Genomic DNA, 134676 nt, shown 5'->3' on the forward strand with positions numbered 1-134676 from the left:
AAAAAGTTAAGGTGCCTTGGGAGGGAAGGAAAGCATGGACGGTATGATTCTGTTATACAGGTTGCAGCAGCTGAGAGGTGTCTACAAGCATAGGTAGCGACACCTACACTTGAGCTAGTCATCTGAGATGCAATTCAACTGCCTAAGTGTCCAGTGACATTGAAGAGAGCAAGAAATAGTTGAGCAATCCACACAGGACTGATAGATATGCCATGGGGTATCACAGAAAAACCTACATTCTCTCGGTACAGCAGCTGGAGAGCAGGCAAGACACCTTCAGGCACCTCAGACACCATTAGAAATTACACCCTAGAAGAACCTGTTTCTCCCTACTGACTGAAAAGGGAATGTAGATCCAGGTGTCTGCTTACTAGACATCAGGAGGAGGATTCAGATGATGAAATGAGAGGCTCTACATCTACACAAATCCCAAGTCTCCCTCAGCTCCTCCTGCAGCGGATAGAGGTCAGAGTGTGAATCCTCCCATCCTAAGGTAGATGCCTGCATCTGACAATGTGAATTGCGCCCTAATCTCCACTGGCAGTATTGATTAGCCTCTCCACTGGCTGTAAGAGGAGTCTGGCACCTCAGCGTCTGCACCGTTGGGCAGTATCCCATTGTCGAAGCACAGGTCTCCTGTGCCATTTTAGGTGCTGTGGGATCTCACCTGGATTCCAGGTGCCAGTCCAGAATGTTTCAGTCTTCTGAAAGTCCTGTGAGTTGCCGTTATGTTTCAACAGACAAATCCCATCCTTGTTTCCACAAGGATTCCAAACTTCTGAAAAAACATTTCTTGGGAGAACTTTCATCTCTATCTCCATAAAATCGATGTGGGAGTGTTTTATCTACCTTCAAACACCTACTGTGTAAACACCTCTGTCTGGTCTAGCAGCTCTTTACACAYTGGAGGAGAGGCAGAGGCAATTAGAAATAGAGCATTATTCATCTCACTGATTTTAGACATCTGCACTAGAGCAGGACAAATCACTGTTGAAGAGCTGCATCTCTCCAGTGATGTTAAAGGAGTCCAAATATCCTTACCTGGAAAAAATTACCCATCCATTCCCAACTTTTTAAAGTCTAAAAGGTCCTGCATGACAAAAACAGTCCTCACACACCTGGCCTGTGCGCATCCCTTTATCTCGTGTTTGATCTGCCGTCTAGCATCTCATCAATATTTCATCTTACAGGTCCCCCGGATAAGGAAACTTGTCTTCCTGCCATAACTGTAAAGCATCATGTAATTTTATGCGAATGATGCATTAAAATAAATAATTTATAAAATAAATAACTATACGTTACTGTGTCTGAGGGCCTCAAGCCCAGAAAATAAATTGCCCGTCTCACTTTACAGCTCTACCATTGGCACCTTGAAGAAGTAGCTCATTAACTAGTGAAGGAGGAGGCAGGGGGAAAAATCCAATTTCTAGCTTGCAGTATTTTGCCAAAAACATTGATAACAATTTCTGCTATTAGTCTCTGTCAGAAATGCCAGAGTCATTACTGAAATGGTGTGGCCAGAGGGCACCCTGCATCAGAGCTCACTGCGGAGTCTGAAACACTTGAATAAATGTTATAAAGCACAGTAAAACTGTTTGTATTTGAAAGTTATCGAGTAATTAAGGTAGCACTCAGCTCTGGTGGTAGCAGACAGTGAAACAGAGATGAAAGCTTGCCTTCTCCTTGCTGTCTCCTAGCTAAATCAGCACATTGCACCCGCTGTCCCAGGCTACATCTACACAAGCTTTGGTAGGATGTCTGAGCATGCGTTCAAGCATCCAACTCAAGGGGCCTGCATCAAATTGCATCCCCACAGGGCCCCCTCGGTGCACACTCCATACTTTGCATCAGGGTGGGAATTCAGCAAGCATTTGCCTCTCTCCATGCTCCCTCTCCTTTGCCAGAGTCAGCCACATGTTATGCAGGACAGCAGAGCTCAGCTGTACACCACCCTGTCCATCACCACAGGGTCAGGACTCAAATGGGTGCTTAGAGAGCAAGAAGAGATGCATCCACTGAGCTATCAGTCAAGATCAAAAATCATGGGGCCTCGAAGCATAATAATTGTAAATTGTCAACAGCTGCTTGTGTGCGCTCTTTCCTCCATCGGGACCTTGTTCCTGAGAAAAAGAAGCCTCATACCATCTTTGAATGTGTTCCCAATATTTGCAAGTCCATGGTGATTTCTGATTTTTGTGTGTTCTAAAATTGACGCCCTAGAGCTCACGTTCCCTGGTGATTTCCATAAGAGTTAGGTACTTAAGTGCCTTTGAGAATCCGGGTCTACCACTGTTCTTTCTGAACACGAAGGTGCCCATCAGCTACAAGGTTAGGGAATTTAGGATTTGCTATCTTTATTACTGACTCTCATCTGTATAAATGGAGTAATTACCTTTTTGGCACATTGCAAAAATTAGTTAACGTTTGGGGAACATTTTCATAATGTTAAGCGTGGCAAAAGCTAAGTATTATTATTGTTCCACTTTGTCTTCCATTCAAATATAAGGGGGGGGGGGCTGTATACCTACTTCCCAAGCATCTCCCAGGGGTGTTTCTAAAGCAATTATGTTGGCTGACGCTGTCGAGTTTCAGAAAACGGAACAGATTCAGAGGCTGACCAGTCAGCCTCTTCACCAGCAGATGAATCTAATGACTTCAAAGCTATTCATTAAACAGTACTATGAATTGATTACATAAATTAGCATGCTGCTGACAAGGCTGGGAAGGGAGGAGAAAAAAGGGAGAGGAGGCCGACATAACACATTCCTCATTTGGCAAAGGCAATGGTTATTAGGAGCCCAGCGCTAATGAAAGAGACAGATCCATTAGGCACGTGTGGCTGTAAGGGATCAACTGCTCCCCAAAAGAGCGCTCTCTTGTTACTACGGGATTATATTTGYTCTAGCTTGTTGATCTGGGGATAATGCTGTCACATTTAACAGGAAAGTATAGTCTGTAGAGGGAGGAAAGTAAGATGATAAACTCACTCCCAAACCACTGTTGAAATCTTATTAGCCCAAGCAATGCAAGGCAGGTTGGTTTAACTGTTAGAAGGGAAGATGTGCAAGGAGGATTTTCTGTTCAAAGCATCTGTATTTAGGAGAGTTATAGACAGAACCATTGGAAAACAGGAAATTTTTCATTGGAAATTTTTAATGACAAAATCTGGTACGTGAGCTTGAAGCCTGCCTCTGATGAAAACGGTCTGTCTGAGACATGCAGGGACCTTGTAGTAGTATGGGGCTAAGCCTTGTTGCAGATTCCCTTAACCTGGATCAGATCCTATCTCTGAAAACCTCACTGGAGCTCAGGTACTCACCACAGCTGCAGTCAGACTCAGGCTGTCTATATTGTCGCTTGGAGCTTGGCTTTTCCCTCTACAATAACCGATATATTGCCCCAACCTTGAGTGCCAGCCAACTATAAAAATCCCTTCGCTCATGTACGGAGCTACTTTTATTTCAGGTGGGTTAGCCTTGAGCTGCCAGCATCATCTGTCCATGCAGCCCAAGTGTTATTTCTCAGTGTAACTTTCTTCCACGCTAACTGGAAAGGAATTGAATAAAATGGTCTGATGTGAACATTGCCTACAAGGAGCATTACTTCTTCATTCAGGACTGTCTGGATGCTCCTTCCAGTGCCTCCCTGCCTAGTCTAATCCAGGGTATTCCTGAATAACTTTAGGTACAGAAAACTCCCTTGTCTCTCTGTGGGTTAGAAGCACGTTCTCCACCTCTTGGAGTTGCTTTTGACRCTGAATGAAGGGAAGATGGGTTAGGTTATTTTCCAGTGCTGATCTGCACTGAAGCATGATTTGAGTCATCTCTAATTACAAGGACATAAGCGTGTTATTCATTACTTTAGGTCCTTAAGTATATTCTTAATTTAAGCAAACACTGAAGTGCTCTCCTGAATCAGGACACCTAGAAAATTCTGGCTGAGTTTTCTTTCTGTATTTTGAAATTGCTGCAATCCATTTCTCAAAGTGCAGCTCAGGCACTGAAACAGAACCAAAACTCTTGGGAAAAGAGGCTCTTAAATGAAAGACACACCTCATTTGATCACATTTTAGAGGTAACTATCTGCTTGGCAAGTTTGGTGCTGCTGTTTGTCTAGCAAAGGTTTGCATACTGCAGGAACATCGCAGTTGTCATTTGATGATTGACTTTAACAAAATAATTTGCAGTCTTTAAAGAAGGAGCTGATCTTTTATTCTGTGGTTCTATTATCAAAGTAAAAAGCAATACCAAACCTAATATCAGTTCAGATTTCCTTCAAATTTGCAAGAAAGGTGCTTAGATTTAAAAAGGAACCCGGCCACAAGCTGGTGAGCCTGGTTCAGGAAACAGCCTTTCCCACTGGTTCAAATGGCTTGCTGGTTTCTGCTGGAGAAAAAGCCAAGTTTGATGGAACACCAAGAAAACCCATTATGGCAAATGAATGCTGATGGCAGCTGCACAAGTTCAGGCCAACTGACTTTTTCCGCTGCAATAAGAATTCAGAAAGATCAGAAACTACCAGACCATCATCACATTTGCATATTTGATAGAGCAGCTTTGTGCAACAATTGAACTTCAGAGACAATTTTTCCATCCTTCACTGTTAAAGTAATTTGGCGGATTTATTATTAACCAAGAAATAAACAACCGGAATAGAGTATCTCACTAACTCTTGCTMCCTAGGGATTGCACAGAGCTGACTGCATTATGCAGTTGTTCCTTTGCATATCTCATTGACTCAGGGGGAAACATTACAATTTATAATTCTCATACTGCCAGATTATAGTACAATCTCTGGCAATTATTCTATTTTTTTATGATCTGTCAATCTCTGTACTGTTTAATAAGACGATCTGACTACCCTAATGCCAGAAAAATCTCATAGGGCGCATTTTGAGGGGGATCAACATAGGAAAGGCTATTCTTATGACTAGAAACCTATCATTACCATTCATTTGATCACCTTCCTTTCACACTGCAGATAAACACTGAACTTAACAGTTTTTAGTCTTGAAAAGATAAATAAAATTTCAAGTCTGCTCCCTGGAAGTCTTTGGTAAATATCATGTCACCATGGAATGCCACATTAATACGGAGTGTGAAATGCAAGTGTGAAGTCTATGATATATCTATACCCTGTGCTTTTGTATGTCACAATATTTAGTTATCCCCAATCATGGAAATCACAGGACTTTTTAAGTGCAGTAAGCAATATTTTGCACATTTTACAGACGGGGAGATGGAGAGATATGTGAAAAAGATGCAGTGACTGGCAGGAGGTAAGGCAGCTCCTAAAGTACAGCCCAGACCTGCTGTCTCTCAATGCCATGTACAGTCCAGTGCCTCCAGCTTTGATTAAAATTTGAATGAATTAATAAGGTCTGGATGAAGGAAGAGGCTTGAAGCGAAGGGACTCAAGGCTTGTCAACAGAGGGACACACAGGAATATTCTTCCATAGTAATTAATGTGGGTATTTAAAGTGGTTTTGTCAGTTCCATCTTTCAGCCTTAATTTAAACACTTGCTCCAAATGCAGTAGTCTTAGATTTGTTTCACAAGCACCTGCTATTGTGGGGACAGAAACAACAGAAATGTTTTTGCCCATCTGCCATCACCCTCCAATTTGCTACAAGCCTGAGACTCATCTGACCAAGTGTCCCCCATCCAGGGTAGGCTCTGGAGACATCTATACAGGAGGGGCAACAAAACCCTAATAATCATTTATTATCTTCCGTGCAAGGCAGGTGACCCCCCAGGTAGCTTGACAAAGCCAGAGGCTRCTTTTCTCATAGCTGGGGAGCAGGGGCTTTCTAGGAGGGCTGTGGCAGAAACAGATCCAGAGCCACATTTCTTGAGTCATGTCCTCGTGCTGCAGCGAAAACAATTCTCATCCAAGAAAATCATGAAGCGTGCACTCCTAGGGGCCAAACATCCCTCTCATAAAACCAGCCATGCTGATAAGAAACAAAATAATAGCAAAAAACCTCATCACAGCTTGGAAGTTATTAGCCTCTGCACAATGATGTGTTCCTCTCATATAGGCAGGAAGCAGCATGGTAAAGCTGGATGCTCCAAATGTCTTTTTTCCTGAACAAATCAATGGAAAACTTCCCCTTTTCTTCTACAGAGAAAAAAAGCAAGTTGTAGAGCCAGACAGCAATATACCCATTCAAGCTCTTCTAATCTTTCATGGGGTCCTAATGAAAGCTTTGCAGATGGGGGAGGCAGCAATTAACAATTAGCAGCAATTAAAAATTATTTCTTCCCCTTGCTTCCTGCTGGAAAAGGGAGACAATTAAAGTCTCTTATCCTGTCGCTGCTCTCCTCCCCTCTCTACCTTGGGAATTACATTATCGGGGAATCATTTCATTTAGCAAAGTGTCTGCCTTTGCTTGCAGTAAGTAGTTGTTGCTTTAGGGCCAGGTATTTCAAGATGCCTGAAGATACAGCTGGGTACTTCCTTCTAAAAACTCACATGGTGCTTCTCTGCGTATATAGGTGCCTAAACAACTGGTACTGATACATCTGATAAGGAAAAACAGGAAAAATAGGGTGCAGTAATAAAATAAGGCATGCTATAAGGAAGGAAGATGAGTGGGAGAAGGAATATTGATGGTAAGAGAAGGAGTGGATTCAGTTAGCAAATGATACCCATGAAACCAGGGTAGAATATCAAGCATGAGTCCTAGTCTTTTACAGGTGGAGCTCCAAGGTACGTGTCTTGGAGGTGGCTCTGTTCTTGAAACTGTTTATTGGTGCAAGGGCAATGCGCTGCTCTGGGAGATGAGCTCTACCTTGGGGCAAGGTTTCTGAGACCAGGTTGAGCACTTCTCTAAAATAGCACTTGTATCTGCAGTTCCCCCTTCGGATCTGGGCAACATCTGCCTGCAAATCTTTATCATATATACATATGCTAAGAAAACAAATTGTAGAGCTTAACATAAGGAGTCTSAGAAACAGAAGTGATGGAAAAGAACAACAGCTGTTACCTGATGGGAAACCAGATAGGAGAATAAAAAAACCTCTTTTTCTGCTAGGAGTAATTCTGTGATACAGACATAGAAGGTGATAGCTACCCAAGAATATGGTGAATGGAGAAGAGTGAGTTACTTGTCTGTGATATAAGGAGCTAGGGAGAATTAAGACAGCATAGCATGGCTAGCAGAGAAGCAATTTGAACTGAAGTCATTTTGGAGTGGGTGGTAGGACAAGTTCTCTACAAGCAGCCTTGAGAGACTGTGATAAATTGTCATGTTAGGACTTTCATATGGGCAGGATCGCTTATTGTTAAAGGGGGGAAAAAAGTATCCTTGGAGAAGGCATTATCATGGGAGACTTGAATGTCCTAGGTGCAAACTGGGAGATGAATGCTACTCATAAGAGTTGGGCCCAGAGATCTCTGATGCAATGGTCAGCCAAGCAGGAAGTGATGAGGCTATTTATGAATGGAGAGCAAATCTTAGAAGCACTAGCTGTAAAAAACAAGTTCAGGTTAAGCTGATGCAGTTTCACTTAAACAAAAGGGTACATCAAAATTTGTCTGCAGTGAAGGTTCCTGATTTCAAAGGATCTAGTGTTTCTTTAAGTCAGTGATGTGAAAACTGCTAGGAATGGGAGTAAGGGAAAAATACTAGTAYTCTGAACTAAATCAATTTTTATCCCCAAAGCGACTTTGCAGTGGGATTTCTCTAACTTCAGCTTTCTGAAATTTAGATATGTTGACTAAGTTACTTGTCCTCTGGAGATGCCTGTCTCTCTTCACTACAGAGGACAGTTTGTCCTATCCTAGGTAACTGTCCAAAACAGATGGGATAAACTGCCCCCTTGAGGTGCTTGTCTCTCTTCCGTGGTTACAGAAGGAATTTACATGAGGTGCATACATCTGAAAAGCTAAAATTAAGTGACATTGATGGACCACAGTAGGAGGGAACCAGGAACCTATAAAGGTGTGGAAGGGAGGGCGTGAGTGGGAAAGTAAAGCATTAATTAGCAATGAAACAATGTCTCAAGGTTATGAAAATTTAGAACAGAGTAAGAACTGCCATATTTCAAGCAGGAATTTTAGAAATATCTGTGTTTTTTTTTTAAACAAACAAAAAAAAAAAACAAAAACAGAGGCTCCTGATCTAGTAAGTCTCTATGAAATCATACTAAGTTTAGGTCTCTGACAAATCTGCTGAAGTCAATTTTTGAGTACAAATACAACATAAACACAGAAGTTTGCTATTTCTGGCAATATAACAGAAGTTATCATGAATAAAACTGCTTCTTGACACGTTTGGAATTATCAGATGTATCTGAAGGCTTTTCCTACAGCCCTGTAGAAAACACCTCAAAACCCCTTTCAACACTTTAGGTGACTTCAGAAGTCAGTAGAAGTATTTGGGTACTCAAATTTAACTATGTGCTTATGTAACTGGTTGGTTTCAGAGCTGTGCTGGAGAATCTCCTTAGGCTTTGGAGTGGGGGTGGGGAGGGGAAGGAAATTAAAACTTTTAAAGAACTTTTTTTTTCTTTACAGAGCAGAAATATAGTAAGCCAAGCTCTCATCCAACTGAAAAGTGTGGATCACTGGCAACAAAATCTAAGTGAGGTCACTAGAGAAAGAGTGATTAGCTTATTATGGAGGAAATATGGGCAAGTCAGCAGAATGCCTCAGTTCAGAGAGTGCCAAACTAGTGATTAAATCAGGCTGATCAGTCACAGAGTTACTCACTTGGGTCTCAGACTTCTTTGCATGGCTCTGCACACAAATTCGTTAGATTGAGTTTTCAGTGTGCCACCTTCATATGGCTGCATTGCTTCTGCGTGTCTGAGACATTGCACTGCATCATGGGGATGTGTTCAAGAGAGTCACTTCAGGGAGCTTTCAGATATGTAGTCAAGACATATTGACATCCAACTTGCAGCAACTATATCCAGGATGAAGCTCTTCTGGGTTGGTCTGGTGTGCTTAGCTCAGCTTAAGGACACCTGAGTGAAGTCATCCATGCAAGATACGATCTTTCTCCTGCTCGGTGTGAGGAAGCGTCCTCCTTGTCTCTAGGACCATGGTAGCACCAATATTGAATTCAGGTAAATCTGTGCTGCCACTGGAAAAGGCAGTCCTTCCCTCCCAGTTACTTGTTCCTACCCATCCTAAGACACTAACAGAAGAGTTCATATGACAGCTAGCAAGATTGGGAAAAACGAGCCATCTGAGAGCTACAATGCCTTTTTAATGTGGGTTAGTCTTTAGCCAGACGAGGTTTCCCAGCAGACTGCACAGCTGCCAAAATATCGATGCCAGCACAAGTGAGAAGGCAGAAATGACACAGAGAGAGGATGGGACACTTATTTCAGCAGAAGGAGCACTAGTGCTAATGTGACAGCATGACCTTGGCACTTGGGTTAAGTGATCTTCAATTGCCCCATGTTCGCTATGGACCATGAACCTGTTCATAGGCAGTTATGACAGGTAGGCAACCCACTACAGTTTACACCAGGTCTCGCTCTACTGTTATTTGTTCACATTTCTATGCTCAGAAACTACTGCCCTGCTTATATCCAGTGCCAGAGTTGGTGACTCAGGAAGAGATATTGTTAAATAATACTGTGTCTCATTAATACTGATCTGTGAATGTAAGAGATATTCTGTAATTAATCTTTTAGAAACAGGCAATTAATAGTCCAAAGACTATAATTTATACAGATTCTGTCAACTTTATCATCCAGATCAGAGGATAAAAGATAGGAGTTGCAAGGATTTGAGAAGGAAACAGCCTACAAATCTTCATTGCAAGCTCAGCAGTGAGAAAACTAACATTAAACTGCTCATCAGTCTTCAGGGAAGCTGCCTGGACCAGTGTATTTRTCACCCCATGCTTCCTCCAGAGAGACACCCAGCAACAGAGAGGTGGACCTTGGTTGTCCTGTGTTGGCTAATGGAAGCCTAAGTCTGGATGTCTGCAAGCATGTGGATGTCTACAACTGTATCCAGTGCAGTCAGTGGAGATACAGTCAGTGGAGCCATGAGAGTAGGTAGCCAGGTAGGACTTGAATTAGTTGTCTAAACATAGGGTCTACTGCCATCTGAGAGACCCTAAAATATCCCCTAAGCCTCTAGCTGCTGCTTGAAGAGAGTGTGAGTTTCCCCTAGGTCTGTGTCATCCCATTCATGTCTTGGGTACCCTAGCATGACACAAGTAGTACTTGACATCTGTATTAGGAAATTCAGGCTCCATCTGTAATCAGGGAGAAAGACACCCACCAGAGGTGATTTGGCCCATCCTGGGCCTCCTGACAGCAATGACTGGGATGTAACCATCCCCCTGCATGCCAGTGAGGGACCCTGAGGGCTCCACTTGGTGCAGCACAGACAGGTGCCTAGTACCATCTGAGATGCCTCCAGCTGCTGTTCCAGAAGGGACTGGGTCCTCCATAAGTCCTGTGTCACATCTGCCAGCTCCAGGTGCATGCCTTGGACACTCCAGTGCCTTGTGAGGCACTCACATGTGAGCAACTGATCTGAGCCTTGAATGACAAGCTCAAGCCCAGCCTGAAGTCAGGTGAGATGAACTCTGCCAAGCACCTGAAAATTAAATGCTACACGTCCTAGTACTGCCCTGCCCTGTTCTTTGCGGCTGCAGGCCCCAGTTCATTGATTGTTGCATTGGCCCAAATTTGCCCGTTCCCAGATCTCTTAAGACAAATCTGATCTGACTCCCCACTGGAGTCTAAAGGGCTGAAATTTCTCAAGGAAACCCAAAAGCCAGTTCCTCAAGCCCTTTCTCTACTATCTCATCAACCAGACCTCCCTTTGTCTGCTCTTTTCTGTTCCTAGTAACATTTTTGAAGCCAGGGTTGTCATCAACCAGTGTAATAACTGAGGGGGGACTACCAAGATGCACGCTGAGATGTCCACTTTACAACCCAAGATTTCCATGTGTGGGGTCTGCAGTGTAAGAGAACGCCTGGGAAATATTTTATGATCTTCTCTTTCCAGCTTTGTATTCTCTGAAATGTCAGCAAATTTCATCAGTGCTTCCAATCTTAAACTCCCTTTCTCTCTATTTCCAAAGATTCAGCAAAGTATCCACTGGATTATTTGAACCAAACCTGTCTTCACTTGCCTGTCAGTAACATTCGTATAAGAAAAAAAATGCAGCAAAGCTTCTTTGTCTCAAATCTCTAATGCTCGATCAGTAGAAATTAAAGATAGATTTGTCTGAAATAAGTTACAATTTAGAATGTCTTTTCTTATTCTACGTTAAGGGACTCATCTTCAAAGCAATCTGCACAAATCCCATTAACAGCAATAACAGAATTTGTGTGAGTAACTCCCCAAACACCACTTTGAACATTAAGCCCTTTACTTAATTCAATATGAGATAAAAAAACGATCTAAGAACATGCTAAGACTTGATATTCTGGCTTGTTGTTTCACAATGGGCTAAAGACTCACGCASGCAGACACTACAGCTTAACAATTGTAAATGGAAACAGAAAGCTGTTTTGTATTAAAGGAAAAAAAGAAAGAAAAAGTACCCAAAATGCAACTCAAAATGCCCACGCAATAGCAGCTCCATTCCCAGAAGAGAAATAAAACTTCCAAACATGTTTCTGAGCATGCTATATTGCGTTTCAGAGGGATTGATTCACAAAACAATATACCCTAACATTGGGYGCATCATTGAGCAGACTGCTGTTAAATTTCCAGCCTCTTCTCCACTTTACATCTCTTTTCCTTCCTCTCCCATTGCCCACCCCGTCAGGCACTAAGCAGTCTGTGTGGCTCCCAGCTCCTTTAAAAGTCAAAGGAAAGACTCCCTTCGCTGGACAAGGATCAGACCCTTCCACCACATGCATCCCCAGTCTTGGTCATTGCTGCATCTGTATTTTTTGGTGAGAACTTTGTTTGGGATCTGATTATCTCCACGGGAAGAATCTCTTCCTCCACCCAGTTCATTGTCAACAAGCTTTTGGGTCTGGACCACTCTCTGTCAGCCCTGTCCTCCTGTGACCACAAGAATTCAAATGTCACCCTGAAATGCCATGAGCAAGGTATGATCCCACCTCCCTTCTCAGGGACACAGTGTTCCCAGGCACCTGAAGCAGGAGGAAGGTTTCCATTTTGCTTTCGAGATGCATTGGAGACCCTTGTGCAGGGGGAATGGGGAAAAACAGTCCCAGTTTGACATTACCATGCTGTGTGACAGGCAGGAAGGTCCTGAGCTGCTTCGAAGCTTAGTCTGCCAAGAGGACAACAGGACTTTGCCACCTGAAACAGGTGCGTGAATTTATTGTAGGTGCTCTAATGAAAGACACTCTTATTATTTTATGTATTACTCCTATTAGTGTGGTCTGAAAAGTGGAGTCAAGGTCCAAGACAGCTGTTGTAGATGCTGAACAAGCACAGAACACAACTTTTCCCTAACCAGATGACAGCCTGGGGCTCAAATATAGTGCTAACATTATTCCCTCGAGACTCTTATGCTAGATGCAGAGCAGTCCTCAGATGGTGTTCATGTTTCCAACTCTTCTCTCCTTTCATGCTCATCTCTGTTTTCTTCACAACAGAGCATGAAAATGAGGTGCAAAAGGCCTGGTGTTCAGGAGGAGGGCATTTAGGGACTGGAACATCTCTCATCTGAGGAAAGGATGAGAGAACTGAGACTGTTCAGCCTGGAGAAGAGAAGACTGAGGAGGGAGCTTCTCAATGTGTGTAAGTATCTGAAGGGAGGGTGTAGGGAAAATGGGGCCAGACTCTTCTCAGTGCTGCCCAGCGATAGGTCAAGAGGCAATGGGCACAAACAGAAACACAGAAAACTCCATCCAAACATGAGGAAAAACTTCTTCACTGTGAGGGTGACAGAGCACTGGAACAGGTTGCCCCGAGAGGTTGTGGAGTCTCCTTCTCTGGAGATATTCAAAAGTCATCTGGACACAATCCTGGGCAAAGTGCTCTAAGTGACCCTGCTTGAGCAGGGAGTTTGGACTAGATGATCTCCAGAGGTCCCTTCCAACCCCAACCACTTTGTGATTGTGCAATTGTAGTTGGGGGACTCACTGAGCTAAAGGCGTCCTTGGCTAGTTGAATTCCAGATGTGGTCAGGAGGCTGTTAAGCAGGAAGCTGCAATGGTAAAATGCAATTAAGGTCAACCATATGTGCAGCAGCTCAGCAGAGCTCCCAGGATTCCTGTGACAACTCAAGCATAAAGATTTACAGTTCAGAYGCTCTAGGGTCCTTCCAATGCTGAACAAAAATGTAACCTCAGTGTCTCAGTGCCAAGTCCGTGAAAGTGATAATAACACTTTTCTCCCTCTAAAAGGTTCACATCTTTTGCTAGATCTCATCAGAAGAGAGTGCAAATTGCCTTGGCAGGGAGTATCTCCCAAGCACTCTCTGCACTTCTCATGCATCAGCTGATACACGTGGAAGGATCCAGCAAGCTCCCAAGCACATGAGCATATTCCAGGTCTGAACTAGCAGCAAACCTCAGACTAAGCACAGAGAGAGGTTGCTCTGGACTTAATGCTGTTATGTGGATCAGCTAGACAATTTGACAGAAATGGGTGGCTGGTCTGTGCATAATGTCAGCAAGTGGACAGGAGTGAGCTCCATTGTACATGACAGAGCAACCTGCACCTAAAACGATGGGCCTTTAATCTGTGATCTACAATAGTCCCAATAATACAAAGCTTTAATTCAAAAGATAACTTGTCCAGAGACACAAGCACAACAATGGCAGCACCGAGTATTGCAGGGAAGTTGTCTGTAGTACCGCTGTTGTTGTAATCTCCAGCTCTTATGTCCTACCTCTCTAAATAAGGACTCAGGATGGAAATTATCACAGTTGCCTGCTTGAAATTTAATCTTAACAGGGAATTTTCTAGTTTTACTTTTATTTGCTACATTAATTACTAGTCCTAGTAAGCTTTGCAGACAGAGGCCATTCAATGGCAACATCAGTTCAATGGTTTTACCTGGGAATATTACACTTCACTGTCCAAATGCCATCACGTGTTTTTAGGTGCTCCTGAGATGCTGGAGAATTCCTATCACTGGAGGTCTTATTTTGACACCCACCTGCAGGTCAAGTTAGATAAATGCCACATAGGAATAAGATTGGTCTAATTGGTCTGACCTTGTGGAGGGGAAGCAGGCTACCTGACACTTCAAGGTGTCTCGCAGCACTATTTTCTGTGATTTTTAAGATTCTATGACCTATTAGAAAAGACAGTGTAATTACATCTTTGGCTGAGATGCAGCTATAAAATCAACTGATGGTAACTGAATACAAGCACTACAGCAAGAGGTGTATCATCCTTAATTAATATTGTAGGAGTAGAGGGACTTTGAAAATAATCACTAAATTTCACTGATAGTCATGAATCTTGGAATTAAAAAAAGCAACAGCAATAGTAACAACAACAGCAGTTGCAGCATCAACATGGCTATTAATAATAATAATCATTGTCTTGAATGCCTTTCTGCAAACCCTAGGAATGAAATACGGTTACCTATTTTTTTTTGTTTGTTCTGTACAAATGCAGAAAAGAAAGAGGGTCTTTTCCTCTGAGACCTGAAAATCCAACTTGACTTTACTTTTTTTTATGTATTTTTTTTTTTTAATGTGGTAGGCAACTGCCATTCACTATATGTTGGTGAACTCACTCACTACATTAGTGCTTGACTGTATCCACAAATTAGGTGAGGTATCCAGTGATCTTTCCCAAGTTAATTTTGAATGAAAAACTGCAACACTAAAAATGGAGGCTAGTCTTCAAAATCTTGGCCTGTGATGTCAGAAGCAAGGCTGGTAGATTCTCCCCCCCCCACCCCAAGGAAACCATATGTGACAACTGTATTTCATGTATTGGTCACTAATATCAAGGAACTCAATTGGAACATCTTAGCAGTGTTTTACTAAAATCACTTTGCATTATACTCTTCAAAAATTAGCTCTTTGCACAGCTCTGAGCATGTCTTCCGGAGCTGTGGCAGAAATCTAAAACTCAGTGTCTGACCTTTGCATTACTTCTAAATGACTATGTAATAAGCTGCAGGGAGATACATGGATTTATTTTCACCTCTGGATTCTTAAGAATATCATAAAGCATCCAGGCTTCTGCTCTTTTAGTTTTATGCCACCATCAGACTTAGCTCAGAATTATTTCCTTGTATAAATCTTTCCTGTTCAGTGACGACATCTGTGGTCTAGCAAGCTGTATGTCAAAACACATCACTATCCATTGGCCTGATGTTTTACTTTTAAGGCTGTTTGGAGATGTCAGTTCCACCACTATCCGCAGTGCTGTACTTTCCGATGCATGCGTCTCTGCTCCAAGTGTTATGGCTCTACTGTAAGTCTTGTCCTGCCACTGTCAGCTGCTCTCTCACTACATCCTTCCTTGCTTGTTGCTCATTACATTGCCTCCATTCCCTTCTTTCACTCCTCTCCTTGTCACTCTCCTATGAGGTCCTCACATAAGAACGGCTCTTCAGTGTCACACCTCTACTCAGACGGAGCCTGTGCTGCCCACAAGCTATGTCATTGTGTTTGCATGACGCTGTAAAGGATATAACTAGAGTATATGTCCACCTGCACCCATCCATGTAGCCTGGCTCCTAGCTCAGGTTGGCCCTTTCCCAGTAATCGCCTCTGTGAGGTGTCCATGTGCTCTAGATGCCCTCTAAAGGCATTGAAGAAAGGTGCCTCCCCAGGGCCATTCAACTAGGCCAACCCAAATCTGGCAGCAGGTGCTTCTCTCTAGTGACCAAAAAGGGAGCTTCCAAACTGAGGTGCCTCCAGTAAGTGTCTAACACTGAAAGAGGCAAACGCAGACTGCCGTACCCTGGAAGGTGTGTGGAGTCAGGTAGGATGGAGCTAAGTTTGTACCAGCAGTGAAGCCAACCCGATGGCTTTTTCACCTTCCCTCCTCAAGGAAGAAGCAAATACATTAAAGCACAATCCTTGCTGTCCATCCAAACAAAAAAAAACTAGCCTGGAGAGAGATGTGATTTATTATTACTTTATTAACAATGCAGCTTACAATTGCTTCAAGTAAAAAGGGGATTTATTTCATTTTGAATAAAAATTAAAATATAACTCTGAATATAGATTTTCACTTATTTACATGAAAACATATATACAGAATAGAATCTTACAGCAAACTAACAACATGCCCTTTGCCCTGTGGACTTTAAAAAGTAAAAACACCAGCATTGATTTATTTATATGTATATATATATATATATATATACACACACACATATATATATACACACATATATATTTGTAACACACCAAGGGGATTACGTACACAAAGTTTGAATCAAATCCTCAGTACAAACTGGAATGCAAAACAATTCAAAGTTTTCCAATGTACATCACCACGAATGGTCTGTAACTGCTGGCTGTAGAGCGTATTTCTACTGTTCTGTAAGAGAGAGGAGGGTATGAGAGGTCACCTTATTCAATCCTGGCTCATGAAAAGATGCAGTTCCCTTCAAAGCCTCTACTTGAGATCTTTCACCTTTATTGAGCCATGCTGCAGTGAGTACCTGGCTATATGTGATACCCCTGCCTGAATATACGGAAGTGTCATGTCATCATTCCCCAGGAAAGCGTTTTCTAGCAAGCAGGTCCCTGAAGGTGGAAGCTGCTGGAATAACTGCACGTGTTGACACATCCTGAGCAGGCTCTGTCGAACAGGGATTGGGAAATATCCTGTGTGCAGTTATGAATAGATCCAATGGCCACAACCTCCAGTGAGAACGGAGCAGTAACATGCAGGCGGGTTGAGTTGGGAGCGATCATTTTTGCCCTGTCACATCACAACACACAGCTGTGTGTTTTGCTGACCCCACAATCTCAACTCAGGGCTAGGCCACCTATTTCTATGGGAGGGAGCTCAAGTTTTAGCCCCTGACTTTTCCTATGAAGGTCTGAAAGGTGCAAGAGGAGGTTCCTTAATGTTCAAACCCAGAAGATGCACAGGATAATGGATACCAGGAAGAATGATCTTCCCTACTACTCCTTACTGAGCCAAAGAGCCCAGAGCTGTCTGGGCCAAATCTCTGAATCTCGACAAGGGGAAGAAAATACAAACCTGCCAGCACTCATACACAAGAGCTGTAGCTCTGAATGTATTGCCAGATTCTTTCCTTCCTCTCACCGGGCCTCTGCTGGGTCTTATAGCATCTTTACTATGAACAAGACTCAGAGAAGCCTTAAGGAATGATGCTGATGGACTACAGCTGCAATTTCCTCCCATGGGAGGTCCTTCTCCACAAAGGCATCTCCCACACAGAACACCAAACCCTCTTCTTGCCTGAAACTGTCTCTCCTATCTCCCACATCCTTGACAGGCATCAAGGCTGGGAATATCTGTGGCTAAATGGCCACATGACAACTGTCCTGCTGCATTAGACTATTCAGGCTAAGTGACCTATCCAGCAACAGCATGACCAGAAACATGTCCCCTTGCCCCTGTGAGCTGTGGGGAGCATCTGCCCTCCAGCCTGTGCAGAGGACTCCTTTGACAAGCAGTTTTGCAAAAAGATCTCCTCATCTCACTTGCCCTGTCTGTCAACGCATGCTCCCATGCTCATAAGTAACACAACGCTGGATCTAAATGCTAGAAAGCTCTGCCACAGGCCATTGCAGAGGCTGGAGTTTTAAATCAGGAACTTGAGATCTTCTTTGATGTAAGAATTCACATCAAAGACTAAAACATGAGAAAGGGCATGAGAATTTAAATCTATGACCCATGTTGCTTCTGGGCAGTTCACATTCATCTTCTCATGCAAGAGAATTCCAGTATGTGGCACCAAATCACTGCAAAACCACTCTTCTTGTGCAGGACAGCTGACATTTAAAGGACTACTGGGTTGTAAAACTCTGATCTTTGATGTTTGGCTCAAATTCTAAATGCGGCCATTAAGATCATTTGCACTGTTGCTGGAGTATCGTACCAAAGAATAAATGAGAATATTAAATGTTTCTGCTCCTTTCTTGGAGTTCATGAGCACCTAAGGACATGAACCCTTTCTCATTAAATCTGGCAGATTTCAGCTGGATTTCTGCCCACTGGGAGAAGCAGGTTTTTAAACTTCGTGTTAATTAACTGCACACTTTGGACTTCTAAGTGAAAGAATTCAATGAAGACCTCGTCCCAAAGCCCACACACATCTATGAGGGCCCTTCCACTAACTTCAGTCACTTCTGGATCAAGTCCTGAGTAAAAGGGATTCCCTAAATAGTACATCAGCTGATTGGACGAAGAGTATCAGCCAGGGAAAAACATACATGCACCCATATTTTGAAAGGGTTTTTACATACATATATTGTATAAAACTTTTTCAAAACTCATAGGATTTAGAGGGGGCTATTTGTTGAGTATATCTGAATTAAAAAATCTATAGCTGCAAGAAAAAAAGAATGATATAAAATCCTAATGGTTAAGACATATTGTTGATTACAGAAAATATTCTTGGAGACGGGAATCAGCTTTGTAATTCCAAGCAATGGAAAATACAGAGTGACACACCTTAGCACCAAAATGGAGCCCTTGAGATTATATTTATACACATGTAATAAAGCTGGTTTTAATGGTGCTCTGTTACAGCATGTTCTTTTTTCTTTTTTTGGCACTTGAATGTTTAACTGGGAGAAACAGTCTGATCTGCATCATTCTCCAGACATGCTGCACCATAAAAGCAAAAAGCATTTGAAATGCCCTTGATGCTGAGCTTCCAAGACATTGTAATTGCTCCACAGCTCCACCAAATTCAATCCGGTGTCCTGAAAAGACCAAGGTAGGCTTTTCGGGTGACCAGATATTGATTATGGGGGCTTGACATTGTCTGGTTGGTCTTCAAAGAGCTGAGATGGTGTTTGCTCCAGACCATGTGACTCTGGACCACAAAAGGTTGCAGGTTAAAGCCAGGGAATGGTGACTTTCCAGTTTAAGGCAAATAAGCTGTTTACCCACACTGAACTCTTTATGGGTTTTAGGTGTCTAACCTACTGTAACTTACTGAGAAGTTTTGTAAATCCCAGCAGGCATCCAAACACCTCTGGCAATGTGGGTCAGGCTGTCTCAGCTAGGACATGCATCTGCTAGATGCTTCACTGAGGACAGGCTGTGTAACCATTTGCCCTGATTTCAGTGGGTGCTGAGGGTACACAGCATTTCTAAGAGGTTCTCTGCACCCTACAGGACCAAACTCTCAAGGGCTATTGCATATGGTTAACAAGGTGGAGCTGCAGAACCTGAAATCCTTCTCAGAGCTGGGAGGCCATCATGGCTCTGAAGCAGAAACAGTCAGTAGTTCTGTCATCCTGCAGTTGAGAAAAAACAGGGAGTGTGGATGGAACAGTGCGTTTTCAAGCTAGAAAGGAAAGAAGAGCTTTGAGCCCCAAAAGAGCATTTCTCTTCCAGGTGGGAGAGAAGCATCAATGACAACAGGAAGAAGGCAGGACAACCAGCAGGAAAGGATGGACATTTGCCATAAGTTAATGCATTGTTCTGATTTCAGAGACTGGTGCTTTGCGCTTGGACTCTGGGAGCTGGCTGGATTCTGCCCAAGGTAAGTGCTGAGGGGGTCTGGGAAGGCTGCAGGGACCTGCCCATGGACCTCTTTGACCAGGCTGAGCGCAGGCTCAAAAGAAGCCAGTGCAGATGGGCAAGTATCAGTGCATGATATGTTCAACCCTTTCCTTGTGCTCCAGAGCACAAAGCTCCAGAGACGCCCATCCTTGGTCCTATGCCTAAAGAGAGGCCAACAGCAGATGCCTGCACACCTTTTTTGTCGGAGCAAAGTGGTCTGTGTGAATGTGCTGAAGCTCAACATCCAACACCCCAAATGCAACTGCAGGACTGCTCCTCAGCCCTTGGTAATGGTCTCAGATAATCATGTGTTTAGCACTTCAGAGCAGTGGCTTTCTGCAGCTGGTAATACAATAAACTTCAGCCCTGGGTGCAAAATTCAGAACAGGTGGAAGAAGATGTAATTTCACCAAATATGCAATTGCACCAGCTCTGAATTCAACCCAGAACCTATGCTGGACCAGAAAAACTTGCAGTGTCTTATACTTCTGCTTAGCAAAGTGATATTTGATCCTAACAAAATCTGGTTTCAAATGTCACTTTTGAGGTACATTACTCTAAAGCCTTGCTAATTTTCCAGAATTGAAATGAAGTGCAGGCAAGAGTAAGCAGTTCCCTCTGATCTCTGCTCAAGGTTTAAGTGACAATCTGAGCACACTATCCAATTAAACTATGTGCAATCCGTTCTCCATTTGCTTAAGAAACTGCTGAAGACCTTCAGCTCCAGCGTCTCAGGAAGGCAAACAGTGCAAGAGACAACATCTGCCCAATCCCCTTTTTCTCCCAATCCTAAAGACTGAAAAAAATAATAAAGCGTTTATCACCCAGCTGGTATAAGGTAATTTTACAATAAAGACTTCAGGTTATCATCTTCTACAAAAGGAACAGAGAGAGATAAATGACAGGACACAGAAGAACAGTAAATTGAAAGACGAATGATGAGGAGAGAGAAACCTGAGGAAATAAAACAGCCGGTGCGACCTAAAATTAAACTTTTTTTTTTGTTTAATACATGTTTTTTTAATATGATTTAACTTCCCTGAACAAACAGTAGAGACTCCCATGTGCTGGGCTCCACACTCCACCCATCCCCTGCTTGGCCAGCGTTAGGGATGGTTATTCTCAGAGTCTGCAGCTGTCTGCTCCCCGACTGTGCTTCCGTGAGTAGTTAGCTGCCATAGGAATATCTACAGTTACAAGGTTAACGGGGAAAGCGCTGAAGTTCTTGCAACATGTTCCAGGAAGCATTAAATGTCTCTGACAAATCTGAGCAGCCATAAACACCAAGGAACATCAGAGCAGTGGAAGGACGCTCAGAAGAAAGTGGACGTGGTAAGTAAAGGATCAGTGCTGGGATGCTCGAAAAGGCAGATTCCCTTCCTTGAAATGTCCTCGTACTCTGGTTTTCCTGATAGCAGTCTTGTGGGAGCTATCTCTTGCTGGCAGATGTTACACCAGCCTTGGAAGGGACTGGGCTGAAGCACGGAGGTGCTAGGAGAAGCATCCTCATTTTTCTCAGCCATACTCTCTTTTTGCCAGGCAGAATCCTTTTGTCTTCAGAGACTAAACAAGGAGCAACTTTTCAGGGACCCTAAAGGGAATCCAAGCAGTTATCAAACCATGTGCGCGGACGTAGTCCACTGCTACTGTTCAGTAGGTAATCCAGTCTAAAACCCAGKTTTTGAATGTCTGCATCACTACAGACCTCTTTATTCCTGGCTTTTGGAGAAGTGAAAGAAACCTCCTTAGCACAGAGGTGACTACATCTTTTCCTTTCCTTTGATTTAAACTTCAACACCAAGATCTTCCATACAAGCAAACAGCTGAGCCCAGACCCAGTCCTGCTGATCTCCCACTTAAGAAAATTTCCAGTGAAGTCTGCAGGAGCTGGCAGGACCTGGCCCAGTCTGCAGCAGTAGTACCCATCAAATCCCTCAGCGGCAAATCAGGAAACTCACTGAAAGACAGATCATAAAGTCTCCAGTGCTGCACAGCAGATGGAGTCAATACTTCTTGCCTAACACATGCTCTAGGGCAGATTCAGATGTAGTCCAGGATTTTATTTATTTCTGAGGCTTTCCACCTTTAATCTAAAGAAGGAGGAAACTGATAAAGGAGAAGCACCAGCTCTAGCCTGGTCTTGGTCAGTAGGTTTTTTTGAGCACACTGGGTCAGCAGGATTATCTGATCCAAGTTTGCAGATGGCAACGATGCAAGGTGTATCTGGCCATAAGCGCAGCCATTCAGATTTAGGGCTAGAAGAGACACTTCTTTTGGAAGAGGTCTTCCCTGGGTGGGCTTTGGCATCACAGCATTGTAACAGAGCTGTGTAAAATTTCCAGGACAAATATAAAACTCAAGCTGAGTTCCCCAAGGCCAGAAAAAAGGGGCCTGTTTATAGCTTCAGAAAAAAAAGTCTGCTGAAGCCAGTGGTTTCCTAAGAAATCAGGCTAAACCTCAGCAAGAACCATCCAGTTTGCTTTCTGAAGGAGGGATTCACTTGCACCTTAAAGTCAGAGCAAAATTCAGGCTTGGTTCCAGTTTGCTTTGGAGAAAACTTCACACCAGTGTGTTGCCACCGACCTTTGCTGAGTTGCTGCAAATTGAGGCTTGACACATGTTTAGAGAGAGAGAAGGAGAGGTCATACAGTCCTGCAAGGTAGACGGAAACACTGAGCCTGTTTGAAGCAAGCCCCAGTTTAACTGGCCAGGGTGGCGCAAAGCGCTGGGACAAGCTGGGAGCTTTATATACACTGGAGACAGCGGGTGCACTGGGCTGGGTCCTCAGCTAGCGTAAAACCCCGTGGGGTACCCAAGTGGAAAACATTGACGCTTTTTGTGCCCGCTTAACACCAGATTCAAGAAGGTGGAAGTGAAATCAGCATTCGCTCCACAGTCTCATCATTAAATCTGAACAGGCTGGTTTCTGTTCCCCCCGTGGGGTTCAAAGTCAGACTTGAATTGAACTGGACGGGCTTGAGGATAAAAGATTTCATGCATGTTCCTTTACAAGAATGAAGCACTGTACAGATCCGACCGCCGAGACAATCAGCGTATTGTACACAGCTACGCGGGCTCGGGAAGCGTTACTGTGCATTAGGTCTTTTTGCGCCCTTGTCAGCTCGCTGCAGCTTTGTCTGATACCGTACAGAGAGCCTGGGTTGGGTCCTCCTTTCTAAATCACTCAGGATTAACAAATAGCATATGACTGGTATAACACTTTTTCCTTCTGTGAGACCGGAGAGGGAAAAAAAAAGAAAAGAAAAAAAGCCCATTGATCACTAAGATCAAATTTGCAGTAAACCCTGGGTAACGTTAAAAATGGTCGCTTACATTTCAATATGAAAGAAGTGCGTCAGAGTTGGCTGAAAGGATAGTTCATGTCCAGAAATGGATCTAGACAAACCATCATCAGCCGGAAATGTCTGACCGTTCTCCTTGGGAATGTGTCTGCCACTGGTAGCAAAAGTTGTTTGGCTTTGTTTTAAAAAACAACAAGCCATCTGATCCATACTGGTCTTAACACCACAGCGTAACGGGTTAGCGAGGCTTGCGAAGGAGAGATGCCAGCAATCTTTCTGTGTGCTTTACAAGTACAGAAAAATTAATTCAATTTCTTGCTAGTTTTCTTTCTTTCATTTTTTTTTTTTACAAGTTACTTCCCAGTGCTTCCGATTCCATGTGTTTTCGGAAAAGAAAGGGGAAAAAGAAAAGAACCTCGAACAAGTTGCAACGTTAAAAAAGAGAGAGAATGAAAAAGGGAACAGACAGAAACGGAGAAGTGCAGTCAGTTGGCGTATTGTGCATAGAAAGCAACTTTTACTCGCTCGATCTGGTGACACAGCTTGATGGCCGGCCCAAGCTTCAGCTCCATGCACTCTTGCACCGTGGGGAGTGTCAGCAGCAGAAGGGCTTGGCCATCGATGTCCTGGGGAAGGGAGAAACAGTGATATAGGCTTTGCTCATGGACTCTGGAGAACAGCAAGCAGAACCAGGGGTGGAGAGGTGAGGAGGGAAGCCCACCCCCAAAATTAGATGCTTTGCCTGCGAGATTTTGTCCTCTGCTTTTTTCTTAATGAACTGTCCCACTTTGATGCTGCCCAGCTCTTTCCTCTGGGATGCCTAATGCCTTTTCAGAAGTTGTCTAGTATGTCTCCTTAGGTTCCCACCTTTTCCCCGATTTGGGAAAAGCCTCCCAGACTCTGAAATGTTGGATCAACTTCTAAACAAACTCCATAGGCATCACGGAGACCTGATTAGTCCCATTTTATGGCTGAGGAACTGAGGCGAAGGGAAGGCCGCAGAGATCATGTCCAGATCCTCAGACCTATTTATGTCCCAAACTCCCTGAACCAGCCCCCCAGAAAAAAGCCATTCTATGACAGATTTCTGCTGGCTTCATGATCCTCCTCTTAACTAAGAGCTCAAGTCCTTTTTGTTCTTTAATGGACTGTGGAGCAGACAAACTGCTTTTTACACCTTAGGGACGATCAGAGTCTAAGTACAGAAAAATCCATTTAACTCACAGGCAACACAAAAACTCTCCAGGATAGCCCTGATTTGGTAGCCTTAGACACATACAGACCTTGGACACCTTAAGCACTGCTTTGATCAGGAATGTCCACCACTTGGGTTCTTTCTATATTGAAGATTGATGACCCATTGCACCAGGAGCTTCCTTGCAAATAGCAAGGAAAAGCTCCACTAATCTGTGTTCACTTAAAGTTCCCATAAAACTCTCTGGCAAAGGAAAGATGGGTTTGGCTTTCAAGACCTGGCAATACTCCAGGCTGATTAACAAATGGTGGCAGCAGGCTGCAGCATGGAGATTACAGCATCTCGCTACAAGAGTGTTTCAGCCTCGCTCTAGATTTGCTCTTCAATTTTCCCACAGGAAACCAGCTATGCCCAGGAATGGGCTTGTTCACAAAGTAGAATCAGAAATAGTTCAGCGGGCAGCTGGCTACATCGCTCCTCTGAGTGCCATCGGCTGCAGCGTAATTGACCACTCTTGCTTCAAGAGATGGATCTTTCTAACTATGGATTTCCTGGAGCTGCCCCTTTGCTTTCAAATTAATCAGCAGTGGCCATTACTCATTAGCCAAGGAATGGCTGCTTCTATATAAATCTTACACATTCATGCTAACTTGTACCAAACAACCACCACCCGTTGGTACACTGAGATGCCTACTTGACACCAGGATGGTTTTGTGGGACCTTGGTATGGACAAGAAAGACCTAAACCTCCTCCTTTTCACAAGCACTCAGAGAGGTTTCTGCTCTCTCTGAGGATCTGGCAAAGCTCTGACACTAATTTCCAAGGGTTTCCACGCTTTCTCAAAATTTGTGCTGTAGCTTGGCCCAAGCAGATTTGAAATCTGGTCATAATCTCTTTGTCAATGCCCTGGGCCCAGCTAGCAAGGTAGTGTGCCCTGTCTTTTTTTGACATGTGAATAAGCACCACGGATATGAAAAGAAGTGTTACATGAAGATGTCTACCTGCTCCTGAAATATCTTGGCAAGGGGTGCGCAGTCGGTCAGTTTAATAAACCTCACGACATCGGTCACGGTCCACTCCAACGGATTACTGTCCAGGATGAGCTTTTCTTCCTCTTCTTGCTTCATTTCCTACAAAAGCCAAACGCTCTCATAAAGAAAACTACACGGCGCTGAGGACTACTCAGCCACGGAGCAGGATGCCCTCCTCAGATGAGGAACGCTTGACGCCAAAGATCAGTTTAGAGAAAATACTGCCATTAATTAGGAGTGAAAGAGCCTGCCGCCATACTCACTTCCTTGACTTGAGGGCACTTCTCTCCCTCGTTGTACGAGAGAGGCTGGGATTTCCGGCTCCTCCGAGCCCTCTCCGTGGGAGGAGGTCGGTCCGACTCAGTGCTGCTCCGTAACGTGACGGTGCGCCGCGGCCGGGTGGAGGGGACCTCAGCAGAGGAGGTGTCCGTCTGGTCATCGCGGAGCTCGGAACTGGTTTCCTCGCTCCCCGTCTCATCCTCCATMGCATCCGGCTCGTCGTCTTCGCTTTCCTGCACAAAGATCATCACAGAAACGATATCCGGACTTGGAGATTAATACAATGGCAAATCGAAAAGTACCAGGTCAAATTGTATGCCCATGCCCATGTCAGTCCACAGTAACATTTATTTTAACTGAATTATCTCATTTTTATTACAGTGCTAAGTAGATTAGCTCCCAATTTAGATTTCTTACAAAATGTAAAAGTAAAAATATACAGTTAATAAATCCTTTTTTTGTTTCTAACAAAAGGTCAATGGCAATAACTCGTCTGGCATGAAATGTTCCTCTGTTGTGCATGCATCTCAAACCTCGTGGCACTGCTGATGTGCATGAGAACAGGAAATGGAAACCACTGAAAGGATAAAATGAAAGTCAGGTTGCTCAGGGTGAAAGAAAACCAGAAACACAACTGATTTTAAACCTTCATCTTGCTTCGAATTATCACTGGTATTGAAAGGAAGGAAATTTTGGTGCCTTTTAAAAATATCGAGATGTACTAGTGTATAGAAGGGATTGCTTAGCTGGCGTTTCTGTAAATTCCAGGACGTAGAATTTCACACAATTTCCTTGCAACGTGGCCTTCAGCTTGAAGGTACGGCATAAATTTCCAGGTAAAAGAGATTATAACCAGCTTCTTGTGATTTCTGTCACACAGAGCTTGCAAACATACACTGGCCTATGGAAACTGTGTATGCTGAACTTTATAAACATAAATTGCCCCAACAGCTTCAGCAGATTAGCTCTGATGGAAGCGTGAGCATGTATCTACGGCACATGCAAAAGCCTTAAGTGAAAGAACAATTTTAGACCAAGTTAGTCAAATGAGTTGAAAAAGCTGGCTGATGGTCAATTTTGTTTTAAAATGGGTTTATTTCAGTTTAAAACCCTTTGAAAGAGGTATAACCTAAAGAAATGAAAGCTGAACTTCACCTAAAGGAGGACTGATTCGTGATGGTGCAAGCAACCAAGTGAGAGTGGCTTAAAAAGTCACCCTCCCTCCAGCTGAAGTAGAGAGAATTTAGGCAAACCTATTTTATTTCACACTTCATGAAGCAGCAATTGCTGGTGCTCAGCTGAGGAAAGGAAACCACATGTGAACTTGGTCATTATAATCATATGAAAACCACCCCCGGGGAAGGATCCACACAGAAGTGATTTAACTAAGTCTGCTCCAGTTTGCACCTGGACACGAATCACTGCTGAAGCTGGGATCCTGTCGTCTCACAAAAAGTCTTGGTGAGACTGAAAACTCAAATTTGGGACATAAACCCTTTACTTGGTTTCTAAAACTTCTAGAGCTTCTGTAGTTTGGCGTTATGAACCAAAAATATTACAAATAGTTAATGAAAAACTAAGAGCCCGATGACCCAAGGGTTATTATTTGTAATGCTATAATACTTGGAGATCTTAGATGTGGATCTCAGACCTCCTCCATGGTGTTAGATGCTGCACAAACACTGAAAACAGGCTCATGTGTCTGGCTACAGACATATGAGGAAGCAAAAGAAAATAAAGATATAAAATCAGACAGCACATAACTGATCAGCACAACGAATGCGTAATCACTATTAAGTGTTTGGCAGGCTCTAAATTCAGGGTGTAACGAAGGTGGAGCTCGTGAGCACGAACTGTACTTGCTAATTCAGGAACGAACATGGGCTAAGTCCCCAAAGTGTCCCCCCAAAAACAATACGATCTTAGAAAAAGAGGGTGCTAAGGAGGGATTCAAAATGGGAGAGTGAAGTGTTGGGGTTTGCTGAGAGCTGTCTCAAAAGGGAGATGCAGATGGGGGGAAAAAAAGCCCCAAGGGACTTTTGCTGATTTATCAGCGTGTACCTCTGCCGAGCCTGCCACATTCAAATCGACGGCCGACGTCCTCCTTTTCTTCTGCACAAAGATGGATTTCCGCCTTTTCCTGCGTCTGGCTGGCTTGACATGCCCACTCTTCATGTTGTTATTTTCCCCAATTGGCGGCTTAATGATTTTTTTCCTCTTCCCATAATAATAAGCTGGAGAAATGAAAGCAAAACAGCCTTTAAAAACTCTAACCATTAAGAGAAGGAAACTTTAGGCTTGTTTTTTTTGCTACTGATTAAATATTGCACTCTAGCTGCACTTTTACAAGGAATTTTAAAATACCTTAATTCAGAAAAAATGTCCAGTGTAAATACAGGAGTTCATCTTGGACTAGTGTGAAGTGTTAGAGCTCTTATGTATACACATTTATTGGTGATGAGCGAGGATTTCTGAATTTAACCCTACAATGTGTACTTAGGCAAAGCTTCCACTAAGCCGAGTAGCAATTTGGAGCAAGAGGGGTCTACATGTTTCAGATCTGATCTGCTGCACTTCAGCGTGAGTTAAGTCTCAGGTACATTTTCAGTTGCTGATGGTTGCAGTACAGGGTGGAGAGGGCAGGCTATTCTGAATTATGTATGTTTGTTCAGTGTATGAAGGACTGGGGTTTTATTACCTTCAAATATTTCTTGGCCCAAGCTGAAATAATATTCAGTGCACAGGAGATGATTGTCCTCTGACCTTATGTTAGGGGCTCAGTTCAGCTGCCATCTGAAATGCTCCACAGCATCCTTTGGGGCTGACAGATACTGTGGGAGGTTTAGGGAACACCTGCACCAGGTAGGGCACACTGGGACATCCAGAACGGCCCTTGGCACCCATGTGCAGGTAACTGAACCAAGCCTTTCATCAATACAATCAGTGGAGTTCAGGACATGATTCATCTGACCAAATACAGGCATCAACTTTGGGATGAGACAACCACAGCCTGTGCTCTCCTGGCCGTACTCCTCTAGCTCTCCGTTCAACATGGATGGAGTCTAGGAGACTAGCTCGGGTGTAGACTCCTACAGAAACCCACGTTCGGTGATCTGAATCTGTCCCTGGGCCCATTTCTCCTTTTGCCCTGGCACCAAACAGGAACAACTTCTCTTAAATCAATCAGTTTGTTTTCTTGCAAGCTGCGTGAGAGACAAAGAACACCCACTTCCACTTTTGTGATCTGTTTAAGAGCTAATTTAGCAAACATCAACAACAAAGAGTGTTGAACACATGCTTAACTTCAGCATTCCTGAATAGGTAGGGATATGCTTAAATATTAAACTCCCTGGGTACATAGAAGTCAATGCTACCAAAATCCCTCCAGCAGCCTTGTCACCACGACACTGGCATGTGCTGATAGAGATGATGGAAACTCTTCTCTAAGGAGGAGGAGAGGATTCACCCCATTTAATGAAGATGTCTGAGATGTAGTGGTTTAAATCTCAGTGGCTGCTGCAGGTTCCTTTTATAAACCCTGTATTTTACCTTTATATACAAAGAGAAGTCAACACCTCCAAAGAGGAATGACTTTCACACAGATATATTAGGAGGGAGGGAGATGGACTATTTTCTGAAGATGCCCATTTCTCGGCAATGACTACTAACGGAGTCTATGGCGACTTGGTCAGAATTAAATAACTGTCTTTTGGACAGCTCTAATTAGGTGAGGTGAATCACACTCAATGTTAACGTATTACACAATTCACGTGCTTCATAATCAGTTCACGCGCAGTCTCCCACTGCTCTGATTCCCAGCTAGCAACCGGAAGTATTACAGTTTATACTCACTGTACTTGGTTTTAGTATGAATGGAACAGTTCTCCGGGCAGACTTCGGCCACCAAGACAGGACTAAACAGGTTGGGGCAACACTCCAACTTTGCACAGACTCTTCTGCAGAAATCTGCTACCTGATCTGACGTTCGCACAATCTTAACCGTTGCCCTGTACGTCTTCCCTCTGTACCTAGAAAAGAGCATAACAAGATCCCATGCCACCAATCATGTCATCAGTCACGTCCTTAGATGCTACAGACCAGACTCTGCCCTCAGTTAGGTAGGCCCCTTCCCCAATGACTTCTGGAAGAATGTCTTTCTTGAGAAGGGAAGCAGAACATACCTACTTGTTTTAGTGATTCCATTTCAGATAGACTTGAACAAGGAAAGGAAGGATGAAATGATGCTGGAAGCTGAGGTGTGGATGTTGTTTGAGGAGGAATTCATGTGCACACTGGATATAACTGGAGATATGGCAAGAGATGGAGTAAATTCAGAGTACAGTTGGTGGGGATACTGCACAGGATACCACAAACTGATGGACCTTTAGGATGGTCTGATGGTGTTTGGGAGAGGGGTGCAGCCTCTCCTCATAAGTTGACCTGCTGAGAAGCATATCCACCTTGCAGATCTATTTGGTCACCACCTCAAGCTTGGGTTGTACTGGCTCTGTATGCTTCCACCTACACCTTTGATCTCCATTGCTGTCTTTCTTGAGGCAGCTCTCCCATCACATCCTAAATGTACAATGAACTGAGCACAAACTGACTTCAGTAATCCAGGTACTTTTTCATGGGGGGGATCAGGAAGAAATAAGGGGAAATTCAGCTCTCTGCTTTACCCAGTGAGCTACCTCCAGACTTGTCGACAATAGCTGCAAGGATCTTGGCCTTCTGTCCTCTGCCAGTGATGCACAGTGTACTATCCCGATACGTGAAATGCTTTAGCCTGACTGTGGCCTTTGGGCTATACTCACTGGGTAGAAGTGTTTGGGTGAAACTGGACTGTCTGCGATATGGGGATCAGGTGACTTTACCGCTATGAGATCTGTGCAGTACAAAGCCCCAGGAACTAATCCGGAGTCTCTTGAGCGGTTTAACTGGGCTGCAGGAACAGGCCCTAAAAATGGTRACTCCTAAAGGGAATACTTAGAGCGGAAAGCTGCAGTGCAAGGTTTGCCTTAAATTTGTTATCCATGTGCTACTAAAACATTCATTTCAGTGTTTTATATGAAGTGTTTCTGAGCGATAAATGGCTAAGAAAGATACAGTTACATCCCTGCTGTAATACGTTGGAGATGTGAACTCTGAAAAACCAATTATCCCCATAATTTATTAAACAGCAGCACCAAGCTATTGTAAACAGCGAGATAAGGTTTTTAAAACATCTCTTACACATCCCGAGGAATGCAACACAAGAGACAATCATGCGAGTGCCTGGTGTTAAGGCATTATAAATGTGTTTAGAGGACAGAAAAGTAACACACAAAAGAAAACGGGGGGAGAGAGAGTGAAAAAGAGAGATTACTGGCTTGGAAGCCATGAAAGACAAGTTGCAGTCATCAGGAAAAATGGGAGGAAGTATTTGTGAGTGCATTAAGATCCACTGCTTGCTAACAGGGAAGCAGCTGCTGATAGTCCAATATGGAAGAAGAAGAGGAGAAGAAGGTGAAACAAAAGAGCCATGGCCAGGGAGTTAACACACGCAGCATCCTCCCTGGACCCTCTTCCCTCTCTCTGAAGGTTTCAGCGAGTTATGCAAGGCAACTGAGAAACTATCTCTTGCTGTTCTACCTCCCTAAAACTTGTTCTGGAAACACTGGGGAACCGGAAGAGGGGTTTACCCTGTGGTGCATGGTTTTATAGGGGAGGTTCCCAAATGGACCGTGAGTCTGGAAACAGCCCAGTCCGACTGCCCTCACAGTGCAAAAAGCTTGATTCGAACTATCACTTCAACACAAAACTCTTTCAGAACCTAAATGAGTATCTCTGCATGGCACCAGGCTCTGACACCCCATCTGGTGCCCAAGCAATATCCCAGGTCATGGAGTCAATCCTGGATTCATTATTTAATTAACTAACAAGCCAACTCTTCATGCACCCCATCAGACCTGGAAGACATGTGATGCATAATGGAAAAAGTGCTACCTCCAAGATGGAAGAGACCACTGTCATCCCAGCTTCCCGATGAAAAAAACTTCACAGGCAGGCTGGCTAAAGGGGCTTTGGCAAAACTTAACATGAAAAGAATGATTTCCACAGGCATTTAAATATGTATACTTATAAAGGCCTTATACTTCTTATCAATATGCTTGAAAAGACTTCCGCCCTCATTACTTCTCCAGGAGCCATTAAGTTTAACAACCGCCTAGCTCATTAGGTCAGCAAGTCATACTCCTGCGACAGGCTGCAGAACTTCATTCTGGTACCTTCACCTTAACCCCAACAACTTTAGTGGGACAAAAGCATCACTTCCAGAAAACCACCAGCTTCTGTCTAAAGATCTCCGCACTGGAAGAATTCACTGCTTTACTGGGCAGCAGGATCACCTGTACCTATAAGCCTATGCTTCATTTTTAAATCTGAATGTGTCTTGATTTAGTTTATATTTATTTGTCCTTGTTCTGACTTTTACCACTAGGATGAAAAAACTGCATCTGGTTTTGCTTCCCTGCAAAAGCAATGCAATCAAATTGCCTCTTGATCTTCTTTCTAACAAGCTAAGCTACCTGATAATACCTGGATGTTATACAAGGATGGGTCACTTTTTCTAATTTAATACTTCCTTTTGTGTTTGGCTATCCAAAAAGGTCCCACTGTACTAAAGTGCCTGGCAAAAGAAAAAAGATGAAGCTGATGAAATGAAAAACTGATTTCACAGCATGCTTTGAAAGCAATACATATATTGCACACAGTGACTAATAGAAAGGATGGCAAAATGGAGATCAGCATGAGTGCAGGAATCACTCTCAATAACCCAAGGTGTTGGTACTGTCCACAAGAAAAATTTTGCATGATTTTGGCCATGGCAGCACCTCTTGCAACTATAAACCAGGATCTACTAATATTTTCCGTACTTCTTGCACTTTAAAGCCTTATAACACAAACACCACCAAATATAATCTGAGCTCATCTAGGACAGCCCTGTGGAAAGAGCTCCTCAGGATATAATCAGAAAACCCTTTGCCATTAGCATCTTTCAAAAAATTGCCTGCTATTGATATTCCTGTTGATACTTTCATACTAAGACTCCTGTCTTCCCAACCATTTTTAAGCAGCAAGTAACTTGTATGCATAGCACGACACTGCTAAAGACCTCAAAAACAGCTGTGCCAAGCATGACATTTTAAGCTTTCTTGGAAATCACTGTTCCTTTAAAAAAGACTTTACGCCTAAAGTCAAAGAAATATTCCTTTTCTGTCCCCCCCCTCTCAGCCCCAGGACACCAAAAGTTGGAGAAACCCTCATGGCTGAAAATATTCCCAAGAAAAGTATACTCAAGATCTTTGCTGATCCATGAGCAATAATACTCAGCTAATAGCACCTTGCTGGAAATATTATACTTACTCTTCTTTGGAACCTTCCTTTGGCCATAAAATAGGTTAGAAGTTCATGAGAACAAAATGTCACCTAGGAGCAGTAGTTGGGGACTGTTACACCATGACATGAAAAGTCTCGTGCTAAAGACACTTCAAACAAGAGCACTGAGCACTAGCCACATTTTTCAAAAGTCTCACTATAAAGATACTGCTCACACTTCTGAAAACCTTGGAGGCTATTTTGAATAATCAAGTGGCTAACAGCCTCAATTTCCTTGGTGGGATCAGAAACCCACATCTGTTCTTTTGCAACAAATTTCCCATTTGTCTTACTTTCTCGAAGTCAGCCAAATATGAAAAATCTCCTGGAAACATCAGCTACCCACAGCACACAACTAAAGTCCCCTGCATTACATCTACCAGAGGTATCTTACCAGTGCAGTAGCAGAGATCATTTAATGTCTGCTTCATTATGCTTGAATTAGAACCTGCCTATAGGGGCCATTGGGACTGTCAACGATAGTAGCCCCTAAAGTTTTCATCAAAATACCCATATCTTTGGAACAACTCAATATATCCAGGTTGCCAAGGATTTTGTAAATACGCGTACTCTAGGTAAAATAATCAAAAATGTGGTGGTGACCTTCCTCCAAACCTATTTAATCATCCAGTGATATTTTGCACTCTTGAAAATAGAATTCAATGAGACTCCTGGCATTCTTCTAGTTGTAAGAATATGTCTGGCTAAGTCTCCTCCTGATTATGGAAAAAAAGTCATTCCATTGGTCCTGACAACTTCTATCTCCAGCACTTGGCACAAAAGGCCAAGGTGACGTTGAAGATGAACTAAGTGATATGAGCTATAGCTCAGTATTGATTTTGAGAAGGACTATTAACAACTAGATGTCACTTGGATTTCATATCACTGATCACAGTCCCTTGAGCACAGTTGTCCAACCAGTTTTCCACTCAACTTATCAGGCACCCATCCAATCCATATCTCCACAGTTTGGCTACAAGGATAGTATGGGAGACTGTACTGAAAGCCTTGCTAAAAGCAATGTAAACAACTTGCAGTGCTCTTCCCTCATCTACCAAACCAGTCATCTCATCACAGCAGGCACAATTTGCCCTTGGTAAATCCATGCTGGCTTTTCCCAGTCACCTCCTTCAGGAGGATTTGCCTCATAACCTTCCCACGGATTGAGTTTAGGCTGACCAGCCTCTAAGTACTTGGATCTTTCTTCTTGCCCTTCTTGAAGATGGGTGTGATGTTTGCCTTCTTTCAGACATCAGGAAACCTCCCCGATCATGATGAGTTTTCAAAGATGACAGTGGCCTTGCAAGGACATTGGCCAGTTCCCCCAGGCAGCCATGGGTGCATCTCATCTGGTCGCATGGACTTAAGTATGCCCAACTTGCTTAAGTAGTCTCCAACTCCTTTTTCATCTACTGTGAGTAATGCTTCACTCCCTCGGTGACAGGGACCTGGGAGACCTGAGAGCAAACCTTGCCAGCAAAGACTGAGGCAAAGGAGGCATAAAGTACCTCAGCATCATTCATCCCAGATGAAAGGAAATCTTGTAAAGCATCCACAGTAAAAAAACTTCCTTTGAAATATAGCCTCATAAATAAACAATGGTTTCTGTGATTACGGGTTAATATTCCTGGAATTCAGCTACTAGATTTGGGCAGGTCTCGGAATTTCAGATAATGAGAAGTTCAGAAATATCCTTCTTTTTTTATTTTGATTAATTGGGCTTCATACAAGACACACACTCTGCACACACTGGTCCTACCTAAGTCCTGCAAAAATGGGTGAGCCCCCAACAGCCTGACTTGCAGCTGTAGCAATAAAAGCCCTTAGAAAGAATAAAGGTCCTCGAGCCTTTGTATATAAGAAATCTAAATCTAATCACCAAATCTAGATTTAGACACTGAAATTAAAGCATCAAAGCCACAAGGTCTGAATGCCCACAACTCTTGGGAATTCAGGGGATCGGGCCTGACATTTCTAACTTATCATCACCAATAAATCAGGTTTGACTATTTTCACGGAGAGTCAGCAGCGCTGATGGGAAACAACTGCCGTCACACAGTGCAAAAACATCTGTTAGGACAATCTAAACTGTTTATCTTCGTCGCAAGGCTAGCATAATTGATTCTGTGCTGGTCATTCGTGACAGCAGAGCAAACTAAATGCAGGTTGCCCTAGGACTGCAATAGCACATTCCTGGCAGGGAGCAACTTGACATTCAGGCTGGTGGGAAACAACAGCCTTGTCTTCACCTTTCTCCTCACTCCCCTTTGCTCTACCCTACTGCAACCATTGCTGCAAACAAACAACAACATTGTCAAGATCCAAGGAGGTGTCAGTTTACATCAGAAGGAAGGCGGTGACACGACATGTCACATTACAGCACAAACGCTCCAGCTGGCTGTAGAGCTGTCATCATTAGCAGCAAGATACCATTGGGAGCCGGCGTGGTTGGAAGTCGGTGTAGACAGACGTTTGCTCATTACAGGTCTCTGTTTAAGATTCAGGAGCACACCTGACTGTCATATCTGATGTAACATGTCATGTGTCGCTTTGCACATCCTGGGGTATCTGATTTCATGAGCTCGTTTTCTTTGCTGTTTCTGCACAACCAGATGCAACTAAAACCCCAGCAGATTTCTTGATGAAACAGCCCCAGCAAACTCAGAGAAAGAGAAAAAAAGTCCTAGACTAGTCAGGCAATCTTAGAGCATGTCTACCCTCTGTCACCCACTCCCAGAAGTACTCAAAGTACCTGCAGGTGAGCTGGTATGAGCACTTAACACAGCTCTGTGCACAGAGAACCATGGGCTCAGCCCCCAGAAGCCAGATAGCTACGGTAACATGGTACAGACCCATTAGCTCTGTCTCTTCAGCAGCCAGAGTAGAATGCCGCACTGAGACGAGAATACATTTCTATGCTTAGAAGTCATTGTAAAACTTGCTATCGCAGCTTTGAGCCTGCAACGATCCCTGGGGAAAGTTCTTTGTCTTGACAAAGTTGAAAGATGCTGTCTGACTCGCTGAGACTGCTGCCTCCTGGTAGGACAATGGATGTACAGGAACATGTACACTACCTGTGCCCAATATGAAATGCAAACCTCTTTGCTGGAAAGGACTGGTATATTTTTATCTGGAGGCCTACACAGATATAAGATATATCCCAGCAGGCTATCCCCACTGCTAAATAAATAGGAGAAGAAAAAAGACATGGGAATGAATGGATAGAAGTGCCATGGGGGAAGGTAGAGAAGACGAAGGACAGGACATTAAGATGAGGCAATATAACTCGATTTCACAACTGCTAAGTACCAGTAGACTGCTATATCTGACATTTGCCAGAATAAGGTGCAGGAGCCTGGAATCAATGAAAAACAGCCCATGGATGATGACTTATTTTTAATGAAAATCTGCACGTGCAAAAATGACCTTTGGATTTTGCATCYGCAAAATTTCATTTGATGAACACTGAAAATATGACTTCTGCATGGGTGAGAGAAGCAAATTAAAAATCAGATTTTCTAGCAGCCTTCCATTTCTATTTATCCTCCTTTAGAGGAACAGTTTCTGAGTTTGCAGAGTAAAAGGTTCTCAATTCTCTCCCTCAATCAGAGCACMCATGAGCTTTCTGTAATATCTGCATGGCCAAAGATCAAATACAATAGAAATCAATAATGCCATAATTGAGAGCCAACCATTTCAAATAACCAAAAGCTAACTGCATTTATTTAAAAAGGGAGTAACAGAGTTCAGTACAAGGGGTGAGATTCATCACATTTAACTTTAGCACTCAAAAAGTTAAGGTGTCTAAGTSAGTCAGTAGGGAGAAGTGTCCTCAAAGAACTTTTTGTTGACATCTGTCAACAAAATGGGAATAATTGCTCTTTGGAGGTATTATGGAGAGACAGCCCTCTCTAAGAGGAATAATGGTTGCAGGGATACATCCTAACTAGAGTACCTATTATATAAAAAAGACTTAAGTGGGTACATATTAAAGCTGGAAGGGAAAATAGAGCATTTTCTAGTATGTCTAGCATTTTATAGGCACATAGTTTATTTATATATTGTTTAGACCAGAACTAAACACATATATATATATTCTAGTATATATTCTAGAAAGACATCAAATCTTGATCTGGATCTCAGACCTCTTGGTATTTTGTCCCAATCACTCTCCTGCTTAAAAATGTGTCTCTACTATTTTGTTTGCAGCTTTTTGTATTTCTTTCTTCCAGGCATTAATTCTTGCCAGATCTTTCTGCAGTAGAGTGACAGGCTCTATATTAAAAGCAGTAAGACTGCTACATTTAGAAAAGCCACGAATTGACTGAATTCAATAATAGCCAAGTTCATTGGAGTAGCTTATCACGAAAGTCAGGACTTTGCTGAACAAACATTGCATTTTTCTTCAAAATCTGGATGGCTGCTTAAAAAAAGACAACAGAAACGAAATGCTCAGGTGAACATTTCACTTCTTAAGCTGCTCCAGAACCAGCCAAATAATTGAATGAAGAAAAAATGATTATTAAAAAAATAAAACTTTCACAGCAAAAAAAATCCTTTTGTTGTCTGTCTGTCTCTCTCTCTTTTTTTTTTTTTATCCAGTTCCATTTCTTAAAGGTCCCAAACAAAAGAGCACCCACAGGAGACTTACTTTGCTTTGAGTGTTTCCTCTTGGAAATTCCACTGAGGGTCTTCCACAAGCTGCAGTTCTCGTAAAACACTCCCTGGCTTGTAAGCTGCATTGATCACCATGCTAAGAACCTAACGAGAGACAAAAGCAACAATGCCAATGGGTTTAACAGCAGGCCTTGGTCACAGTGAATACGATCATCAGTGAAGCACAGGCAAGAGCAGCTACAGGTGCCAACTTAGGTTCAAGGATGCACAGGGTACATGCTAGATCCAGCGAGAAGAGACCCCAGAGCTGATCAATGTGCCAAGCATATTGCAGATGACACCTTGGTCTGACACTGCGACTACATTAAATGCTGCTGGCTAACCCCAGAGGTCTCCTTTGAAAATTGCACTTGTGCTTTTTTTGAGCCAGACCCTCACCACCAACGCAGTCCCAAAGCAGGTGCCACTCCCTGCATCCACAGTGACTCAGTTTAATGAAAAATGAAAATCTCTCTGATGGCTCAGCCAGGTGCAAAGTAACGTGTACCGTTACACGCTGAAGACTAAAGGAGAAACTTGAGGCCAGCAACATGCTTGTGCATCTGAGTGCTGCGTTCCTTGACTCTRTTAACAGATTATTATTAAAGGCTACACAAAAGGAGTTTGCAGGAGGTATGCCTGAAACCCAGTGTGTGTCTGCTCTGTGTGACAACACATGTGCGTCAATCCATTTAATCCAAAGTCTTTGAGAACAAAAATGATTCCTACTATTGGCTCAGAGAATCCAAGCTTTAATAGTCTATATGTCTCCTAAGGAGGTAAATGTAAGAAAAACAAATCTCTTAACAGCGCCAGACCGTGTGTTAGTACACGCTGCTTTGTATGGACATGAATGACCCTGCAGTGGGTCTGGATCGGTTTTGATATAATTTAACTCTTTACCTCACGCCTGCTCTTAGTTCCCTGGAGGCCTGCAAGTGATTTCAGGGTGATGAGAGTTAAGTTTCCCCAGCACCTACGAACATGCTTTGTCAGAAATGACATACCCAGTAGGTCACATTGCAAAGAGCAAAATGTTTATGATTTTTTTATTTTTTTTTAACCCAGCAACCTGAGGATTTTCTGGCATTTTGAAAAACACGTGGATGAATCGTTTTCAGGCAAGGGCTTCACTTAATGCTGCATATTACCACGTGAAACAGCAATGTTTGAGTAGCCTGGCTAGTTTATTTACTAGAAACAAAATCTGATTTATTGTTGGGCCCTTGGAAACACTACAGGAACAGCTCTTAAAAAAAGTGTAATTAGGGAGTCCTAAAACAATAGCCTAATAATAGTAGCAACATCTTATGCAGCTCTGTTCATCTGCACATCTCAAAACACCATACGAGGAGGGGCAGGAGCATACTCCCTATCTCACAGAAAGGGAAACTAAAATACAGATCTACTTGCAGCTCCCCAGCTGGTTCCTATCTTGTCACAACCCACCGTAGCAGTTACTGAGCCATACCGATTCCCAAGAGAAGAAAGGAAAACTTCTCAGTGAGCCCATCCACTTGCTTGGTCACATCTTTTCTTGCCGGCCACTCACCGTACRAACTGATACGGCATTGGCCTCTGGGCACAGAGATACTGAGACCCGAAACAGMAAAGCCAAACCACTGGCTGAGCCTAGGATGGCTCTATTTAAGCAGGCTTGTGCCCTGACCTATTTTTCCCAACCTCACTCAAAATCTAAATATTACCAGAGGAGTAAAACAAGAGAATTCAATGACAGAAACCATCCAGGTCTAGCTCCGGAGTGATTACGTACCCCCTGACATGGGGACATCTACTACGCTCTTTTGGGATAGCTCCCATGGCTTCACTACCAACCAATACAGAAATACCCTACCGCAAACGCTGATGGATACAGCCAAGGGGAAAAAAAAGTCTTTTCCCCTCTCTAGTCCCTCTGACAGCCTGGGGGGAACGAAGCAAGGAAATACAATCAGTTTTCCTTTGTTTTTCTTTGCAGATCACCTTTTTTTTAGAGGTGCTGCCGTGTGCCCTCCTCTGCAGCCTTCTCCCTTTGCATCCTCTTTTTTTCCCACCAGGTACTGCCCATCTCTGGAGATAGGCTATCAGGCTACACAGGACTTAAGCACAGTTTCTTGAAGACGGTAGGCCACTAGATTTCTTTGGAGTCCGTGGCAGTTAAATGAGCAAAATCCTCTTTTAATTAAAATATCCCACTTGACTGCACCCTCTATCGAGAAGACAAAAGGTTGAGGCACTGCAATAATAATGCTGTTGTAACGGACACCTTCCCATCCCTCCAGAGCCAGGCCTGACTTTCAAAAGTGGCCAGCTCTAATCTGAGTAAAGAAAATTTGAATAAAGAAAAGGTGGGTTTTCAAAAACCTGTAGTATCTGCATAGTTCTCACATGCATTCACTGCTCATCAGATGTGTTCCCCTCCCAGTCCAGCAAATCCAGGGAGTCATTTAAGACCTCTGCAGGGGCACAGTGGAAAATCTCTTCTAATGAACACTTCTAAGCCCACCCTGGTTTGTTCGGTCATTATCCRAGACACATAGTAAACCTCAGCCCTGCAAAGACACTCAGCATATCAATACTTTCCTCTAAATTGGCTTGTCGTCACCATGACTCTCAGTAATCTTCTAAACTCATGTTAAAAAAAGAGTGTTTTGACAGAATAATAATTTCCCTTTGGAGAAAGGAAAAATAATAATAATAAAAAAAGCTTTAGCTTTTACTCTTCATGTATTTCACATAAGTCACTGGGCCTGGCATTCTACCTTGCAGCAGGAGTCCATTATCATGTTAATAATGTTATCTTCTAATGACATTATCCTTTAATCTCACACACTGTTAAACACTAGGAAGAGACTACAGTACTTTGTTTCTTGGGGAAAAACTAATTGGGATTAAAAAAAAAGAAAAAAACAACAATGAAGGAACCTAGACCAATTTACAACTTTCTCTGGAAATGGAAAAACACTTCACCACATCAGACGGACCAGATTTTGGTCTGATTCACTGAATTCCCTATTGGCTTGAGAGTGACCAGTCTGAGAGCTTGATAGTTTATTTTCAGACCTCTCCATCAGGAATAGTTTGGGTAGAGCCAATGGTGCCTTGGAGCAGAGGGGTGGATTAGATGACACCTTGAGCTTTCCTCCAGCCTTTGTTGCTACAAATCTATGAAGTTATTTTGATACTGCTCAACTTTGGATTTTCAGAATCAACGGGAATGGAGACACATTTGTGAGCATGATCACACAGCACCACCACCACCCTCTGCCTGACCCTGTAAGCACCTGACATCTTTAGCTATAAAGCTTCCAAAGTCATAGATTTTCAAGTACCTAAAGATCTTTTCTGGGCATGTCCAGAAGTGCCTGATACTGCCGAGCTGCTCAGCACTTTTCTTCCTATTGTAGCTTGGTTGGGATTCATAAATTTCCCATCACTTCACCTCTCTTCATTAATGGTCCCAACCCTGGATRAAGCTTTCCTAGAACATATCGCTGACTGGGTTCAGCTCAAAATACCATTACGCTTCTTCTCCTGTTCAAGAGTCCAATGATCAGCATCCCTGAGAGGAGAAACCGGGTTCAACTCTACCTGAGATGTGAGCCCATATCACCTGCCTAACAGGAGAGTCCCTAACTCCCAGGCTAGCTTCAGGAAGAAGTTCTTTTATTTTTCTCAGACTAATGATGTGGCAGTGGGGCAGAGAGAGAAGGAAAGAGGAGCACTGCACCKAGGTAACTGGTTAGAGGCCTTCTGAGGATGAGACACCTGAATTAGTCATTGAAGCAGGGAGCGGACCATGAAAATGCTCCTGGGTTGTGAATCCCCACGCTAAGAGCAAGGCATGGGTCATGCTGCTTTCTGCAGTGTTTCCCAGCAGCTCCTAATCAGCACATCAGAGTTTGCTGGCCACATTTGGGGTGCCCAGCTCACTCCACTTACTGTATGCAGAGCTGCTAGGTCAGGTATTAAGACCTAGACGATCAGGCATCTGAAAGTTAGCTTTTGCTGTACTCAAGGTTGTGGCATCACAATGCTGACATGCTTATAACTGTGTATAACATCTACAAAAATACAGTCAGATCCCAAGTTGGAGAATAGCTGAGCTGAAGTCCACTGAGCAGTCTTGAAGAGCATGTTACTGAAGCCTCTTGCAGAAAAGCAGTTCATATCTTTTAGGACTGTAGAAGGTTTCTGCCATCCTAATACCATATCTGATTGCTAATGATAACTCCATCAGCCTGGCTCAGTCATACGCTTAAGGCGCAGTACAAGCTACATAACCACTGAGATTGAGACATCGGATTTAATTATGCAAATTTCTCCTGAAAACTCATTCCGTGCTCCAAAAATTTCAAACTGCCTAGTGCAATAGGCTTTCTTCACAAAATGCTGGCTGATTTCTCCTGTTTGCATTAGTTGGACAGTCACGTTACCTTTAAGTCCTTCTTTTTTAATAGGGAAAGAGCAAAGTGACTTAAGAATAGTAACAGCAGTATGCAGTGAGGCTAATCTCTAGAACAGACTTCCCTAAAATCTTGTGGGTTACAGATCATTTGCAGTCTTAAAAAGACATCTCATTTTGTTTTTAGGAGATGTTGCTGTGGTAAGTTGTTGGCATGGATGGAAGAATTGTTCAGAGGTATTTTTCAGCTACTGTGATCCAAGAGCTAAATCAGGCAGGAAATCTATTTATTTTATTTAATTTAAAGTTACTATCTGTTACATGGTACTGCCATTATACAGCCACTATTTTCCAGCCCAGGTGCAGTTACTGGACAGCAGTAGCTGATGTCTCCAATACCTCTCACTCTAAATCTCAACTTCTTTTTCAAACAAGCATGTTAGGAAAAATATAAGCTTCGAAGCTGATGTTAAACCACCCTCACCTGCCTCTTGAGGTGAGGAGGAGGATAAAAAGCCTCTGACTCTGAAGTCAGTATCTAAAGAAGCCACAAGAAACCACTGGTCTCAGCAGAAATTTGTGGTGGCACTGGGAATAATGAACAGCCAGGCTTTAAAACTGAGTTTGGCACTATATGCCATAAAGTTATTTGTCACTCACTTACAGCTTTGCACGAATGCAAAGACACACACGCACAGACACACACACACAGAATTGAAGCCAGTATTTTTGATCTTACTACCAGAGAAGTTGGAATTGTTCTCAAGGTTTTGCCCAGAAATCTTGCTCAAGGGCTGCCACCCTGTGAGGGACTGTGCGCAGGAGACACCTCTGCAGTTTTCTCTGTGCAGAGCTCCCAACCTCCATATCCAACACCTGGATAAAGCAATCGAGCAGGAATTGGGGGGACACAGTAACAACGCAGTTGGGTTACACCATCTGCAACACGGATCATCTCAGACCTGCTCAACACCTGCTCTCCAGAGCTCCTGTCTTGAGTCCATGTTACGGGACTGTCAGAAACAGAGGAGCAGGGAAGCCAAGCAGGGGTGTGTGAATGTGTCTGCATGTGCCTGCAGGGGAAACAGCTGCACAAGACAGCCTGGCCGGACACAAAGGCAGTTGGTGTGCAAATATATYGTTAGCGTCCTTCTTTCGACACTCAGCATCTCAGCAATGAGAGTGGATTAGGAATTGAGAGGTTTCCTCCTTTCTCTCAAATAAGGAATATAATTTATCTCTAGAAAGAACTACTACTGCGCAGGAGAAGACACTTTACCTTGCTATCCTGAACCATGATTTAACCATGGTGACTACCAGCATCGCTTTTTCAGCCAACAGCTATTTTCCAGCAAACTTCAACAGGTATTTGACCCTTGCTGTCCATAAGGTGAACCAAGGTGGATGCTGTAGCCCAGACAACTCAACTGGAAGGAGATTCTCCTACTCCACACTACCAGCTTTTTCGGAGCTGGCTCCAAGGGGATGCTTCACTGCATCAGTGAGGAAGGGACAGCAAGACCTTGGGGGAAAGGAAGGCTGAAGAGGCAGCAGCATGAACCCTGTACTTTTTGATATACCCCTCAGGGTTGAATGTGGAGGAAGGCAGAGGGTGGGGACCTGCCCCCTCAGCACCCAGCCAGCAGCAAGATTTCCCATCAGCTGGCGCTGAAGGGAAGAGTACATCTGCTCTCTTCTTGCTTTAGTTAAACCAGGCCAGGGGATGGGGCAGGAGATCGATATTCAGCTATTTTCAGTGCAGGGTTGTCTTCCCCACCACTCCCCTGTGGTGTTGCAGAAATAAAGCCCATATATAATTTATCTATTCCAAACAAGTTACACTGATGCATAATTTACAATGGCCTGCAATTTTTCTATATAGTTAGAGAGAGAGATAATTATAATACATTCACATTCTCCGGGCCACATCAGCAGCAGGCATAAAGCGAGACAAAGCCATCAACCTCAACACTGAGACTGGGTTCATAGGAATGATGGCTCTCCTCTACTTCAACCCTTGGAGGACTCTGCAGCCCTGCAAAGCTTTGTGGTTGTGGCCATGGGGTGTTGGAGATGGCTCTCCTTTCTGTATGCAGGGAGGGATGACGGAACAGCACATCAGCGGGTATCTCCCACCTCTTGCTAACTCCAGGTGCTGGGAACCCCCATCCTCACCCCTCCCCATGGTCCACTGAGCTGCTGACAGCTCTCTCACCTTGGCAGCAGCTAATAGGATTCAGGCACATTTCTCCTAGAGCAATGCCCCAACTATCTTCTCTTCACCCCTCCTAGAACTTGGACCAGGCCCTCATGTCTACACGGACAGAATGAGCTTGGATTTACTGCAAAATATCACTGAGCTATGCTGGGCCATAGCCACAGCCCTGCTCCTTGGGAAGTCATTCATATCTCCAAGAGCAAAATGCCTGTGTCTCATTGACACTGCTATTTGCTCCTTCAGCAAGCAATTCCGCAAGGAGGCACAGCAAGGAAAAATAGGCTTTCTGTAAGAATAGTAGCAGAATTGCTCAGGTTGATTTCCACAGATGAGAATAGGTCCCATTCTTCTGGAATCTGAAGAAGCTGGTGTAAGTCAATGCAGAAAAGCCATAAGATTCTAAGTGAGGTTCTTGCAGAAGCTTTGCATTACTTATGCTTTGAAAATCCAAATTCCAGAGGGAGAGGAGGAAGAAGCATTAGTGTAAATATTGGTTGTGCATGCCTCATGTTTCCCCCATGTTGCTTTTTCATTGTCTGCTTTTCAAGTAGCAGCAGATTGCTAATGCTCCCCATCAGCAAGCCGCTACGGACTTGCTTTCGAATTTGGCAGCTGTCAACTTTTGCTCTGCAACCACTTTATCCTGCTTTCTGCTGAGGGCTATTTTTGATTTGCTTCTTTCAGATCCAATTGTCCCACCTGCAAAAGCAGCTGGATTATTGGGCTCTCTTCACAGCCCAGATTTTAACCATGTGACACATCAGGCAGTGCTTAGTGCATAAAGTAGCTTGCAGAGGTTACGAGCAAGCAAATGAGGATGCAGGAGTCACTCTACATTACAGACACGTTTTCAAAAGTGGTGGGTGACTTGGGAGCAGTCTCACACTTCAGGTGTCTCTGCTAAGGAGATAGGAGTCATCTCACTTCAAACAACTACAGACATCCACATCTGAGCTAGGCACTGACACTTTTACAAATCCATCAGATGAATGGAGCCCTAAAGCTCCCATGTCTTTCCACCAAGGGCAGAGAGAGGTCAGCTATGCYCTTGCATCATGAATATCTGCATTAAGCAGGGTTCATACAAATCTAGGTTAGAAAGCTGAAAGATCTGGATTTCTAGAGAAGTCAAGTAGAAATGGTTCCCAAGGTGCCAATAGCTCCCTGTTTATCCAACGGTACCATCTTCCTGTCCTTTCCCACCTGAAGTCACCTTGCTTCTCATTTCTATACGGACAGTAATCTGTGCAGGAAATCTTCAGACATTTTTTTCAGACAAGCTAGCTTTTCCCTGMTGTTAAGAGCAAGTGCTCAGCATGCTGTGGACTTGGCCCAAAGCAAGCATTGATTCAGTCAGGATTAAGTGAACAGATTTTGATTCCCTGCCATCACTGCTGTGTGGGATTAACCCCACTGTATTCAGCAAGAGCTGAGCGCACCACAGCTTCCATAAAGCCCATCACATGCACACATGCTTGACTTCCACTCCTGCTAACTTCGGATCCCGATGGCTCGGGCCCCATCAGACCATGGTCACACATACAAAGGTGCCAGCCAGGATGAATCTGCTGGCACAACAGCAGCGAGGATGCTGCATTACCTGTGCCAGAAGAAGCAGGTCTATGGCAACACCCCACAGTGGTCATCCTGGCGGACCTGCTCTAGTCAGAACATTAATCCCTCTTGCACAGTAGCCTCGGTTAGATGAAACTTGCTGCCACCCAACAAAACTCCCCATGTTTCAAAATTGTCAGCTCTCCTGGTAAAACCCCCATACTTACCTTCACTTCCCAACTTGCGACTTGGACTCAAGGAAGACCACTACAGAGCTCAAGGACAATTCTAGGTACCTCCTTTTTACATCCTGGGCCTTGCAACCCATGTCTCACATTTTCCCCTGAAATCCCCCCAAAAAGTAGCTGAGCCATACCTCTTTAAGGACAAGCACACACTTGCCAGGCCCGACAGACTGAGGTAGCTCTGCTATTCTGCCTTTGTTTAAATATGGACCTGAGAAGCAGCGGTGGTTGATGTAGAGCTGGGGGCAGCAGTATCTCCCATTGATGGTGCCTGCAAGGAGAAAGCAACGTTGATGTGCGCTCAGCACTTTTGTACAGCAAATCAAGGGCACTTCTTCTCCCTCCTAGATGTAGGAAAGAAGAGGAAAGGGGACACGAAAAGTCTTCCCTGAGATGGCGGGTACAGAAGCCTCTGCTACTCGAATCCGTCCAACATGGGAAGAGCTATTGCTTTTAACAGCAACTGCTCTGGCCGCACGTCCTACTGAAGGAGAATCAGGATGGGATTTCATTCACAACGCGACCTGAGGTTCTTTCATAACTCACATCGCAGGCATATATGAGCAACTCGATTGCAACTCAGCAGACAGGGAACATATTATCTGCTTCTCACAGATATGGAAGCGACTCAGGAAGGAAATTTAGGTGAAGGGCTCTACAATCCCCTGTTCAGCTACTGTCTAACTAGGTAAGTACTGAGGTGCCATTCATCTGACCCAACATGGGTCTACAGAGCAGTTTTCTGGATCTGGGCTAATCACCCTGGGCTCCTTTATAGTCCATGGAGAGAAGCAGGTACTTCCAGATGTGGTTCATGTGCCGGCCAGGTGGTTGTCCACAATAGCTCAGATGATCATACCTAGAAAGAGCCTGTTTCTCTCCATCTGCCTGTAACGGGGCCCTGGGATGTTGGCTGGGATGCAGGTGCGTGTCTTGCAGACTGCTGCAGTAAGGTCAGTTAAATCCTGCCACTCCTGCAGTGTCGATGCAATTAACTGGATGAATATTGCCCTCTCAGAACCCCCTGCCATCACTAAAGGGGAGAAAAATTTACCTTTAGCTGAAGCAGCGGCCACAGCACACAGTCATGATGCTAACGTGGTGGCGCATTAAGTTCTGGCATAAGCAATTTCACGGATGCCAATTAAAAAGGTGCATCCATTTCCACTTCATTAGTCTGGCCATCATATCATTAGCTGAACTGGGCAAGCCGCAGGGAAGCCCAGGTAACCCAAGCAAGACACAACACTCACACACAGAGGACCAGACCTCACACGGCATAAATCAGAGAAACCCACTGTTTGTGGGTCTACACTGCCTTACACCCCCAGAGGATTTGGCCTTGGCTGTCTCCCTTCCCAAAGGACATGCTCTTTGGGGTTGTCCCCCTCTCTACAGGCAACTCCACCTCGAAACGAGGAGCGGACCCGGCTGGTGCCTTACCTGTCGTGTCTGGCTGAGGAACCGGGCAGAGGTCATGAGGTATTTTCTCAACAGGCACTGTGGATGGTAACCTGTGAAACAACAATTCAGCACGTTGAATAGCGTGAGCCTGGGCAAGGGGGCACAACCGGAGCCGTTCAGGTTTCCCGCTGGACTCAGGAGGTGCCCCAAATCCGCCAGGAGCAAAGCACAGAGATACTCTGAACGCAGCCCTACCTCCACCACTCCTCATAGCCCAGGGACTGCGTATTCCAGCCACGGAGCAAAATTCACCTCTCCTTCGTAAATGCACTCCAGCTGGTGTGCTTTAGCCCTCTAAACTGCAAATATTTTCACCCACTAACTCAAGTCCCTTAAATTTTGGTTTCTGGAAACTGGAAGGGCTCTGGAAGATACTGGAGGATAGGGAAATGCCCTCCTGGTAGACACTTCCCTAAGCATCCCTTACTGGCCACCGGAGACTGGATACTGGCTACACAGTCCCAACTAGTACGAAATTTCTATTACAAAGAGCTTCTAATACACTCACAAATATTTTAGATTTAAAGGAACCACTGTGCCGATTCTGCTGCAACATCTGGGCTGTAGTTAGCAAAGTCACTCAGCTGTGGTGTATTATCTCCCTTAGCAGACCTGATTCATCACTGTAAAAATATCACCCTAGAAAAACCCCAAACTTACTGTTTTTCTGGTTGCACAACTGCAATCCTTCTCTTCTTTCGTACTGCAAAAATTAAAAAAGGAAGAAAAAATAGTTTTGTGGTTCTCTGTCCTAAAAAGTACACCGTAATATACAAAAAGCTGCATAAATGCACCGACTAGAAAATAACTTTTAACAGAATTAAATGGTACTTAATTACTATCGTCATCTTTTTTATTTTTAAGTAAGTCACTACATCATTAAAACCTGCTTTAAAGATGTAACAGCACATTTAATCTTTCCTCCAGAATGCTAATATTGTGTTTTATGGGATCTGTATAAAAAAAATTAAAATAAAAACACAAATTTTTTTCCATACAGAAACACATATGGATAAGATTATATTTTACGAGCATGATTACCTCCAGCATAATTTATCTTCAGCTATAAATTGCGATAAGGCTGCATAATGTTGCCATAGCAGTAGTATCCCAAATTAGGCCCCGGCTGCCTGATTTTTAACATAAGCATATTTAACTCTTCAAAAGGGCTGACACATTTTAAAATTTGCCTTTCAGATGTTAAGTAATATAAACAGCGAGGATAATTTTTCAGCTGGTGGCTTGAGATCAGGGTTGGACAGGCGCTGTGATGAACGGGAGAGCGCCGAGCCACCGAATCTCAGCCGGCGAGTCCCGACCAGGGCCGTGGGGAGCCCRTGGCCACTCTCCCTTCCTGCACTCCTGATTTTCAAGCTTGTCTCTCTCCCACAGCTCCTTGCGGGTTCGGGTCCTCCTCTGCTAGCCTGGTTTTGCACTTCTGGCACAAGCCAGGTCCATGCTGTCTCATGCAGTGACGTTGCTCCCCGGTGGAAAGGCAACTCTGAAGAGCTGCCCTGAATCTCCTTGGGATGCCCTACCACTGTCTCAGCCTCGTTGTACAAGCTCAAGGTGAATTTTTCCAGAGCTCTTAGATGAGTTATGGGCTCGACTGCGTCCTCCCAGCAACCTACAGGTCTCCTCTCACCTAGGACTACGCTGTACCGAGGGAACAGTCACGAGCAGCCTTCAAATGCAAATGGAAAAGAAAGAAATTGGTCTTCATATCCACTGGAGGTAGGACAAGACATGACAGGCTTAATTGTGTCAAAAGAGAGCTAAGTTAAATGCTAGGAAAATCTTTGGACTGATAAGAGCAGCAAAATAACAGTACACATCACCTGCGAAGAGGTAGAAACTCCATCATAGCAGGCCACATGAACATTTCTCAGTCTAGGTGGAGCTGATCTGTCTTGGAGGGGGAGCACCTAGATGACCTCTATACACTGTATTCAATTTTATTTTTTTTTCTGATTCCCGGTCCTGCATTCCTAATTCACTCCCCTGCCTTGGATAATCCTGAACTATACCTGCCCATCAGTCCCCTCTGTTACGTGTCCCAAACGGCCCATGCTCTGCTGTAGAGATGCTCAGGAGCACTGCTTGAGGAATGTGGCTCAGCGCCACAAACCCTGCTTGCATGCTTACAACCCCGTTGCAAACCCACAAGCCACATTAGGCGATCCCAAACCACACAGGAGCCTTTCCCAAAGCAAACAATTCCATTTTTAGAGGGACTGACCACATAGACGAGTAAAAATTAGGCAATACCACAGGTGTGGAGCTGGGTCAGTAATTAGGTTTGTTACTAGTTATTACAGTACAGTTACAGACTGATTACTAGTTTGCTTACTGGTTAGGTTGGTAGTTTCAAGGACTGGATTATAGACATAAGACAAACTTCCCGATAAATCTGTTGAAACACCATCTATTCTGTTTGAAGCCTCCATGTACTTACAAACAGCTTTGTGTGGTGGAGTTAGGTTATAAGCATTCGCTTCACACCAGCCAACTGGGAAAATGTCCATAGACTCTACATCAACTATGTACTCTGGAGAGGGCATCTGTAAACCTATAAACACAAATTTATAATGCAGTTCAGACATGGGAATACTGAGCTCGGCACCATTCAAACATCCATCATGAACCAAGGGAGGCAAAATGATGGAACACGTAAAAATAAATCTGCTTCCCTGCATCAAAATCAGGCATCATTTCATCTTCAATTTGGCGCAGACAGCAATGATAAGGCTGTTGCATTTACAGTGCAGTGTGATTCCAGAGAAAACCCGCATGAGAAGCAGATTAAGGGTGCATAGTGAAGCAGCCAAAAGCCACTGAGGTCAAAGATGCATGATTTTCCSCATGTCCTTCAACAGGACACCCTGACTGACGCCTTGGTTTTGGAGTAGAGATCGATGAGCAAGTTAGCAGAAGCCAGTTGGAGGACTGTTCATACTGGTACAAGCACGCACATGGATCCCACCAGAACAGCAGATGATGGGACAGGCTTTTATGCACCCACTGCCCCACCAACACTTGTCTGCGCAGCTCTGCCCTTGAGTCACTGCCTTTAAAGGTGGGAGATGGCCACTCTAAAGGTGCCAGGACTTCTGCTAGGGCTCCTCACTGGATATGAAAAGTGAGCTGATCACACAACGAGGGCAGCATTAAAATCCTAATCTGGAGAGGATCACTAAGTCCTCCGGCAAAACACTGACTCCAAAATCCAATCGAAAAATCTCTGCCTAGAGCCMATCTCTTCCGGTTTGGTGATTATGTCTGTTTTAGAAGACACTGTCTGTCTTGGCTTTTGTGGGTCACACTCAAAGCCCACTGAAGCAAATGGAAATATTCCCAGGCTTCAAAGGCTTTTGGGACCAACTGTGGGTCCTGAGTCAAGATACCATTTAATTACACCAGTTTGAGTCTGTCTGTGCTGGCACAGCCTGGTCAGGAAGTTCACCCCCATCTGCCATTCCCACACTAGGACCCATGGCTCCAGTGATGGCACAGGACAATCTCCTAATAAAAGAGGCCAACAGATCAGCYGCTTCCCCTCCAGCATCCTCACTTTACATCTTCTACAGCATCTTTGCCTCCTGCTTAATGCAGCAGTGTTTGACTGTGCTCAGCTAGATGACTACAGGGAACTTCCGCTAATGAACGTTCATCAAAGTTCACAATTGAACTTTGTGATGGRAACGGCATCCAGGCTGAGCTGCAGCATTCGGTTGAGTCTCGTCACTGGTAATGAACCTCCTATGTTCTGAGAGTGTGAGCTCATGAGAAAACCCAAAGGCGGCACAAAAATAGGTGCTGGTGCTCACAACTCTGGAGAAAACAACGACAAAAATGAAATCGCGCAGTCTGCAGAGATGCATGGACGTCTTCACGGTAATGCTCTGAGCCCTGCATCCTGCTCGTGTATCATACCTTGAAGGTATAGTCCCGGTCTCACCGGGATATGGGGAAGGAAGGAAGAAGGCATGAAGGCACGTGATGGGCACAACCTGCCCATTTGAGCAGGATGAACCACAACGCAAAGAAAGATTTTTAGCAGCTGGCATTCCCYGGACAACCATTTCCCTCCATCTGAAAATACCAAGTGGTCATTGCCCGGCTTAAACCTGATGGAAGCTATGCTCTCCAGGAAAAACAACTTCTAACTCCACAATCCACCACAAAATACACTATTTTCATTATCACAACTTCTATGGTGCTGTTCTGGCCCAACAAACAAATCAAATGTACTTTTCTGCTTACAAACAATAATAGACACGATATTTTTAAAGTTTATGACTGCAGCCACTCTCATGACCATGGAAGCACCATAATGTTTATTCTCTTCTCCTACAACACCACTGTGCCTCTCCTGTAGGGCATWCTCACAATCTTCTCTAGCCTCCATGGCAATCCTTCTTCCCTTTAGCAATTGATAATCTAGCCTTCTACTTCYAACATCTAACTGCTCTATTTGGTCTCATTCATATAACCGGAAAACAGCTTGTTTGAAACTCATTAAATTGCTGCATTTTACACTGCTGTCTTCCCACACCAAGAAATGTCCATGAGACTTGTGAGGTTAAACAGAAAAGCAGAAAACACAGACACTGAAAATAGAGTGAGTAAAATTTCCATCTCCTGTTACAAATCTTACATGATGGACAGACTAGAGCAGCAATTCTGAAAAACGATTAAAGGGAGTATTATGGAAAACCTCTCTGGAGAAGTGATTAACAAGAGAGCTTTCCTCAAATTCCTAGTGTGCACAGTGAGCGTACATTACAACTTGCATAAATTCAAAGCAGAAAGTTCCAGCTTTAAAATCTAAAATGAACCACTAAAAATTAACAATGCAGATGATGAGTAATAAAGTAGCAGAAAGTGATGGGACGCGCAAAGCCTTGTATCAGCCCTGTGCTTCTTTACCACCACAGGGGAACTATACTGCTGCTCATTAAATGCTCGCCCTGAAGTTTACAGAGTTTTGCTACTGTACAAAGAGTGATTTATTAAGCAATGTTCTCTCATGTCTAACTCGATGCTGCTTAACTACTGCAGCCTGTTTTATGGCTGCCATTTGGGCCGTCAAACAGCGAAACAGGGAGGACAACAATGAAGGCTTCAGCCGGAGGCATGATAAACGGTGGGACCCGAGGACTTGAGCAATGGAGCTCCCATGGTAGCTGGGGTGTCTTGTTGCTACCAGAATATAAATAATCAGTTACAAATAATAGTGTATTAATGGAGTAAAAGTAACATGCCATAGACCAAGCCACATTTATTTTATAACTTTGCAAGCAGGAGTTTTTTGGGTTTTTTTTTCTGTATGCCTCGTTTTAGCCTAACTGTTCCTTCTATAGTCAATAATTCCAACAGCAGCCAAGATACCTTTTCTTTTTATTTCTGCAGTATTTTGCATCTTTTCCTTTTACAACAGATCATTCAATTCCCAATACTGAGCTATAAAACAAATGCAAAGCAGCGATACATCAGAACTCAAAAGACAAAGAGATGCACACAGGATTTTTACGACAAGTTGCAAAAAACACACTTAAAAAAAAAATTAGAAGACAAAAAGTAGGGAGAAAGACATGAAGGGAAGGGAGCGAGATGGGGGCGTGTGGCCTTCTTGTCCTCATCCAGGATATGAGAGGACTAGTTGATTTAAAGACCCAAGAAACAGTACTTCCTACTGACTACAACGGACAAGAGTTTAGTGAACACTGAGCCCCTTTAAAAATATTACAGCTTAAAAAAAGTATAAAGGATTCCCAAGCTCCATAAAATCTGAACAGTGAAAGTGAAGGAATCTGGCCATTGAAGAAGAGGAGTTGCCACAATGGGCCAGAGTCCACAAGAAAGCGGGTGCAAATTCAACAACAGAACCATATTTCAGACAAATGTGTATTCCAGATCTTAACCACAAAAAAATTGCTAAGTGTCCAGACCAGGCTGTCGAGTAGAATAAGCTACCTCAAGCCTGAAGGCAGAAGAAAACCCAGTTGTCCTGCGCTCTCCACCCCTGCTGCACCCAGGCACGTGCCCGGAGCTCGGCTTTCCCCGGAGCTCGGCAGCCAAACTGCAGCTGCCCCAAACCATGGGGCTCCACTGCAACAGCACAGCAGCCCGAGTGATTTTGCCTCAAGCCCTCTCTTGCCAAGTTTTCGATCGGGAGGAAGCTCTCTTTCGGTGGCAATGGAGTTATAAAGCTCTGAGGAGCGGATTCAGCACGGAGGCGCCGGGAGATCCTTGTCTGCTGCATAATGCTGCTTTTCTAGAGGCAAACTCCACGGAATAGCTGTCTCTGTTTTACTTTAGAGTGAGCTATTAGCACACATGTGGTAATTTGGGCTCCACGCCAATGTTTTTACTAACTTTAAGGGCTCTAACTAGAGGTCCTTCCTCTTGCACAGACTGCATTGCACGTTATCGGATGTGGAAATACTTCTTGGGTTTTTATGATCAATGCAGTGTGATATTACAGGGAAGAGTAACTCCCCTGTACCAGGTGAGGASGAAGCAATACGGCTATTGGCAATCTGACTTTCACTGCCTTCCCGGCCCCGAAACCCTGACAGCCGAGCTCCTTGCGGAGCAGGGAGATGGGCTTTTTGCGCAGATCAGGAGACTTCGGCTCACATGGATCTGTGCCATCACCCCTTGCCCTAAGCCCCATAAAGAAAACATGCCCTTTCCTGAAATCCTGTGCTTGACTATGGCACGTACAAGTCCCCATTAACCCCTTCCTAACTGTTTTCCTCCAGAAGGGCCCAAATAAGCTTGCATGAATCTATGAGAACGAGGGTTCACATTGCTGTAACAGAAACAATCCTGACAGCAGCCCATCTTTAATCCACTTTAGGAGAATTACTCATCAGCCAAAATACTGATCCTACGAGCCAATAGAGRACACCTGGGTGGCTCCTTTCCTTACTCCCACACCGAGTGCATACAGGTACCGCTGAGTTTGGCAAAGGAAGACTGGCTCCATTTCTTTTTGATTCTGTTCTCTGCAGGACACTGCTGCAACCCGGCRCCCTGCACGGGCTGGTTCTCCCCATCCCCATTTGGGCATCAGACCCGGCAGATCCCAGCACCTAGTCCGTCTTGCAGCAAGATGTTGCCTGGGGCTGGCAGCACAAGRGACAGCACAGCCGCCTTTTGGACTCATCAACAGGCAACAGCACAGATTTTACAGAGTTTGGCCATGGGCAGGACTATGGTCCACCAAAAGTGCCTTTGATATTTTCACGGTTCTCCAAAGAAAGCAAAGAAGCATATTGTATTTGTAGGGAATGTGGATCCAATTACCACCAACTTCAGAGGCAAACTGAAGCTCCTGTATCCACTGTAGACAAAGCCATTCCCTGACCTTCGATGCATCCTTACAGGGCTGTCCTTGCACACTTGCACAGGTATGTGCAAGTACCATGAGATATCTGAACATCCAGGACAAACACCGTACCGGGCAGAGGATGGAGGACAAAACTAAGATAGAGTCTGAGCAAACCACACACCCACCATTGCACAAAGAAGACAAGAAGCCTTTACAGCACATACCTTCGAGATGAAGCCACATTAACCGTCCTTTAACTGAGGTGATAGAAGCGACACATATCTCTGCAGGGTTCCTGGGGTTCACAGCCTCCAGCTTCATGTTCTTAGTAAAGCCACGGCTGAAGGATGTCTGAAAGAGTCAAAGGCCAACTCTGAAACATGGCACTGCAGCACTGAATAACTTTAAATAAGCTATTGACTCAGAAACAATTTAGCATGGCATCCAGATTCAAAATGGAACCTTCCTTAGACACCCCTAAGAATAATAAATGATAGCAACAGATGAGGAAGCAATGTTGATTGCTGGCCACTGTTGGTGATGGGATATTACAAAGAGGGTTCCCRGATCTGGCCTGCTTGGATATCTCTCGCCTTCCTAAGAGAAACTTTCTAAAGCAAACGCCCCATCTTGCCTGAGGAGACCAGAGAAGCACTGACCCACTTCTTCACACAACTGCCCAGGCTGACTAATGCTGGACAAATTTGAGTAACCTGTTCAAGCAGTCTTTTTCTACTTGGGGAATTTTAWGCTCAGTGTGCAAGGTCCTTCTCTGAAGACTCTAGGTACATAACTCCATCCGTGCAGGCAGTTGGTAGGTGTAGATGGAGCCGGTTGTGTTTACTGCCACAACAGTATTTCTGTATATTTATATGCAGCATCAAAGAAACAGATCTTTCACAGGTTATCTGAGGCCCCTACTCCCCTCCTCTCCTTCCCTGTGAAGGCAAAGCCAGGCTAGATGTTATAGCAATGGTACCCAAATGAGGGGTCATCAGCCCAAATAATAAACACAGGACCAAAACGTGGGGTTGTGAGCTTGAGAGAATATGTTGGCTCCTGCTCTATGAAGAGTTTGGGAGCCTGAGAGAAGCTGCAGTTCAAATCATGCAGGAACAGCTGTCTTAGGCTAATGTGCTCCTTGGCAAACCCCTGCAGAAGACTCTCCCAGTCCCTTCTGCACCCCCAAGAGCCAGGATGGCTCAGCACCAACATAATGAACCAGCGCCCCTGGTTCCAGCTGTTGCAGATGATCCCAGGCTCAAAGGACCACCAAGAACTTACAACGCTCCCCAAAACCTTCCCCACAAGCCCAGCGATCTCATGCTTTCCCTCAAGCCAAGCCTCAAGACACTCAACTCATCCACTTCCATGCTTGACCTCTGTCCCTTCCAGTAATTCCCTCTCCCTTTACTTAAGCTCAGTCCCTTCCCAGTATCCCCACCAGCACTATTCCTAAAATGTAGCACAGTAACGCAAAAAGATTCCCTATCTTGACTGCAATTTTGGCTCCCTAATAATAATTCAGATGGGTAACAATTGTCACCAACTCCAAACGACACCATTCTCTCATCCAGCAATCCACTGCGAGCAACTGGATGCCGAATTTAAATAGGATCCTCCTGCTATTTGTACAGCACCTAGCACCATGGGGACTCCACCTTGACCAGTCACTGGGAGTTATTCATGAGACTGAAGGCTTTTGGATCCGACCTTTATTTCATTAGGAGACCTTCCAAAAGTGTGTTTTTAGTCTCAAACATTGCTCGGACTGTTTCAAACTCTGCCCAGCATTCAGATCRGCTTCACCCTGTAAAAGCTGCTAATAGGCAGGACTACAGAAAAGCAGGCCGAGTTTGTTTAAAYCCTTTTTATGTTGGCTAACAAGGAAACGTCATTTATCATCACACCGGCTCCTTTCATTGCAGTTCAGTGCTGGAGGCTAATTTATACAGAATCAATGGCAAAACAGTTAGCTGGGAGTTTATTTTACTAAGCATTTGGTCACGTCAATCCCTTTCATAACTGCCTCTCCCTGTTAAATATCCCCCCCCAGGGAAACAGTTACAGCATATCCACTTCCAACACCACGTCTGGCTGTACTGCGTGGAAGATCTGCTCGCAATAAGCCTTCTATCAAAGAGCCACTCACAGCCATGAAACAAATGGACCGACCAGCCAGGGAGGTTGCACGAGCGACAACGGCAAGATTACATCTCTCTGCAAAGAACTGCATTATTGAGAGTGAAAGCATAACAGACACATGTTCATCTGATGAATGTTCGCTTTGGAAAAAAAAAAAAGAAGAAGAAAAGAAAGAAAATTCTTAGACCTGATTTAATCTTTGGAGAATATTACACAGAGTCTGCTCTCAAGGCTGCCGGTGTTGAGAGCACAGATCCATTACTTCGACTAAAGAGAAAAAGAGATAAAAAGACAAGGGAGGGGTTCTAGTGGAAAAGAAGAAACACGGTGATTGTCATGGTGTATTGGAATGACACAGCTTTGTCCAGCTTTCCTTGGAGCCTCTATCTTAGCTTAAGGTCCTTTGAGGATTTTGCATAGCATGGGCAAAGAAATGGGGCAAAGAAATCCTGACTGTGATTTCATTGCTGAGTGAGACTCTGTGGACCACGCAAGAAGCTGGGGCTGAGCCTTGGACTTCATCAACAGCAAGTGCTAATCGAAGGTTTATTCTGGGCCAGCATGGAGAAGCCTGGCCATTTCACAGCTTCCGACGCGCTGTGGGAAAAACTGCAAATTCTGCAGTGATGCACARTTTCTGCAGAATTTCTCCTGCTGGAAAAGCAGTAGGTGTCTTGTGCGACYGTCTCCACTGTGCCCTTCACTAACACGCTGTCCCCCAGGCTTGCGTCTGCTTGAGACGCTGCATACGGGAAGGACAGTGTGAGAGAGYATCTACCTCCTCTGCCCTATCTCACATCTCTCCGACAGGCTCCAAGGAAGACCGAGAGCTCAGGGAATGGCCTGAGGAGTTGCACCCAGAGCTCTCCCYGCTTCAGCACAGCTCTCCAGGTCTTCAGGCCTTCACAATGCATCTGCACAGGAGCACACAACCTCTAGGTGAGGATAAGCTTCCTCCTTCCAAATCCAAAATAGCGCAGACACTCAGTACAGTAGTCTAGCGAAAGACTACGCAACTCCCAGAGGAACCAGCGGTCCACCTTTTACAGCACTGCTGTATTTTGCAAAACCCTTCAGAAGACTGTGCTGATTTTCGGCATCACTGAGCTATTGATGGGATCTTGACTTCTACCAGTTGATGGAAGCATCGATAAGAGCACCAGGTTTTTGGAAAAGGCAGGTTACTGCTTCACTTCCCAAGCAGTGAACTCCTGTAGGATCAAGCCATGCTGGACTGTCAAGGCTGGAAAGCAGCCTGCAAAAAACTGTTTTTGAAGCTCAAAATCATAGTGGCCTACAGCATAATGATGTGCAACTCATTCACACATCACTGCTGCTGTAGCAAGGAACTACAAGAACAGCCCCAAAGAGCAGAGCTGCCACATGGCTTCATCAAGGTTCTCCTCACACTCTGAGCTCAGCAATTTCAACTGTATTTTTAAAGTGCATTTGGTTTAGTTGAATGTAAAATTCAACTAAATATAAAATAAGAAAAAACATCCAAAACGTGAAGAGGGCCTGGTGACATCATATGATTTTTTTCATCAGGTTTATGGTTTTTTTTATAGCATTTGAATTAATCGTAAGGGTAAGCTCAGATCCTTCTTGTGCTAGGTGCTGTACAGAATCAGAGAGAGATAAAGAGCAGATAATCTAAAAGGATCAGATAAAGAAAAAACTAAGGTAATAGATTTCATCTTTCAGGGATGGAGATCTGAAACACTTCTCCAGCTTCCTTCCAAGACAGACTCACGCTGGTCTGGAGGAGCCTCCCTGAAGGCTCGCTCACGCCGTTCAGCGCCGAGCAGCAAGCAGCCCTGTTTCGCACCGATTGGCAAGCGCCACGCAAAGGGAAAACCGGAGCTTACGTTTCGAAAGCACAGCTGAGGCGCTGCCTCCACTCCGCACTGCTTCTGGTAATCCGCCCAGTCGAAGTCCTGGCCAGAGTAACCTGCAGGAAGACAAAACAGAGAGCGCCATCAGCCACCACTCCATGAGGGGAGGGCGAGTAGAAAACGGGCACTGAGTCGATGACCGTTTGCGTTTCAGCGTCCCGTCACATCTCGGTGAAGTGGGAAGTATCAGCCCATGGGTCCTGGGAAGCAGCTAATTGTTATTATCCTGAATTTCCAGAGCAGAAAGCCCGCACAAAAGATGCTGATGGAAGGACGTGTGTCCGGTCCATCCCAACCTGCCGTGAGCTCCTGACTGATCCCACCTGGCTCGCCCTCCTTGCAGAGGGGAGGTAACTCCCCAGGGGACACAGCTGAATGCTGCTCACGGGTGCCAGCTCCCCAAACTGCTCTGGTCCATGGACTCCTGTTCATATACCGTTAAAGCCAGTGTCAACACATCTCCAGCCCATGGTCATACACCTTCTGCATTTCTCTTTGGCACATGCTTAGGGACTGAAACGCAGAGTGCAAAAGCACAGAAAAGGGATAGAGACCAGCTATTCTGTTTCTTAACACCCTCCTAGCTATACGCCACACGCCTGTCGCAGGCTCCCATGATAGATGCTGTCCTCCAACATGTAAAAGAAAGATGACCCCTCCTCAGGGAGCAGCTTTGGCCAACGGCAATGCAAGCACGCAGCGCGACTGCAATAGTGGACTCAGAGCGGTGGGCAGCTGCTCAGCAGCACGCGGCAGCCAAATGGGAGAGGCAATCCTTGCCAAACACATCAAGGCAAACTCCAGGTCTTCATTAAAAAGCAATTAAGGATCTTTATTTTCCTTATTTTCCCTTTCCTTTAAGCATCTCACAGGCTCCAATAACACCATAACTATAGAGCGAAGAAGTGCTACTGTCTCCGTTTTCCAGGTGGGACTAGCCATAGACTCCTCTCTCCTTGCTTTAGCTACCTAAAAGTTGGGGCTACCGAAACTGGACATCAAGGGTCCCTCAGCAGTTGACAGGGAGAGGACCAGCACACTTAGAAGCTGATTCATCTTATCTCCCTTAGGATGGGATAAATTCTCCTCTCTTCAGTGACTATGGATGGACCCTACGTGACTGAATTTCCAACAGCTCATCTTACATGAGTTGAGTCCCATCATAGTAAGCATCTTATCCAAGGCCGTAAAGGAATCTAGAGCAGAGCAGGAAAATGAACATAGATTTCCCAGCTCCTTGGCTAAAGTCTCATCAACCAGATGATCCTTTCAGCTCCTAGGTTCTAGGGAAAGATGGAAGTGATATTGATTTATAGGGGCTCCTCTGAAACAGAGGCCAACACAGAGAGACAAAACAGAGCTCTACTCCTCTACAGCTCTCACCTGGCTATTTAGGCAATAAACTTCTGGGACAGAGATTTTTTTTCTGGATGGCTCTTAGCCTATGTTTTTACAATGCTTGAAACAAAAGTGTGCTAATCCTGTCCAGGGGCCTGAGATGATACTGCAATAATATTATTGCAGAACCACTGGAAAGTTTCAGGAGTCATTTAAAGGCCAAATTCTCAGCTCAGCCTCCCTGTTTGGCATCTCAGCTTGGACTCAGCCTCAGTGAACACCCCTTAATGTCATTTTCACTGATAGGCAAAAAGAGACACGTAAGATCATATGGGAATGAATCTTTTATGACAGTGAAAATTCTGAAATGTTTTGCAGGCAAAAAAAGGACTGGAATACTGAGGGGAGTTTGCCTATCAGTCACCCAGATTCAAAAAAGGAGGTAAAGATTTTGAGAATAAACCCTCAAGCATCCTGCCAAGATGCAAGTATGTGGGATAAGACGAACTTCTAATTTTAATGATTGCATACATGACAAACAAATAAAAGACAAAACCTTGAGCACAGAGGCTCCCAAGACGCCTCGTCTCTGTGGGGCATGAAAGACTGATAATAAAACATGATAATGGTAGGAAAACAGGAAATAAAGAGGCACAGGGAAATAAAAAGAAAAAAAAGACAATTATTTATAAAGAGTCTTCATTTCTCATACAAAAAAAAATAAAATTCCTTGCATCATTTTCACATACGTTAACACCAGATTGCTACAACAGTATTTTTTTCCCACCTCTTCTCCATCCCTTTTTTTTTCCTCCAGTTATTTGTTTGCCAGACAGTTTTCTGCTTAATAAAATGAAAAGGAAAGCCAGAAGAGAAGTCTAGATCACTTCAGATCAGAAGGAGATTCATCTGATCAAACACAGATGTTTGCAGCAGAGATGCCTAATGCTGAGTGTCACCCTGGGCTCCCTCAGCAGTCAGTGGAGAGGCAGGCACATGCAGCTGTGATTTGTCTGTCCTCCTTCAGAAGGAGCCAAATTGGTCCACGAAAGTCCCTCTAGTGACTCTACGGGCAGCTGGGGCGGCTGGCTCAGATGGAGACATCCACACTGTAGTTCTCCACATTAAATCACCCAGGGCTCAGAGACGCAGAAACCTGCCCACGTCCTGCACATTTCTTGCCTCCAGTTTAAAACCCCCGTGGACATTTTTTGAATCTTAATTGCGAGCTATGCACAGTCTTGGCAGAGCGGACGGGAAAAAAAGGCACGTGAACACGGTTTCAGCGAGGTATAAAAACATCGTTTAGTCGTCACCACACAACCACCTGTTGACTTGGCCCTGCACCATCCCAGTCGCAAGGAGACCTCTGGCTATAGACTTCAGCGGGAACAAAATTGGGGAGGACAGCAACAGAGTTTGCCATAACTCACTTCTGCAGCCCCACAAGGGTCGCTCCAAGAGGAGCATACYGGGGAGCTGGCAGCAAACAAGCCTGGACCTTTCTGCAGCCTCTTCCCTGAACCTAAGGATGCAAGCAAAATGCGCAGCTCCATGAGCACGAGGCATTCCCACGCTGTTACGCTTAATGCCTCAGCCCAAGTGATAATGTGCAAAGCTTTCCTTGCATGATTCATGTACTGCTCCCAAAACAGGCGAAACCCCCTTGTGTTTGCTATCTCGACTCTCAGCATGGAAGAGCCCGGCAGTTTAATCAGAAGCAAACACCACAGTGCAAATGTACTGGAGGATTTGGAAGCGGCATTTCCTTAGCAAACCTTACAACTAGTAGCGCTACCGAAATGTTCCCCCCACCCCCCTTAATAGTTCATAAAAAGGAACAATGGCTGCTACTCTAAGGGGAAGTGGTCTATAAATCCAGCTCTAATAAATATAAACAGCGCTTGTTCAATGTTTATACAGCAGCAGTAAATGGGTATTCATTTTTGGCACTGTATGGCAAAACACTGCTCTCTATTTCTAGCAGCAAATGTTTGCACCTCCTGTTCATTACTCATCTACTGTAGGGCTTCAACAAAGGCCTGAAACGCGAAGGCAAGAGGACAAAAAGTCCTGGGAACCCAAATATGCCAACCTGCCACGCTGTTCTCATGAAATCAACTCAGCTAATTTTATAACCACAGAACCTCTTTGTCAATCAATCACAGTTAACAACAACAAAAAAAGTCCAGAGTAGAGCAAAGCAACTTTTTTCGCAAAGAGAAAAAAAAAAGGACATCTGGAGTGTTGCATTGTCATCGTCTGCTCCGTGGGAATTTCTTGCCTTTCACAAGGAGAGCCATTTGGGCAACGTCAAATATTGTCAACATGTTCTCTGCCGAGGATGATGTTGGTCAGAAATGTCTGAGCACTGGGGAAGCAGCGGGCTGGTCAAAACCGTGTGCTGGAACGGGCAATTCTGGAGACCCCAGGGAAGGGAGAGCCATTGGGTGGCTTTGGTGGAAACGGTGGGATCTCCTGCTCCTCCTCCTCCTCCCCCTGCAGACCGGCTCATCAGCAGCCAGCTCACACCACAGCCATCCCCACTTCTGCAGCATTGCAGCCCTCTCATATCAGTCCTGACTGATTATTTCTTTATGCAAAGCTGGTATTATTCTGCTCAGAACAGGCTGGTTCCCTCAATGCGCTTTGCTGGTTTGGATGCATTCCACTTTCCACCTAGCTTTTCTCAAACAAATCATTTAGAAATCACTCAGAGGTCTGATCACATCCTAGTGACTCAAAGAGCGTCTCTGCCAATGGAAAAGGCTTTTGACACCAAAAGTGTTAAGATGCAGCTTGGGCACGCAGCCATCGCACGCACAAAAAGAAATATGGCAATATATAGCGTGCATATCTCTGCCATTTACTCACTATCTCTTTTAATAGCTTCCCTCCAGGATTTCTGATCTGACGGCAGAAGACAAACTTTATTTTGATCAAGGGAATGAAGGGAGACCTCGTATGCTGTCTCAGGAACCTGGTGCAGCCCCAGGCTCCAGGCATCACACCAGATACCCACTCACTGCTTTAACTTTGTGGTCACTACTGGTGAGTGCTTACACAAGCGTTATCATTAATGCCCAATTTAAGCAGGAGGAAGATAAAGCATCCAGAGAGCACATTTATTTCACTAAAAGCAGCAGGAGAATACTGGATACTTTGAACGCAGCTGCATGCACAGGGCTCCCGGACTTTGGCAGGAATTTCAAATTACTATTGCTGAAAAGACACACTGGATGCACATGAGAGGACTTCAAATCTTTCAGAGTTAGGCCCAGCAGAAGCTGAATTATGCTCAGCAAAAGTGTTAGGGTGACAATGGAATAACCCTTCATTTCCTCGGGGTTGGTAGTGGAGCATTTTTTCCAAAATTAGGATAAACCTGCATGCAGAAAACTTAATGGGCTTTTTTTTTTTTTTTGGAGGCATTTCTTTTTCTCCCAAGCAACACCATTTATTTGGGCAAAGGATCAACACCCCAGCCAGCTTCAAAAATCTATAATTCCACAAAGCAGACGCTTTTTGCAAGCAAAGAAATATTGCTAAGACACCGTAGGTGGTTGTCTGAAATGGCAAGTAATTAACTGCGCTGTGACAAAGTTGGGAAACACCACGGTCGGAGGCTGTTTCTGTTGGCTCTGACCCGAGCACTGCTCGCAATTTGCCCTTGCCTTGAATTTTCTGAGACGGCTAAGGAAACGTCCACACGATCCAGGCAGACAGCTGTGAGTTTAGCTGGTGGGACACAAGCTGATTTCCATCCAGAAGCCACTTAGACATGGGAGCTTTGCTCAGGCTCAGTGCTGTGCCAATGTGGATGCTAAAGCAGAGCTGGGCGGCACGGCTCTGCCTGACCTCAAGGACAATCCCAAACCTGAATTCCCCGTGTTCTCCTCTGCAAGACTTGCTCGCTGTCTGCTTTATGCGTTATCATGTCCCTCTGGCTCTAATACATAATACTCCATCCCCTGGATGAAGGGAACCGCCCTACAGATGGAGACTGCATGGACAACGGGGTGAAACAGCCCTTTGACATCAGACTAACAGCCAAAACCAGCAGTGATCTGAACCCAACCTGCACTTAACCAACAGATCACCCTCTCTCTTGGCATAGTGGATATTAATATGGGGTAAAAACATCCCTTAATGCTCCTCCTGCTCTCTCAACAAAGCATCACCAAGATGCATTTTGCAGGGACTTGCTAGGCATTGGTACAAGGGCTACGAAGATGATTAGGGGACTGGAGCATCTCTCTTATGAGGAAAGGCTGAGAGAGCTGGGCCTGTTTAGCCTGAAGAAGAGAAGGCTGAGAGGAGATCTTATCAACGTGTACAAGTATCTGAAGGGAGGGTGTCGAGAGGATGGGGCCAGACTCTTTTCAGTGGTGCCCAGCGACAGGACGCGAGGCAACAGGCACAAACTGGAACACAGACACTTCCATCTGAACATGAGGAAATACTTTTTCACTGTGAGGGTGACAGAGCACTGGAACAGGTTGCCCAGAGAGGTTGTGAAGTCTCCTTCTCTGGAGATATTCAAAACCCGCCTGGACGCAATCCTGTGCAACGTGCTCTAGGTGACCCTGCTTGAGCAGGGAGGTTGGACTAGATGATCTCCAGAGGTCCCTTCCAACCTCAACCATTCTGTGATTCTGTGATTCTGTGAAATGCAGAGGGACCAGTCCCACCATGAGATGCATTTGCAGAGATGTTCCCCAGCAGACACTAACCGGAGCAGCTCCAGCAACTTGACGGAGCCACGCTGGCTCGCAATATTTAGTGTGATGCTCTCAGGCAAACAGCAATGGGGTTTTACAGGCAGTAAGAATAGGCAAGCTTCCTTCAGAGGAAGCCCACAAATCACTGAGAAATCAAAACAGTGCATACGAACCCTTTGGAGGTGTGAGATTGACTCCATTTTTAAGGCACCACTGTATTGGCAAGATCCCTAAGGAATCCGCATGGCAAAGCATGGAGATTTTGCTAGGTTCAGGTCGCAAGTCATCAATGGTCACTTGAAAATAATGATTGTTAAAAACCTAGGAGGAGAAAAAGAAACACAGACGTTAAATTCACTGTAACAATAGCAAATGCAGAAAGCTCAAACAGCCAGGCCCTCGAATCAAAGTACTCCTGAAAATAACTCACTCACACCTAATACTTTTCATCAAGGTGTTTCTACCAGACCAAGGCATTTTCAGATGGGTAAACTGAGGCAAGGGAAAGCGCCAGGGGTTGAGGGTTTCTCTGTGTGCCTATAGCTGAGCAGGGACTGGAGGTGATCCTGGAGGCCACAGAGCTTTCCCCACTCCTGCCTTTCCAAGAGTGTATTAGATATCCAGGTACCCTCTATGTCCAGCTGTTTGATTTCAAATGGTTTCCCAGATATGTAGGGAAAATATGTTTGCGTGGAGGCAAGGCAGGGATAAAAAGGGGAGCCCCTTTTTCTACACAAAGGTGGTAGACAGCCATGCACATCCCCATCAGATTTAAGTCCATATATAGCCACCTGGTGAAGCTTGCAGGACAGAAACAATCCACTACGGAGGAAACATCCATGGACTTCTTTTTTTTAAACCTTTTTCTCAGTGTGTTCTCCAGCCAATGAAGTTCCACTCTTGAGTTTTTCTAAGCGGTGTAAATCAGCAAGATGTTCCTAATCATCCTTTTCAGCCCTCCTTTCTGGGAGCTCACCTTGGTCACTGATGCAGGACAGATATTAAATGGCTCCTTCATATTCACCGCCTCTAGCTTCATCCCCACAGTGAAGAAGTGGCTTCTCAAATCAGCGTGGTCCTGCAGGAAGAGACGGGGAAGATGAACAAATGGTGCGTCAAGGCCATCCACAAAGGAGGTCTTGACAAGAAGGAAATGTCTTGGCATTTCCTTATATTTGCAATCTTTCTGCTTGGATTTTGTCCCCTAGCTGATTACCAGATTGCTGCCCAGCTGCAACTGTGTGCTCCTGATCTTTCGATGAGTTTGAATGTTATCTTTTCACGCTACCTCAGCCATGGAAAGAGAGGAAACCAGCACAGTTTGGCTCCCAGGGAAGAGATCTGCAGGACCAAACCCACCAGATCTCAAGTGCGATGTTGCATCGATCTCACTTGCAGTATCTAAATTCAACTCAGTGATCAAGGGTGTTGTGCTCACCAAAGCAAGGACCTCTCTGGGCTCATCCAGAGAAACAGCTACCTGAAAATCACCCCTGGGCAGAGTCTCTTCACCAGGAGGGACCTCTGCCAGCTTCTACAGCCTGAGAGAGGTGGTGGTGGGGGGGGGGTCAGTCCAGAGGTGTCAGGACTGTGACCAATGTCCCCCAGGCAAAGCAGCCCAGAATGGCTCTGATATACATGGGAGGATGGTTGATTACTGTAGGACATCAAAATAAGCACCAGTGCTGGTCTCCATGTACCAAAGATGGAGAGGTCTTCTTTACAGCTGGGAGGCCAGAGGCAGAACCTAGGTTCAACTCCCTAATTTGCCACCAGTTTATTGTGCAACATCTATTAAATTACTCAGCCCATCAGGACACCAGCCTAAAAGGCGCACAAGTTGGTATCTTAACTCCAAAGTAAGTAGCAATAGTATTTTGCATTCATTTGAGCAAAACATCCTCAGCAAACAGTATCTCTAAAACATCAGCACATTAACCAATACAAGCATGAACAGAAGATGTCTATTTAACACACACACACACACACACTGAAATCCAGAATACTTGAAGAAAATTTACTATCTGATAAGCGGTTAGCAAGGTCATTCACATCTACATTCATTGCTACATGCCGTATTCTTGTTCTAAAATGATTTTATATTGATCCGCAGTTGTATGTCATTATACTTTCTTCCCCCAATAACCATCTTCACCTGTAGACTTGACAACTTCTATTTTGGGAACTTGAATTCCTAGTGCCATTAGAGATAAGGATTTTTACAATTTTTACAAGACCCATTTCTATCAGCTTTACACTGAGCACGTTTCATGGAATAAAAGACTACATAAGAAAAGAGAACCTGGCTCCTTGTAAATAGGGGTTGGATAGCTCACGGGGTRCATCAGAGAGGCAGATTACCAAAATTGCCATCTTTACTACTGAAAAGGCTTCAGCTAGGAAAATATGACAGCTGCAAACTTCAGACCTCACATCAGCACCGAATTTCAAACCATCAAAGACAGAAAGCATCCGGACTGGTGGGTTCCCCATTCAGAGTGTCTTAATCCTTGGGGCGAGATTGTAAAGAAAAGGCTACTTTGCAAAACGTACATCTGGAAGCACACGACATCTTCACATCAAAAGATCCAGGATCTGATTCACGCTCATATGTGGCTTCAATACATAAAAAGCCCTGATCCACCAAAGTACTTAATCATGTTTATCTTTAAACATGCAAGTAGTTTCATCAACTTTTTAAGTGATTTGTTGATTGAGATGGAAATACTTAAGCTATGCTGCTTCTCATTTTTATTTGAATCAGTTTCTTTGGTTCTGCTGCTTCTATTTGCTCTGGCTTTTTTCAAAGGGAAAAAATAATCCACTGGGGAAAAAAAAGAGCAAATAAGATTTAAAGCAATTTTACTTCAAAATCATATCCCCTTCTCTCCAAGCACTATGTATCCTAGGGTCAAATCTTCCTCCTCATTCACCGTAGCATGTAGAGATTGTTCCCGTTAGATGAATAGCAAGAGTGAACTCCCAAGGGGAATTCATGGGATCTCAGGTACCTCTCCTTTTTGGGGGTCAAAATTTTCTTTGAAGCAGGAATGTATGTTTGTCTGAGGAAGGGTTGTAGAAATAAAAAGTCTGTGTTAATTGTCATTTTTGAGATGGAAAAGCATTCACGGAGAAAAAGTCTTTGTATCGTATCTCCCCGGCAAATGGTCAGGGTCTGGGTATTTGCTCTCCCTCAGGTATTTAAAGAGAATCATCAAACTTACAGCAACAAGCTTAGATTTCCTAAGGCACAAGGAGAAATCAAGATCCCGACACCATTCTGTGGCTCCAGGGCTGCAGTTGCCTCAGCCAGCAGGGAATTACTTAGGATTCGGCATATGCTGCTCTTCAAAACTCCAATTAATTTACATAATTTCTAAGAATAGGTTCCACTGAAGTGAAGGCAAAGCTTTTAATTAGTATTAGCCTCAAAGTGAAACACTGGATAATGAACTGCTCTCTCCTTCCTTTATTTGCAGCCACACAAAATACTCCTGCTTAATAAAATCAACTGCAAGGAGAAGACTGCCCACGACACTGTTTGTGCTGCGCTCTCCCCCGTTTATTTCCCTCTCGATGGATGTCCTGGTGTTTGAACACCAGCCTGAAGGAGACTCCAGCAGCTAGTCCAAGCGAGTAGACACCATCAAAACTTGCCTTCAAAAGGAACAGAATGGGCAGAATATTTTGGACCAGCTGAAGCTTTATGTAGGGTGAACCTTTACTCCCACCAGCGGACAACGCTTCCAAGGAGCAGATCTACTGCCTACATTGACTATATTAATTTTCACCAGCAGACAGCCCACTCCGGGGGTCGTGGGTCCTGAAAACCACCAGGACACTGAAAAATCCTTTACAGTGAAGCAAAAATTACACTGAGCAAAATACATCAAATTAACACAGTACGAGCATCGCTGTCGCTCATTTAAAGGGTCAGAGTCTCCAACATGATGGATTACAGCCCATGACAGTGCTCACGAGTTATGAATGGAAAATTATGGCACCCTCTGCCGAGCAAAAGTCTGCCACTTACGGCCCAAACTGCATCGGTAAAACCCAGGGCTGTACTGAATCTCACCATGGATCTCAAGAAGCARTTAAACTCAATGGCACTCTCACAGTTTTAGGGCGGCGTGCAGCAGACGTGTTTGCAAATCTGCCGGCGTGCATGGACTGGGACCCTCTGAGCCGTCTGACAGACGGACACACTTTGATACTCACCATCGTTGTTATCATGAAACCCTGTAGTATGTCTTATTATGGCACGTGCTTCCATAGCCCTTCTGCAAGAACGTGGATGGACTTTGCAACAGCTCTTTAAAACCAGGATTACCTCCCTTTTCCCAGCTGTAGGACTGAATGCTGGAAAGGTTGAAGATCATATAATAGGTCAGCAACAGCGCTGGGAGGAAAACCCAGGTTCCTAGTTCCCAGCTGTCTTCTTTAAGTATTGAGAAAGCTGAATGATTTTCTCCTTCATATCCATTGAGACACAAGTAGTGGAGGCTTCGAAAACGTCAAGGTGACTTGCGAGCCTAGACGTCACTCCAAAAGCGATCCAGAAACAGTTTTACAAAAGTATTTAGACTCTGAAGGATGCAGATTTGATTTAGGAAAGGGCCTCTGTGGGTTACGTGCCTACATCCTAATAATAAAGTCACTGACCTCCACTAAGCACTGGCATTAGGTCTTCAACTCAACAAAAATTCTTCAAAATCACAGTAGTAATTTGCATCTTTGGGCACCTGTCTACTCAATCAATGTCAGTTAAGTGTAGATACACTTAAATCTGTCCATAGAACGGCAGTGGTCTGGCCACTGAATGATGGAGCTCTGGTACTTTTACACTCCATGGGACAACGCAGAGACAGCAAATTGCTTTTGAACCTGACATTTTGGGAAGCCGTATTACGAGCTGGTTGCTCTAGCTGTGTCCACAGTCCAAGGAAGAGCATCTCCTGCAGACCTGTGAAATGCTCATTTGTAGCCCATTCTACTCAAGTCACAACAGTGAAGACGTCTCATTTTAGACCCAGCAGCTTACACAGTTCATAGATATGAGGAAAAACCTCTAATTTGAACTCTGATTTTCAAATACCCTAAAATTCAGGGCTCTGCTGGTCCACACTAATTACAAGACTGGGACATTGTGCAAAATTCAGAACTAAGTCTGAGTGCTGAAAAGTTGCAAAGCAAGAGGCAGATTAGAAACAGTGAACAATTAATAGATGGTTGACCTGAGTCTCCTTTCATTCTCACCAGCTGTAACAGTGTGAAATGCTATTGCCTTCAACCACATCTCTCCTGGTTTACCCTACCAAAAGATACCCCATCTGGTATCATTGGAAACATATTATTTGATTCAGTTTTTATTTTGAAAGTAATCGCTTCCCCCAGTGTTTTCCCTAATTYCCCAAGAAACTGGTTGCTTCTAATAGCCTAATTTTAATCACAAAGGCTCATGTGTGGGAACCAGTCACAAACACCGCAACAGCAGTGGTTAAACTGCCTCTACAGGAATCTGGCATTTATTTATTTTTTTTAATTGAGGAGAAAAAAGAAAGAAAGAATCCCTCCCAAAAACAGCCCTCTGCATTATTTGCAGATGAATCAGTCTTGTTTGGAATTCGTCAGCTTCCTTTGCTAAACACGGAGCACTTTTCCCTGAAGACACGCTCTCTGCAGGGAGGCAGAAATTCCCTTGGTAAGACACAATGTGAGCAAATAGCCCCTCGGTTTGACAAGTGCAATTGAGGGAAGGCCAAAATGCAGAGGTGCTGGGGTGGGATGAAGAGGAAAAGGCGCTGGGGAAAGAGGCATTAAAGATATTTTGACCCCAAAGTTGAAGGAATCAGTTCAACAGCCAGCTAAAAATTCCACCTACCGAAGAGCCCCTGAAAAACTCCGGATGCTTTCTGCCTTAGGACCGAATTTAGCCCTATGGATTTTAAGCTTCTCTTGTTGAATAAAAATAGTTTCCATAGAAACAGCAACATTGCAGAATAGCCGGTCTCAATCCAAAAACACCTTCTCCGTATGGCTCGGCCTGCTGCAGATGGCATTAGGGCAAAGATCCCCTCCTGCGCAGCGCACACTTTGATTTACCCAGGCGGTGGAAACACGGGTGGCAGAGGTAGGGTTAAAAGAGACAGATATGCATCTGCTTTATACGTCTTCCAGCAGAATTATAGCATTAGGCATCTGCGGACAAACCAGCCCACTTCCCCAATGTTCACTAATGAATCTTTGCTGCGTCACACACAATGCCCCCATTTTACAGGTGGGAAAGTTGAGTGGCATGGAAGATACAGGCAGGCATACTGTAACTTGAGTGCTCCTAACAAAACCATCAGCATCTCTATTCGCACCCTTCAGTAAGTACTGAGGCCATTAAGAGGGAGTGAGTCTTCATAGGCACTTGTATGGATGATTTTGCCCTCATTTATGTCACGACAGTAATAACTATTGAGAAATCAATGGGAATTCACTTGAGGAGAGAGGATCATAACAAATTCAGTGCACACCCAGGGCTGCAAAGGCACTGCAAAACTGTTAGATATACAGCTACGGGTCGGAGTTGGCTTTTGTTTTCTCCAGTAAAAATCATCTGTCTGCGGATGGATGACTCTTGGGTATCACTAATTAAATGGGAGACAAATCTAGTGGTAGGTGCATGCGAGCCTCTCTCACTGGAAAGCACTGCCGTACCCAAGCACACTGAAGTAGGCAGAGTTTAGGTCTTCACCTAAAAGCTTCCCCACACCAAGCTGGGATGCAGTAAACAAACTGGATCATGGCCTTTCACTAACCTCTCAGAGTCCTCAGAGACCTCCAGCACATACCAAGAATGAAAAACGCACGTCTAAATGCACAGCCGGAGGGACAGGGAAGGCAGCAGGCTGCGGGATCCTGTCCCCGTTAGGCCCATCTGCTTCACTTGAACACCGTCCAGCATTTCTCCTCGAATCCTGACTTTCATATGGTGCTGCTGAACAGACCCTGAGGGCATCTCAGACAAGGTTTGGCTTTATTTACCTCCATGGCTTGCTCTCCCCACCAGGCTCCCTTGCGACAGCTGCAGTTTGAAGGGAGCCACCGAGACCTCATGACCATCCCTGGACCATGGAAGGACCACCAGACCCCATCTTTCCTCCAAAACAGCACAATGTGTTGACAACAGAGACACCTGTGCTCCCAAAAGCCACCATGGCAGGTACATTTGTAAGGACCTCTGCAAGATACTCTTCATGTCCTACAAAGGTAAGTGGCTTTAATGAGCTGAGGCCAAAGTGGGTCAAGAGGCAGGCGATAAACAAGAAGAACCAGACTTGGTCTCCCAGCCAGGGGAATATAGCAGTCGGGGAGAAGGGCTGTCGAGCACCACGGATGGGGAAGAACAGATGGAGTATAAATAATCTGGCAGCCTGCAAACGACGTGGCGACTCATGGATTATTAAAGCACAGCACGTGCAGCAAAGGCCAGCCAAGCCATCAGCATGCGGAGGGGCTGGGAAGTGCTTACACTGGAATTTGGTTTCCAAGCGAAACCAAACGCATGTCCAGTTTAACCTGCGGCATCCGCACATGCGCCTCTATTATGGGGGCTGGAGCCAGAAAGCCCCTGTTGGACTTCTAAGTCTGTCCTTCCACCCAGATCAGGATTGAGCAGAAAGTGCTTCTTGAGCTTCTCTAGATCACAGAGAAACTTCTGCAGAAGAGCCCACTAATGGAAGAAAACACCCTCAAACACCTCACAAATTTATTGTGAACTTTTGGGAGACAATGTTGTCCTTCTTTTAAAATAATCATAATTTTGAAAAAATATTCCGTCTGAATCTCACATCTAAAACATGCAATTCAGCTGGTGGAAAAAATATATATATTCGGGATAAGGAGACAATCCTGTTTAATATTTCTCCTCGTATTTTTGGAATGTGCAACTAGACCTATCACCCGTCCCAGATTTCAGGAGGCAGTTCCCATATCAGTGATCACTTTCCTTAGGAGACATTTGTCCTGACTGATATACCCATTACTCAAGACTATTAATCTTAGCGCTAATTAATACTATTACTGATCCACAGGAAAAATCTGAATATCCATTAGAAGTAGGGGCACACTGGACTGGGTATAGTAAAAAGCAATAGATGTTTTTTGCCAGAGAAATAATTATTTCCAGTGAAAAAAACAACTTTAGGAAAGGAGGACCAGATGGGTGGAGTCGAGAGGAGTAAGACCAAAATGACATACTAGCTTTAAATCAGGAATTGGCACCTGCCTTAGAAAAGCCCTCTCTCTCTTAACGGTTTGTGCTCTTCAAGCAACTTAGAGTTTGGGTTGGGAAGACAGCGCCATCCAGGCTAGTCATCAGGACCCACTTTATAGCGACTGCAGAGAAACTGGYACATACAGGATGTCCATATTGTCCATATGCAACATCTATAGAGCGATGAGAGGCACCTCACACTCTGGGCAGGATTCAGCTGCCCAAACAGAGGTGCCTGGGATGGACTGAGATACTCCCAGGAACCCAACACCTCTACGTGGGGCCAGCAGAAACGGCACAGGAGACCAGGAGGAGCATAGCGGGGTGTCAGACAAGATCCCCAGGACAATAACTGCCTCTCTGGAGAACCAAATCCCATGAATCTGTGTCCAGCTTTCACCTTACTCAAGCTACAGGGCTTTACATCTAAAAAAAAAAAATGCACTGATTCATAAGTCTTAGGGCTAAAAGGCGCTGTGTTTGGAGTCTGGCTTCCTGACGCGAGGCTCCCCCTTTAAAAGCACCAGCAATGCCATCACTGAAGCAAGTGCTGATGTGGTCACGCTTAACTTTAAATTAGGCCCTGACAATAATCTAGCCACCTTTATTCCATATCCGAAGCCTTGGCCAGTTTCACAGGTATCTTCCGAAGCCTGAGCCACAGTTTGTGACGGGTACCCGGCTAAGCATGGGGATCGCTGCATTACCCTCAAATCGGAGCAGAAACAGTTGAGGACACCTCTCCTTGGGTGATGGCCTTTCGGAAGGATTTATGCTCCTAAACTATTAAAAGCGCGCTTGAAAAACCTGTCTTTATTTAGGCTTCTTAAGGATCAATATGTTTCCTGAAAAGAACGGAATGACAAAACAGTGGATGGGTTGCAAAATGCTTTCGCAAAGAAAAAAACTTATTCCAGGAGGTGCAGTTTGCAAAACACTATGTTTAGTAGTTATATAATAGCAACATTTTCTGGCAGTTATACATCACATTCCTTCTCAAAGGACCCTGAAGCATTTTGCAAACACTTTCAACATATGGCCAAGTGTAATATAGCACCAGAAAGAAAGACATTCCTATTTGCAGCCTTCCCCGTGGTTTTTTTGCAACCAGCTTGTGTGGTCTGGGGGCTGGTGACCTCTACTTGGAGGCTCAGAACATGAATTTTGGCTGTGCCGTTTCACTGCTCTGAGTTTCAGCTTCCCCATGGGTAACTTGGGATCGACTTTTGCAAAGGACTTTCAGACCAGCCAGTGAAGACCACCACACACAAGTTCAGCTCTGCTGCACCGCTGAGCACTGATAATTCAGGTTCAAGTTTATGCAGTAAGAGGTCTCAGGTAGATCCTGACCGTCTCGCACCAAAATTAAAGAGCTTTGCCAGAGACAGCAACGGTGGGTGCTAAACCCATAAGAGGAGTCACTTGTCCCACAACAGCGTGGATCCGCTTTTCCAGCACCCCAACCTGGGAATGGTTTGACAGCGTATTAGCGACACTGCCCACAGTTGTGCACAATTCAAATGACAACAGTAATTTAAGTCTCAATCTGGGAAAGCAAATATGCACGCGCTCACCGTAGGGACCACATGTGTCTGTAGAGCAAGCATACACTTATGTTCTCCTCATGCACAGATTTCTGTAGGGGCTGAATATAATTGCTCAATGTGCAGTATACCATGTCCACCAGAGTAAACATTTCCAGCTTTCCAGGAAACCAAGATCTTTAACAGTTGCCAGCTGTCAAACCCTGTGTTTTATATCTCATCTAACACATGACAGCTACAGTAGCACAGAGTCCCCTGGCACCGTGTAGAAACATTAGTTCTGTGCTGGTTTTGCAAAAAAAAAAAAAAMCCTTTGGAATCAACACTATTTGCTAGGATACGGGATTCTCCTTGAAGAGAACCTAAATATTGCCTTATCTGGTAAGATCAGACAAGCGTATTCTCATTGAGTCAGGCTTGCATAGACCTTCGCAGTGGTGGGACTTCAGGTAGTTGTCCTCTTAAAATAGGGCTGAGGAAGACAGGATGGAGGAGGGCAAGAGCTGAGATGGCTCCAAAATCCCACCGCAGTCAGTGGGGAATTCTGCCCATGGATGTGAGCAGGAGAGCAGATGATCCCCAAATCTGAACCTCCCACTGCTTTAGACCGGAGTAGCTCTACAGACGAAAGTCATTAACAGGATGGCTCTCTGATCTGGTCCTATGCATTCAAACATCATCTCCCACCCTCCGATCTGGAGATYGGACTAAAACAATGCTCACAAGTAAACCAAATTTATTCAACATCCTGCTTTCCCAGGCCTGGAACCAGGGACTTAGATATGACCAGATGTTGAATTCAGCTCTCCTTGTGTTGGGCTTTCATAGTACAAATAAAGAAGCCCCATTCCTGCTTTTTTTTGTCATGCATGGCTCCAAAGTAACGCTCCTCTTGGGCCACTGAAGCAATCCAACGCTTTGCATTGTCTCGCCAGAGGAACATCCTTGCAAGCCCCAATCATACGGCACTACAACTGGGATTTGCTGAGTTTAAATTTATAACCTTCACGCAATAATTACAATAAGTGGGTATAAGTTGGGCATGCTGAGAAGAGACACCAAAACAGCTGCAAGTTATAAGCTAAAAGAAAAAAAAAGAAAAAAGGTTTTTTATGAGCCTCATCAGAAGCATTCTTCACTCTTTCATATGGACAGGAATAAGATTTACACATTAGGCATTCCCTACTGTGATTTAATCCTTGCCCCACACAAGGCATTTTTGATCTGGAGACTGCAAACGCAGACTGGGGAAGCTTAACAGAGCCCACGGACTGAAGCGCTGTATGAAAAAAGGCTCAAAACTCTCCGTGCCCCATTCCCACAGCGACACAGGACCACTCCAGTCCACGGCCATGCCGAAAGCCAGCGCGCAGTCTTCCCGCTTCTCCCACCCGACAGCAGCCCCTGCCTCGGCCGATTCCCAAACTAAGGATTTCATTCCAGCGTAACAGCAGTGCAGATTGGGGAAGGGATATTAAAGCTGGCGCCTCGGGGCTGAAGCAGATCTCTAGCTATTAAAAACCAGGGTGGGAAAAGAAATGGCGTGGGAGCAAATTATCTCCCACTACAGGGCCCTGAAGGAAGTTCCTCTGCCTTGCGGCATGTGACCACATGAAGATTTGGGTATAAAGCTCCCAGAAAGCTGGCTAGCTTATGCCCACTTTAATATTACTTTACTTTAAATTAGCCCTATGTTTTCATGGTTTGTCTATGATGCTTTTTGCACAGGCTTAATATAATAAGACACATCAAAAATAATGCTGCAGAAATCAGTGCTGATCACTCCATCACGGCCTACAAGACGCCAGTTCCAAAAATGGGAAGTCCACAGAAGAGCAAAACTCCTTTTTATAGAAACATCTCACTTGCGACCTTTCACAGTGGATATATTAGAGCATGAGCGTTCTCCTGCAAAAGTTTTAACACCAGCTGCTAAACGCCACATGATATTTATTCACTGCGGGTTCCGTAGCCGAAGGAGAAATGTGCATCTTTTACCTTGAATACTTCCATCGGAAGAGGAAAATTTGCTGCATCATTAAGGGATTTTTCCAGAGCGCATTTCCACTCAGATATAGTCTTCAGAGAATAGATATCTAAAGGGAAGATAACAAAAAATAAAAAAAACAACAACAACAGAAAAAGGTGACTGTTCAGGGATGAAACATTTTTGAAAGACTTAAGTCCCTGTGTCATGAAAATGGATAGTCAAAGTAAAATGAACAGCGTGTATATTTGAAGCTGTACAGTGTGGATAAATTCAACACAAAAGCAACTAGCAGGGGCGCATTTGAGGAAGATTGTGTTTTCTAACCTGGAGTAAAAAACAGACAAATACACATTCTTCATTTTCTGTTGAAGAAACAAATAATGCACTTTCTCATTACTTGGAAAAAAGAAACCCCCTGTTCTGACTTTCAGTTCTCAAAATACCTGATGTTTTGCAGGCTGAGSAGCCTCAGGTTTTCAGCCAATATTAATTACATTTGAACAAAACCAGAAATGTCTTTATTGATGCTTCAGTTGATTGGAAAGCCTCTTTTTTCCTTTTTTCTTTTATTATGGGGTGGTAGGTGTGGGAAGGCAAGGAACATTTCAGCTAAATCTCCACCCAGACACATTTGTTGGTACCACGCTGAAACTGGAGCATCGCAGCAATGCAACGACTAATCCTTATGAATTCTGCTCACTATACTTTTTTGGCAACATCTTTGTGCAGATTCACATTGCTTTCAGTGAGTTTCTTTAAATAGGTTTAATATCGTTAAATCATTATATTAGCCAGCCCTTCATGATTCATTGCCGTGAAACGCCTATGAATCATCAAGGGAAACAATGTAGGAAACAATACAATGATGAAGAACATTATATTGGATTTACTTCTGCCCTAGAAAACATATTGTTATCCTGCCCATAACAAGTTATTGCAGAGCATTCATATCAAAGTCTTAAAGAAACAAGATAGGTAGATAGATTGCAACAATCATTAAAATGAAAATGAACATTTATCCAATAATAAACTTGAACCTTGATGCAGAGTGAATAGCAGGAAGCTTTTCTTTTGTCAGTTTGGCTTCACACAGTTACATCACAGTTTAATTTGGCCCAATTTATATTTAAATTCTGCACATCTAATAACCAAATATATTTGCTGGCTAGTGAAGATTTACTGCGGTATCTTACAATTCTGAAGGAGAAAATAAAAAATAAAAATAAAAAAAGGAATTGGCAAGCACTGCTTTCACCTAGCACTGACAGTACAAGAGAATTTTATGTTCTGATCTCAACAGATTTAAGACCTTATCAAAATAGGATTTGCAGAATCACTCTCTGGAAGTGGATGTATTTATACTTCCACTATATCAAACCTTGCTACTTCAGACAGACATCAAGGATATGCATATGAATTTAAACACACTTAAAGGGAAATGTTAACCTTTCAGGGCTGTATTTTGCATTCCTTGCCTGTCTGATTATTAATGGGAACATACATTTCAAGCCTCTGTTTACAGCACATGCAGTGGTCATGAGCGTTAAGAAGTTCACTCTTCATTTAATTGTTCATTATTTCATAGACCTCTTGCTCCAGTTCTCCCTTTCCTCTGATCAGCCTGCAGCGCAGGAAGGGAAACGACCCGCCTTGTTTCTCCCTTTCCAAATTCAGTGACGCCAAACAGGGCAATGCTCAATTCTTCATGATTTTGCCCCAAGCTGCAGACCACCTGTTGCTTCAGCTGCCCTCAGCACAGACCAGCAAAGGTCCCAACTGTCCCATCTTCTGCAAACATTTCATGGCGGGACAGCAAGGAAAACATGGGAAAATAACTCCCAGAACTCATCATTGTTGAGAAGACCCCGAAGAGGTAACCTTGATGGTCAAAGAATGTAAAAAAATATATATATATATTTTTTTAAAAGAAGGTCTGGCCCAGGGCATCGTTTCCTCCATGGCCTTTTCTATTTACCCTGCTATGACTTCCCTCTTCTACTGTGCGATAGCAGTGAAGCACAGGAGAAAAGAAAGTGGTGGCATTTTGGGTGACTCTGCTCAAAATCAGTGGCAATTTTTTGTGCAGAGTCAACAAGCTTTGAAAGATAAAGACAACTCTAATGATTTCAATAACCAGAAAGCAATATTATGTGCGCATTTCATTAGACAGTGGCGGTTAACTTATGCCAGCAAGTTTACGGACACTAAATTGCRCGGTTAAAAGAGCATAAAGCATTTTGTTTAAGTGATAGTGTTGCAGGTATTTGACCAAAGTGCACTGTGTCAATTTGTATTTAGGTTAACAAGGAGTGAGCAATTAAAATGACTGCCAATTTGTCTTTAACTAGAAAGCAACATAAAACGAGATAATCTCTTCCCTCATAAACAGTTGAGGCAAGACCACCAGTGGCTCTGTGTCAAGGGGTTTCTGCCAATTTGCACTAGCAAGAAGGCTAATTTTGGATTCAGCTATATATCTGAGGAGAAAAAAATACGCTATTCCCTCTCTGCATTAGTTAAAATGGCTTGCAGGACATAAAGAGCTCCTGAAAGTTCCCACATGGAGAAGACAGCAAGGGTGCTATTTTCTAAGGACTCTCTTGCAAATTCTTGCACATTAAGGTGGGTGCTCGGATCTGGAGAGCCTCAGAAAACAGATCTCTCCACAGAAGCATTAAAAACTTCTGGACCCACAGAATCTCCTTTATAGGATGCAAGATGTGCTCTGCATCTTGAAAGATCCAGCAGTACCAGCCACGCAGAGGAAGCTTGGCCATCTCTGAACCTGCTAGGAAAGGTGAACCTCAATCTGGCAGCCTCCAGAAGTGGATCAGCATAGTGAAACCGCAGCCCAGACACATAGGGAAATAAAGTTAATGGTGCATATGCAACATTTGAGTCAACGGCAGGCAAAGCACTGTAAAAACCCACAGGGCTGAAGTGCAACTGAACCACCTCATTTTATAGTAATTGTGCACATGGCACTCAGAGCCTGATTCTGAGAGGAGCTGAGGGTCCTCAGCATCTCCTGGGAAGAGATTCATATAGGCTTTGATATGCAAACTAAGGTCATTCCTTTATCAGTCAAGGAGCCATCTCAGCTGGCTTCAGATCTTCAAAAGTTAGATGACCAGGTTTGTGCTAGTTGCTCTCAATTCCCTGAGTGGGGAGTGGGGAAAAAATAGGCTTATGAAGACATCATTTCATCTGACCTATGTTAGATATGTTTTGGATGAGAGGAATTGCTGTCTGGTACCCACTTCTCTCCACTGATCGTAAACAAAAAATAATTAGTTCATGCTGAAGCATCTTTTCAATGCCCACACTACAGCAGATGAATCTAATTCCTTCTGTGTGAATAACAGCATATTGCCCATAGATTGTTTCTCCTTCCTAAGAAGGTCCATACTGGTCATAGCAAAGGTCTTTCTAGCCCAAATCCTGTTTACTAGAGAAGCCAGTAAGAGCAGCCTGGGAAAGCGTGTAGGAAGGAGGTTAAGCAGGTAGGGATGTGTCCCCAGTACACTCTCCTGGTCTCCAGCCATCTGGGGAACACTGCCTTGCTGTTTAAACACTGGCATCCCACTAGTCACCTCCCAGCCTGCTGGCATCCAGGATGGTTTTAAGTGAGAGATTACTTATCACCAGCTGTGGTTCAGCGACTTCATCGCTRCATTTCTTTAGAGCTCTCTGCCACACAGCTCCTCATCCTGAAAATTGGCTGCTGCTCAGCTGCCTGCTTGTTCCAAGACTTCTTTTGCATGATTTTTACTTTGCAATGGATCCTCTGATCCTTGAGCACCAGCCACTTCACTGATTTCCCTGTCCTTCCTGGGGGTTAATGTGATATCACAACTGTCTCTCGATAAACTTTATCTGTTGTGCTTTATGACTGTGTTGACATCAAATGTCCAACACAGTTCACGGTGTCGGAGATGGAACAAGCAGCATTCCCATCTCCACAAGCAAAGCAAAGATCTCTGAGGCACCGTCAAAAATTTTTTAAACTAGAAACTCATCAGATTCCCATTTCTGACTGGTTACTCCTGGACCGCAGAGCCTGACAACTGGGTAGCACAGAAGCAGGGATCAAGAAAAYATCCTTGGTGGAAGCATTCAGGAGGAGAGGACTCATGAACAAACGGAAGAACTAAAAGGTCTGTTTCTCAGGGACCTCTAATGAGACACAACCTCAAGTGTAAAGCAATGCACATCTATCTAAGTCAGTGGAAGTCAGGATGAAGATCTGGGCCACAGAATTCACTAATAACAATGTCCACCAAKAGCTGAACAGCCAGAGAAATGACAAGGAGAGAAAAAGACAAAGAAATTCAAAAAGCAGTGAAATCAAGGAGAGGAGAGAGGAAGTATACACAATCTCAGCAAAGAAAGAGAGTCCAATAACCAGCCTAGTGATAGGACAACCGAAAGAAAAGGAGCAAGAGAGAAGGAAAGACAAGCAGATAAAAGCAGGAAAGAGTAAAAAGAGAATGGAATAAACAAAGAGGAAGTACAAAGGTGATTAGGGCCAYTTCTATATTGATTAACCAAGCCTACACAGGACAAGAGGGCTCAGATATGATCAATGAAAAGCTGTTTCTCTGTAACGAAAAACACTGTGTGAAATAACAGAGCAAGTGATATTCATGCTCTCTACTGTTTGCATCTAATTTAGAAGTGAAAGGGAGCATCGACTTCCTACCTCATCAGTGAGGAAAAACAAGCATTTCTGCAGAGTGCTGAAGAGACCCTGAGTTAGACCCTCAACCTGGACAGACACCGTGAACACCATCGGGGGTAACCGCTCCCAATTGGGTGTGACGGAGAAGAGTCACATTAGAAATACCTGCCCAAAGGAGGACTCTCTCTCCCTCACCGCTTGACAGCAGTGGGAAACCTCCACCCAGGACGTGAGGAAAAGGAGGCACAGACCTGGACAAGTCATCCACCTACACAGGAAAAGCTGGAATAAAATCTAGGTCTGCTGTGTTGAAGCCTATACATTAACCAAGAAATCACCTCAACTTGCAGGGGGAATTGTGGTTCTGGGGAGTCCAGCTTGAAGCTGAAGACAACTGGTGAAGGTGGGCCATGCTCCACAGGACTCGGCAAGCTGCTTTGGAGCCCTGAGTATAAGCCACAGCTTTATGAATCATGCTGATGTTGAATGTTTTCTACCCCAAAGCAGACCATACATGCAGCAGGCTAAGCTGTCATGTTTAACCAAATCCCTAACTCCAAGAGGACTCAAGTCAAACAACTTGACTTGACCAACTCACCCAACTCAAGTCAGACCAACTYTTAAGTTAAATACCATGAGCAGAGAAAACCCCAATTGTCCAGCTACTTCCACAGAGTTTTGACCGATATTATGGAACCTGCAGGGAAAAAAAATCACCTTTCCCGTCTTCCCCCAGAGTAATGGGCACTGCCTGGAGGGAGTCAGTCCTCCAGATAACCTGCCACTCTGTCCATGGAAATGGGCACAGCTCCAGATGCTGCCACTGGGTGCCTCTACAGGGGTTCCTCCAGGAGGCTGCCAGCAGCCCTGATCCCCTGCTATGGTTCCTAGGCCTGATCATGCTTGCTAAACCTTAATTTCCTTAGTAATGCTTAGTTTCTCATCTGCTCTCCTCCTACACTCAGCCTTGCCCTCCTTCCTGCCCTGCCTGTTTGATCCTGCTCCCTTCGCTGAACCCAGTCCTGCTGTTTGGAGTCTGATTTCAGGTGATCCCCAGACCTTGCTCTCRCCCTGCGCCTTGACACAGCCTGCTTGCGCCTGACCCTTCTGCCCAGCTCCTGCCTCTTGCACATCTCTTGCCCTTGGATTTGTGACTTCCACAGTTTCTGAGCCTGCAGTCCCTGGCTTCCTCCTTCCAACCTGGTCTGAACACTCAGCTCAACTCTAGAGACCTCCTTCTCTAAGTTGGAACTCCTGAAGCTGAACCTGGTCCAACATACTTGCAAAAACTTTGCTCCCTTGGAGGCAATGCAGGACAAAAGCTGCAGTCTTTTAAATAAAAAATACCAAATACCCTACAGGGCTGGCTCTCGCATACAATCTGTTTTCCAGGTAGAAACTACAGTCAAAGCAATGTGAATGTTGGAGAACAAGAGCATATTTGCAAAAATATCTCAACACATCAGCAAACGCAGAGAACAGAGGTTGCATTTTTAAGAAGCTATTTACCTGCAGGTGGGTCCATTCTGTATTTATTCTCTTGACACCAACCGACTGGTCGAAGTCTGCAATCCAAGTAAAACAACCACTGGTCATAGGATTCAGTCTCCTCCAATCCCACATAGCGAAGGCGTAATCTTCCTCCAACATTTTCAACCACACTAACTATCCAGTACTGAAAGGGATTCTGGGAATCCTGCAGCTCTATTAAGGAATCAACTGTAATGAGGTCTACAGGGTTTTTTCCTCGCAGAGGCTGTTTGAATAGAAGCAAAACTCCTTATTTTAAACTTTATTTGAAGACTTCTCAAGGAAACAGATGACAGCAGATTATTTTTGTTTTTCACACCATCATCCAAGCGATCAGCAAACAGTCTGTTCTTCTTCTATTTTACCCAATGTCTTCCAAGTGCAAATTCAGAAGTAAAACAGAAAACAACAGTTGTGCTAATTCCTCAACCGACATCAACAACAACAACAACAACAAAAAAGAATAATAAAAGGTGGAACAGCTCATAAGGCACATCCCCTTARGATGCTCCCGAACGATTCAAAGCCCAGTTATATTGGGGGATTTCAAACCAAATTCTCATCGATTCCAGCTGGTGAGAACCAATCACAGGACTGGACCCTGGTAGTTACCTAAACGGCAACTATTTAGGGCATGACCCTGAAAGCCCTCTGTGTGCTGACCTTTCCCACCCAAGACTTGAGCTTGCTCCTATRGACATGGACAGCAAATTGTTCTCCACCGCCACAGGTGCAAGAGGGTCATTACTCCAAAGCCCACCAAAGCCAACAGCAGATTCCCACCAGCTTTCATGGGCTTCGGCTCAAACCCAAGGCACACAGGATTTTCCGGGTCAAGCCACTAAGAAACGCCAGCAGATGAGGCTCTTTGCCTACACACAGTATTTTCTGTGATCCCAGTTTTGCAACCATTTGCACATGTGCTTAACTTTACACCTGCAAAGCTGCTAACCGCAGGCATTAAAAAATCATGAGATGTTTTTCAAAATCTTCCCTTTGGGGGTCTGCATTTTTGTTTTACGACTGTGAGCCTGTTTGTGTCGTCAAGCTCCTCTCCACAACTGTCAGGAATTTTTTTTTTTTTTAATCCAAGTCGGGATTCTTTCACAATTTCTCAATTCCAGGGTTTTTAAGATCAGCACTAAAAATCACCCCAAGAGTTGGAAATATTGCTCCCCAAAAAAGCTTCAGGAGCCCTTAAAAGAGATGCTAAGCACAGGCAAAATATGCAAAAGACCAGGTGAATTTGTGTGTGTGTATGTTTGTACCACTTCARTTGAATTAAAAATATATATACCTTTCAGGGTATTTTTAAAATATTTATTTTTTAAATCATAGTCAGCCTGAGAATGGTTCTTTCTAAGGGTAGCTGGAAAAAAGAAAGGTGAAAGCCATATTTTTAGAAAAAATTTTCTTTGTCTGAATTTTGAAAATATTCAAAATTCTGAAATGCAACTAATTTTGATTTCCTTTGTATTAAGCCAAAAATGCAGGTAACAGAATGAGAATTTGGTAAAAAATATAATTAAAATTAACTAAAATGTTATCACATGTACAGTTTTGTCCAGCTCTATGATTAATAGATATTCCTCAGAACCACATATTTGCCATTATAAGCCACTCCTCTATTGTATAYATTAGGAACACCTGTATAATCTCTTCAAACATTATTTAATGGCAAAATACAGTGTCAAAATTTAATAATATCATGGAAATCTACTTCCATGTGATTCTTCTCTCAAACAACAGCTTCATTGCAACAAAACATTCTTTAACATTGAACGACAGTGTAATGATTTAACTTATTATAATAGATCCCTGGCAATAAAAAAAGCTAATATTGCTTCTCTGATTCGTGCGCTAAATCCTAAGCCAATGGGTTGTCACTTCCCCCTGAGAACTGAGCGGCTAAGATGAATAAYTGGGTTGCATGAAATATTAACGTTTACCATAATGCAACAACTCTTTATATGCATAGCTAGAGTGTTTAAAAAAAAAAAAAAAGGCATCACTGCATATTGATTTAACAACACGACAAGAATCTGCAGMACTCACGAACAGCAAATATGTTGACAGGGAGTTACATACATTGCACGCCAYGGACGCCACTAAGCACATATATTGCATAAAACGCCACCAGAGAACGGGCTAGGAAGWGTTTCAAGCTGCAGCACTGTTTGATTTCTCTGCATTTCTGCTCTGGGACTGTGTCTTTTTTTTGCCAGCTGAAAGGGTAGGGGGAGCCTAGCARCGCGGCAGCAGACACGGGCGTCGCTTGGGGCATGAAAGGGCTGCTGCTCGCCCCGATTGGGAAGAAAACCCTGCTGATAGGCTACGCAGGAGGGACAAAATGATCAAAAATGGTGCCTGGAGGCACACCCGCCTTCCAAAAGGCCAACACAAGCACTTATAGAAAGGTCAACCAGGCACAGCACCCACACGAGAGCAGGTCCTCCTGGAGAGGCCACCCAGCTCGTGCAGTTTCAAGGTGACCCTGTGAGATCTTTGTCAAAGACATCGAAGCGAATCGAGGTTGACCAAGGGCAAGTGTCCCCATGGATGTGCTGCACAGACTTGGCCATCTGGGTGCATTTGTAGAGATATCTCCTCTCCTCTCCCAGCTGCTGCTAGTTGAGGGCATCTCACACGGCTTCCCTGCTAAATCAGACTCCTGCTTTTAGATGGACCTTGAGGAGGGAAGGCACTTGGGAAGCTATTTCTATACACACACAAACCTGACAGTGCTCCCCACCAATCTACCAAGCCCCCTCTCCAACCATGACCAGACCCAAAAGCTTGGGCCATCAGTTTGGTGGAGTTAACAGGGTCCTAAAGGGCTGCRTCCTACTTGCTACAGGCTCTCTCAATCCTCTCCTTCATCGTCCAGGCTTTTATGAGCACCGAACTTCATTAAATAAAAGGCAAAATAAACTACCCCGTAACTCGGTCAGAAGCAGAGACAGCAGAGGTGAAGGCAGCGCTGCCACTGACTCTTGGCCAGCGCTGGCTCGGGCACGCTAACGGCACATGGACATCGCAAGCACGCAACCTCACACGCCGGACACCGCTGCAACACGAACACCACAACRCGTTATCGGAGAGAAACTGCAATCTAATACATACGCCTTCCAGTAAATTTGCAGGTGCGGTCCGGGCGCCTGTCAAATCGTGTATGAGAAACTCCGTCCAGTCCACATATTTCTCTTTGATTGCTGTGGAGGGTGGGGAAAGAAAAGAAATACTTAGCATGGCACATTGCAATGGACTTGCCACATATATTTTAGAGAGATTTCCTCTGGGATTAGCAGTCCTGTGCTTTGCAGCCACGTGTGTAAAGTTTCGGATACAACCACAGTTCAGACCAGGAAAAAAAGCTGGTTCTTTGCTCAGGTCCTTGGGCCACCTCTGCAAGCAYGTGCAGCTAGATCCCAAAATAAGGGAAGGAGACCTCGCTCTGCTGCAGGCAGCGGCAGTGATTTACAGCACCGTGGCTTATCAGCTACATCGCTCTCGTTCAAAATTAGTCCCTGCTTGCATAAACACTCGTTTCCTGCTTACCACGTAGGCTCAGATATGATTTATAAGGTCTCTTTGTATGTTTTATAACAGCCTCAGAGAAAAGAAGTTATGCAAACTTGCAATTCCTCGGCAGGACCATAGCAGAACTCCAGGCACTTTTCCCCACAAAGCCAAAAAAAATCACCCCGAGAACATCATATGCCAGCTGCATTAATAAAMTTGCACATTAAGAAAGACTTGAACAATTTACCAGGAACATCTATTGCACTTCACAAAATTTGCCGAGCCATTTTTTCTGAGCCAAACATCATAAGCTGTGTTTCTTTAGGAGTCTACGTCAACACAGTTTGAGAAGATTTAAACTGAAATGGATAAATGCTGCCTCTGGGATTCAAATTCTTGTTCTTCAGTTTTTGTTAGACGTAGTGCAAGTTGGGCACCAAAGTCCCTTAGGTGATTCAGGAAATCTCAGCTTCAGAGATTCAGACACCTCCTCTAATTCATCCAGGGCATTCRCAGTCGGAAACCCAGAAAACAGACTTTAATTTCACCTGCCTATAAATGGGAGTTAGATCACATCAGAAACATTCTTCCCTCCCCAAAAAACTTGTTAGACARCAAACAGAGAAATGGGTCTAAACATAGCGATACCTGTAGAAGGGGAAAAATCACAATCATAGGAGAATAAAAAGCTTTCCTCTGAACAAGCAACTAGGTACAGGGTTGAAGGATTCTTACCCCATAGAAGAGCCCAGGAAGGTCAGGACTAGAAAACAGACTGGGATCAACCAGCACAGCTCCAAAACAGTGAAATTATGGCAGCCACCACATTTGGCTCAAAGGAAGCCAATTCCTTTGCTTCATTCTTTGTGGAAATCTCAGATTAGTCAAGCAAGAGCAATCTGCTCTGTAGTAGGCTGGGCTTCCACAGAAATCCCAGTGGGATTTCTACATGCTTTGAAAAGCTCAGTGAACATGACTTCACAGCCCTTCCCAGAGATGGGGATCAGCTGCTGCGTTTCCCTGGCAAAGCCCCATTTATTGCCACGAAACCAAGCACGACGTGCTCTCACTTGGGCTCACTTTGGCCTAAGTACTCGGCACACTTGGACTCTGGCATAAACTCAGGCCCATACTCAATTTACACCCTAAATACCTTATGCAACCCATGTGGTTGGCCATGGACAAGGAGAGAAGCCAAGCCCAGCAGACCTTATATTGCTAGACCTCATTTCTGAGTTGTGCCCCTTATCTGAAAGTTATTTTCCCCCCATGTCATTTAAACGATGAATTTAATCTATAGAGCTAAACAACCTTGCAAGTGCATTTAAATGTATTTAAAATTAGCAGATTTTGTAGAGGCTGAAGTCCAGTGCTTTAAAGTAACACTTAAACTGGCCTGGAACTGCTCTAACTCTGTTGCAACCCTGATTTGCTATGATTCCCAGGAGACTTAGGACCTCGACATTATTTAAGATGAAGGAATAGCCTGAGAAGAAATGGTTTATACATGGTGCCTCCCCTTTCAACATTCCCGTTGCATGCACCTTGTCAGCTGCCGTCCACCTGCATTAGGATATAAATGACGAGCTTAATTTTGGCACCAGTGAGAGCACAGTAATTGCCATAATGAATAAGACTGGAACCCCTCTAGTGCAAGCTTCTGCCTCTGACTGCGAACAGCCCTGGAGGCATCAGAGAAAGGTGCAAGTTGAACTTCATTTTGGCTCATACCCACAAAGTTGTCAGCCAAATTTTGAATGCCAGAGCTTCATTACTGAGGACTGACAAATGTGATAAAAAGAACTCGGTTCGAACTTTCAAAGCTGGCACAGGGAAAAGAAAGCGTCAGGATTTTCAAAGTCGACAACAGATTTTAGATGCCTCCATTTCCAGATGCTCGATTTGAGATGCCTTAACCATGCCTGATTTGCAGGTCTTGCTTTCTGCCAGGCCATCCCCCTTCTAACGTCTCTCAATGCAGGCACCCCAAATCCCTCATCCTTTTTAAGAGATTTGCACCCCGCTGCTTTTTGACACCTAAATAAGACCAGGCCTTTAGCAACAACATTCAAACCTGCATTACAGACTTCCCAAATTCAAAAGTGCCAAGGTGAACCTCATTTTCCAACCAAAATGACTCAGCTGAAGAACTGAACAACTCCCAGTTTCTAAATCAGAAGCATCCTCTCCAAACAAGTCTCATATCCGGGGTTTTGCTTTATTTTATTCTTTGTTTGCGGATTTAGGGCCTCTGGAAACCTCTGTGAGAGAAGAGATTGCACTGAAAGTTTTTAGGAACAGGAATCTGCACTGTTACTGTGCCTGTGCAGCATGATCAGGGCTTCTCAGTGCTGCAGTTCAAGCCAATACAGTACAAATATTAATTTTTAGTAGTAATAAAGTGACTCTGAATCATCATGGTATCTGCAAAAGCCTTTAAGGACCAAGCAAGATGTCAAACAAGAATATTCAAACAAAGGAAAATCTTCTGGGTAAATGAATATCTGGCAGTGTAATGCATGGATGCCCAACTAGAGCATCCACCTCAAGAAAAGTGGGTTCATCTTCACTGAAGACCCCTGTGAACTTCCCCCCATGCAGAAGCCGAATGCATCTCTGGAATTTCAGAAAACATCTGCAGCACCAGGGGGAAACACGTGTGTGCGCTCACACACAAGAAATCAAGCAAAATAAAACTCCTTGATAAATCCTTTCGAATGGATTCACTTCCTGCAGGGAGGTAGGTCCTTCAGCAAAAGCCATGCAGGACAAAGCAGCTGCTGAAGCCTTCAAATGGAAATACTCTGATGAGTCTCCTCCAGCTGTGAAGTGTGGTAGGGGCAAGCAGTGATTTACAGGTGCACGATTGCTCTCCTCCTCATCCATGTCACTCCAGTTCTTACTGACCTGCATAAGCTCAAAAAGTGATCAAAAATCCCCAAAGTCAGTGTTAAAGTTCCTGCTACTTCTAACTGTATGGCATGGTAGGAAACACCCTTACTTTTCTGCAATCCAGGGAACTCACAAATCTGGGAGGAAGACTTTTACCAATGCATGCAATCCACTCCGAGGAGGGATGAGGACTCAAAGCTACCCATCCCACTGCACACCCACCCTTCCCTTGCCGGGCACAGCTGATTTGTGAAGAAGACACMTTGGAAAGGGACTGTCACATATGCCATGATGGAGCTCCAAATAGCCCAATCACAGGAAAGCAGAAATTCCAGTTACACTGGGGCTACTTTGGACATGATACCCTAAGTAATGAGGACTGACCAAGACAATGGGGACATGATCACACTCGTTGGTCCTCTAGAGCATGAGACTTCGATGCTTCATGAAGACACGGAGCTTGGCAGAAGATCCTAGGACTCTCAATACTGCTCCGAGTACTAGATTCCTATTAGTGCCAGTCCTGTGGTCCTGCACAGGGCCTGCTGTGCAGAGAAATGAGGAATATGAGATTGCGCAACGGTCTAAGACCCTGGGGGCCAACGGCAATCCAATTTATCAGAGGGAAGGGCAATGATTCAAGAGACAGCGTAGCAGAAAAAGACTCAATTTGGTGCTCCAACTGATGCAAAGGCCACAGTAGGAGCTGAACTGAACGATTAAACACTAGATAATCCAGAGAGGAGACACACATTAGCAATGCTCTCACCACGGGAAAAGCTTCAGAGCTTGTGCTTTATTAGCTGTAGTTTGACCCAAATGCAAGGCAGGCATCGCTCAAAGTGATGCTCCCTAAACTCCTAAATACTTTTCTTTCCAGGTCTAGCAGACGACACCAGCATCCCGTTTTAGAGCGGCAGCTTGTTGACACAGATGTGCCAGTTTCCTTTGGCTCAGCTTCAGCTCGTTTCAGAGCCAGCGCGGTTGGTTGCTTTCACACCTCTGCAGCTCCAAGGCCAAAGACGTTAAAGCATCTTTGTGCCACAAAAATGCTGTAGAAGCACCTGCTTTCGAGGAAAGTAGCCCAAAACAGAGGCCAGGTCTGCGYGCTGCTGGGCCAAAGTGTATCCACAGCAGCTGTACAGAGCCAATAGCTCTGCTCCAGATCGCATCCGTGCATGGAGAGAGGAATCCAGCCTGGACCGGGATCTACTACATTTCTCCTGGGATCTCACCAAGATCTTACACTGCTGAGAAAGATCCCAGATTTCTTACAGTTCTTCCTGATTCCCAAGGAGCAGTTGCAGTGTGGCACCAACCCTGAGACTCAGCAAGTGTCCGGCATGCGGACACTGAGGATGAGGCAGAGCCAAGGCTTCCTGAAGAAAATACAAAGCCCTCCTGCCTCCAGCAAAATATTCATTTCACAGAGGAGGGTCTAGCTTTGCAGAGATTATAGAAAACTCTTAAATTAGAAGCAAAAAAAAAAAAAAAAGACCCTTGCACAATAAGGCTCTACTTATTTCTGCAGAAGTGACTGCACAGGCGGTGAAGATGAGTTCCCTTTACACAGGGCTCAACTCCACCAAAAACGGAGAACCCTCAGTAACCCCCAAATAACAGTAATTCTTCCCACTTATTTTTCCACGTGATCCATCCTGCCACCACCTTTGCTCTTCCTTCTATTCTTTTCTTCCTGCAATTTTCTCACTTTTGTACATCTGTCTCATTTTCCCGTTTTTGAGCAAACGGTTCTGGGCTGCAGCAGGATCTGACGGCTCAAATCCGGGTTCGGCAGCTGAGGTCCAAAGCTGGAGCCACCAGTTGAGTGGYGGACATGCAACATACCCTCAGCACCGCTTGCCGGGCATTGGATTTTCCCTGGTTTTCACTGGTAGCTGCTCCGAAACCGCTCTTTCACCTTGCACTGTGCATGCTCCTGGTGATCCGAGGAGAGATGCCAGCGTGCTGCAAACCTGCATTATCGAATCCCCCRCAATCCAGAGAAGACAATAGGAAGAAAGGTCATTTTTTGCTTTCTTTCTGTAATCTTGTCATTTTTTTAAAAAAAGAAAAAAACACTCTCTTGATTTTTCTTTTTTTTCTTTTTTCTTTTAGTATCCAGAATCTCCAGCAACCCTCCAACATCTCCACCAGAGAATCCCCAATGGCCTCCATCAACCTCTAAATGGTGCTGAGATTTAGTTTCCTCGCATGTGAAGTGAGGAACAGTGTCTTAAACAGCTTTACAAAATGGTTCAAAATCAGTCGGATAAACCTGTTAAGCAACAACGCTCTCGCTACACCAACTAATCTTATTATTAAAATTTAAATCCCTCCTGGGATTGGAATGAACAAAAACAGTTAGCAAAAGTAACTAAAGCTGAACAGGACCTGGGCAATTCTTATCACTTCATTATGAAATAAAGTAAAATATCAGTGTCYCAAAAAAACTACAAGTTTCCCAAATAAGTAATTCAGGACTTTCAAAAGATTTTTTAAGGTAACATTAAGACGTGTAGTTTTTGAAAAGGTAAAAAGCATATTGCAAGAACATATAAGCCTTCCCACCTTAGTGTTTTCTTTTATTTTTAAATTTGTTGTCACTATAATTTTGATGCAGTATTTATATGTTATAAAGGTCTAAATATATAAATATATATTGTAACTATGTTATAAAGGTCTAAATATATAAATATATATTGTAACTATGTTATAAAGGTCTAAACGACAGAGTCAAAATGAGATGTCTTTATATCAAAACAACATAGAACGCTAAAACAATTTGTTTAGACTTCACCTATCAAAACAGTTTGTCAAAACTGACACGTTCCCCAAAATATTTCCATTTTGATAAAGCAGCATTTTGACAGAAAACAGTTGAATCCTAATGTTTTCAATCAGCTTGATGAAAAACACATCCCCGGGAACCAGGTCCCAGACCGGACGTGGGAAYGGGTTTGTTTGCATTCGTGTTTCTGTCCCCAACTCATGGTCATCTCAAGGGACAGATGGATTTGACAAAAGTCACTGCACAGTCTAGACAAAACCAAAAAAAAAACAGAAAAAAAAAATCAAAGGCTAGTTAGTGGGTTACTATCATTTTCCATGAAAATGATTGATCTTTATGGATTCCTCTGTATGCTCTTGGGAAAAAGCCAAGTGTGGATACAGACAACCTCAAAGAACTTTCTTCAAACTTCAAACAATCTTCTGTTCTTATACCAGCAGGTTCTGTATTTTGAAACAGATCACAAAATGATGAAAACGCAGTGCAAAGAAGAAAAAAAAAAATKCACAAAAAGCTGTTGATCTGATTTCCTAATGATGAAGCCAAAAATACTAAGAGATATCAACTTCTGAGTTCAATCATCACCTTCTATGCACCCATCTTAAATATGGAAAGCCCCTGAAGAACATAATATAACATAGTGGATTTTCATGGAAACCAAAAGTTATAAGCAACTGCATATCAAAGAATACATGTGCATGCAAAATATATTCCTGGAGTCAGCAGTACATTATGGTCCCATTCACATGGATTTATAACAGGCCAATAAGGAGATGTTAGAAGGAAGTGCGATAGTTATAACAGAATGAGTAGCTGTTGTATGCTGTTGGAAGACGTTTTATGGCATTGACTGATAGGCCAACTCCTGTAACCGCTAATTATCCCGAAAGTTTTTATAAATGAAACTTTAAAAATGTGTAAACCTCAAATGAATTGTATTTGCTCAGACTATACGGGCTACTTCATATAATAAAAATATGCTGCATGGCTTTTTAAATTGTATATTCACAATATTTGGCTCTAGTTTTTAGGCTCTCCTAAACTGATCACTGATCCCAATTCTGAGAAAAGAACCTTCATGCTACACTTTTTACAATCTTGATTCAAGACAGGGCCAGTGCACAGACTTTAATCCCTGAATATTCAGTTCTGCCTGCACCAGCACCCTTAGCTCTGAGCGCACATGCAAATCTTGTTTACTTTGTGCACTTGTGTAGGTGCTGTAACCAAAGGACATGTTTCCTTGAATTAGACACCGTATTTTAAATTTGGCCAAGCAGAACCTGAATATTTTTTCGTAAAGCTTCATGTGCAGCTGCAAGACTACATCAATAAGTAATGGATGCTTTGATTAGATATGATCCCCTCCTCTTTTATATCAGTACAAATGAAGACAGACATGAACACATGCTTTAGGYTCTCACCTTAAAAATTACTTACAGTTTTGTCTATGCAACTATATCAAATTTCAGTACGGTTCATCTGTTATCCTTCCTGCTGCCATTCAAGGTGTTCAGAAATGACCCATTTACAATCTCTTGGTCAAAGCAAGTGAGATGACAAGGACAAAACCTGTCCCACTGTCCACAGGAGATTTTACTTCCTAACACCCTTTTGAGTCATTTGCAGATTGCCTGTTCCCCTTGGGTTTCTCTAGTCCTCAATTAAGTTTTTTCTTTATAACAATAAGGCGGCAGCRGGTGGTTTGGGTGTTGTGATTTATTTCTTGAAGCTTTCTCTGGCCTGTGCTACATCTCCAATCCACCTGTGGGAACTATGGGTGGAAGAAGGGAAGGGCAGGGATATGGGATGCTGTGAGAGAAAACCGTGTGTGTGGCCAGGGTGATGGGATGTTATTACCTTGAAGTGACTTTTTGAATTTTGTTAGACCTTCTCCTAGTAAGGTCTTCACACTTTGCCCAGCAAGAAATAGCTTGTCGAAGGGTCACCACCAGCAACTGCTGAGGCATTTCTACTCGGAAGAGTCAACTGCGTTAGCTAAAAATACATTACAGAAACAAACATGCTCTGCTTGAGAGCCTGCTGCTCTTTAAAAATTAAACTGCCCGAGATCAGAAGGGAAGTTTGGCTAATAAATCCCAACAGCATGGTAATCTGTGTGCCATTAACCCGGATCAGGCTGCCTTGATTGACTGAGGAGCAACTGTCTCTCTTGCCATCCCTGCAGACGAGCTGCAATAAATGATCCACCTCATAAGTACCGTGATTAATTACTCCCCTTCAGTTAAAGTCAATAACCTACTTGCACTGGATGGCTTATAAAAAAAAAAAAAGGGGGAATAAAAAGGAGAGGACCTCGTTTGGGAGCACCTGAATCAGAGAAAGAGAAGAGCAAGAGACAGCAGAAGCCGAAGGAAGCTCATCTCTCCCCACTGTGGCCATGCAGGACCACAACCAATTCATTCATCAGGTCTCTGATGGACGTGGACGTCACCTAGAGCCACCCAGCTGCTGCAGCAGGTGCTCAGGGATGGGGCATTCAAGTTTTTAGAGCATYTGCTGCATGTAACCCTGTCTTCCAAGTGCTTTTATATTAATTTTCCCTGGAACACAATTTTGAATMCTCATCATCCAGATTAGGCACCAAATGACAGAAACATCTCTGTTACTCTGACATTGTTTGCTCAGCCATGAGCCAGGAAAAGCAGCGCCTAACAATTTACTCAGGAAAGCAAAAGATCTTCCAGACATGAACATACTGCTTCACTTGGGTCAATTATCTGTTCCCTTGTATCCGCAGGCATAAATGAAGGCTGATTATTCCGACTTTGCTACAGCATCCTATGCAGGAACATAGGGCCACTTTTATTCTTGGCTACCTATGTAATAAATTTGGAGGAAACCTGCTGCGTAACTACAAAAGCCACGGTCTTTCACTCGACGCAAGCGATTTCTCCTTTAAGCCCCAAAGCCAAGATCAAACTAGAAGAGCTCATTTAGAGAAGCACTGCTGCTGGCTTTCCAGAYACCGAGCGGTGGAGAACTGACCACTTTCGGATCAAGGAAGCTCTTCTGCAGCCTCATTACCCTATACAGCATACGTGGGATCAGAAGCAGACTCAGAAAACATCCCCATGGCCACAGAAATCACCTCGGAGCTGGCGGCRTTATCAAGAATGGTGATGGGCTGATCTTTCTATCTGCGTTGCTCAGTGGGATGCGATGACCCATCTGATGCGCTTTCCATGTTCTCCAAGCTTCTCACCTTCTCGGCCAAACAGAGAGCACAGACCCCCTTGTGCCTAGCAATGACATTGCCCTTTGCCTTGTAAAGCACCAGATTCAATCCTGGGTAACTAAATTTCCTTGTTATCAACCATAGTATTATAAATTAAGCAGGAATAGCTCACTTTTGAAAGCCAGGCAATGCCCGGCACTYGACAGCTCTGAACGAACCCTGTAACCACAGGGGATCCTGTGTCATTAGTATCGCTGTCCATTAGGGCGACAGCTCACTGTGAAAATGCGCATGCAGACGCCATGGCTCTCTCCACTTCACCCCGAGCCTCCCCGTAAATCCCTTGATTATTTGTTTTTTTTTCCTCTGTTTGCATTAGCCTCAGTGCTCCATACCCAGAAAAGGTGTAGCACGTGAGACRAGAGCTCAAATTCCCCATCTTCACACCCGGGAGTCTTGATGAGCGCCTTGTCAAATAAGGACTTTTGGACCACTCGGGGAGGYRGGGGGAATCTGATATTTTGATTACAATTTCTAAACCTGTTTTTAACCCACAGAGACAACAGAAACATTGCAAGAGCTCTGTTTTCCAGGCAAAATCAGYGCTGTAACCAAAGTGCTCAGAAGCRACCCAGGTCCCAGAGTGAGACTGCAGGAGAAGTGTTATTGMTACGCCTATATTAGATGCCGGCAAGGATACCAGATTCCCTACACGAAGCTGCACTTAGCAGGTGGCTGCTCAGCTACTCTTYTCCAGGCTATGGCCCCCGCCACGCGGAAATGAAAAAGGCATTTCAGCATCTTTGCAGSCACCGAGACTTGCCTCTGCAGGTAGACAGAGATGAACAGACTCCTTGCAAAATTTTGGTTTAAAAGTTCCCGAAGCATCGGAGGGGATGTACACGCGCCACTTGCCAACGTCACCCTGAGAGCACCTACAATGTTTCATACGTTGCCCAGCATTAATTCCAGAATGGCAGTGCAGCAAGTGGAAAAAAGGTATGTCTACAAAGCCAAACCCAATAATTCCTGGATCCATCCCCAGCTGAGTCACCTCCAGAACCAGTYGCAATCCAGCTGTCCGCTTGGTCCATACCCTGAATTAGTACTGTTACGAATTCTTTTGTTACAAATTAGCCTGGGGGTCTCTCACACAGGACTGCATTGCACCGCTTCTCTCCGATGCTGCTAGAAATTGGAGCTAGTGGGCAAAGGGAGGTCTGGAGGCTACTTGATCCCGATCCAGATGCCCCAAGCTATCCCCTTGACTCGTCTTTGCGATGGGAGGCGAGCAGCACTTTTACATCCTACCCTTTCCAGCTCAGGCATGCCAGCCCCAAATCAATTCTGTGCCATAGCAGCATCTAAAAGTTATGGGACGCGCTGGAAGGGGATGTCATTAGAGTATAAACATCGTGCCCAAGGCTCTGACCTCACGCCTCCAAACTCTGTCCAATTATCTCATGCGCTAAGTGCCTTTTCTCACTTCTAAAGCCCGCAGCCGTGTGCTGAAGGCTATTCTTTGGAGACAGCTCTGCAAAATGCAACAAATTTACAGCAGCACGATGTCCTTACACAAAGAACAAACCAGCTCACTGCACAACTGCCTTTTTTCCCCAGCAATGCCAGGAGTCTACAGCAAAAATCCACCATGAACACTGGCATCAGCATATAAACGCATATATACAGGGACCTGATGTCCAAGAAATATATTCCAGTTTTCTTTTCTTTTCTTCCCCTCATTTGCTACAGGAAAATGAGAGTAAGTAGAGATGATGCTTATAGCTTATTAAAGGCACTGGATTGTTTACAAGATTACAGAGGAATAATTAAGACAATCACGTCTTAGCTCTGGTGGGAAGCTCCAAGAAAAAAAAAAATGCAAGTTTTGGTTAGTGGTTAAAGCACCAGACTATGAGGCTGAATTATGAATTTTTTTCTTTTACCAAATCCACCAGACACTCATGAGTCCCAGAAGTTAGTCAAAAGCACATTTCTGGCTTTGAGTTTTTCTCCCTTTAGACAGAAGCTATACATGTGGGTGCATTTCACCCTACATCACCTATCTAAAATTGAAGCATCTAGTCTTGCATTATCCAAGATTATTTGGTGTAGGGCTATCGGCAGGTGAAACAAGTCCCTGCTTGGCTGGCCACATCTGGCAGTTCTCAATCCGTGCCATCCTTCAGAGAAACGAGCAGTGATTTGAAAGAAAAAGCAAGCCACATTTGTTTTCATGATGAACTCCCAACCCCAGCAGCATGGATTTACCTCGGGGAAGATGGACAGAAGGACACCTTCTTGGAAAACCCTGGCAGGGCTCAGGCACGAGGCTGGTGCCAAGGTGCTGCTAGAAACACAGTGTTGGGTGGTACAAATGACAAACCAGGGTGCGTTAGGTCTAATTTAAGGATTGGTCCATGGTTCTCCACAAATTTCACCCAGAGCTTGCAGCAGAACTGGAAATCTGATCCTCCCCACGACCTGATGGTGAGCTTCCAAATTATTACGGAAACAGCCAGCGAGCTTTGTTTGCTGTGACCTTGCTTTCTGACACCCCATGAAACCAGAAACCATCTGTAAAAGAGTTCATCTAGCATTTTGCAGTGTATTCAGTAATTAATCAGAATTGTATTGCCTGCTTCTAATGATCAAATCCCATTTAATCACTTTAGAGCCTCTCGGATGTGTGAYGTAAGCACCGCAAATCAGAACCTACAGGGCCTCATGAATATTCATCACACATCCTTCCCAAAATTAATGGTACAGTCTTAACACAGCCAGGCCCCATGAGGTGCTTAACATCCTATGCACAAGATCTAAATTTATAATCATCATAACACCAAAGAAATACCCCATCCAGGCACATTTTGTGCTTGCTAAACATGTGTTTTCCTCGCTTGAAACTAGAAAGGGGCTTGAACTATAAATCCTAGGATCAAAAAAACAAAAACAAACTTTGAAGACTTTAGATCTGAATCCGAGATCAACATGGAACATTATGCAAGACATCATCTGAAATGAGAATAACTCCGAGTTGCAGGATTTGAAATGTCAGTAGCTTTTCCATAATGCTCCAAGTCTCCTTTGGCTTCTAAAACTTAAGCTTCTTCCTCACTCCAGGACACATTGACTGGAGATAAGGATGCTCTGATGACCCCAAATCCCTTCCCCGCTAAATCGAAGGCTCCTAAATCTCAGTGCAGAACTATGGTTTGCTTAGCTGATTTCCAGGGTCTTGACCTCATCTTCAGAACACTACTTTTCCTCCAAGTTTTTCTGGCTTGTTTGCTTCTAAATAAGTTTCCCACGTGTTCTGCTGGAATGAAAGCTTCCAAATAGAGCCACCTGCTAATACCAAGGCTGACAAGTTCAAGGACGACAGCAGAATGGTTCAAAGGAAAACATAGCCCTGCAGAAGAGGTAGCTCCCAAACCAACTGCTCAGAGCTCAGGTCCCTCACTCAGCCAGACTCCTCGGTGATCACGGGGGAGAATTACAGAATTTCCTTCTCATCTCTGTAGGCTCTATGCTCATCATGGCCAAGTCTCTTAATTAAAGCATGTGCAGCAGGTAGCACAATGGTTTCCTGACTTTGGTAAGCATTTTCTCTAGATACGTCTTCTATACAAATTCCAGCAAGTTGTGAAGTAGTTGCATTTTTATGCCGCGAACCTAAAATGCTGACTTTCCCCTCGTTTGTTCATCCGTTCCCAACAGTGCAGGTATGGCACAAGGCATTTTTCACTCCAAACACAGAAGGCAGACCCTCTGCCTTCTGTGTCACAAGCTCAACTGTCAGTCAGGAAGCATTTCAGCACATCCTTAACCCAATTTACTCCATTTATAATTTGTGGCCAAAATCAGAGATGGGAATTGGGGAGGAGAGGGGAGGACAAGGACAAAAAAAAACAAACTGCCTGGGAATTCACAGCAAAACCCTTCCCAATACCATGCAACGGGGGCCAGAACTGACCCAGAATTTGGAATCCATATTAAAGGAACTGCCTTCCGTTGGTCGTCAGGAAAATGCTTTATAGACGTGTCACTTAAATTCTCTGCACTGCATAACAGCTACCTCCATGGGGCTCCTGGAGCATATGGTCTGCTTCAGGAAGCAAGCCCTTCCGCAGCGACTGCGAGCCCACATTATCATGTGTAATGAGAGAAAAATCAAGCGCAAGTCACAGCTGGCTCGGGATCATGCTGTCGCTTGCATCTGCCACTAGCAGCCTCCTCAAACCGCTATCTGCATGCTCCTCACGCTCAAACCCAGAGGTGCCCCTCATCAGGCRTCTGAAGGGATGGTCTGCTGAAGGCCACTAGACACCTTGAGTTGTCCTTGGCCTAAAGGAACACAGAATAGCCTCTAAAGTCTGCTCAACTCTAATAGGCATAAAATAGCCTTCAACCTGATCAAAACGGCCCACTGCAGAAATGTGCATGTCACCTTCAGGGTGCTCTGGAGCAGGTCCCTTCTGCTCATTACCCTTCCCCTCTCCCACAGCAATGTACAAGAAGCCATCTTCTTCTCTGATATATAGCCCTAAAACTATGCCTAGGTTAGAATATGGATGACAGGGGTTTTTATGCCCGTGCAGATGTCTCTAATGGTGATTATTTAAGAGTCTGTGGATGCTTTACTTATTATATCCTGCATTAACTACCTAGTTAAGACTAGGCATCTTGCAGTTGAGATGGTATTTCCATTTCAAAACTCCTCTGGGGAAAATTATAGACAACTAGGGAAAGGGAATATAAGCAATTACCAAAAATGGCCATTTATAATCTCTCAATTATTATTTTTAAAGAACACTATAAAAAACCCATTCACCTGGACATTAGTTCAGCTGACCATGTCGAAGAAGAGTGGTCTGCATTCACTATTAGGCTATTAGGCCAGTTTTCCCATTTTTCTATGGTTTCAGGGCTTTCCAGCTCCACAGCTTCGGAGCACATGTCCCCAAAAGCATGCAACAACTCACAGCAGGCACCGCTGGATATTCCAGGTGTGGAGACCTACGGAGTCATGAATGAGGCACACACCTTGCAGGGCTTTTCTTGACTATGGATGTGGCAGTCTTCTCGATGACAACTCACCAAGTCTCCAAACAGGGTTGAAAGCCTTCTACTTTACAGTGAACAGATTCTGGACTGTTTTACATTTTGTTCTGTATTTATACAGTTTGCACCAGACAGCGGGATGATGTCAACTAATGACTCAACACAGAGCCCCAGAGCCAGTACTCCCAAAACTTGCCCTTTCCGCATCCAAACTTTTATTTAGGAGCCTCATCAGGACTTTAAAATAACTGATATCCTTTCTTCCTTTAACATTTGAATGTCTTGGGGTGAGGATTTTGCTGTTTGTACAATGAATGTAAAGATTTTTGGCTATGTTCTTCAAAGGGACATTTTAGCTGAAGTGGTCTCAAAGGTACCTGATTTTCAGAGAACTGTTACWCAGCACCTGCTGAAAATCCACCCAAACCCATCTGCTGCTAAAGAATGAGGACACTCAGGAAGCCTCCTGCCACAGAAAAGCTTGATGTCTGCTCCCAACCTTTTCTTCAGATATTTCCTTGGAAATATAGCTTCTCATTCACAGTCTGGCCTTGYACTGTGATTACTCTTTCCGTTACATATCTTTGTTCCTCCAGCACAACTTTTTCTAAATGTCAGGTGGTTTAGTCACACTAACGGCTGCAGTATTATCCCTTGCACTGTGACCAGAATTGTGAGCAGCAGAAAGAGAAGCTGCAGGTCTCAGCTGCTCATCTCAGACTCTCTGAGCATCCTGAACTGAGCTAGGGTCCCTTCAAAATAGGCTTTTCTTACCAGAGTTTGGGAATCTCAGCAGAATTCAGTCCTACCAACACTTGGATCTAGATCTGTCAACTACTGCAGCTCAGCACTACTGCGAGTGGTTTTGCTCCCGGTCCATCACTTTTATTAGAAGTTAAACATTTTTGCTGTGCAAAGGGCTTGGGCTTTGATCATYACACACATAATCTCACAGATACCCAGCAGCACCTAACAATTAACCTTAAAAAAAAATAAAAATACAAGACTACATGGATTTGGACAATCAAAGCTTCCTCGGTTACTGATGCCAACCCTCTTCTTCATCACAGCCCAGAATGTGGCACAAGCCCATGGAGACCTACTTCATCCAGCCCAGAGGGATAAGTTTCAGTTCTCAAGGCTGCTTACTACAAAAACAAGTAGTTCCAGATCAGTGGATGTCAACAAAACTGAATTTTTACTCCTTTGAGGGAAAAGCAGCTGAGAAATGTCCCACTCCATGCACCTGTTGAACAAAATGAAAAAAAATACCATCCCTGGCAAAGGCACAAGAGATTGTCCAAATCTGAGCTAAACCTCAGCTCGTTGAGAAGCTCCACTCTCAGATGCTTTCCCAAAGTTAGCTTCACTCCCCTGGGCATCCTTGGTTTTATCTCTTTACTGTGTCTTACTTGCTCTTCATTTGCCCAGCTCAGCTCTGGAAGAATTAATTAGCCATAGTCCCACTCTTCCCAAGTTAAAAATCAGGTTGCCATGGATTTTCTAAGTATTGCAAAGATGGAGAGCACAGAGTTAAGAGATTTCCTGATGTCGTCCCAGCCACCTGTTATGAAAGCCAACCATGAAGCAATCASCTTAGCATGCCCGAGCCCCAAGGTTGTTGATAGCCCAGGCAGGAGCATAAGGAGCTTCAACCTCCTAAATACGTATGGCAACCCAGCTCAGAGACTCAACCCATCTCCCCACCGGATAACAAAAAACCTCACCCGGGGCATGACCAACACATAGGGCTGCCACCCAGCACGACAAAGGGCGGCTGCCTCCTCGAGCTGTAGGACCACGAGAAAAATCAGACCCTGGAAACACAGACTCGCACCATACGAGCGGGATGGATCTAATCATTCTTACTTTGGTATTCAAGCACCTTCCCAACAGGAGAACAGGTATCAGGAGAAAACAAACAGATCCAAGTACAGCACTGTGTACAGAAATGAACTAATATCAAGCTTGACTGAAAAAGTTGATTAAATTAGTTTAATTTAAAAGCCCAAACAAACCCTGAAGGAGGTTCTTTGTTTATTGCTTTTTACTGACAGCACGTGTTACCGAAGAAGCACCATGTGGGCATGAAATATTTATTCATTAAATCTTTCATAAAGCCACACACTATTGGTTTCACTCAGGATATATTTATAACTTGTCATGGTCCAGGAAAATCACTGCTTTTCCTTTCTCCCCCTCCTACCTCCCCTCCAGACTGTTTATAAAAGGGGTTTGGCTTTGAGTTTCCATCATGATAAGCCTGATCCTCAGTTCCACTATTGCTTGTACGCAAGGTGCTGCTTCTTTAATTTTAATAGCTGCAATTAATAATAGGATAGTTGCAATTAAAATAGTTCAGCTCTCCCTGCATCACCCAATACGGACTGCTACAGTGCTGCAAAGCACACTGCCGTTTCACCACGTTGCTGCTGGCCGGGGGGCAAAGGCAAAGCGCAGGGCGAAGAGCCACCGGCGCTGGCAGAGGGAGAGCCAAGGCGGCAGCGGGGAAGTTTGAACCYGTTCCCACCAGAAACATCCCTCAGCTCTGCTCGGTGCTCGGAAAGGCGATGCTCCGACACCGTCGGCATCACAGTGCAATGCAGCCACTYGGGATTGCTAAAGTTTATGGCAAGGGAATGCGCCTGGCTGAAATGCCATAGGCTTAAACCTCGCGCCTGGTTAACGGAGCGCTAATAAAAATGGCAAAGTCATGCGCTTGTACGGGAAGGCACCACGCGCCAGTAGCAATACGGGGAAACAAGAGTCACRCCAGCTAGAAGACGTGCGCCTAGAGGTTTCCCTTCCCTTGGGGAAGGGCCCAAAGACACCCTAACTGTCCCAGGACAGACATCCATCCAAGAAAACCAAAAGCAGTCTGCAAGGGCACTCGTTTTACTACTCRGCATGCACAAGCCGTTTGTTATCAAAACTCACTCCATCAGCGAAACCCTTTCTTGAACCCCCTCTTGGCCATCGGCCAGCCTCGGGACCAAACCCATGCTCCAAGCTGGCGTAATAACAGACTAGCATAAACAGGGTTATAGTATCCTCAGCGTTAGCTATAAAACCCCCTAATATAGTTTTACTATAGTTTTACTGACTACATAGCTTGCACAGAAATGAGAAGAGGCTGTAGTTAGAAACAGGGGTCAAAGTATTTTTTAATCCATAAGAGTGGGGGGAAAAAAAACAAACAGGATCTGCACTAGGACTGTGCAGGGCAAATTGCATCAGTGAAACCGTCACCTATATTGCACTGATATCTAATTGGGTGTGGGCCAAGCTTAATTTCCCCATAAAATCTTGAGCAATATAAAGGCAGCTCAAGATGGGTGCAAAGCGAGCAGTGTCGGTGCGGCGCAGGGTCCTGCGTGGTCCGATGGCCACGGCGTGCACCCTCCCTTGTCGGGCCACGGGCCGCCTCGGCAGGCCTGCCCCTGTTTCCCTTCCTCCATTTGTTGGCGAGAATAAATAAATACAAATATAACATAAGCAGATGTCRTTGTCCCTGGAAACTAAGCTTGCTGGAAAGGTTTCTGCTGAAACTGCTTCTTGGTGGAAAATTAGGTTTTGATTAAAGTGGGTTCTTTTCTTCCCTTTGATAAGCAAAGCCTACTTCGTGTTCAAGCTTTGGACTTTTTTTTGCTGAAAACCCAAACCGTCCTGTGGGTTTTCACACACCGGTTCCTCGGCAGGGACCAGGTCACTTAAGCGCAACAGCATCTCACGGGCCACCGAGGAGAAGACATCTCGGGGTGTCCCCGCACGGAGAGCCCAGCACCTTGCAGGAAGAGAGTCTAACCCAAGCAAAAGCACAAGGAGGGGACAGCACCGTGTATGAATACCATGAGGCACCGCAGTGATTCAAGCCAATATTTGGGGGCTTGATCCCAGAAATAGCTGTTCTGGCTTTTTTTTTTTGGGGGGGGGGGGGGGGAGATTTTTTCTTTAAATGGAGCATATTGATGAAAACAAAGTAGAGGGTTAGACTTTCCCCTTGATAGCCTCCATCATTCCTCACGGTCCCAGCTAAGGCTCAAGCCACGGACGCCTCCCATTTCCCACTCCCATTTCTTCATCCGAGCCTCACATCCAATATACCAGGATATATCATTTACTTTCAAGCCTGCCTTACAGAGCAGCCAGCACCTCATCCCTGCAAGGCTCTCTGCAACTGCACCTCTAGACCTGAAAAGCCGTACGAAAAACTCAAAAACGCTCAACTTTAGGTCCAGTGGAACCAACGATGCTAAAAAACATTGCATTTAATAAAGCATCCTACTTAAGTGTTTTGCAAGGCCTGTCCCCTGGCCGTGCTGTGCCACATCTGCACAGTAGCTCAGTGACATTCCCAAAAGACACACAGGGGTCCGTTATAGCCAGTCTATCCCCAAAGCGCCTCACTTGGCGAAATTAAGTCTCTTGAAAGTACCCAAAGCCAGCACCACGTGCGAAAGATTTGCAGTTTTGCGCAGCAGTAAAAAGACCACTTTCCCTGAGAAAGACAACATCACCCTGACGCTGCGCAAGAAATGGGCTAAACCCTTGAATTTTCACGTCACATACTCAGCCACCTGAGTCATGCTGAGGAGGGGAAGGAAAAAACTCCCGTGGGTGCTGTAATGAAAATATTTTTATTTTTCATGCCCCTGCAAGGGGCTGCTTGGGGATGGGCAGAGATGCCAAGCCACGATACACCCCAGCAATTTCCAGCTGCTGCAAGCTCCCAAGAGCCAACGGAGCCAAACTGACACTGCTCCTGCTAGGGCAAACTGCAACCCAAACACCCCACGCTCCTCAGCCAAGTCTCCAAGTCTGGTGCTGTTTTTCCTTCCTCTCTTCTCTTCCCCTCTGCAATCATTAGAAGACCTCAGGGAAAGAAAAAAAAAAAAAAAGCTATTTTTTTATATGCTCATTAAGAATAATCTGCTAAATGTTCTGTGCCAATGCATAAAGCTGCCTACTATGCTAATAGAATATTTGACATTTATTTGCTGACTAGTTATTTATGCTAACGTCACCCCTGCATAATTAATACTCTGCTAAAGTAGACTTGAAAAGCACACATAAAATACTGTACTAGGAGTCATTTGCAGTGTTTAAAATAAAGAAATCCTACAATCTATTTACATTAGGTTAGTCTAAACTTGGTTTTGATGGCAAAAGAGGATAAGGATTAGGCAACGAAGATAAAAAAGGAAAAAAAAAAAAAAAGCTGCATAATACTTTAGCAACATCTACAGCATTTGGCAGTACAACCTGCCAAAGAAGATTTCCGAGTTTCATTTTACTTGGCTCAGGGGTCCGGTTCTTAGCTGATGTAAACCAGTATAAACTCAGTGCATGCCTACTGATTTTCTCCAGCCTCAAGCTCTTAGGAAGTAATATTTCAGGTAAGACGCCAGTGAAAGAGCTAAACCAGGGCCAAATCTGCTTTCAATTACACTGGTAGAAAAGCAAAGTCATCTCAGATAAGCCGATGGAGGCAAGCCAACTCCTCAAAGCCAAAAGCAGAAGTGCACACTATTTGATCCCTCTACCTGCATTATAATTAGAGCGCTGCAAACACAGTTAAAATTTTATTTCCTGGGGCATGAGATTACCAGGAGGCAGGAGAAGGAAAAGAAACAAGGGAAAGTTGGTTTTGGTTAAAATACATTGATGATCACATCWTCTAAGAGAGCAGCTCCAGAGGTGGGCGAGATCTGGTTGCTTCATTTCAGAAAGCCAAACGGTGCCTCCTACCATGGGATTAACTTTTTTTTTTTAATCTATCTGTTCATCTATCTCATATTTTGCACACAAACACACTATGCAACACAGCAGACCAGCTTCAGATTATGCGGAAACCAAGGAGTTTTCATGCCCTAAGTTTTGATGTGGCCAACTAGATCCGCTTCTCCCCTCACTTAYAGCAGTGATCTCAAAGAGCACAATTTAGCCTTGGAAAAGATTTAAGATAGCAGTAATCTTTATGGGTATGGCCTCAAAAAAAGAAAAAGAGAAAGGAAAAAAAGGGGGCAGTTAAAGACTCCTGTTTGAAACCTAGAATCTTTAATTAGACCTCCAGGCTACTCCACAGCAGACTCAGGTAGGCTGGGTCATAGTGAGAGATGTCAAGTTAAATGGGAATATGGTTTTCATTCTAGGCAACCCAGTTTGCTATAGCACAAGTCTGATTTTTCACTCACGCACAGCTCAGAATCAGGTCCAGCACTTGGCATGAGTGAACTTCTTTCCTTCAGCCTGGATCTAAGTTCAAAATTAATCAGTCACAAGTTATGTAGAAAGATGGTGACAATCTTTAGCTATTTTAAATCATGAGCATATGATGATGTTTGCCTTCACAGAAAGTTTGAGTACCCAAAATGCTTTATGTCTACAACTCTTAATGACATACTGGGCTCTTGATGGAGCTCAGCACCATGCAGGAGGGACTCATTACGTCCCAGGATCAGGGATCTGAGTGTTAATTCTCCTTATACAGGGGTAACTGAGAAGCAAARGCTGCTTTCCGCACGTAATCAGTGTCTGATTGATATGCTGATCGCAGAATTTGAGGAGAGATGGTGCTCTGAGGTTTTACCATCTGCACCACCTCCCTGTAGCATCAGAACATGGACCTGGTTTTCCATATGTCTTTACATCTCCATGCCCTTCCACCTCCGCACATGCACTGCCAGCAGCCTTGAGATCTTTGGGTGGATTTGCGCAAGGCAATGCCCAAGCTAAATTTCGATCTGTCAATACCATTGAAGCAAAACTGCCACGGCAATTAGAAGTGTGCACAACCATCTCGTCGTCCGATGTCTTTGGTGCCTCCCAGAATGCGTTAAGATAGTGCCAGCAGAGATTCTGCTCTGTTGGCTCAGCTGTAAACTGGCAATCTGTACAAAAACACCCACGTGTCAATCAAGAGATGCTCCTGCTCCCTGCGTGTTTCACGATGCATAATTTAGCTACTACGCTTGTCAGGTCCTCCACGCTGCTCTTCTCTCCAATGGAGAACGTCTCCACGAACCCAACTGTCAAAGGAAAACAGCACGTGCGGATAACTGGCCAAAGGAGGCAAGAGACCTCTTGCCCTTTCATGACTAAAGGAATTGCTAGTAAGGGAAAGTTTAGTTAGCTGCAAATTTGCAATGCTCAATGGGTAACATGTCTCAGGGGATGATGGCTGTTGAAAAACAACCGCCTCTGTTCTGTGCTGAAGAGGAGGATGGTGCTCGGGTAAGACACACAAGGCAATAAAGGCTGTCCCTGTTCCCACATAAGCCAAAATAATGAGAAGATTTTAACTAACTGATGGAAAGCCTAGGTCACACCCCACCCGTACAGCGCAGAAGCCAAATCCCACGTTACCACCACAGCCGATGAACTTTGAATCAGGCTGCCTTTCCTCACAGGAATTGCCACTGAAGGGCCTCAACAGAAAGGAGAAAAAATTCACACTAAGCCACATCAGGTAGTAGCTACCCACTGGTCTACACCCATGGTTAATATGCAATAAAAAGAAACCTCTGTCCCAGGACGTGACTTTAGAACTGATCCGTGCCAAAGCTACAGACCATAAGGACAGCTTCACACTTTCCTCAAGATGGTTCATGAATAAACATCCAATTCATTCAAATGAGTTCTATATTAACTAATTTAAATAATTTTCATTTTGCTTTGAATGGTAAACAGATCTATTCTGCCAGGATAGTTGAGTTTGCAATTCAAATTACACACCGATTTGTAATGAGAAAAATATAATTAATGGCAAAGCTTGCAGTAACTACAATTTTACTCCTTTGATTTCACGCAGGGAAGGGAGGTGGAGGGTGAAGCACGCAGGCACACATGCACTCACACCGTCCTTTCATAAGCCAATGCATTTACTGCAAACTGGAGTATTTGGCCCCCAGTCCTGTTGCACCATAATGTCATGGTAGGGACATAACATGACTTGACATTATACTCGCAGGCACCATGATGCAATACTAACGTCACCCCATAAATAATAATGTAACAGTCTGTAAATTAAATGACTTCCTTATATTAGGATCATAAACAATAATTATTTGGCAGCTGCCCCTTGAAAGCTCTCTCTGTGCTGAACATTAAATCAAGCTCCATTGATTTGATAAACTGAACAGGGGCTTTGTTGTTGTTGTTGTTGTTGTTTTTTTCCCCAAGCTCTCTCCCATCTAATGAAAGTCGTCGCCCGATCATTTTGCAGCAGTGTTGTCTGGCATCGTATTTATAAGACTAGCGCCGATCAATCCTATCTGATTCGCAAGCAGAAACAAAGCGCTGTCCCGCTGCTGGTATCCTGCCAGTTACACAAGTTCCTCTGTGCAGATCTGCTTATTAACCAGAGCCTTCAACTCCTGATTAAAATCAAATCTTAATGACAGCTAACTGGCCCTGGCCATGCTGTTTGCATGTAGCGGTCTGGTCTTGCATTCGTTAGCCAACAGATATCCTCGCTGCAATTGAGCTGTGCAGAATCAGGCCCTTGGAAACCCACGTTAACTTGGAGCTGGCTTTCAGTTCTTCCAAAGGTTTGGCAACAAAACAGTGCGTAACGCTAAAGGCAAGACATTTCGGTGGAGTTTGTGTAAAACAGCACTTCCTCCTGTAGCAATGCAAGGTCTGATCCTGCAGTCCTCACTGGATAAAACTCTGGACTGCAATGAAGTTTGCCTCAAGAGGAGACACATTCACTGAGCAGAAAAGCAATTAACCACGGGAGTAACTTCAGACGTCTGGGTACAACGAGTCTAGTACTCCTAATCAACTTTTAAAAACCGGCCTGAGCCCAGTTTTCCCTACAGCAGACAAGGGGCACTTCTGAAAAACAGTTTCTTCACTGAGGAGCCCAAACGGGAGCGACGTTCTTGGACCTTGGACCCCAGGGCTGAACCCAACGGGCAAACACCCATGGGCACTGCTGTGATTCAGGAACACATTTGGGACCTCTATCTTTTCACAAGTGAGAGAGAAGTTCTAAAGGCTCAGATCCTCCCAGGCATTTTTAGACACCTCATTCCCAAACACAGCTTAAGCTCTTGTATCCTTAAATCTCTTCTGAAATTGCAACTTGGACATTTAAGTTAATTTGCTTTTTCTGAAAACTATACTGAGACCTATTCAATAAAGTTTATTCATTGTGAAGGGGGGGGGGGGAAGAACAAGGCAGTTGCCCAAATTTAGGGTCCACCCTGGCACAGCTGCACCACCTGGCTCGAGGAGAACGGATGTATGACGCACTGCACATTTGCAGTCACTCAAGCAAGACAGCTCACATGAAAGTCACCACAACCCAAAGAGCAGATTCCAACATTTCCATGAAAAGCAGTTGCCTCCRGTTATAAAACGATCATTATTTTCTATTACAACAGTCAATAAAATCTCTCACCCCTTGGCCCTGGCATTTTGAGCTTTAGTTTACCGCATTGTACACTTTCTGGCAACATTGATTACAATCCACGTAATAAAAGGTAGTTTAAGAGACCAATAAAAGGAAAATAATCTCACCCCTCTCACGTTAGCTTGATTTACTAGTGCTAAGCCAACAGATTTCTCAGCCATATCTATCTTAAAGACTTTCTTTTTTTTTCACCCTCCTTTTTAGGCAGTCAAATCTCTGTTTATTCAGAAGACACAGTCAGATCAGAAGAAGCCCAGAGATAACAGTTTAACTCAGAGTGCAGCATATGCAAGGCAGGAATGAGTCTTTCAGCCCTGACTCAAGCAAAGGCTGTCCCGACAGCACGTTTCAGCAGAAACTGAGGTGAAACCAGGAGAAATCATGCATGACACAAACAGCACATACACTTTTTTCAATGGTCATGTGTAACAGAAAGTAAAAGGATGACTTTAGCAGCAGAATCCTTAAACGAGGCTTTTCTTAAATGCATTTACAAGCTGGAGGCTAAATATTCATCTCTTGCTTCCCAGACCTATAAGAAACTGGGTGTACGGAGGCAATAGCCATTTTTAGATGCCATTTTTCTTATATGCTGGGAACCAAAACATATTTTTTAAAGAAACTATTCCACATGGGCCACTAATCTACAGCTTTTGCCTTCAGCTTCTGTGCATCTAAGAGCTGACAATCACAATGTGCCCTAATCAATGTCGATCAAATCTTGCTGGCTTTAATCTGTGTATCTACCACCRGAATTAAAAGCTGCAAGAATCTGGCAGTGGAAGGTTTTTAACTTTCAGAACAAAACTTTTGAAGAGTTTGAGTGCATGGCCAAATTCTGATTTTGGTTACATCCAAACTGATCTGAGTGAGAATGAACTAGAATAAACAAGAATTTGGTCCTTCCACTCTAAAACTACAGGACAATTTTTTTTCCCTAGCTGAAAATCACCGTTTTTACAATTTGACATTTCCTTACTAAGACAGCTTCCTCCAGAAACTTCTGTTCTTAGTAAGCAGGGCAAAAACTCCTGTTCTAGATTGACTGAATCATCCACTGACCGGCACACACCCGACCCTGAGCTGCTGTACAACATCAGTGGAGTTGCATCACCCAACACCAGTTGAGGCTCTGGAGATTGACCCATTCCAGATTGACTGGAAGTCTGGAGTTTAATCATCAGACCAATACTAGAGCACGACCCTCACAAAATGCGCAGAACTCACCATCTGGAGGCATCAGGACCTTGTTATTCTGTGTACACCAGCCAACGGGGTGAAGATCCGCTGTCATCACGTCACACCAGAAATCTGCCCTGCGGTCATCTCCATAGCCACAGTAACGAAGCAGTAAGAGCTGTCCACATGTTGTAATGATCGTAGCTACCCAATATGTGTCCGGATTGCTCTTGTTGGCCACTTCTAATTTCATTCCTGGTTGGAAACTGCTTTGAAGGCTGATTTCAACCTTACAAAATGAGAAAGCCATGGTGTTACTTTTTCTCCTTTGCAGGGAGAACCCTCCCTAGACAAGCAAGATAATACTGCCCATAAAGAGCAGATTTGGGGTAGGCCTTGAGTTTGYTGTGATCCTTAATCCAACCACTTCCCTGGCAACCTCTCTGGGCAGGACCATTGCTACTTCACTGGTACATCTCCCTATGATGCAAGGTCCCGTATGCTCCAAATGGGCATCAGCAGCAGTAACCTTAGGTGTACTACATCTGAGAGAGGGCTGGTACATGCCTAAGCATCATAAGTCTCACTACAGATGAGGAGAAAGGTGAAGTATGACCCAAGGGAGGTTACTTTTATTACTGCACAGCTCCATCAGGCAAATAACAGGACACGTGCAAGGGCAGGCACTGAGCACCTCTAGGAGTTAGGACCAGGTATAATAATTAGTCAAATAGCAACGCTGAAGCACCTTTTGAGTTTTGACAAGCATCAATTTGCAACCAATTCGCACTCATGGGTTCAGGCCGCTGCCTTGCCATCGGATGGAGATGTCACTCCCATTTAGCTCAGCAGTGATAAGTCACAGGTAACTTGCCCAAGGACACTGGAGATGCCAGTGCATCTCTTCCAGGACCCTGTAGGAACTGCTGTTAAACCCTACAGATATGCACATAGCAGGCCTTAACTTATCTCCGAAGAGCTGGTGGGACATCTCTAGCTGTTGTTGATAAAGAAGAGGTGGGAGCCTGTCCAGTAGTTCAGGTGCCAGCCTTGTCTTCAGAAGTCCATCCAAAACATTGCCTGCAACCTCCTGTGAGATGCTAAGGGACAGGCTCTCAGAGGTTTCTAGAGTACCTTATCTCCCACTGAAACCAGAGAGATTCTAAAATCTGGTCCTAAGTATGTCTCTGATTAAGTTCTCATTTAAACAGCAGGTTAAAATGCCACTTTTGCTCACAAAGTTTAATATTTTATGGCCTGCTTGGCCACCCTAGGACTTCTTAGACCAGGAATGCCAAATTGCAGAGAGAAAACTGAGCTCCTCTGGGATGTCAGTATTCCTTCCTCACTCACCCCACTCCAGCTTACAACAGCCTCAGTGCTGCCAGGCCAAACTCATTTGTTATAGGCAGGTTACAACACTCCACCTGCCTTTGCTTATACAGGTACCTCCATCAGCACCAATGACTGGACTGAGGAATGTCTGCGACATTTCCTGGTTTACTTAGTCAAAAGGTAAGGTCTTGTTATTCCAAGTATCCTTAAAAATAATCCACGATAAGTGTTTATCTGTAGTCTTCCTCCTTTCTCCTCCTGCAAGTTGTAAAAACACCATCCTACTGATGTGGCCACAGATGCACACCCTTGTCTACATTGAAGAAGAGCTCATGTGTAGGTCTCAATCCTGTCTCACGTCCTCAGGTGAAGGCTGAAGGTGGAGAAGGCAAGATATGGACAGCAGGCAAGTGGGACTGACTAGAAGAGGTTAAATAACTGGTTGTGGATGGGGCAACTGGTCCCAAACAACAACATCCTCGACTGTGATGGGCTCTGCTTGGAAGCAGATTCCCTTCTTCAAAGGATGTCTCCGATCTTCTTGGTCAGCAAGGATTTCAGGGACTTTCAATATTCTTGTGCTAACACAGACCAGAGTTGCAGACGGTGCTGTAACTACCATGGCGTTTCCAGGACTCATGGTCTGTGTGAGCTATGTTCACCCAGGAAGGGTATCATCTGCCCAGGTACCTGGTTCCCACGCTCCTGAGAGAGCATCTCTGAGCAGCAGGCTGAGAGACACTTTCCCTACAGGCAGTGCTGGACTCTAGTGCAGAGTGACCGGCTAAGGAGTAAGTCATGTATCAAGAGGGCAGCTCTAGAGGAATAGGACACTCTCCTGAGACAGATCTCTGGTTTGGGATGGATAGCAATAAATAAAAATAGAGAAGGAGAAACAGAGGAGGAGAACACAGGGAGTTCAGCATAAGCAAGGGGAGTGCAATATAATCCCTCAGAGATGGAAAATTTGAATGAGAAACAGAGGTAGGATAGATATAGACCTTTGAGTTGTGAATGTGGCCGGTGCAGACACCTCAAGTCCACTGAAGATGAGCCAGAGGGCTGGCAGCACAATCGCTGTGCAGAGCTTGGCCTCATTCCCAGCAGGTTGTGCCAAAGGCACACAGCTCTGCACGATGTAGCATTCAACCTAGGCAGCTCACAGCTGTCTTCAGCACAAGCAGCAGGTGAACACTGTGATGGCAGCCTAGGTCTTCCCACTGAAAACCATTGCACATGGAAAGGGAAGAGGCAGGATTTCAGTAAGATGCAGGACAGCGATTTTAGCAGGTTTTGGGATGAAGCCACCAGAGAAGCACAGAGGGCTGACTTCTCCCCATCTCCCTGAAATGGTCAGTCCCCACTTTGATTTGTGCCCAGGATCCCCCTGAAAACAAGAAGAAGGAACGTGCGCAGAGCTCACAAGGCATCAACAAAGTACATACGTGTTTGAACGAGGTGTGGGGAGCAGCGCTGGCCCCGGTTTCCTCCAGGAATTCGTCCCAGTTGAAGTCTGTGTCCTCAATGMTTGAGCCCTCATCTGCTCAAAAGGGGGGGAAAAAAAAGGTATAATGAAAGGAAAAGCAAACCACCACATAGCCAAAGAAGGCAAAAGTTGCAATGACATGTTGAGGGTAAGAATAGCAACTAGAAAATAGAGAGCTCGTTTTTAAGATCTGTGCTTAGTTTGACTGGCTCTCATTATATTTTCAGGAGATTATGCGACTTTAGCGGCCAACATTTCCAGACCAGAAACGACTCTGCTTTCACAGCAGTAGGGGAACAAGCTCTGTCCTACTGCAGAAGGCGCTTGTGCTCTTGTGCTTTTCATTTGGCGATTCTCTCGCCACAAGGCACCTGGCTGCCTGTCAGCTGTCCCAGGGTGCAATGACCATGTTCATGCCACAAACAGGGGTCCTCCATGAGTGCTAATTACAGCTGCCTCCCAAAAAAAAMCCCCAGCGCCGTTCACCAGACCGCGGCTGCCTTCTTGCGCCCTGCTCTTGTCTTTGCCCCGTTGTCCCCCGTCCTCAGCAGATTTGGGGCTCTGTATCAAACCTCCTCCCCATTGCCCCGATCCTGCCCCACGGAGAAGGACTGACATTACTACTTTCTGTTATATACCCACACCAAGCGGAGTGGAGCATAGACCTCAGAGCATTGCGGAAACACACACAGTAATTAAAAATAAATCGTCTTTCACTTACAGAAAAATCAGCCAAATCCGATTGTTTTCATTTTGTTTCCAGGCAATCTCGCAAACCTCGGTTTCATCCCCAGAGCAAAAATATTTACAGTCTAGCAATGAGCCCTTTGCAATAAGCATTTATCAGGCAAACTCGGTGAGACCCTTACCTGCCCAAACATTCATCAGTGCGGTCATGATGTAATTAAAGTGACTCATGACAAACTGAATTAAGAAACCTCCCCAGACAGTTTTATGAAGAAAACGGCAGGGTTAATTTATTGCAATTATTGCTACAGGTCTCCGGTTTTCAGAACCAGAAAATTATATTGTGCAATGGGAATCTCTCATTATTAAAAGGGGAAGAAATAGGTTTTATTTGCTGCCCATGGAGCCAGACGTATACATGCGAGGGAAAAAAAGTATATCAGAGGAGGGTTTTCGAGACAGAGCTGGCAGAGGGTAAAGATCTGTCTGGGAGTTCAAGGAGGAGCACTGAGCCATCACCACTGTTAAACACTTTGCACACTGCTGTATCAAGACTAAGGTCTGATTCCTTGCCATAAACTCAATTAACCTTCTTAAATATGAAGATGTAAATCAGCATTTACTCCAGTGACAAGATGGGTACTCTTATGACTCTCCGGCTCAGTAGGACAAGAAATAACACATGCCCGTGACTACAGTCTGAAAATAGGCAAAATCAACACAGAAGTAAAGGATAGGTTTGGTTTTATTTCTTGCAATCATAACAAAAAATTCCAGGCATGACAGAAGCTACATCATTTAAAATAGTCAAACCAGAATGAAGGGTTTGTTCATTTTTTGACTGAAAGACAAGCYCCAGCTTAGTCACAAGGCAGGGGCTTGGTGCAAAAATTACTAAGAGTTTCCCTCATCTGTATCGAGCAGGTGGGCAAGCAGCTTAGATGATCAGGGCAATCCTTCAGTCTTAAAAATCTATAACTCTGTGGAGTTAATGTTTTAGAGAAGCACCAGATCCAGAGATTTCAAAAGCTTAGCCTCTAAAATAAAGCATGGTAGCCCAGAAGTAGACAGGCAGAGATGGGGAGGAGGCCACTCATCCCAGGCTTAAAATTACTCCTGTGCATAAGCAACTTTCTATCCCGAGCAGAACCAAACCCAGCCCCACTAAAAGTCAGTAACCAAATGTCGCTGAAGTTCAGGGAGCCAGAGACAGGTATTTCAATGCCACATTCCAGCAACCTAAACCCCAGTCTCTGTGTCAGCTGTTGCCTGCTGACTCTCATTAGTTAACTCCTCAATCAGAATCTCCCTTTTCACCTCCCATAGCTCTTCTGGATCCCTGAGAAGTACCTAGTTCTCTGCTGGCAAAGTCTTAGGAATTTAAGCTACTTGACTATAGTCCTTAATATTTCTGTGGAGAAGAGGCAGCATCTGATGTGAAAAGCAAAAGGCAAAAAGCTGTAACTACAAATGTCTTCCACACGCTACCAGTACAACAAAATGCCACCCGCCCTCAGGGCAATCCAGAGCCTGCGTAGCTGCAGGTTTTGGAGGCTTTCCTCCTTGGTAATGGATCCCCTTTGCCCAGTTTCTCCTTACTGATGCACCCATCTGCTCTATGATGTTGGGTTGGGCTGCTCAACATCCCCAAGGACATCTCCAAGTCAGGACATCTGACTTGGACAGGACATCTCCAAGTCAGCTCTGGGCTCTATCTTCTCTCCTCAGCTGCTCCACTTAGGGCACTAGACATTTCCCTCAGCCCTTGATGCTCCATGTATTTTCACGCTTTTCATTCCTGCTTTTTGCTCTAATCTGCTGGGCGAGTCTAGACAAGTATCTCTCTTTCTTCTAGCTTTCTGTGGAAATGATTCCTTCCCAGAAGACAATCCAAGGGATTTTTAAATAATAAGTATATAATCTCCAGCCCTTGTAAGGAGCAATGTCTCCAGGGTGACAGTATTTTCTCCAGAATTTGGCAACAGAAAGTTAGTTATGTTAGCATTACAGATGTTAGTAATGGATGCAACAAGCCCACCTACCCTTCTTATTACCCATTCTGGTGCAGTGCTAACAGACTATAAATGAGATCATGACCTACCCCGCCACATGGCATACCACCACAGAGTCACTGGCCCTGCTGCTTCCAGATAGGATGTAAAAGAAAAGGAAAAGGGGAAAGCAGAGATCAGGTACTGAACCCGAAACAGCCCCAGTCTGTGCCAGAGGCCAACTGGACATTGCTGGCACATCCGTTCATATGTAGCATGTTCACATCCAATCCGGCAAAACTCACAAATAACATTTGTTTTTAAAAATCCCCCAGATCTCTCCTTTCTAAATCCAAATAAAGAGGCTTCAGGACCCCAGAGGGAGGCAGAGCAAGTGCTCTCCCCACAGCAGAGAGCTGCAGGCTTCATTCGCTGTCAATCCATTTCTGCCTGACACATCACAAATCTGGCTCCTCTACAGTGTTTTATCAGCAGACTTTATCAGGAAATTACTTTTACAAGGTCTGTAAAAATAATGTCAGAGAACTCATTTATCATGGCATCAGTGTTTTATTTTGCTTCATTTTATCACAAAGGATTTGGAAGGGACTCTAAGTTTCTCAAATCATTTTTATGGATTCTGCTCCCTTCTAAAAATCTTGCAGTGGGACCATGCGGAGCAGAGACAGTGTGGCCCAGGGATCAGATCAGCCCAAGGTCTAGATCCGGTGGTATGCTCCCAACCCTATCAGGGTATGGAACAGGACTGTACACAAACCCCCTAATCGATCAAAAAAGCCCTACTACTGAGGAGCGGAGGACACCTCTTGCTGATCTCTCTCAAGTGTCTGGAGATCCCCAGATTAAAAGGCAGGTATCTAAACGCRAAGTCTCTAATACACGACGACAATGATTGTGCCCACTCAAGGAACGGTGATCACAAAGCCAATCCATTCATCAAATCTCAAGTCACGCGCTCCAAGAACAAAGTCCTGGCTTTGCTGGAGAGCTGCAAAGCCCCAGGTGCCAGAATTTCACAGAGCTCCCTGCGAGATGACAAATTTGGCATTAGGCCTATTTTACATATCAGTTCCTTTTCCAATTATTGGTGCTTAGGCCCAGTGCTCTTTTTTAATGAAACAGTCAAGCCTGGCTAGCCTACAATACGGTGTTGTATAAACAAGCCTAGGCTGGCAAATAAAAATCAACAAGTCATTACCTGTGAGCCTCTCAATGGTTTTAAAGTGCTCTGCGATCCTCTGTGCATTATCACTATAAAAATGCAACTATTCCAGCTGTCATCAACCTCTCAGGATGGGCAGCTACAGGAAATAAGGGGGATAAAAGACCCACAACCTGTTGTTCCAAATGCATAGATTTTTCCCAGGCTTGCCTGAAGGAGAACATCTTTCAAAATTGGAGCATTTGTGGCAAATCGCTATGCCATTTGGCTTTACTTATTTAAAGTCATTGGATACATTCATGACTTTGTCAGTGAACAGAAAACTGAAAGGTGATGGTGGTCTGGTGGTTAGCACGCTAAGCGAGGACTTGGGGGGAACCCTGATCAACCACAAACCCCCTGCATGGCCTTGGGAGAGTCACCAAGGTCCACATACTCTAAAAAAAATTTAGGAGTCACAGGCTAGGTCCTCCTGCTCCAGAACAGACACCTACAGTCAGCTAAATGAATCTCATCCTACCTGTCCCATGAATATAAATGGATCCAGCAGCAACCGGATCAGGCCTCGAGTGTCTACTCCAGACATGTCTGAATTAGTGGATATGAATCTCATCTCGTGAGAGGGGTTTGCCTCTTGAAGGCAACCAGGATTTAGATGCCCCCCTCTGCTCCCACCAGGCTTAGCTTGCTTTAAGCTCAGTGGGGAGAAGCAGGCAACTCCAGAAGGCAATTCAATGCAAAGGTAATGAGGTATCCATGTTAAAACGAGGTGACTCGCTCTCTGGAGGTGCATCTCTTTCCACTGGCGATACAAGCAGCATCAGAAGACTAAGCTTTTTAAGGCGTTTTAAGATGCCACAGCTCCAGATTCAGACTTTTAACTTAAGATGACCCTCGGTTGTCATCTCTAAGAGTCACTCTTTGGAAGGGGGCCTCTTTCTCTTTCACAGCTTTAAGGGAACTCAGAACAATATTTACGTACTTATCCAAGGCAATATAAGAGTGTCCCCACCACTTCCACTGCGCAAGGGGCAGTACAAAACGGGCCCATCCTCACCCTAAAGAGCTTATGGGCAACATCACTGTCCAGACCGGAGCTTGTAGTTCAATCATGGCATGATCTCACATTGCCTTTTTTTTTTTCCCCCTCCCCTTCTTTCCCCTCTTCTTCACCCCCAACTTGTTAGTGAACACGGCGAAAATCCAAAAGCTTTTCGTATCTTTCTAACAAGGAAGATCCCCATTGTCCAAGGAAACAGGAAAATCACTGAGTCAGCAAATGACTATGAGAAGTGAAGAAACTGAAGGGTGGGCAGCCAAATTTCTAAGATGCTGAGTGAGAAGCGGTAAGGAGCGGACCAAACAGACAGCTTTGCAGGGGACTTCWCAGCAATGAACAATAAAGCACAAACAGCACCATCTGAGACAAAAGGTGCAAAAGACTCTGAAAGCAAAGTGGAGTCACCGTAGYACTGCTGCTGTCGTATTTGAGGAACATTTAATCAGCGATTCACCGCCGGCGAGGGCACCGATTTCCATGGATGCAGACTTTAGCCAGTCCTGAAGGCTTTTTAAAATTGTGTGWACATGGTTCCTTCAACAGATGTTCTTGGGGGAAAAAAACGCAACCTTTAAAAAAAAAAATCAGGGCCACATCCACAGACTGCTTGAGGCTCCCAAGCCTGCACTCCAAGCCCCCACCACTCTCCAGGACAGGAGGCCCATCTGCAAGCGAAGACTTTCATCTGCCATTCACAGCTCGGGATCCTTTTGTCAACAATCCCTTTTACAGAAATTAAAAGATTTCTGGAAAAAAGTTCAAGCATATGAGGACCAAGACAAGCATTGCCATGCGAAGATGAACCCTTCTGTACAGAGTAATGGCTCAGTACCGATTGCTCAGTCTTGTGCTCCCCAAGCTCATCAGCTGAGCTCTCCTGCGCAAACACGCAGCAAGGACAAAGTTATAGGTTACAGCTGAGCCAAACTAACAACTCACTGCCACCAGGAGAGGTCCCATTYCTCTCCAGCACATCATCTTTTACTCCAGCTCTGRTACTCACAGGACCCTATGCTCAGCCAGGTCAACTCACAAAGCTGGCAGAAAATTACTCACTTTTTTTCCTGGATTAGCTCTCTGCTGAGTGAGTGAGTTGGACTGAGTCAGCAYGAGGTCCGATGAGCAGCAGAGACGGAGCAAGAGAAGAGATAGCAGAAAGAGGGGCCTCCCATTTTGGCATCAGAAAGACAGCAAGTCAGCTCTGACCATAATGTGCAACTTCAACTGAAGATGCAGTCTCCTCCCRTTAAGACTCGATATTGGAAGTTAAATCACCCAATTCCAGCAGAAATCACTGGAAGTTAGCAGCCAGGCCCCAAGGAGTATTTATGTACTTAAATCCCTTTGGTTTCTGTGAAAATTAGGCATATAGATCTCTTTGTAAATCTATATTGAGGGGCTTCCATATCTTTAATTATCTGACTCCTAGGCAAGGAAGCCTCACAAACACACACACAGAAAAGCTGGTCRCTCAGTCCATGCCATGGGGTACATGTGAGGAAGGAGTGGGAATTCAACGCAGGCRCCCTAAGTGCCAGACCACCGCCAACCAGTATTACACCACTCGCCTTCCTAGGTACTAATAAACAAAAAAACAGATACCTCATTCTTATATAAAAACAGCCCACCTATAGCCCGTGATTTTCTCCAGTCATTTAGAGCCATACTGACATCTAAAAAGGCAACACAAGCAATGGTCAACCCGACCCTGAGCTTTTCAGTAGGACCCCAATGGGCCCAGAGGCAAAYGTCATGCCAAAGGAGGAATCCCATGGGACAAGATTCATCTCATTTAGCTTTAGATAACTACAACATGGATGCTTGCATCCAAGGCAGCTGCCCACCAGTCCCTTTTCAGTCAGTGGAGAGAAACTGGTACTTTTACACTGAGATTTGCCTGCTCCATTTTGGAGCTGAGCATTAGGATGAGAGGAACCACATTATCTATTTCTCTCCATTGACCCTAAATGGAAGCTTTGGTGACTCTTCTACATCTAGTGTGAAGATGCCAAAATTTAGCCAACTGAATACTTAAGCCTTTAGGYCCCCACCTCAGAGCTTTGCAGAGTGTTCAGTTATACCCAGGAGCACACGGACAATGTACAACCAGCTCTCCTGGCTGGGCATGTCTGTGAAGTCTCCTCATCTGAAACACCCCAGAGGAAAAAAAAAAAAGAATTCTACAGGAAATGATGATGAAGGGTCAAAATGGAGGGGAAATATTGTAATTTCTGAATATTCATTTCTTCTCTTTAACCATAAAAGTCCAAAAAATAAAATGGGGGGGGGACAAGATTTCCTATTATTTTTTATTTAAATTTTTAGAAGTTAACATTTCCTGTAAAAGATATCCAGAAGAAGAAAAGCTCAAATTTCCCAACCCATCAACCAGGGACCCACACGAGTGCTCCATGATGTGGAACACAGTCCAATTCATATGACTCAAAAAAAATCCATAAAGGCATACAGCCTCCATCCACGCTCCACTGCTGAACTGGCTGTCCCCACCCCTACAGACAGTCAGTCGAAGTGCTGTAACTGTGGAGGTGACCACTGGGCACAGAGAAGAACCCACCTGAATCAAACTGCTCCCTGTTGCCATTGGCCGGGCTCTGACCCTTCTCCGGGGAGAGATGCTGGGTCTCTTGCATGTTGGCGATGAAAGACGCCCTTGTCTCCATTTTTCAGAGGAAGAGTCCTTCCCTTGCTAATTCATCCTGCAGCAGGGACTTCCTAGAGGACAAGCTAAATGAAAAGAAAAAGAAATCATGAGTGACCTTTTCTACCTAAACCAACCCATTCCCTCAGCCATTCYTAATAGATTTCAAGTTTTCCTGCATTTTGATCATAACCCTTCAGTCCTGCTCTTTCTACAATGTGGAACACTTCAAACATTCACCAACGCTTCCTCCAAGGTGAAGTAAAGTTGGATGAGGAACCACGACACAGGACATTTTCCCTTCTTGGAGGCCTGTTCAAGAACTTGCATCAGCCGATGAAAAATTAGGAATTAGATTTCAGGCTCTAAGCACAGCATCTCATCTTTTACTTCATCCCCAGCTTTTATACCTCATCTGTCTGCCTACACAAGATCTGTACCAGGGAAAAGCAAGATGGTTAAAGGAAAAATTGAGATAGGTTCTTTTAAGCTAATTGTCACTCACTGTCTACACTTTGGCACTATCTCCTGCCAGCTTCCCACTGAGGGCACCAAACCTCTGTGTACAGCAACCTGGAGCACGTAAGATGCACTCATTGCTGGTTTCGATYTAAACAGATTGGGTACCAAGAGCAAAGAAGACAGCCCGTTACAAACAAGTGCTTTTCCAGTAAAGCCTCACACTTCYACCATGGGCAGAGTTCGGTGCTCAACAGTGCAATCTGTACGTGATGTGTTTATAGGGAACCTTCAAGATCAGAAACCCAAGGACAGAGGCCTCCGTGYGTCACAGGCATAAAACCATAAAGTAGTAACAGCTGTAATATTGTAATAGCAATAACAACACCACTACCAGAAAAGACGCTGAGATAATAGCATCAGCAATATTCAACGACAAGCCCATAACCCATGCCAATGGAGACACCCAAGAAAGGCCAACTCAGACATCCTCTGACAACCTCAGCCTCTGGCATCCAACTTTTCAATGGCTAACACCACATGAGGAATAACTCATTTTGTAAATATTTAAATTTCTGAAGGAGAAGATTTGTGATAGAGTAGCAAAGGAAACACTGAAAGGAGAACACTTGGAGAGATTGGAAAAAGTCTAGAAAATAAAGTTCAGCATGCAAAATATAGCTACCCTAATGAAATAGTGCTGGCTGCAACTCTTTTTTTTTTTTTTTGAATGAAGGCTGATCTAAGGAAACTGCACCAGTTAGCTCCATCTAGATAGCAAATATTAACGCAGGCATATATTGGGTTATACTGGCAGGAGAGATTCTTCTAGAAGGGATGACCACAGTAAAAARTATTGTGGAATGAAAACATGCAGAGATGAGAAATGAAACAAGAAGGGCAATACATACTGAACAGATCTTGAATCAGATACCAGAGTAAATAAGGAATATATTTCTAGCAAGAGTAAGCCACCAGACAAACAATACCCAGAGATACACTTTAGGAGTTGTTAAAAAAAGAACTCCAAAGAGAGCTTTTCTGTAAAACTCACTGAGCTGGTGATGAATTACGAGGTATCAAAGGCAAACTGAGAAAGAGAAACCAAGAGTCTGGGTTATGGGCACAGAGGGAAGCAGCTACTAATACAAGATATGCTAAAGCAAAGACAGACGTTGGGGAAGATGTGCGTGCAGAATATCGGATGTGGAGGACTGGTCCCGCTTATTAGCGGATGCCTCCAGGACTAGCGTGACCTAGAGGACTACGCTGGCAGCAGCAACACCAAATGCTCCTCAAGAAACCTGACTAAAAGTAGGAAAGCAGTTTCTTGCCAGAGGCCAGGCAAAGCAGGAGGTAATAAGATTGTAAAAATATTATGGGATTTTTTCAACTTTTACTACTCAGAAAGCATATTCAGAAGGGCAAGATATGGTGGTTATAAACTAGAAAGAGGGATAGTGCTTTGTCGTAGGTTTTTYGTTCCCAGTTTTTAAGGCCGTTCAAATGAAAAATGCAAGAAAAATGGACATGTGTGAGCAGTTACAGCAGGGACTGAAAAAGATGAGGAGCACGAAAAGTCTAGCGGTGATGTTCATTAACTGAACCGTGGTGGGACTGTCTGCTGGAGTTATCACAACGGCATTGCGGTGATCGCAATTAATCCATGCTAAAAACCATGGGTGATTCACAAAACACCACTGATAGAAGGAAGATACCAAGGATACAACCCTCTACTGATGGTTCTTTGGTCAAAGTCAGACCTCTATCAGCAATTTGTGTTCTTCATCTCAAAGAAACCTAATAATGGAAAGAAAAACATTAAAACAAACAAACAAAAAAAAAAAAACAAGAGAGAATGTAAACCTATTTAGAGCAATATGTTTGTTGGCCTCTTTGAAAAGTGCTTAGTATACTCTGAGCACTCCATAAATAATAATGATCACTTCCCCACTGTGATGGCGACTACAGTACTTCATCTTTATTCTTTGTTGACAGGAGGCTTGCTAATGAATTAAGTGTATTATATACTATGAGTATTTTGAGTGCAGCTAACCTCAGAACATATATATCACTCATCCCCAGTGTATATTAACTTTCAATTAACTATGAAACTAGAAGCAAYCAGTCTACTGAAAGYCAAAAAACACTTATCCTGCARTAGAGAATACTTCCGTAAATATCATTAATAATAAATTGGTTAAGTATCAGGATTTTACATCAAGCTTGTTAGAAGAGACAAGAGGGGAGGTGTTAGCTGAAGCTAAACCTTGGGTGGATTCAGCTATTTTCACTTTTGCCTAGGACCAGACAGTGAYGGAAGGTAATCTGGGTATATTAAAAGAGAGATCAACTGAAACGCGCCAAATCAATCACGTTAAGCAGAACTCAGGGGTAACAATACAAACACCAAGAAGAAAGATAAGCTACTTGGCCGCATAGTTAAACCTTGTGACGCTCCTATTACTCTGACAGGACAAAGTTATGAACCGATAAAAATCTTAAGGGGGCCGTTCAGACAGCCACGGTATTTATACCGGTGAAAAGCAAGTAACAGGACACTGCCCACACAGGCATGCCCCAAATCTGCCACCAGACCCATGAGAAGGGRCTCGTGCCCAGTGAACTTCACATCAGACCCAAGAAACCCTAYGGAAAATCCAGCAGGAATCTGCCCAAAGTGTTTGCGTCCTCTCCAGGGAACAAAACACAGCAGAAATCAATTCTCAGCGGCAGCATCTGGGTTTGAGCTTGAGCCCTCCTAGCTGAAGAGGAGGCGATGAAGAATTTCTTAGCCAGAGTTAGCAACGTCAGCAACATCAACAGGTAAAATTCCAGTGCTTTTTGTTTGTTTAATTAGATTTTAATGCCTTTTTTTTTTTTTCCTGAAGTCACTACAGACAATGCCTTGTTTTTGGAACGTCGTGCTGACAGCACCCACATCCCAAGGAGACTGGATCTGTCAGAGGCTACAGCTTATCTCCTGATTTGGGGATATAACTCTAGTTTATTTTATACAGTAGGAGAATATTTAAGTATCTTCCCAATGTAACGTTAAAGCAAGACCAAACTCCTGTGCAAACATAAGCTTCAGTATAGCTCTGAGCCTTAGTGTTGATATAACTAACTAGCACAGAAAGCTGACATAGGGTATTAATTTTTCTCTTCTTATTAATTGCTGCTAATTAACACTTCAAACAGAGTCCCCAGCCATACTGTTAACAGTAGCACGCTGACTGGCCTGCAATCAGCAGCATTAAGCAAGTAACGCACACCAYCATACTCTGATTTTTCTGGCAGTCCGAAGAAATGTGTATCCACTGGAAACCAAATTAAGGACCGCAAGCCACACCACCAGCCTGTAAACCAGCGGATGGGAAACAACAATGTAAGAGGCTCAAGGTGACACGACATTAGCCAGGAACACAAAGAAAAAGATTAGGAAACGCAGTCTAAAAAGAAAAATCCGCAGGTTTTAGATCCCTTGCACGGTGTTTTTGCAACRCAGCGGTTCAGACAGATCTGATGCTTCCCCCACGCAGCTACTGTTCCCCTGGCACATAACTCAGACCCAGCCTTTAATTCACAGGCAGAAAAAGACAGCTAATATAAAAAGAATCTCTTTTATTTGCTCCTTCCCACGGCTGTCAGTCTTAGCGGCACCATTATCTCTAACGTGCTGCCTTGTCATCTCTATCAATATTGGCTCTTTGCATAAGTGCTGGCGTTGGCTCGTTCGAACCGCTTTACATTTCTCGTCTCTTGTTGACTCCACCTCATTTGCTTTCCTTTGGTATAAGCCCATGTAGGGATCAGTCGCCTACTCACACACACAAATTAAGCACCCTAGGGCTCTCCCCCAGATTTACTCCAGAAAAACTTCCCTTCTCTCCAGTACATGTTGGTGGGACTCCTTGTCCTTGGTGAACAGCCCCTGCCAGGGATGTAGCTAGGCGGGAAGGTGGATCTACAGGCATCTTCAGGGCTCACTGCCTTTTCAGTTCTCCTTCCTAGACACAGGGTATAAGGAACCCGAGGAGGAGAACAGCCTTTAGCCCTGTTCCTAAAGAAGTTTTGTCTCATCAGTCAGAGGAACCCAGATTCACTCCTTGGATTCCTTTTTCCAGCAAGCTGGAGGGAAGCTGGACATGGGGTGGCCCCAGCAGACTTTATTGGTGAAACCATCTGCAGGTGTCACTCAGTGCCCTCAGTCAGGCACTGTGCAATTTCTTCATGTAACCTTTACTGCCTTCAAGCCTTTTGCAGAACATGAGTCAAGAAGCCACAGCAAAAAGACTGAGAAAATTGTTTTGAAAAAAATGAGAACAGATCTACTTGCCTTAACAGTTAGAAAACTAACCGAGATTCTCAAAAAAAAAGAGGCAGGATAGGATGGTGCTGAGACTTACCCTTCCTCAGCAGGACCTCAGAGCTGAAACAGTCACTTTAGTTATCTCCTCTTCTGCCCTGCTTCCAGAACTCACCATTTTTGGATGTCCTCACTACTGTCCCCACCTGGCCAAATGGCTTAGCCTCTTGTAAAATGTGGGCACCTGGGACTGAAGAGATGAAGCAGAAGCCTAGGAAGGTGGTAATACAGGACATACATACTCCATTACTGACTTCACTGTGGGGTTTTCCAGCACAGCTGATCCCCATGAAATTCAGCACTACAAGGAACCAATCCTACCCACCTCAGGTGGGATTTACGTCACTACTCAGTCCTTTGAAGACAACAGGCATCTGTTGAATGCAGAAGAGAGACAGGCATCTCCAAGGGTGATTTGTGCGTTCTAAGTCAGTTGTCCTAAGTTTGGATGGGACAAACTAGCCTCAGGAGGTGACTGTGTTTGCACAGCGCCTGCCAAGATTTTAGACGCCCACGTTTGTCAGCAAATAAGCTGAAGAAGTGAGAAGCTCCAGTGCTATATGGCACTGGCTCTGCAGATAGAGCAGGGCAAAGGAGAGCTCAATCCTRTGGGGCTAGGTCTAGGCCCAGGTGGGAGCCCAAGCAGGATATATGTGAGTTGGTCAGGGGCAGGAGGAACCGCCTGCAAGATCTCAATCAGGAACAATGCCATGGTGTGCTGTCTCCTCATGTGACCCACCAAGACATCTTCTCATCCAGGCAACGTGTTCTGAGAGCGTTCTGAGTGGCATGTTCTTGTCACCAGAGAGACATGGCAAACCACAACCGCATTGATCTCCTGCCCACCTATGACCCCTCCTCTCCATGGCGTCTCCTTTCCCCTTGGGACTCTGCCCTGCCTCTGGAGGGTCTGACCCAACCCTGTGTTCCTGTGGCCCTGCGCTCACCAGGCTCTTGGTTGGCTCCATCACCTGCTAGCCTCAAAATCCTCGCATCCCAGGCCCAGTGCATGCTGGAATTGGTCTTCCCAGCCAGCTACACTACAAATCACAACTCACACAAACTCTGCTTTTTACAGCTCAGGTCAAGTCAACAACATTCCCTTCCGGGTCTAAAAGCCTGGATCTCTGACCCTTGCTCTGAGCGATGCAGGTGACCTTTTTCAGTGCTCGGAGACCACCTCTAAGAGCATACACACTGCAAGGCAATAAATGCAGCCTCCAGCTTCCCCCCAAAAAACCTAGCTCATGGGCAACGCTGCAAATCATCCCATTGCATTTAATATGAGGATCCACAGGACTGATCCTGTGGCTGAGAAGGAAGTCTGCTCCTCTAGGCAGAGGTCCCTAAATGAAAACATGCTTCATGCAGGATTGCTAGTGGCAGCCTGCCACAATATTCACAATATTTACACCCCCTGAGCATCTGCACAATGCAAATGGAGGCTCATTCGGAAGGGCTATTGAACACATCAAGGAGCAGCTTTCACCTCCTAGAGAAAGAGCCTGTCTCTCTTCTCACACAAAGTACCAGTTGGAAACCTTTTAAGGATCGTTTCTTGCAAATTCCTGTCCTTTTTTTTTCATATTATTTATTTGAGGGCTCCCCTCACCAAATGTTTCCACTTATAGCAAGTGACAATTTCTCTTTCATATTGAACACCCTGCAGGATTTTATTAGGGGCAAATCACTGCTTTGAACAGGGCTGTGTTGGTTCAGACATATTCTAGCATGGAAGAAAAAAACAACCCATCTAATCTGCAGAACTAGGAATGTTCCCAATATTCAAATATATTTTAAAAAAAAACAGCTGAATGGAGAAAGAGAATAATCTGTTCTCCATGTTCTTAGTGGGTCGAATGGGAAGGGCTGGGTTTAAACTGCAGGGGTGGGGAGATTTGATTTGGGCACAAGAAAGAAACTCTCTAAAAACGGGGCTGATGAAGAACTAGAATAGACTGTGTGGGCATGAAGTCCCCTTTTTGAGAAAGGGTAGGACACAGATCTGTCTGGAGCAACCTTGGTACAGTTAATCCTGCCTCGGGATAAGAGATGCTCTGCGCAACCCATGGAGGTCCCTTCCTCCAGCCATCCAATACGGCTGATCTTTCCACTCTTGAAATCATGCAGGGTTTCTTTTTTTGCATCATTTGTGCAGCAGCATGGAAAAGAAAGGACTAACCCTGGAGGGAAAACATGCAGAGATGGGCAATTAGAGGAAAGTTTTTACCCATCAGAGCAGGAAAGGTCTGGATTAGCCATCCAGAAGGGGAAAAAGGAAGGGAACTAACTTCTCTGAAGACCTATCTTGGAGAAAGGATTGTCCGAGGTGGTGGCTGCAGGTCCTTGCACTCCTCTCTGCTTGCACCGCGGTCGAATGCCTCACATTTTCACACCGATGAGGCCCAACTTCTTTCACAAGGCAATTTTTGCATCCTTCCAACCTGGCACACCACCGAGTCCAGGATATGTACAGAGATAAATAGCAGTGAGATAAGACAGAGAGTAAAATAATAGACCTAATTATATCAACTAATTTGTTTACAGTGAAAAGTACAGTATTAGGCAGCAAAATGAGGCAGATGACCAGCAGGTAGGTGGGCACTGGGCTTAGGTCCTTAGCCCACTTTTAGCTGCCCTAAGGATGAAGGTAGCCTAAGGACCTAGAACTGGACTGAAAGCAGGTTGGGGTGCAAGATCGGGCCCCAAAGCACCCCAGGGCGCTGCAGGGAGCTGCAAAATGGAGCGGGTGCCTCTTCACCCTGCCTTACGCTTGCATTATTTACGCTTATCCCGAGTGGCTGTAAAATCCCCTCCGGTCACAGCACTAATATTTTACATCCTCTTTGCATGGATATAAATGTGAGCAGAAGGTGCCAGGCCAGGGAAAGGAAGGTCACTGTGCACCAACCCTTCTCATTTCCAGCTGTTCTGTCACGTATTAGGTGGCCGATGCCTTTTCCATTATTCAGCAGGTGATTTCCATGATTTAGGCCCAATTTGGAAAAGCACTTCCGCACGTGCTGAGAGCCCATTGACCTCCGACCGCTTTGGGAATGCAATACATTTAAAATTAAGCATCTCCTAAAGCGCTCAGCTGAAGCAGGGCCCTGAAGAAGACCCAGTCAATATCCCCGACACCCTTTACAACAGCCAAAAAAAAACCGCAGGAAAGAAGCACAGCTGAAACATCAACCGCCTGCAACAGCCTGTCTTCCCCCACCTCTGGGTTTCGAACAGGGCTGAAATGACTAAGCCTTTTAGATGGGCAACTTGAGCACGCACAGCTGCTTATCATCCCAAAACATCTCATTTGGCACCAGCCACGTGGACTGAAATCAGTCAGACCCTCTGAACGGGACGGAGCTGCCAAGTGTTAGAAGTCACCCAGAGGCAAACGCAAAACACTGTTTTGGTGGATCTAATTTAGGGACCCATTCGGGAGCCCCTCGTCAGCCAAAGCTCCCACTGCCCGGGGCAATAAGTTCTGCCTTTTATGTCGTTGCATTTTGCAGCAGTCGGAGCAGCTTTCCAAAAAAATAAGAGGTGCAAACCGGAATCCAGGAAACATCTGCCATCTGATTCCAACACTTTTTAGGAAAATGACATTTTAGGTCTTGGCACCGTTCGGTTCATCTGAACAGCACAGCTGATCAGCATTTGGGCTTAGGCCTACAAGCACTTGCCTCCCTCTCAGCACTTTACATCCAGAAACAGCTTCACTGACTGAGAGGATCTGCCAAAAAAAAAAAAGTTCCAGCTCTCCCAGCCATCTCCTGCCATCCCTTGGTACAACGCAGGTGAGAAGAGGACCTGTCTCTCCCTAAAGGCATGCGATGGCAGCGAGGAGACCATTTGCTGGCAAGACCTATCTGGAATCAACTTCCACGAGCTGTTTTAATCCAGAGACCTGCAAGTCACATTTATGGGGCCAATTCTAACTTTTTGCTCTAACCAAATGCAAATCGGATTCCCTTTTCCTCCACTCATGGCCCCTACGAGATACGATGGAGAATGTCCGAGCCACTCGAGGTCACCTGCAATTCGTGTCCCATCAATGCCAATTCAACAGCGTATGCGGAATCTGGTCTAACATCTACACTGAGGTCCTACCTTTAGCTCACAAATGAAATGGGACTTGTGCAAAACACCTTCTTCCAAGAAACAATTAAATATTACTTCTGCCTATTCTTTCTTCAAAGGGTTATTTGTAGTGCTTGCAGGAAAGCTATTGCTTTTTACCCAAAAGTCCTGGCAAGGGGTTTATGGCTCCCTAGACTTTAAGGCTACTCAGCACATGGTCATCCCGTCTCATCTCCTTCACTACAGGGGCCAGGGTAATCTCAGCTTCTGGATTTAGTGGAGGGAATTCCACTCTGCTAAGCAAACAAATACAAAAAAAAACTTTCCAATAACTTATATTCAAATTGGATCTCAGGACTTTTACTCAAGCAATTAGGACTCCCTTGCCTAAGCCACGCCATGATGTTAACAGCATTAATCATGAAAGCAAGAATTATGAGTGCAAGTAAAAAAAGCAAGTATTCTGCACATAACTTTAAGGCTCACACCTACTCAGCAATGATCTCTCAGTCAGCTGTCAAGAACTGCTTGTTTTTTTTTTTCTTTTTATTACTATTTAATTTTAGAGCAAATGTTTCTGATTCATAAAAATGGAATAACTGTGAACATGCTTTCCAAACTAATCCACCCAAGAGTGCTTTGTTTAGGTCTTGCAAAAGGCCAATCTCAAAGTAAACATTTTCATGAGTTTTTAAACGTCAGTGACACCATTTTTTTGCTCATATTTCTGCATTCCCCTGGTTTGCAACCCAAACATTTTTATCGCTGTAGGAGTGATACCTGAAATATGGAAAACAAAGTAAATGGAAACCTTCTCTCAAAAAGCAGAATTGGATTTGACTAGTTTGGTCAAAGATGACTGCAGTACAAAGAAGAACAGTTCGAAACACTGAGATTTAAGTATTGGCAATGTACCATAGGCTACTCTAATCCTTAAAAACTGCTCCAGAAGCTGGGCACTAGGGTATTACCATGATGGAACAAACTCAATAATTGCTRATAGCATTACTATTAACAACATTTCATTTCATGACAAGCATTTCATTTTTAGCACTGAGGACCCTCCTGCAGCAGTTGACATGCTTTGTACGTGGAGACACCCCTGGTGCCTAAATGACCCCTGACACCTCCATCGCCTTCAGGTCATCTAAAACGTGGCCACTGCAGTCACTAGGTGGACTCTCCCTGTGTGTCTTCAGACTCATCCTTTCACTACTTCAAGTTTTGGCTGCCTGTCCTGTTCTTTGGAGCTTCCCACAATTCCTTTCCTTTGTCACTTGGACATATTCAAGAACCATTCGCCTCCATCAGTCACCACCCTTGAAAACCCTCCCTTGGCCAGTCTCCATACCTCTTCTCCACCCTACACCAACATGAATTTAGCCAGCAAAGAGTGCTTGAAGAAATAAGTTGACACCTTCTCTGCACTATCCTGTCCTTCTGTGGGGTCCCAGACATCCAATGTCCCTATTATATCACATCAGCACTTCCTCAGCTGGCAACAGGCCTGAAATCATGACTCAAAACACATATATATACTCATTGTGCCACSAGCACACTCAGCAGGGCACAAGCCATGGGGGGAAAAAGCATCCTAGCACGAAAAACTGATGGTTCWCCAAAGGCCAGGAATGAAATGTGCAGAGCAAGGCCCGGGTCGCCTGATCCTACCCCATTATACTTAATGCTCAGTGCTGGACCAGCACAGCAGGGACAAGATCACAGCTTCATCCTCACCGCCTCCGAAAAACCCTATTAGGTAGTGTCACACATAAAACAGCAAAAGAGCCCTCCTAATTGGCGTCTCCCTCTGAGGAGGTGACCGAAGGTGAAGACACAGCTCTGGCGGTCACGGCCCCGAGCTCAGCCAGCAGCRCCGTGTCCTTTGCGGGGCTCTTCTGGGATGCGGGGACATGGACTTTCTCCAGGTCCTTCAACAGCAGCCTCCTTTCAGCAACATTATCCTGCTGTCTTTTTTTCCCCCTCACAGACGGTTTTACAATATGCTATCAAGAAAGGCTTGTTAATTCGCTGCAAATAGTATCATCCTCTTGTAACTTCATTACCTGCACAGTTGTACTACATAGCATTTATTCTATTTCTAGTAACACTACCATAAAGATTTAATAAGTGATGTCTCATTAAAACATCAACTGTCTGTCCAGCCAGTCAATTATTACTCATAATCATAGCTATATAACTATATACTGCCTTCTACAGATGTTCTTACACCTGCGTGAAACTCTCTTCATCTCTGCATCGGCCTTATAACATCTGTTGAATATCTGTAAATGTTTTCTCAACACATAAATGAAATGGTACTGTTTTGCTCAGAGTATCTACTGTCCCACTACCAAGTGCACCCTCTAAAAATCAGTAAATAGGTATTTTCTTGCTGTTTACAATGTGCTAATCTCTTGATATCGCTTTGCCACATCTGCTTAAATGGCTTTTAGCATTTCACTTAGTAACAGATCACACCGAGCCTCCATCTTATCARAGGAGTCTTTAGGACCTAATCCTTTACTAGCATTAAAGTTATTAGATTTGTCAGAATATTTTCCTCCCTTCCATAAATAATCTGCTTCCAAAAAAAAAAAGGGGGGGGGATGTCAGGCCACTTGAAGCCCTGCTCACCTGGGCAAGGTCCCACCCCCAAAAGAGCAAACCTGCCTTGCCGTCTCCCCCTCCACCCCCGGGAGCCCAGCAGCAGTTAATCCCCTTTGCTCCCAACAAAGGGAATCAAATCTGTGTGCACCCAGAGACCTCTCGGGAGCAAAAGCACATTGCACTGCAGCCCTGGCCATCACCCCTCTGCCAGCGCTGGAGAAAAGTCCCCAGAGGAGGTTCTCCTGGGGCGCCCGACCCTAATGCAAACTCCCCGCCCTGCAAGGAGGCGCCTGCAAAGGTTTCGTGCAGCCACGGGGTCCCCTCCCTTTTGGGGGGAACAGGAGCAAGGACGGGGGAGCAAAGGGGTCCCATGAGCAAAGCCCCTCTCGCTGGCGTCCCCCCGCCCCCGACCATAAGCCGACGGGGGGATGGCACCCGGCTTGCCTGGCTGCTCCTTGCAAAGCCTGCCGCAAGCGCCGCGAATCGCAAAGCAAGGTGTTGCCAGCGGCAAGCACAGTTTGCGAGGAAAGAGCCATTTTAGGCTGTTTTTTTCCCCATTTTTTAAGCACATCTCTCCAAGCTAAAGGAAAAAAAAAAAAAGGAGGGGGAGGGACAAGACCCTCAAGCACAGAGAGACCCGCAGATCTCCGCACCCCCCCCCCTCCATCCCCACCTCTCCGACGGAGCGTGCAGTCAGGCAAAGTTGCTTTTCCGCTGAGCTGCCCACTCTCTCCGCTACATTTTCCTCCCCAGAGCACCAGGGGCGCAAACTGATTTTAAAAGCCGTCTTGTCCGAGGGGAAGCACACTGGGGCAATGGGCGGGGGGGCGGGAGGGGGGAGACTGCTTCCCCTTTTGCAATGCCTTCATCCCTTCCCACCCCACAGAAAAGCCGCCAGGCTGGCCCCCCACCGCTGCAGCTCTTGGATTTTGCAACCCGAGTGCCGCTGTGCTGTTTGACAACTGCCTTCCAAGCCGCTCCACTTGCGATTAGTGCTATTTTATGTCGTTTTGCTAAGAGATCCCCACCCTCCTCCCCCTTCCTCCTCTCTGCTCCCCACCACTTAGCCCTGCAGCTTAAGTTTGCTGGCTTTCCTGAGCAGCAAAACTTGGTCCTGGCAGGGTCTGGGGGATGGAGAGAAGAGGGGAAAATAGGGTTGGAGGAGGGAGAAGAGCATTATTGCAAGGGGAAAAAAAACTCGATCCACACTGCAAGGCGGGCGAGCAGCATCTCCAACCGCTCCTGCTAAATAAAAGCACGGCGGGTTTCTGGAGAGCATCTCCAAGAGCTGGAGGGAAACGGGAAGGCAGATCGGCTCTCTCCCCCCAGCATCCCTTGGCAGCTCCTCCATCCCTGCCTGGGCACTGGGAGCTTGCGATGCTGGAGCTTCCCATCGCCTCCCGTGGCTGCAAAACACAGATGCCTGACTCGCAAGTTAACATCTTGCGACCACAGTGAAACAATCCCAGAGCAGCAGCAACGAGCTGCTCCCTGCGCCGAAACGAGGAAGTTTCTCCAGCCTCCGAGGCAGCCTTGCTCCTCCGCTCCCCTGGAAAAGGCATTTGCGAAAGGCAGCTRGGAAGGGCACAAACAACTCCCTGCAAACTCCTTGCAAACTTGCTCTGCAGAGCTGGGATTCACCTCTTTCGGCGTGGGGTTTTTCAGGGTCTCTCCGCAAAAAAACGCTGCTCGCTACGGCACGCACGGGTAAAGCCACTTGTTTTGCAGCATAAATTTCCGTGCATGGAAATTTCAGAGCGTTTTTGTTAAACAACAACAAAAAAAACCCCACCACATCCCCAGTTCAGTGCGCCTAAGCGATCGGGGAAGGCTTGACAGCTCCAACAGGACAGCTCATCCCACAACACGCCTCACGTT

General features: G+C 44.6%; 1 protein-coding gene across 1 annotated transcript; it reads right to left on the reverse strand.

The window, feature by feature from the left end:
- Nucleotides 1-23338: 23338 nt before the first annotated feature.
- On the reverse strand, nucleotides 23339-121365 carry SFMBT2 (Scm like with four mbt domains 2). Its single transcript, XM_026091217.1, has 20 exons — nucleotides 121194-121365; nucleotides 113657-113751; nucleotides 110925-111165; nucleotides 85935-86023; nucleotides 82791-83037; nucleotides 76609-76706; nucleotides 65777-65878; nucleotides 64974-65121; nucleotides 58715-58797; nucleotides 54926-55052; nucleotides 49818-49931; nucleotides 48023-48065; nucleotides 47342-47412; nucleotides 46030-46169; nucleotides 37472-37581; nucleotides 29257-29432; nucleotides 27466-27638; nucleotides 25389-25637; nucleotides 25096-25224; nucleotides 23339-23524 (listed from the first exon to the last, which is right to left on the reverse strand). Exons 1-20 carry the CDS (start codon nucleotides 121297-121299, stop codon nucleotides 23384-23386), a joined length of 2682 nt encoding a protein of 893 aa, XP_025947002.1. The 5' UTR covers nucleotides 121300-121365; the 3' UTR covers nucleotides 23339-23383.
- Between the last annotated feature and the right edge of the window lie 13311 nt (nucleotides 121366-134676).

The sequence above is a fragment of the Apteryx rowi genome, unplaced genomic scaffold, assembly GCF_003343035.1.
Source record: "Apteryx rowi isolate R43461 unplaced genomic scaffold, aptRow1 scaffold_9, whole genome shotgun sequence".
NCBI classification, from domain to species: Eukaryota; Metazoa; Chordata; class Aves; order Apterygiformes; family Apterygidae; genus Apteryx; species Apteryx rowi.